Genomic DNA, 144,179 nt, shown 5'->3' on the forward strand with positions numbered 1-144,179 from the left:
TGCCTGTCATTAGACCCCTGCCGGGATTAGACAGTCGGGAATCGGGCGGTCGGCATTTCGACTGTCGGCTTTCTGACTGCATCCCTGTGTGCATGTGTATTTTTGTTTTCAATTCACTTAACACTTAATTCATTAGCTACATAGTGCAATTATTCAGTCCTGATATTTGTGAATATTTATACATATTTATTTATAGCACTTTGATTAAGATTACCACTCTTATACTGTACATAATGCAAATTCATACTTATTCATAGTGGATTGTTTCCCAAACAGATATTCCTATATTGATCATTATATAAATAATTGCTTATTTTTATTTAATGATTCTGCTTAATTTTGCTCTTTATTTGATAATAAGCAAAACCTGTAGAAATATGTAGGGTTTTCTATATGGAGTTTGATAATGAAATGAAAGTGCACATTGTTAATGAAATTCTGTGCTCATTATGTTTTACATTAAGCATAAAAATTTAAATGGCTGCAATATGCAGCTTTCTTTGCTGATTTGTGATGCCCATGCATGGAAAGATAAGCATATATTTCATTGAAATGCTTCTATTCTCTGTCGATGTGCAATCAGTGTTTAAAGGATCTTTAAAAATGTATGTCAGTTTTGAAGGCAATGTACTTTGCTAAGTGCTAAAATTGCTTCTCAACATTACTTAAAAATAATTTATTTCTATCAGCAAACTGTCAATAATCTATTTTTTAGCTACAATTCATTATTTATATGACTTAAGAAATTGTTATTTAGGATCAGTAACTGTACAATGACAATAATTAGCTAAAATGTCTCATGCTAACCACACATAAATGAATGTAAATTGTGGGAATATTGAGATATCCAGGGCTTGTGTTTTTAGGTGTCCTAAGCTACTGCCCCAGCTCTCCCCAGTAAAGATGAGCGGGTTCGGTTCTCAGAGAACCGAGTCCACCCGAATTTAGCATATCCGAGTCGGATCCAAACAGGCTCGGAGGTTCCCGCCTCACTCGGTTCTCGAAACCGAGGCAAAATCATAAATACGGAAATCTCGCGGTTCGCGAGCTTTCGTCTCTATGATCAATGTAGTATATAGGGACACACGACAAACGCCATTTCACTCTGGCTGTGGAGACTGAACAGGGAGGGTGGATAGTGTAGGGCTGGGAGAGGTGCTGGTGCTATCTGCTGTGTCCTGGGCTGGTGACTGCTGATCCATTCTGGTCACGGTGCTGTCACTGTCACTGTGCTGTCTGCTGATCCATTCTGTTCTCTGGTCACGGTGCTGTCACTGTCACTGTCCTGTCTGGAGATCCATCTGGGCTGTCTGCTGTGTCCTGTGCTTGTGCTGTGTCCATCTCTGGGCCCAAGTTCTGGACTCCAAAAAAAAAGTAAAAAAAAATAAAAATCAAAGTGTCTTTAAAGTTTTTATATTTTTCTGGTGTGCATGAGCCGTTAACAGGCTTAACCACAGTAGCGCACAAGAGCCAGCCAGCAACGCACATTGCAACCTTGTGCTGCCCGACTACAGTCGTTCTTAAAAAAATAAAAAAAATAAAAGTGTCATATTTTTTTCTTGTTTGTGTGGGTGGTTTTTCACCATAACCGCAGTAGTGCACAAGATCCAGCCAGTAATGCAAGTTGCAACCTTGTGCTGCCTGACTCCAGTCGTTCTAAAAAAAAAAAAAAACAATAAAAGTGTCATATTTTTTTCTTGTTTGTGTGGGTGGGTTTTCGCCTTAACCGAAGTAGTGCACAAGATCCAGCCAGTAACGCACGTTGCAACCTTGTGCTGCCCGACTCCAGTCGTGATCAATCGTTACTCTGGGGCCAAGTTCTTCTGGAGCTGACAAAAAATATAAATCATCATTTGTTGTTTTTTCTGATAGTTTTGTGTGTGCGCACGACTGCACGTGTGTGAATTTTGTAACCGCATCTTGGCTACACTATTGGTGATTGTGACACTGCTTCTAGACTGCAGAAAAAATATGGAGGGCTGTCACATGACAGAAGAGCAAGGCCAAGAACCACATGTTGTAGCTGCCGCCAGAAGTGCAAGGCCGTCAACTTCCTCAACCGCTAGGAAGGCCCATGCCCCAGGGCTTAAGTCACGCCATCGATATGGTACTAGTAGTAAAGCAGGTTTTACTGAAATTAAGAAAAAAAATTTGAAAGGATATTTGACTTTAGATAAACAAAAAATTGGCAATATGCCATTCACTACACAAAGTGGCAAGGAAAGGATAAGGCCTTGGCCTTCTTACTTTATGAAGAAAACTGCTGATAATGATAGCCCTTCTGCTTGTAGTAATAGTGGTGGTGGTCCAATTAAAAATGTGAAAGTTGTTAAGACAGCTCCGGAAAAACAAACTGTGTGCCCGAGAAATCGAAATCACAAATCCCCAAGGAGAGTGCAAGTATGTCCGTGGTTGCCATGTGTGAGCCCGACCTAAATACTAGTGTACTGGAGGATCCTCCAAGTTCCAACATTTGTGTGCCCTCTGTAAATGTGGGGAAGGGCAGTCAACATCTTGCACACGTAGTCATTGAGGATGCTTCTGTGGAATTGCACATGGTGGAGGAGGATATTTTGGTGGATGAAGGCGCTAAGGATTATGATGATGTTGATGATGAAATGTTGGTGTTGGTGATGAGGATGTTGATGCCGAGGATGTCCTTTGTGTAAGTAAGGCAACAGTTGTTGCCCATGGTTTGAAAAAGCCAAAGCCCATTGTTGTCATGCCGAGACAAAAGACAAAAAAATCTACTTCTCACATGTGGAATTATTTCCATCCCGATCCGGCCAACAGTTGTCAAGCCATATATGCCCATTGCCATGCAAGAGTGAGTAGAGGGAGGGACCTAAACCACCTGGGAACCTCCTCCTTGTTACGTCACTTGGAGCGCATTCATCAAATATCAAAGTGTACGTTGCCAAGTTCCAAAACTCAAAACGTAACAAGTCCAGTGTCACCTACTTGCACCCTCTCTGTGGGATCCAAGCGCCTTCGATCTCCAACACCAACACCTGCATCATCATCTACATCCTCATTCGTGATCGGAAGTCAATAAAAAAACAATTGAATATTAAACAGTCCTTTGATAGAGGAAGTAAGTATAACAGCTGTCAACCAGTTTCACAGCGGATCACTGACGCCATGAAGGCTGTGCTAGTATTAGATGGTGAAATAATAAAAAATGAGGCTGATAATGTGGAGGAAGTGCAAAAGGAGGATGAGGGGGAAATTTGTGTCCTATCTAATCCTAATGTGGATGTTGATGATAAGGATGTGGTTTGCGTAAATCAGCCACCAGTGGCAGCTGTTCTTGCTAATGATAAAAAGAAAGCCAGAAAAGCAATGTCTTGGGTGTGGAATTATTTTAATCTAAATTCTGACAATAGTTGTGAAGGCATCTGTTCCATTTGTAAAGCCAAAGTTAGCAGAGGAAGGGGCGTTAACCATCTAGGCACCTCCTCACTGTAACATCATTTGCAGCGAGTTGATGCAATTTGTTTAACAAAATTATAATTTGTATATTAATAACAAGCAGTCCAGTATCAGCTACCAGCAGTTTGGACCATAACATGCAATCTCCACCACCGTCATCGAACCTCCTCTTTAATAATTGAACGTAGTCCTTCCAAAAAATATTATGTGGGGCCCAAACAAACCAAGGAGTTTAGCCACTAAAGTGTCAGTCCTAGTGGCTAAAGTGCTTGGTTTGTTAAACTGTGCATGTCCTTTTTAATAACCCACATAAGAGTGGGTGGGAGGGACAATTCCATCTTGCACCTCTTTCCTTTACATTTGGCACAATTTGGGGCATTGCCGACTGACATTATTATAGTTTATTAAACTGCCATCCTGTCTGCCACTGCTGTGTGGCAATGTTTCACAGATGTCTGATATTTTTTTAAACTGCCGTGCGTTTGTGCCGCTGCTCTGTTGCTTACTTTAGCCAGCAAGCTCGCTGCAGCCTTTGGCCTATATTGGTGAAGAATAGTGAAATCAATATTGTGAGCTGTGAGATGGTTAAACATGCCTAGAAATGCCTGAAAATCATTGTTATTAAGGTTAATAATACTGTAGGAACAAAAACAGGCCCGAATTATGTGGTTTTAGCTGTTTTTATGATTTTTTTGCAATAAATCCAGATCCGAAACCAAAACCAAAACACGAAAACAAAACACGGAGGAAAAAAATCCAAAACCAGATTCAGATCCAAAACCAGGGGAGATCCAGATCCAAAATCAAAACACGGGGGTCAAACTCGGTCCTCAGGACCCCACACAGTTCACTTTTTCCAGGTCGCCCAGCAGGTGCACAGGTGTATTTGTTACTCACTGACACGTTTTAAAAGATCAACAGGTGCAGCTAACTATTTCACTTGTAATTATGTGAGGAGACCTGCAAAACATGCACTGTTTGGGGTCCTGAGGACTGAGGGCCTGATTCAGAGCCGGACGCTTTTTTTTGCGCTCGCTCGTTCAGAAAATGGGGCCGGCTATTTAAATTGAGCGCACGCTCTTTGCGGTCTGTTGACGCCTCTATGTCTGAGCGAGCGAACGAAATATGTGCTCGCTATTTTGTAAAGACGCCCCCTGGCCGCTCGCATCCTACATCATCTCCGCTATTTATTTGATTAATCGAGTACATCGAAAGGCATCTGAACTGCTCGCAGTGCTTGTGGTAGGATTTTCATGCGAACAGGATGTGCGAACAGTTCAGACTAAGAAACAACCAAGTGACGTGGTCGATGACGCTGCTTTGTTAATTATGCACACCCTTAAAACACCCGTTTTTACCTTTTGGCACGCCTGCGTTCGGATCACCACTTCCCGTTTTCAAGCACCTTCCCGTTACCACCCACAAACGCCTCATCCTGTCACTCAAATTAGCAGGAACTCGCTATTTTGCGAGCGCTTGATTTCCGACCGCAATGACTGGTTGGTGCATGCGCATTACGACCCATATGCATGCGCAGATGTGCGAACATCGCTCAGAGCGAACGAGCGGTCGCTTACGAGCGGCTCTGAATCAGGCCCTGAGTTTGAGAACCTGTGCTCTAATACAACATCTCTCCTCCATTACTTGACATTCACCGGATCAATTACTTCCCACGACATTCCGCTATTCAGACTTATGGACTAAAACTTCCTTGGGTCAGTATGGTATCATACATCTAATTGTCTGATTCAGATGATTTTTTATTTTTTATTTTCTATGTTCATTGAGCACATGCCTATTAGAGCCATTGTTTCAGCTCAGATTTTAAACAATAAATATATTTTATGTGAAACCTAGCCGCATATTTTTATATTACAATTTTTTATGTATTATTTTTCATCTATTATGTTGATATTTTGCCAATAGACTATCATTAAGTAATTTATCAGATCCACAGCGCTGTTTTCACTTTCTTTCTTTTTTCATATATATATTGAGGAGACTAATACACTCCTCCCAAACGGCTGCTGAATTGACGTGTGCCAGAGAAATCTGTTTCTTTTGAATTTAAGTACATTACTGCACAGCTATCTGGTCTGACTATATGCTGTTGAAAACGACTAAAGTGCTTCTGAGCTTTGGTGCCTATTGGTCCAATACCGTGGTCTGAGTCCCGAATGGACTTTTCTTTTACATTGGTGTTATTATATTGTACAAACTGCTTATGCATTTAGATGATATACTGTGATTGTGGATTTTTTATGGGTTTTTATTTTGTCTATTAAATTCCATACCTTTACCCAGCGCTCTCTAACATTTGTTTTTTCCTTTGTCTACTATCCATGTTAACAATCTGCACACTTTTTGGGCCTAATTCACAGACGGATGGATTTGCAGAGCTGCACACAAGTGACTGTGCAACTCCGTCCATCTCTGATGCAAATGCAGAAGGAGGTGTCAGACACCTCCTTGCTGCATTTGCGATCCCAGCACTGCGACCGACGTCACAGACTGGGGACACCATTGCGACCATCAGTTGCTCCTTTGGTCAGGCTGCAGGAGCTGAAGCTTCCCACAGCCTGGCCGGTGCCTGGTCTCGCAACAGGCCAGGAATCTGTGTGAGCCAACCGGAAACGGCGACCAGGCACGACCCACTACGTCCCCCAAATGCCACAGCATGTCAATCATGCTGCAGATGTAGGGTCTGCGAGCAAGATTACAGGACCCATTCTGCACATGCGCAGAATGGGTCCTGCGCAGGCGCAGACCCCTAACCATCGGGATGTGCGTTCCTCAGATGAACATGCATCTCTGAATCATGCCCTTAGTTCCAATGCGAAACAGGCACAGTTAGGGGGAAATTTACTAAAAATCATGTTGGAATGCGATCCATTCTCACACCTTATCGCTGGAAAGTTTTTTGTCACAAAATGCACATTTACAAAGAATCATGTTTACTTGCATTTTGTCAATCGAGGGTGTAACTAGTCATGTTATGGCGTGTACGACATCACTCAATTCAGCTGTGTATTGCAAATGAATTTGCAACTGAAATCGCAAATGTGTAATACAACGGAACTCGCAGCCCCCCAAATTCACATGTGATATCAAAGCAAATCGAAAAAGTCACAAACATAATCCGATTGGTCAGAATTTGCACATACTACAGTGGCATCACCATGTGTAAATATGCCCACAAACCACAGAGAACACGTGCATTAGTGGCGTTTGTGTTGGTTGTGGTGTACACACAGAACTGAGTACACTGCCTTAGCCATGCTTGTCAGCAGAAAGAGAGTGCTGCAGCTGGCTTTGTTAGCTTTAATAAGCATCCTGTTTGAGTTGGGACTAATTAAAATGGTTTACACATTTTAACACGATTTTTAAAACAAGTGCATTGATTTCATGCATTGAGGTGCGATTTGTGAGTGAGTATCATCAATTTGGTAAACTCAATTCTTTGGAAATTCGTGATTTGCATTGGTAGCAATATTATTTGAATGATATTCGTTTCAATGGTGATTTGATGCGATGTGGTCTGCAAAGTCGTGTTTGACATGTGGTTTGACCAATAGTAAATTCTAGGGATGAGCGAGCCCCCTCGATCCGAGCCAGAAACCGAGTCTGACCTAGGTTTTCCCGCCAGACTCGGTTCCCGAAACGAGGCAAAACGTCATCACCCCGCTGTCGGATTCTCGCGGGTTTTGGATTCTATAGAGGTCCCGTGATCGCCGCCATTTTTCATTCTGGCTGTGGAGTATGCAGAGTTAGGCAGCTGGGAGCTGTTGCTTGTCACTCAGTGTTGTGTGTTACTACTTAAATAATAAAGTACTGCTGGCTGGCTACTGTGAAGAGGGAGGGAGCTGGGAGCTGTTGCTGACACTGACCATAGGGGCTGGCTTGCTGGCTGCTGTTGTCCATGTCCATATAGGGGCTGGCTATTGTCCTGTCCACATGGGCTGGCTGGCTGGCTACTGTTGTCCATATACATAGGGGCTGGCTGGCTACTGTTGTCCTTGTCCACATAGGGGCTGGCTGTTGTCCTATCCTTAGGGGCTGGCTGGTTGGCTTTAGTGCAGTCCTTTATCAATGTAATGGGGGTTGTACGCTGCCCTTCATCAAACTAATTTTTACAGGGGCTGTCCTGTGGGTTGTACGCTGACCTCATCAAAGTAATTTTACAGGGGTTGTATGTGCCCTTCATCAAACTAATATTTACAGGGGCTGTCCTGTGGGTTGTACTCTGCCTTTCATCAAAGTAATTTTTATAGGGGCTGTCCTGTGTGTTGTACGCTGCCCTTCATCAAACTAATTTTTCCAGGGGCTGTCCTGTGGGTTGTATGCTGCAATTCATCATAGTAATTTTTACAGGGGTTGTATGCTGCCTTTCATCAAAGTAATTTTTACAGGAGCTGTCCTGTGGGTTGTACTCTGCCCTTCATCAAAGTAATTTGTACAGGAGTTGTACGCTGCCCTTCATCAAACCAATTTTTATAGGGGCTGTCCTGTGTGCTGTATGCTGCCTTCATCAAAGTAATTTTACAGGGGTTGTACGTGCCCTTCATCAAACTAATTTTTATAGGGGCTGTCCAGTGGGTTGTACTCTGCCCTTCATAAAAGTAATTTTTACAGGAGTTGTACGCTGCCCTTCATCAAACCAATTTTTATAGGGGCTGTCCTGTGTGTTGTATGCTGCCTTCATCAAAGTAATTTTACAGGGGTTGTATGTGCCCTTCATCAAACTAATTTTTACAGGGGCTGTCCTTGGGTTGTAAGCTGCACTTCATCAAAGTAATTTTTACAGGGGCTGGCTGTTGTCCTATCCTTAGGGGCTGGCTGGTTGGCTTTAGTGCAGTCCTTTATCAATGTAATGGGGGTTGTACGCTGCCCTTCATCAAACTAATTTTTACAGGGGCTGTCCTGTGGGTTGTACGCTGACCTCATCAAAGTAATTTTACAGGGGTTGTATGTGCCCTTCATCAAACTAATATTTACAGGGGCTGTCCTGTGGGTTGTACTCTGCCTTTCATCAAAGTAATTTTTATAGGGGCTGTCCTGTGTGTTGTACGCTGCCCTTCATCAAACTAATTTTTCCAGGGGCTGTCCTGTGGGTTGTATGCTGCAATTCATCATAGTAATTTTTACAGGGGTTGTATGCTGCCTTTCATCAAAGTAATTTTTACAGGAGCTGTCCTGTGGGTTGTACTCTGCCCTTCATCAAAGTAATTTGTACAGGAGTTGTACGCTGCCCTTCATCAAACCAATTTTTATAGGGGCTGTCCTGTGTGCTGTATGCTGCCTTCATCAAAGTAATTTTACAGGGGTTGTACGTGACCTTCATCAAACTAATTTTTATAGGGGCTGTCCTGTGGGTTGTACTCTGCCCTTCATAAAAGTAATTTTTACAGGAGTTGTACGCTGCCCTTCATCAAACCAATTTTTATAGGGGCTGTCCTGTGTGTTGTATGCTGCCTTCATCAAAGTAATTTTACAGGGGTTGTATGTGCCCTTCATCAAACTAATTTTTACAGGGGCTGTCCTTGGGTTGTAAGCTGCACTTCATCAAAGTAATTTTTACAGGGATTGTACACTGCCCTTCATCAAACTAATATTTACAGGGGCTGTCCTGTGGGTTGTACTCTGCCCTTCATCAAAGTAATTTTTATAGGGGCTGTCCTCTGTGTTGTACGCTGCCCTTCATCAAAGTAATTTTTACAGCGGTTGTACGCTGCCCTTCATCAAAGTAATTTTTACAGGAGCTGTCCTGTGGGTTGTATGCTGCCCTTCATCATAGTAATTTTTACAGGGGCTGTCCTGTGGGTTGTACTCTGCCCTTCATCAAACTAATTTTTACAGGGGTTGTACGCTGCCCTTCATTAAACTAATTTTTACAGTGGCTGTCCTGTGAGTTGTACTCTGCCCTTCATCAAACTAATTTTTACAGGGGTTGTACGCTGCCCTTCATCAAACTAATTTTTACAGGAGCTGTCCTGTGGGTTGTACGCTGCCCTTCATCAAAGTAATTTTTACAGGGGTTGTATGCTGCCCTTCATCAAACTAATTTTTACAGTGGCTGTCCTGTGAGTTGTACGCTGCCCTTCATCAAGCTAATTTTTACAGGGGTTGTACGCTGCCCTTCATCAAACTAATTTTTACAGGGGCTGTCCTGTGGGTTGTACTCTGTCCTTCATCAAAGTAATTTTTACAGGGGTTGTACGCTGCCCTTCATCAAAGTAATTTTTACAGGGGTTGCACGCTGCTTCTTCATCAAAGTAATTTGTACAGGAGCTGTCCTGTGGGTTGTACGCTGCCCTTCATCAAAGTAATTTTTACAGGGGTTGTACACTGCCCTTCATCAAACTAATATTTACAGGTGCTGTCCTGTAGGTTGTACTTTGCCCTTCTTCAAAGTAATTTTTATAGGGGCTGTCCTGTGTGTTGTATTCTGCCCTTCATCAAAGTAATTTTTACAGTGGTTGTACGCTGCCCTTCATCAAACTAATTTTTACAGGGGCTGTCCTGTGGGTTGTACGCTGCCCTTCATCAAAGTAATTTTTACAGGGGTTGTACGCTGCCCTTCATCAAAGTAATTTTTACAGGGGCTGTCCTGTGGGTTGTACTCTGCCCTTCATCAAAGTGATTTTTACAGGGGTTGTACGCTGCCCTTCATCAAAGTAATTTTTACAGGGGCTGTCTTGTGGATTGTACTCTGCCCTTCATCAAAGTAATTTTTATAGGGGCTGTCCTGTGTGTTGTATGCTGCCCTTCATCAAAGTAATTTTTACAGGGGTTGTATGCTGCCCTTCATCAAATAATTTTTACAGGAGCTGTCCTGTGAGTTGTACGCTGCCATTCATCAAAGTAATTTTTACAGGGGCTGTCCTGTGTGTTGTACTCTGCCCTTCATCAAACTAATTTTTACAGGGGTTGTACGCTGCCCTTCATCAAACTAATATTTACGGGGGCTGTCCTGTGGGTTGTACTCTGCCCTTCATCAAAGTAATTTTTACAGGGGTTGTACACTGCCGTTTATCAAACTAATTTTTATAGGGGCTGTCTTGTGGGTTGTACTCTGCCCTTCATCAAAGTAATTTTTACAGGGGTTGTACACTGCCGTTTATCAAACTAATTTTTACAGGGGCAGTCTTGTGGGTTGTACTCTGCCCTTCATCAAAGTAATTTTTATAGAGGCTATCCTGTGTGTATTGTACGCTGCCTTCATCAAAGTAATTTTTACAGGGGTTGTACACAGCCCTTCATCAAAGTAATTTTTACAGGAGCTGTCCTGTGGGTTGTACGCTGCCCTTCATCAAAGTAATTTTTACAGGGGTTGTACACTGCCCTTCACCAAAGTAATATTTACAGGTGCTGTCCTGTGGGTTGTACTTTGCCCTTCTTCAAAGTAATTTTTATAGGGGCTGTCCTGTGTGATGTACGCTGCCCTTCATCAAAGTAATTTTTACAGCGGTTGTACGCTGCCCTTCATCAAACTAATTTTTACAGGGGCTGTCCTGTGGGTTGTACGCTGCCTTTCATCAAAGTAATTTTTACAGGGGTTGTACGCTGCCCTTCATCAAAGTAATTTTTACAGGGGCTGTCCTGTGGGTTGTACTCTGCCCTTCATCAAAGTGATTTTTACAGGGGTTGTACGCTGCCCTTCATCAAAGTAATTTTTACAGGGGCTGTCTTGTGGATTGTACTCTGCCCTTCATCAAAGTAATTTTTATAGGGGCTGTCCTGTGTGTTGCATGCTGCCCTTCATCAAAGTAATTTTTACAGGGGTTGTACTCTGCCCTTCATCAAATAATTTTTACAGGAGCTGTCCTATGAGTTGTACGCTGCCGTTCATCAAAGTAATTTTTACAGGGGCTGTCCTGTGTGTTGTACTCTGCCCAATAATCAAACTAATTTTTACAGGGGTTGTACGCTGCCCTTCATCAAAGTAATTTTAACAGGGGCAGTCCTGTGGGTTGTACTCTGCCCTTCATCAAAGTAACTTTTACAGGGGTTGTACGCTGCCCTTCATCAAACTAATTTTTACATGGGTTGTACGCTACCCTTCTTCAAAATAATTTTTACTGGGTCAGTCCTGTGGGTTGTACGCTGCCCTGCACCAAAATAATTTTTATAGGGCTGTCCTGGACAAAAGTCCATGAAAGATGACGTTTTGCCTTTCTGAGACCCAAATTTTGGTGGGAAAAATCCGAATTTGGCTGGAAAATCCAAACTAAACAGAGCCTGCACATCCCTAGTTTCTGCTACTGTGGTAACTCTCCTTTTGATAAGGATGAGAGTTATAGCTTCTAGTGGATCGGTGGCTGGAAGAGGAATCATATCTGTTTGGGGGAGAATGATCGGATCCGTGACTGTACCGACTTTGGTGAGGCGGATAATGTGATGGCGAGTAACTGGGTTGGGCCATCATTGCTCTGCTGGATCCATTAGGGGTTTCCGACCTATAGAAGTTATTCATCATTGCTTGTCTTTGAAGATTGTCCAGAGAAGAGTAAGATCTTTGATAGTTTGGAACAAGAGGTGAAAGTTCAGATTATTTCATGAACTCCCCATTGCCATCATGCCTGCGATCATGTGTTGATGGACTGTTTCCAGTAAAACTGCCATTTCCTTGTGGTGAGTAGGCTGCACTATTTGCTTCTGCGGAGCCATAGCTGCTTCCTGATCTGAATTGAATTTTCAGCGGCCTCCCAAAGCATTTGATTCCATTTAACAAACTCATTCCATATGGAACAGACTCCTCATGTTTGAAATTGACAAAAGCAAATTGATTTGACTTTCCATCCTTGTCCTTTGGAATTTTAACATTAATTGCAGGACCAGCCTGCAGAAACAGCTTGAATATGATCTCCTCGGTGGCCCTGGGATCTAAGTTCCCCATGAACAGCATCTTATCAGCCACGGCAGCGCCTATCTCTCTCCTGAGTCCCGTCCTATGTGCCCAGCAGCAGCAGTTGATGGGTGAAGCGATAAGTCACCACGCAGTGCCTTTTGGGGCCTAGTTTTTCAAACTGCCATCCTGTCTGCCACAGCAGTGCCACTCCTAGATGGTCCACATGTTTGTGCCGCCCACTTGTGTCGCTTAGCATTGTTATCCAGCTACCTCGGTGCAACCTTTTGGCCTAAAAACAATATCGTGAGGTGTTCAGAATAGACTGGAAATGAGTGGAAATGAAAGTTATTGAGGTTAATAATAGCGTAGGAACAAAAAAAAGCGAATTCTGTGATTTTAGCTGTTTTTATGCTTTTTTCCAAAAAAATACAGATCCAAAACACAAAACCCGGAAGGGTGGTTTTGGCAAAACCAATCCAGTTCCAAAACACAAAGAAAGATCCAGATCCAAAACACGAAAAGTGGTCGGTGCACACCCCTAGACTAAATTCACACCTTTATCAGTATATCAGTGTAGTGTGATGCATTTCTGTGTTCACAATTAACATTGTATGTCAAAAAAGTGCAAAGTGTGGTATCAAAACAAAAGCCCAAAGAAAAAGCTCTGATCTCACCACCTATCGGTGCACATTTCAGGATGTCTCAGCATCCTTTTGTGAAAGATATGGGAGACTGAAAACAAGGGACATTCTTTCCATTCTCCCATAACCTTGAGAAAAGGCTGCAATAACAACCTCGTGGAATGATTACAAGGGCATCTGATCTGATGACACCTGCTTATAAATGAAAGAGAGAGAGAGAGAGAGAGGGAGAGAGAGACTGACCTTAATATATATTGTTGTCACTTATCTGGTCTCACAAATTCCTAGGAGGATGGATTCATGACAAGAAGGATAATAAGATTTCTTCATCCAAATGTGAAGGATATAGTTAATAAACATTGTGAGTAAAATCTTAATGGTACATATATTTAATGTGGGATCTCAAACAAAACTTGTACAATATAAAAGACACAAAGCGCTTTTCTATAATATCATCCAGGATCAGTAATCATCAATACCTCAGACATCAATGTGTCTGGCTATAAAGATGCAAAGTTTAGAGCAGAGCAGGGATGTGGTGGGTCATCACAAATGCCAACAGTGAATGGCATCCCAGAGGCCACCCAATGCGTTTCATTCTTTGGAACTCCATTAGGGATGTAGCCTCTGTTACTACCAAATGACTTAAAATAACATTCTGGTGATTGCATAGTTGGCAGCATCCGTGTGAGTTTAGATGTCCGGCATCTGACTTCCTCTATTCTATGGAATTACTGTATATGTACAGTAAGCTATACTATATCAATATGTCTTATGCATACATTTCCAAATCTAAGATGGCCTATTTGTGTTCTTAGGGGTAAATCGTGTTACTATCTTTATATAGAAAATAAATTATTATGAAACGAGTAAGAATAAATGTAAAATGCTGAAAGACGATTTGTTGTTAATGCTTATCGCCATTTACCCAGTTATAAATATTACGTATAGACTGTTTATTCATAAGTACAAACATTAAGCACAAAATACACACAATTAGATTAACCACATACAGAATACAATAATATAAAGCTCAAAGCACACAAATATACTGTACATTTACTGTACACAATGCTAGTCAAGTTTTAGAGCACCTCCATCTTTCCAGTTGTTAAATAAATTTAAGCAATTCAACTACACTGAATAACCTGAATTGGGATAAAAGTAGAAGTTGCAAAAAAGAAGTTTAGGTTATCAAAAACTGAAAATAATGTCACTTTGAAAGGTATAAAAAGTCCTTTTTCAGGAAACGAGTTAATCACTTACAGCTGATTTGCAGCAGTGAAATAGAGGCTTACTTGGGCCATGAAGCTCCACCAGTGGGCTTTTGAAGACTGACTTTTTGCATTAATCAGTAATATGGACTGATTAATCAAAATGTTAAATGGTTGGTTCATCATGCAAGGTGTCTAACGGGCATACGCATGGTCCCTTAGTGTATGGGGTTTTATTTTCTAAGCAGCAGCCTGTAAAAGCCACCCCTTCCCAGCATGTTTAAACCCAAAATTTAAAACGGAAATGATTTTTGTAGCAAAACACACAATATTTTGCTGTCAAAAGCATTGCCCTTTTAAATTTTGAGCTTAAACATCCCGGGAAGTGTCGGCTTTTACAGGCCGACACTTAGTAATAATCCCACTGTGACACCAACGTTGAATCAGCACTACTAGTTGGTAACAGGAAAATTTGTATCATACACAATAATAGAACTCCACTGATTGTTTAAAATGTATGATTAAAATGCACTTTGAAACATCTATTGTTAGTTGTGGTAACAAACCAATATTTTGGGATGAATATAGGGTATATAAACAGTGCTGATATTAGGAAACATAAATTCATTGATCCTAACCTGCGGTTAATAACATAATCTGACCCACTTTCAGCCTGTAGAGATGGTAGTTGAAATAATTTGATGCTTTATGGTAACAGCAATATATTGATAGTATAAAAATAACTCCAATCGTATACACCAGGATATAGCATATACGTAACTCATATTACTAGAGATGTATCATATGTACATATGGTTTAAATACAATTTTAATAACATTTACAAATCTATATCATTTTCAAAACAGCATATTTTTTTAAATCCTGGAAATTGGAGCATTAACTACTATGCTACTGAAGCTAAACTTGGCTATGAGACTTCTGCTGAACATTTGTTATTCTGGTGTCATTTCAGCTGGCTAGCTGTTTAATATTATAATCTTTCAAATTGACTCTAATGTATTTAACCTTATCATTGAAGTACATATGTGGTCATTTCAAAGAGTTTAATATTTTCTACAGATGCCCTTGCTGCAATTTGAATAACAACACATTTGCTGCCAGGGGGTAGGCTTATGGTCTAAATTGTGAATTTTAATTACACTTTCAAGTTTTATCATATATATGTTAATATGTGTACTAAATTTATACTGGATCATTGTAGTGTGTGCTCATTAGTTTTGATAATATATTATGGTTATGTAACTGGAGACCAAACCTGATTTAGACAAGTGCCACATACAACTCCGGAGGCTGCAAGGAAAAATCCACCCACTGGGGCTTAGCGTGCAGGGCTCCCACAGCTGATTGAAACAGGTAGTGCGTTCAAATAGCTGCGTGGTAAACCCTGCACCTAATTGAATTCCCCCCAGAGTCCTTAACCAGGCTTGCAGCTTTAGTGGTAACAGCTGAAACACACACAGTCATAACAGCAGTACACAGCGGAGATCCCTGGTAGTAGCCACAATAGCAGTAATGCAGGTTATAGTGGTCTCACTTAAGGAGCTAAGTACTGCACGTATGTACAGTACTGTGACACTCTTAGGCTGGGTACACACTAGACAATGTTTGTACTCTGCGATGGCAGGTGTGATGGCGCGATATATTGGGTGGCCCGTACACACTACATGATCTGGTGCACGACCGCCAGATGTATTGATCCCCCGCTGCATCCAGAAGCATGGTTTCATCTGCCGAATCTTCAGATTGGCCTACACTGCAGGCAGATCTGAAGATGCGAAGAACGAGCACACAATAGTGCATACACACTGGACGATGTGGACGATTTGTTGTTCCAATTGCCCTCAAAATGACAAATCGTCCAATATATATCTAGTGTGTAACAGATGCATGTGCCAGGTTGTGAATGCTCAGTGGTACCTCCTGTGCATTTACTATGCTGATCCAAATACAGGACTTTTCTGTAAACTTTACACTTGGGGTTATGTTAGTAGCCTGGACCCATAAGCTACTAATATAACTTATTGTTGTAGAACCTGGGAGCTTTCAACAGGTACCAGCAGAATGTGAAATGGAGGTTAGTTTACACAGAGAGTTATTGGTAACAACGATAACACTCACGCAGCATGAATCAGACTTGTACGCAAACCGATGGTCTACTTACAAGTCTGATGGTGGCTGCACGGCGCATGCACTAGGAGCACATGTGCTATAATGCCATTGTTACCCCAGTTGCAGTGCCCTGGACACAGTAGCCTGATTGACATTTGAGGGTGGAGCACGGGTGGTGACGAGGACCGTTCCCCAAAATGGAGACATGTCGCCTCTGGTTTATGGAAGTGCTGAGGCCAGGGTCTGTGTCTTTCAATGCAGATTTACTGGCCCCAGCAGAAGAGTTCCGCCGCCCATTCTATGCTTAGACTTAAGCTACCTCCGTCTTCAGACGTGATGTTGACAGAACCCATTTTTTTTTAGACGGCTCCAGCAGCATTAGCATATTAGCATCATTGCTGCATCCCTTTATCCATTTGCTAGTGCCCATACCATACCCATCTACTATTATTCAAATTATAAATCTAATTTGTTACCTGGAGGACTTCAGTAACTGTTCCAATCTAAATGGTGGGTGTTTAATCAAGCTTCTGCACTGGTTCAATTTATGAAAATATACTCCTGTTTTGTTATGGGTTTATTGGTATAAGGAATCAATATCACTTGGTAGACTTTTTATAGTAGATTATTTGCATGTTTACTAGAGATGTGCGGTGTGGTTCTCCAGAAATCTGAATCCACCTGAATTTCATCAATCTGGATAAATCTGAGCCACTGTTCTGATCTCCTAAGGACATCTGGATAAATCCGAGTCGCGGTTCTGATTTTTTTCAGGGTTTTGAATTTAGAGTTTTAATCCGAATTTCGGGTTTTGGATTACATAAATTACATGATTTTAACTGTTTTTAAAAACTTTTTATCAATTTGTTTAAAAGAAAACAGATCCAAAACCAAAACACAGGGGTAAGCACACATCTCTAATATTTCTCGTAGGATACTCATTTTCTCAATACCACATTATAATAATATAGTGCCTTTTTGCGGTCATACCTCATCCACAAGTTTTTCAAGACTTCAATTTGAGTAAGGTGACACTCAAGGGGTATTACCTTTTTATGCATTTAGAGAGACAGTGGGCTGTTAGTGTGGGGGTGTACACACCTGGTCACACCCACACAGTACTGGACACATAATCCGAGCCTGAATATGTGGGAACAATGGAGGGACCCTTATATCACTGAGGAAGTCTCTGTATCAATGGGTTCCACAGTCCTTATATATTCCACTGTGAAACAGTCTGTTGCTGCTTCCGCCTCAAATATTTGTATCACCTGGAGACTTCAGGTCCATTGTATATATGTAATCCAATGCATTTCAGCTCTGCAGTGCTTTCTTCAGGGATGTTGTGATCAATAGCAATAGGAAATGTGTGTGTGTGATACAAACTGAAATACATATCCAGCTTTACCCAAGTGCTAAACTAAACCTCATCATACCATATCTGCTCCTCAGTTTTGTTACCCATATTCCAATGGGAATTGGTATGAAATACAGACGGAGGAGATGCAGGCTGTCACTACACTGACTGCAGCATCCCGAAGGTTGGAATCCCCACAGGGGAACGGTACTCTTATACTAACCCTCCTGGTAAGTGCCTAGACCTAACCCTCCCTACTTAGTGCCTAACCCTAAACTCCCCCGGTGGTGCATAAACCTAACGTCTGGAGCCTAATCCTAACCTCCCCCATCCTGCAGCCTTACCCTAAGTCCCCCCAGGGCACCTAAACCTAACCCTCCCCCCAGTGGCTAATACTTACCTTGTCCCGGTCTCCTTACGAGCGGGATGACGGCTGCCGGGATTCCAACGTCGGCATCCCCAGTCATGTCGGGATTCCGGCGCCGGTGTTCTCTCCGTGTGCAATCTAGCTATTATCTATCTATCTGTCTATCATATATACACTGATTTCAGATATGTCATGACGAAACTGGCATAGTGTTAATTCCATTGAAAAAACATCCCAGCATGCACTTCAAGCATAAGTATAAACAATCTTTAAAACTATTCGTCGTAATCCCTGTATCCCAGTCAGGTGAGTGGTAATAATTAAAGAATAAATAATGTCATTATAAAACGTAATGGGCCAAATTAGCAGATTTATTCACAAAAGCAAAAGTAAAGGTAGGTCACCTTAGTAAGATGTGTTCCTAAGAACAAACACCACATTCTTCTAATTGTAGTTAAATAAAAACTTGCATTAATGTTATATTCTAAATTCTTAATACAACATTGTACATTTTAAATATTGTGAGGAAAAATACACTGTATTAAAATTGGTCAGCTAAGGTTTGCACAATAAATTATTTTTATTAGAATTTGAGGTTTGATTTGATCGCAATCCAAAATCTTCCTCAAGGTTTGAAGAGGATACATCCAGTATCGAAATGCATTGGTGAGGAGGGACAATCAGGACGCTGTTGGACTCATAACCCACCGGTGAATTAGGTAACCTAAGGACGCCTGGTGTACTTTGATATTACTGCGCTATTGTCTACTTATATATATAGTAGACCATTTCATCTTGTAAGAGTCCAATTCAATCCTGTATTGGTTGGTGCTTTATCTCTGTCCACTTTCTCTGTCTTCAAGGCTTAGTACATAGACCCCTTGTTGTGAAGATCATCAAGAGAACCAAACCACTGAAGAATTATTAATTGTGAAAAACTTTGCAAAATTAGCTCCGACTGATGCATTGGTGATATTCTATTTTGATGTATTGACCATGGACTGAAGCTTTTCCATGTGCAGGGGTTGATGCTACAATTATGTTGAAAAAAAATATTCCAGGATTGGGAATGTCTTTATTTATTAATTAACTGAAACCCATAATTCACAGGACATGTAACTAGAGAAGTATATAGAGCTCTGGGGATCAGTCAGAGATTTCATACCCAAAAACTAACAGTAACTAGAAAAAACAAGTGCTGAAACAGTACTAACATGGAAAATTGTAAAACCCATTGCCCCTTTGAGTATCAGTAAGCCCATATGTTATATTTTGGGTCCTATAAGACAGCCATTATCCTCTCCCATTTCTGTCTGCTCTTGACTTTCAGTTGGCTAATAACTATTACAAATGTGTACTGTTTTTCCAAGCAGAAGTGTTAAGAGCACAGGACTAGGGAAGAGACCAGCAGTGCCAGTGCCGGATTTAGACATCATGGAGTCCTAGGCAAGGTACAGGTTTAGGGCCCACCCTCCCTCAAACAATTCATGTACTTTGTTAGGCTCTGCAGAAACCTTGTGGTGCCATATAAATGAAGGCTAATATATATATATATATATATATATATTTCACAATATACCCCATGGTGGGGGAGACAGAAGGTGATGGGGTGAGGGGGATTGTAACAGAGAGGCAGGGGGTGACGGGGAAAGGGTGATAAGCAGAGGGTGATATTGAGAAGCAGTGGGTGACAGGGAGAGGATGACGGCGAGTGAATAAAAGGGACAGGGTGTCAAAGAGAGGCAGAGAGTGAAGGGCAGTGGGTGACGGGGAGAGGGTGACAGGGAGAGGCAGAGGGTGACGGGGAGAGGGTGACAAGCAGGGGTTGATAGGGAGAAGCAGTGGTTGACAGGGAGAGGGTAATGGAGACAAAGAGGGTGACAGAGATTGGGTGAAAGGGAGAGGGTAACAGAGAGGCAGAGGATGACAGGGAGTGGGAGATGGGGATAGAGAAAGTGTGACGGGAAGAGGGTTAGAAGGAGAGAGGGAGAGAGAGTGAAAAAAAAAAAAAAGAAAGAACTGACTGTGAACTGACCTCCTTCTCTGCAACACAGCAGGTGCCCGAAGAGTGACTGAGGAGATTCGAACCTGCCATGCTCCCTGACTTGTTATCTTACTCCTAGCTGTAGCTCTCCTCTCTTCTACGCCGGGGACGGTCACTACATTGTGACGTCGGACCCCTCGTGACAGTCTCAGAGGATGAGGTAAGGGGAGACGAGACTGTAGGGGTGGAGAGGAGGCAGGCCGGACACCTTCTCCTTCTTTGTTGTGGCCGATACAATGCTGTTAGCACTGCCATCAACGCTGCTGTGTGGGCCCCATTGATATGGGAACGGCGGGCAGCGGTGCAATGCACCGGCACCGCCGATATGTCCGTCGCAGAGTCTGCCAGATGATCAGGGCTGGATTTCGGGGGACCCGTCCGCGGGCCCCATGGGACACGCTGGGCCCTAAGTGGTCGCCTAGGTTGCCTGGCGGTAAATCCGGCCCTGAGCAGTGCCACTCTACAGTAACCAGGAAACTATAAGGGGCTGATCCAGAGTTGCATGTAAAGTGGCCGCAATTGTTACAGCTTTTCCATGTTAGGAATTAATTGCAGAATTCCACCTGCATTCAGAGTTGGCTACATCTATGTAACCGTATCGCTCCATCACTGGTGTAAGTAGCCAATATTATCATCAGCATGCATTTGTATTATCCATATGTTTGGTGTAAAAGATTCAAATGGAGTCAGATGGATCTCTGCAGCTTCTAAGTAAAATCCGCCACTGGTTAGTAACATTGCAAGATGCTGCCAATCCTATTTTCTACATGTCATTTCCTTATATGTTGCCTGTGGGTATCTGGTCGATAGATCTACAGTAAAAAGGTAGACAATGTCTTGATAGACACCAGATGTTAGACAGGCAATAGTTCGATAGGGACAAAAGCTCGACACACTAAAGGACAACATGTAACAAGGTCAACAGGTACAAAGGGCCGACAGGCTCAAAAGGTCGACATGAAAAATCGTCGACACTTGATTTGTTTTTTTCTAGGGTTAGGTTTAGGGTTAGGCACTTACCAGAGGGTTAGGGTTAGGCACCTACCCTGATGGTTAGAGTTAGGCACCAGGAGGGAGGGTTAGGCACCAAGGGAAGGGTTAGGGTGAAGATTAGGGTTAGAAAAAATAAACCATGTGTTGACGATTTTTATGTCGACCATATGCACATCAGCCTTTTGACTCTGTTCAATCATTTATACATGTCGACATTCTTACTTGTCGTCCTTTAGTTTGTTAGCATTTTGTCCCTGTTGACCTATTGCCTGTCTAACATATGGTATCTATCAAGACATTGTCTACCTTTTTACTGTAGATCTACCAATCCATAACCTTGCCTGTGACCACATATAAGGAGGTAAAAATATATTCTCTGTGTTAAACATAGTGGTGAAATTAAAATTCAGGGAATTCATAAGATTTGTAACGAACTGATGAGCTCTCAGCTAATCCCCACAGCAAATGATGATCAAATACTATCAATACTAAAGAATGCAAGTTGGACCCAACATCCAAGAAAACCATAAATATTCAAGTTAAATAAAGGTAGCTTAGTATAACATCTTGCCAATCACACTACTAAACTTCTGATGATAGAATTTATGATTAAAACAATATTTTGAATATGAAAAACACTGAATGTAATAAAAACTGCATTTCTGTAAAAAGGTATACTCTGAAATGTAAAAATTCATGGGATAGCAGTATGTAAAGGTAATGGTAGGTGGCTTCGCCTTACTGTCACATCTTGGAAATGCCCAGACTTGCATCAGTTGTATTCTGACATTTCATGAGTCAGTTTGAACACCGGCTAGGCTGCTCATGGCAAAGAGAAGTCAATTATCAGAGTTTGAATGGAGCATGATAGTGGGTGCCCGATGGATGGGACATTCAATTTTCGAAGTTGTGTGGACATTCAACATTCCTCGATTTACGGTGTCACATGTGTACCGGGAATACCTCATGGAAGGCATTACAACCCACTGTGGACAGCACACTGTTGGACAACAGGTGCTCAATGATTGTGACCAGCAGTGTCTGGCAAGGATTGTCCATTGTAACAGACAAGCAACACTGGCTCAAATCACATCCACATTCAATGAAGGAGGTACCAGACGTATATCCAGCAGGTCAGTTCAGTGTTCTTTAGCTTCTATGGAATATGGGAGCAGAAGACCCACCAGAGTTCTGTTAACACTACGACACAAGATGCAGTGATGTCACTAATTGTACTCTGGAGACCTGGCAACTGGGGTGGTCCAATGAGTCACAGTTTTAGTTGTTTCGGGCTGATGATAGGGTTCAGGTGTGGTGCAGACCCCATGGACCCCAATTTTCAACAAGGCACAGTGCAGGCTGGTGGTGGTTCCTTAGTGATGTGGGGTGTGTTCACCTGGCAAACATTGGGTCCACTGGTCCGCCAGAGCACATCATTGACTGTTAACTTCTACATTGCATTGCTTGATGACCATTTGTAACCCTTCATGGGCTTCATGTACCCCCACAATGATGGAATATTCCAGCAGGGTAATGTACCTTGTCATCGGCCCCAAGGTAGACACAAAATTCTGGAGAGTTCACACGAATGGTGTGGCCACTATGTTTGCCAGACATGAACCCAATCAAGCAATTATGGGATGTAGTGCAAAGGTCCATTCACACTGACGAACCAATATCTACAAATATCAGGGAGTTGTGGGAAGCTATCCTAACGGCATGGGTCAACGGCTCTCCAGAATTCTTCCGCCCCCTTGTGGAACACATCAAGTTGCTGCAATTTGCTGCGTTCTGCATGATACTAGGCATCTATCCCATGACTATTACAGTTAAATGGAGATAGATGTATACAATGATATCACACATAATAAAAACAATGCTTTTACATTATTTAACCTTGTTCAATGTTTGCATTATCTGTGTAGTATCTTTAATATAACTCTCCAATAATGCAATTATATTCTAGAAATATTAAAATATGATATATCTATTATCATAAAATCGGACCCTGCTCTAAATCTCGTAATCACGCATGTTTACGAGATGACCTAATTGCAGATACGGTGCACATCAAACCTAACATGGACTCCCATTTCATGCTCTGTGCATGTTAGGTCCGAGGTGCACATCATTCCGAATGGAGAGAAGAGGATCGGGAACTATATATGTAAGCCTAGAGGGTTGATAAAAAATGGTACATTGCAGTCTTAACATTAATAGGTCTGGACCATAAACCAAACATAGAACTTTAGGAACAACTTTTGTTAAATGAAAATACATTTCATATCTATCATATAACTTTCATTAACTTAATTTAAATTACTTGGATTGTGATATTATTGAACTTTAAATTAATGGACAATATAAAATATTGTGCACAGCTTTATTTGTCATGTTTTGGCAATTATATCCACGTTGTTTATATTGATAATTTGTACTATAATATTAAAACATTTTTTTATTGGCCTGCTACTATTAGAATAGAGAGTACCATCATAGCATATGGTAGATGTATCTATACAGCAGATTCAGAACAACATCATATTAGAATGACTGACATTGATAGAGTACATGCTCATGCACAATGGTGCATGAGGTCCAATCATTGTATACATTAGGTTGTTCATGTCACAAGAGTTTAAAAACACAATTTTGGATAGTGTGCAGTGTTGCTTTATGCTAACCATTTTGCCAGTTTTATAAAATACGTTTAACCAGGTCATGGTCTACTTATTTGGATATGCCATATTTTTGTTGTCTAGTAATACTAGAAATGAGTGTGTATATCCTGTACACCAGTTCCAATCTTCCCAGGTACATATACATGTAGTGCATCACACACCAAGGAACCACTTTTGATGTTCTGCAAAATCCAAGGTGGCAAGGATCTACGCAGTTTTGAGAATGAGAAGATCAAAATTGTATCTTGTACATGCATTTTTTTTAACTAACTATGGTGTCTTGTCCTTTTCTCCTAAAACTAGTGGGTTGCACTTTGTACTTTTTTGTTTTGCAGAATATTTAGGGGTATATTTACCAGTTTGTTTGTTTTTTTTGGGGGGGGGGAAACCCTGAAAACAGCCATTTTCCCATATAAGGTAAGAATCCCTTGATGTAAAATGATTTGTTTCTCCATTTCCCACTGCAAAAGCAGCTTAATTGGCAAATATACCAAACTTGGCCATGACAGCTAAGTTAGATGTTGTAGCCTATGGACTGCATTGCTCACATGTTACCAGTAGAGGGAAAGGTTGTAGGAAAGGCACTAAAAACAACCAGAAATATGGAATTATTTTTGCATTTGTTTCAATAAGCTTTAAAAGAAAATTCCAAACAAATTCTGCTTTTGAGTGGAATAGTCTTACATGATCCCCATATACTGCTTACTTTAGGGGTGAGCGGGTTCGGATTTCTGAAATCCGAACCCCCCCCCCGAGCCCCCCCGATCCGAGGCCGATCCGAGTCAGGCTCGACTTTTCCCGCCTGACTCGGATCTGAAATCGAGGCAAAACGTCATCATCCCGCCTTCCAGGTCCTGCGCGTTTTGGATCCTATATAAGGTACCCCCGTCGGCGCCATTTTCTCACTCGGCTGTGGACAGTGAAGAGGGAGGGTGGGAGTTAGGGCTGGCTGGCCTGTGTAGTGTAGTGTTGTAGTGCAGTGTAGTGTTGTGCTGCGCTGTGCTGCTGTTGTCCATAGGGGCTGTGTCCACTACTTCAAAGTCCATAGGGGCTGGCTGGACTGTGTTGTGCAGTCAGTTGTCCACTCCAAAGTCCTGTGCAGTGTCTCAGTCCTAAAGGGGTGCTGTAGTGTTGTCCAGGGGGTGCTCTGTCCATCAGGGGTGCTCCCCCCAAGTGCTACAAAAAAAATTTTTTTTTCTGTGTTTGTGAATTGTGCGCACTGTGGCTGCACGTGCATCAACAAAGGAGCAGTGCCAAGCGTGCGCCTGTGTCCCATAAATAAAGGGCCGGCTGGATTGACCGCTAAAGGGTGCTGTAACCCCCAAAGTACACTCCAAACAAAATAAAAAAATATTTTCTGTGTTTGTGAATTGTGTGCGCAGTAGCCGCACGTGCATCAACAAAGTAGTGCCAAGCGTGCGCCTGTGTCATAAGTAAAGGGCAGGCTGGCTTGTCCGTTAAAGGGTGCTGTAACCCCCAAAGTACACTCCAAACAAAATAAAAAAATATTTTCTGTGTTTGTGAATTGTGTGCGCAGTAGCCGCACGTGCATCAACAAAGTAGTGCCAAGCGTGCGCCTGTGTCCCATAAGTAAAAGGCCGACTGGCTTGTCCGTTAAAGGGTGCTGTAACCCCCAAAGGGCACTCCAAACAAAATAAAAAAATATATTTTTTTGTTTGTGAATTGTGTGCGCAGTAGCCGCACGTGCATCAACAAAGTAGTGCCAAGCGTGCGCCTGTGTCATAAGTAAAGGGCCGGCTGGCTTGTCCGTTAAAGGGTGCTGTAACCCCCAAAGTACACTCCAAACAAAATAAAAAAATATTTTTTGTGTTTGTGAATTGTGTGCGCAGTAGCCGCACGTGCATCAACAAAGTAGTGCCAAGCGTGCGCCTGTGTCCCATAATTAAAGGGCTGGCTGGATTGACCGCTAAAGGGTGCTGTAACCCCCAAAGGGCACTCCAAACAAAATAAAAAAAAATCATTTTTTTTGTTTGTGAATTGTGTGCGCAGTAGCCGCACGTGCTTCAACAAAGTAGTGCCAAGCGTGCGCCTGTGTCATAAGTAAAGGCCCGGCTGGCTTGTCCGTTAAATGGTGCTGTAAACCCCAAAGTACACTCAAAAACAAAATAAAAAAATAATTTCTGTGTTTGTGAATTGTGTGCACTGTGGCTGCACGTGCATCAACAAAGGAGCAGCGCCAAGCGTGCGCCTGTGTCCCATAAGTAAAGGGCCAGCTGGCTCATTTCTTAAAGGGTGGTGTAACCCACAAAGTGCACTAGTCTCCAACAAAAATAAAAAATTATTTTCTGTGTTTGTGTGCGCCTTAGCCGCACGTATATATCAATATAACATAAATGGAGGACCAAACTTTCTCCGATAAAAATAAAATAGGGAAAGATCAAGAACCACTTCCTCCTAGTGCTGAAGCTGCTGCCACTAGTCATGACATAGACGATAACATGCCATCAACGTAGTCTGCCAAGGCCGATGCCCAATGTCATAGTAGAGGGCACATACAATCCCAAATGACAAAGTTCAGGAAAATGACCTTGAAAAAAATATTTAAATCATCTGAAGAGAAACGTAAACTTGCCAATATGCCATTTACGACACGGAGTGGCAAGGAATGGCTAAGGTCTTTCCCTATGTTCACGACTAGTGGTTCAGCTTCACATGACCATGGAAGCCCTCCTCCCACTAAAAAAATCAAACGAGTTAAGCTGGCAAAAGCACAGCGAAGAACTGTGCATTCTAAGAAGATATCACAAATCCCCAAGGAGAGTCCAAGTGTGGTGGCGGTTGCGATGCCTGACCTTCCCAGCACTGGACGGGAAGAGGTGGCTCTTTCCACCATTTGCACGCCCCCTGCAAGTGCTGAAAGGAGCACCCACAGTCCACTTGCTGATATGCAAATTGAAGATGTCACTGTTGAAGCACTGGTGTAGCTGGCGCTGAGGAGGAAGTTGGCGAGGAGGATTCTGATGGTGATGTGGTTTGTTTAAATCAGGCTCTGGGGGAGACAGTTGTTGTCCGTGGGATGAAAAAGCCCATCACGGTCATGCCTGGGCAGAAGACCAAACATTCCACCTCTTTGGTCTGGCAATATTTCTATCCAAATCCGGACAACTGTCTTGCCATATGTACCATATGTAAAGGTGGAATAAGTAGGGGTAGGGACGTTAACCACCTAGGAACATCCTCCCTTATACGGCACCTGCAGCGCTTTCATAAAAAGTTACTGTCAAGTTCAGAAACTTTGGCTAAGACCGTGAGCAGTCCAGGGACACCTAAATCCCGTTGTCCTGTTGTATCCAAGCGCCTGCAAACCACACCGTCAACTCCCTCCTCGTCAATTTCCTCCTTAGTCAGGATCGCAAGTAGTCCTGCAGGCCATGTCACTGGCATGACTGACTCTCCTATCCGGGATTCCTCCGGAAGATCCTGCATTGCTACGCCTACTGCTGCAGCTGCTGCTGTTGCTGCTGCTGGGAGTCGTTCATCATCCCAGAGAGGAAGTAGGAACACCACTACTTTTACTAAACAATTGACCCTCCAACAGTCATTAGCGAGGAGGATGAAGTACGACAGCAGTCATCCTGAAGCAAAACGTATAACTGAGGCCTTGACTGCTATGTTGGTGTTAGACGTGCGTCCGGTATCCGCCATTAGTGCAGTGGGATTTAGACAATTGATGGAGGTAGAGTGTCCCCGGTTCCAAATCCCGTCTAGATTCCACTTCACTAGGCAGGCGATACCGAGACTGTACAGAAACGTCAGAAAAAGTGTCCTCAGTGTCCTGAAAAATGCCGTTGTACCCAATGTCCACTTAACCATGGACATGTGGACAAGTGGAATAGGGCAGACTAAGGACTATATGACTGTGACAGCCCACTGGGTAGATGTATCACCTTACGCAGCAACAGCAGCAGCGTCACCAGTAGCAGCATCTCAGAAACGCCAGCTCGTTCCAAGGCAGGCTACGCTGTGTATCACCAGTTTCAGTAAGAGGCACACCGCCGACAACCTCTTAGAGAAACTGAGGGAAATCATCGCCCAGTGGCTTACCCCACTTAGACTCTCCTGGGGATTTGTGATATCTGACGCCACCAATATTGTGCGGGCATTACATCTGGGCAATTTCCAGCACGTCCAATGTTTTGCTCACACAATAAACTTGGTGGTGCAGAAGTTTCTGAAAATCGACAGGGGCGTGCAGGAGACGCTTTGGGTGGCCCGAAAAATTTCTGGCCACTTTCGCCATTCAGCGACTGCGTGCCGAAGACTGGAGCGCCAGCAAACACTCTTGAACCTGCCCCGCCATCACCTGAAGCAAGAGGTTGTGACGCGGTGAAACTCAACCCTCTATATGCTTCAGAGGATGGAGGAGCAGCAAAAGGCCATTCAAGCCTATACATCCACCTATGACATAGGCAAAGGAGGGGGTATGCACCTGACTCAAGCGCAGTGGAGAATGATTTCCGTGTTGTGCAAGGTTCTCCAGCCCTTCGAACTTGCCACACGTGAAGTCAGTTCAGACACTGCCAGCTTGAGTCAGGTCATTCCCCTCATCAGGCTTTTGCAGAAGCAGCTGGAGAAAGTGAAGGAGGAGCTAAGACGGAGCGATTCCGCTTGGTATGTGGGACTTGTGGATGAAGCCCTTCATTCGGTTTGCCAGGATTGCAGGGTGGTCAATCTGTTGAAATCAGGCCACTACATTTTGGCCACCGTGCTCGATCCTAGGTTTAAAGCCTATGTGGTGTCTCTCTTTCCGGCGACACAAGCCTGCAGAGGTGCAAAGACCTGCTGGTGAACACCTGCAGAGGTGCAAAGACCTGCTGGTGAACACACTGTCAGCTGAAGCGGAACGTGACACGTCAACAGCTCTTTCTTCATTTTCTCCCGCAACTGGGGCTGCCAGGAAAAAACTTAGCTATCCTAAGCAACCCGCTGGTGGTGATGCAGGGCAGGCAGGACCAAGTTTGGACATCTGGTCCGGACTGAAGGACCTGGCAACAATTTCTGACATGTCTACTGTCACTGCATATGATACTGTCACCATTGACAGAATGGTGGATGATTACATCAGTGACAGCATCCAAGTAGGCATGTCAGACAGTCCATACCTGTACTGGCAGGAAAAAAAGGCAATTTGGAGGCCCCTGTACAAACTGGCTCTATTTTACCTGAGTTGCCCCCCCTCCAGTGTGTACTCCGAAAGAGTGTTTAGTGCAGCCGGGAACCTTGTCAGCGAAAGGCGTAGGAGGTTGCTTCCACAAAATGTGAAGATGATGTTCATAAAAATGAATTATCAACTCTTCCAGACCAGCCTCCAGAATGTACAGAGGGACCTTTGGTGGTGGATTCCAGTGGGGACGAGTTAATACTCTGTGAGGATGAGGATGTACACAACACTGAAGAGGGTGAGGAATCGGTGGATGAGGACGACATCTTGCCTCCGTAGAGCCAGTTTGTGCAGGGACAGATTAATTGCCAGCTTGTTTTGTGGGGGCCCAAACGAACCAATCATTTCAGCCACAGTTGTGTGGCAGACCCTGGCGCTGAAATGATTGCTTTGTTAAAGTGTGCATGTCCTGTTTATACAACATAAGGGTGGGTGGGAAGGCCCAAGGACAATTCCATCTTGCACCTCTTTTTTTTCTTTGCATTATGTACAGTTTGGGGCCTAGTTTTTCAAACTGCCATCCTGTCTGCCACTGCAGTATCACTCCTAGATGGGTCACGTGTTTGTGCCGCCCACTCGTGTCGCTTAGCATAGTCATCCAGCTACCTCGGTGCAACCTTTTGGACATAAAAACACTATTGTGAGGTGTGAGGTGTTCAGAATAGACTGGAAATTAAGGTTATTGGGGTTAATAATAGCATAGGAGCAGAAAAACCAACACATTCTGTGATTTTAGCTGTTTTTATGCTTTTTAAAAAAAAAATACAGATCCAAAACACAAAACACAGAACCCAAAACACGGAAGGGTGGTTTTGGCAAAACCAATCCAGATCCAAAACACGAAGAAAGATCCAGATCCAAAACCAAAACACGAAAAGTGGCCGGTGCACACCCCTAGCTTACTTATATGGGATTCTGGGCTCTATTTATTATACACTTTTTTTTACTAAAATAACGTGTAAAATGGTGTTTTCTCATAATTTTCACATTATTTTAGTTTCACTGAAATGTATTAAAGGGCAATTGGAGTAGTTTTAGTGAAAAACTAGTCCAAGCCCCTTAATTTACATTTCTTTAGCAAGCTGATTGCATTAACCATAATTGTATTGGGAACTGCCATCTGCTTGAAATTTTATCATTTACTAAGGTGGAATTGTGATCGCACACGCGTGCGTGCACGGGGGGGGGAATTGGAGCTAGCCAGCATCAGCGCATGCGCGGAGGCACTCTCAATTTATTTTTTTTTGCAAAATATACAGTAAACAGTGCGCAGTGGGGATTCACAGGGACAGAACTTTATCGCAAGCTCTGTCCCTGCTTGAGAATGTTAACACATTCTCATGATATTTCCAAAATTCACAAAGCAAATTTAGGTGAAACTATCACACTACAATCTGCATTTGTAATGCGGATTGTAATAAATAGGGCTATCAACGACTAGGATAATCAGTAGGATTGTAATGCATTATGCACTATTTCCCTCGCTCCAGCTTACTCCCTAAAGCATTTTGCAGTCACTATACAACACTTTACCTGTCTCAAAAAAATCAGTAGAAGGTGAGTGTAACAGATATTTTCTGGTCTATCCTCAATGCTGCTGATCTAATCTTTTTTCAAAAAGGCAACATATAGACCTTGGGGCATTTGCCAGAGGCCTGAATGATGGAATACATGCAAGAAAGATTCAGAGATGAATAATTTTGAATGGAATTATCAATACTTTTAATATCAAGCTATGTTAGGATCACTTAAGTTCTATCAGTCTGTTTGTGTATATTCTGGTGTGTATTCTAATGCTGGGCATATACGGCAAGATAAAATGTCTGTCAGAACGACAGACATTTTATCTGGCCGGCTGCCAGCCGCAGATGTCCGCGGCATACACTGTGAGAGAAATCTCACAGTGTATAGCCCGACATCTGCGCTCCGCCCCCGGGGACGGAGACATTTCCCTGTTCATTCCGTAGGAAGGAACACAGGAAATGTCTGTCTGTCGGCCGCGCTGGGCATACACTGCCCGATGCGGCCGACAGTTACCGGGTAAATATCGCATCGGACGGGCATGCTGGACAATCCAGCATGCCCGACCGAGCAATATTTAACCCTCGGTCGCCCCCCCACGCTACAATTATCGCGGCGATCCGCCGATATTGGGCGGATCGTCCCGATAATTGCAGCGTGTATGGCCAGCATAAGGTATGAATGACTTATTGAAGGTATTAATGAAGTAGCACTTTAACAAGTACTGTGTGAAAGCTTCAAGTATCCAGAGTAATCAACCACAAATTTTTTATCTTTTTTTTCTGCCAGTTTTACTAAGGGCAAAACCACTGGAAATATGAAAGTTACAATTAGCCGCCATCCTGACTTTTTAGTAGTAAAGATCTGAGGCACCAAATTTATCATGTGGCACTTTCCAAAACCGGTGTAAAAATGCCAAACACAAACACAACAAACGAACTGGTTCTGACAGACCAGATTGCTCAAGCAGCTGTCAGTTTTAACAATCTTACCTGCACAACATGTATAAAAAAATAAAATCACCATAAAGTAATCCCTCCCCCCAAGCAAGATTGTCAAAAACTCATTGTATATTGCCTACTAATAAATTTGGAATACAAATTTTGCACCATAATATTTTAAATACATATATACGTATATTGTTCCCTTGATATTATTAATAAATATATTACCCATGATATATATATATATATATATATATATATATATATATATATATATAATAAATATAATGCCACCAGTAAAGTAATATTCTGTTCTGTCAGAGATGAGAGTGTGTTCCTGACTGGCTGATCATCTAGTCTTTGGGGACATTATTCCTTGCCTTGAAACAAATTTTAATTTAATACTGGTGAGGTGGGTTCTTGCACCTTGAAATGGCGCTTTCCTGTAAATCACTGGTGGATTCTATTATTCATGGGCAGCTTGTCCATTTGAGATGCCTTGTGCAATGTCGTTGGGCTTAAAAAAAACCCTCTAAACGGCTGAGTAGCATATCGGTTGGATTGCAGATGAAAATCATCAATGATGAGAGGAAGGTTGAAGCCAAACACTCCATTTGGTAGATTTACCCCATTACCTTTAAAAAAATGGAAATTATCAAATTTGGCAGTACTATTTGTGGTATTAGAATGTTGTTCTCTATACCCCAAGAAGGAATTCAGAATATGTATGATATGAAACAATAAAAGCTAAAAATTGTATATACTTTCCCTATAACTGCTATTTATTAAAATATATCTGTAGTCTATACATAAGCACATTTCTGTATGTCCTACATTTTGTTTTATAGTTTGTCTATAAGTTAATTTAGTAAGTGACACTTTTCTTGTTCAACAGTATTATAATAGACAAGTGAAGTACTCCAGAAAACTGCACATTATTCTTGTAATTGGATAACTTGACCTGGAAATGAAAAGGACCTTTAACATCAGCAAAAAGCCATACTTATAATAATAGAGGCTTGTTGCATTCAGCACAAGTGCACATCTGCAAACACATGGTGACCTATACAAGAAACAAACATACAACTTATGTCAATAGTTTTCATAATCAGGCAAGATAAATATTTGCTTTTGATCCCTGCAATGGTGTATTTATCAGGTATATTAATGTGACAATTTTAGCACACAAAGAAACCGTTAAAAAGTGCATTATAAAATTAGCAGTTCTCCTAAGGTTCATTAATAGCCGTCCACATTATACCACACGCTTAGAATAAGACTTTAAACATTTTTTAAGTGATTTTTATTTTACAATAGTTCCACACTTTAACTTTTTATTATTTTTTCCACTGTTATATTTCGTCAGTTATCCAACACAGATCACAGCGAACACAAATGAGGTCTAAAGTTTGAGTCACATAGGACCACAGCTCCACATAAAGACAAATCTTCAATGTTGTGTTGACCTGCCAGGAAAAGAGACAAAGATAAACAGCACACAAACATGTACCTGCAATGCACTGCTTGCCTATTAAATATTAACGGCTTCATTTACACTTACATAAACTGAGCAGCCGCAGATAGAATTTCTACTGCTGCTTTTTGGCGCTGCTGTCATGGAAAGAAGCCGAGAAATCATGCGTCTAGAATGACAATGAAGCAATCTCAATCTCCGTTCTACGGTGACCTGAAGATGATGGCTCATCAGTCTGGAAACATGATTGTAACATGACATTCTGTGCCACGCACTGTTCTCTTTCCATGTCTTTCAATGTAAACACTTTTGAACATAAATAAATTAAGTCTTCCTGTCAATCACATTCTTAAACTGAAGCTGAAGTAGAAAAGGACGGATGGATGGTGTACAGCACTGAGAAGATGGCATAGTGATCTTTTTTTCTTAAATATATTCATATATTTATTCTTTTTCTTGGTGAGATTTTTTCCTTCCCCCTTCCTAGAAGTCTCTTTCAGCAAGGTGTTATGTGTCAGCCATCAGATACTGGCGGGGTTACCCAGCCATACTTCTCATGGGTCTTCACCAAACTCTTAAATGTTGCTTCAGCCTCCTTGCGGCTAAAGGCCTTTTTAGATTTCCCAGCTTTCCTGCAGATACGACCCTATGGAAACAAAATTAGTTTTTAGTATAATAAAATATAGACATCTAGCATTGGCAAATGTACTTCTGTTACAAACATACTAATCTTTATATTCAAAAAATGATGATAATGCATACAGGCAGATTTATGAACCAAGTTAGCATGGTAAATTATAAATATGATATAGATATTGTTAGAAGTTTATCTAACAATGATATTATATATTGTAGATTTTTTGGTTGTAAAATAGACCTAATATAGAACAGCCACTAAAAATGTTCCCTTAATATGAACCAAATGATATTGTTCTACGACTTGATAATAATCAGAGAGTGTGATGGAAGTTATGATTTTAAATATATAATAAACGAGAAAGTTTGTGTGTGCCTGTCTGATTATCTTTTCTGGATGGCCAGAGCTTTGTACCTAGTTCCCCCAAATTTGGCATGGTGATGTAGTTTGACCAGGACTAGGTTTGAACTTCGTCAGGGCCACAAACTGTCACACAATCCTGTAAAACCGAGACACTTGTAAATTACACAGGTTCTGGAGCTGATGGGCTGGCTTCATACACACACTGTCACACTCTAGCAGGCTCATCAGCAGCTCAGCACTCGATACATTCCACTCAATACATTCAGACTGTGGCAGATATCATAATCAATCCACAATCTTTGATCCTGGCAAATCTTAGCATAAGGAGATTACAAACATCAGGGGAGATTGATCATGCACAGCCACACAGTGCAACTGCGGGAAGGCCCCCTTCTGTCCGGGAATAGGACTCTAACCCCAACATTTTCCCCGATGGCAGCCCTGATTTTAAGGGATTATTCAGCTGCGGACGCAGTGACAGGGATCACGCAGATTCCCGATTATCAGGAATCTGTGCATGCGCCTGACCCGTGCTGAGCAAGTGCAGTTTGGGTCTGAGATCCCACATGCAGTACGGCAGGAGACTGTCAGTGATTGACAGTCTGCTGCAATTTCTGGACTTGGAGCGTGCATCAACAGTCTCTGTTTCCCAAAACAGAGATGTGTCACCTCTGTTGGGGGGAATTGGAGTGGTCAGACAGAGATTTCCTGGCCTCTTTTACTCATCTGCGACAGCCGGCTTGCTGCGTCCTTGGAATCACCTTGGATTAGTAATGCATGCAGGAGGCATAATGCCTCCTGCTGCATTACCATATTACAGCACTAGCATATCTGCCCCTAGCTGAATCACCCCCCTTGTTCTGCAATAATTTCTGAAACACAAGTGATTTGGGAAGCTATACTGATTTCTGTAGTGTAAATCAGTCTGCTCCTGATACACCTCATTCCAAGCTGTATGAAAATACACCTGCCTGCACTGTGATTTACTCCTAATTTGCATAGTTATCCACATAATAGGTGAGGACAATGTTAAAAAATTGAGGCTGCAGGTGTACTTTAGGGTGAAGTCTTCAACCCGGGCAACGCTGGGTATCTCAGCTACAGCAGTGCTTAATAACAATCATATGGCCTTCATATGGTTTGTTATCTTTTATAACTATCTATCTATCTCATATATCTACAGAGTGTATATATATATATATATATATATATATATATAGATATATATAATTTGTTATTTACCAACAAGCATACCAAAATTAATTATGTGAGGATATACCCCCCACCTTTTAATTTTCTTTAACAATTTATTTTTGTCTACTTTTTAAGAAAAAAAGTGTTTTTTTAATTGTATTTATTTTTTATATATTAGTCTTGAACCCTAAAATAAATTTATATGAATTTTCTTATAGTAGCTGTTTTCAAAAACAATTAAACCTCTATCATTTCTTACCCTATTAAAATAAATGAATACATTGGTCAACCCCACAATAAAATGTTTTACAAAAATATTCATTAATTTATATAATAATTTGCTATGGTCTGTTCCATTTCCAAAATGCATGTGCAGTGGGAGTTAGGCCTCAAGCCACCAGTCCAAAGGCTACCACCACAGGACAGACCTAGCGCCACAAAAGAGGAGTACCCAGCCAGCCACGAGGTACAGGGTAAACATAGGAGCAGTGAGATATCTTAAAGATATCTTTATTTCAGTGATATTCATCAATAGTAAATAGTAATTAATATATCTTCCTGAAAATATTTAATTTATATTTTATCAAAAGAAGATGATCCAAGGGGAAACTTTGATAATTTTGTTAAATTAGACATTACCTGCAGATGTGTCCTCATACACTATTGCTGCAGTCGTGCCAAATAGCCTTTCTCAGCGCACCAAGTCCCCTGCGACTCTGCTTGCGCTGAGAATCTTTTTTTTACCCCAAAATGCATCTTAGGCTGGGTACACACCTAAAGATTTTCTGTCCAACCATCCAAATAGTTGATTGGAGGGAATGAAAATCTGGTAACGTATGGGAGTAAATGCTGATCAGCAGTTTGCTCCTAGATGCCAGATGAAAATGGTTGTCAGACAAGTTTGTTAAATTCTTGATCTAAATAATTTGTTCAAACAACAGTTTTTGTCCATTTTCCGGCGTTTGGGAGCAAATTGTTGATTGTCGCTGGCTTTCATACCTTACCAGATTTTCATTCCAAACAATCAACTAGTTGGATGGTTGGACATAAAATCTTTAGGTGTGAACCCAGCCTTAGACTCAGACTTAGATGAACACAGATATACAAGTATCACATATCAAATTAAACACTGCAGTCTCCTGAGGTGGTTTGTCACATTCGATTGTGACCAAGATGCATTTTCGGCCAAACAAAATGATCCGCACAAGCTGAGTTGCACTGGACCTGGCAGCTTACTCGTGACGCATGGTGTATTGAGCCTAGGTGTATGAGGACACATCTGTAGGTTTTGTTTATATCATCAACCAATCTTACAGATGTCTACAGTAAAATAGCATTATTCAATTGTAAGTAACCTATAACAGAGACAATAAAATATATTTTCATGAAAACTTTTACTTTTGCTTTTTCCGTTCTTTTAATATATTTAGATATAGACTGTAATCTCAATAGGTTATATCTATAAATGAATACAAAGCAAGATTATCCATGGGAAAACATATTATAATTTTTCCTCTAAGTATTTTTATTTATATTTATTTATATCATCAACTTATCTTACTACTACTTATCTATGACTACAATGAATTTTTTACACTAAATGCAAAAGGTTTAAATCAACAAGAAAACAGGTATTTTCCTACAGGAAACATTTTACACAAATATGAATATTCCTATGTATGTTCCACCATCCAGCCTTCCTAAATTTTGGGTTGAACAGTGGTATCACACATCATGGTGTTGGGTTATTAATTAAACACAAAAGGCAATTCTATATCAGTAGGATACATCACTGGACACCAAATTACTTTAGTGAAGGTCTATGGCCAACAAATGTTAGAACTGAAGTTCAACACAGCCCTACTCCACGAATCCACTGTCAATATCGGGTTATAAATGTAGGTGTCCTAAATTTAATTATGAAGCCATATCTCAAAATGGTTAATTGTGCAAGGAGATCTAAATAAAGACAACAAGTTATAGGGGTTGATTTAATTAGTTGCGAGGGGGGCTAGTTGCCATTGTAACAACGTGGAAGCTCCACCAATTGCACTGCAACTCACCCCCCTCACTGCTCAATCATGCCTGGACTCGTGGATTTCTGTATGCAGCCCTGTGGAGCTCTGAACAAAAATTCACAAGTTCGGAGGAATCGTAATTGTGGCATATTGCTGCACTTAATCGTGCCTCAAGGGGAGTCACAGGTAATTGAATTAACCCCTCCAAGTTTAAAGCTGATAAACTATTTGTCATTACCAACATATGTCGGGACCATAACCTCCCAAAAAAAAATACACCTCCTTCTCAAAAAGACAACAACTTATTTAAGATTAGATTTAAGGTTATTATCTCAAGATATTCTAGTTTTCATTAAGCAACATTTTTTATGAAATCTATGATAAATGAATATAGTGAAAGTATTCAATGAGACAAATAGAAAAGATAAAGCAGTCCAAGATGTGCAAATTGGTAAAATAATCTGTACATAAAACATTTTAGAATTGACTTATTAATATTCATAACAAATCCCTTAACCTCTTTATCAAAAATTCACAGACACCTAAGATCTTTATCTATGGACTCATGACTTCAACTTCATGAGCTTGAAAATAGTGATTGCCTATAACTGTAACTCCTTTAAATAAAAAACATTTTAAAAATAAATTCAATCTCATTTGGCAGTAAAATGTATTATCTTTGAATTAATATTCCAAGGAAATCCTTATACACTATACCAGATCAATTATACTTAAAGCAAAACTAAAATCTTTTTTCACATTCTGGAATAACTACAATATTTCTTGGGTAGGATGCAAACATGAGGTAAAATTACATTATTGCCAAAAATATGATTTTACTTTTACGTACTGCCTATAGCATCAGAAGAAAAACACCTCAATTCCTTTCAAAATGCAATCCACAATTTTATATGGAAAAACATTCACTCTAGAATCTCAAAATTTAGAATTTCAAGAATGACAGACTACTACTATTGGTCTGCCTGATTAAAACAAATACTAGAATTCTTAACCATAAGAAATAATCAGTCAATCTTGTGCATATTAGAATCAACTTTTTCAAATTGCATTTGCATATCAGAACTTTTTGGGGTAAATAGTAAACATCACGCAAAAAAAAATCTTTCAACTTGTGTAATTACAAAAGACTCTCAAAACTATGGGACCAACTCATAGGTTGATTTTCTTGAAAACATAGTTGCAACCTTTTAACACTAATTTGGTTCAAACTGCTATTCACTTGAAATTTAACAGATTAAAAAAAACTATTATGAAAAAAAAACACTGTGTATAGTGGGCATTTTAGTTCTCATCAACAGATGGATAGACTGGAATTAAATATCTGAATTTTAAAAAAAAAAATACAATAAGGCAAAATTGAAATGTTAAGTTTCTCACTTTATTAAGTTAAAACATCTTCATATCCCATTACTCCATTTGATGATCTTCTGGGGGAAATACATGATTACGATTTGTTGAACAATTTTTTTCAGACCACTAAATCGCTCAATTCAAATATCTGCCTCAATAAGACAATCAAAGTGGTATATTCAGCAACATATATTCCAGACAAATTAAACAAAGCATGCAATCATATTCCAAGTATCTGCTTCAGATGATGCAAATATAGGAAGTATACTAATCATATATGATGGCCTTTTCCCAAAATTCAAATAAATTAATAAAGGTTTCAGCTGTGATTTACACAATTTTGAAGGTATTTGGACAACCTTTTAAATTAGGAAAGAGAAAGTGCTTGCTTAGATGCTGTGATGACAAGATTTACGGCACCATACCTACCTACAATTGCCCTGGGATCTTTCCCACCGGTAACTATAATTATAAGCAATGAAATCAGGGCCTGATTCAGCAGGGGACGACGTTGCTGTTGCAACTGATAACATGTTAGCAGCTACAATAGCACAAATATGGTAATGCAGCAGGAGATGTCATGCCTCCAGCATGCATTACTGATCCGAGCTGCGTCCTAGGATGCAGGATCATCTGCATGTCTATTGGCCGGCTAAGTGACCCATGTGGTCACGCAAGCCGGCCGCCGCAGATGCACAAAAGAGGCCAGGAAATCTCCTGGCCTCTTCACGTCTCTGTTTTGGGAAACGGAGGTTGTCGCCATCCCCACCGAGAAATGGTAGCAGATTGTTCATCACTGACAGTCTTCTGTCGGACTGCGTGGGGTCCTGCACATATTCCCGATAATTAGGAATTTGTGATCAGCAGTGCATGCTGAATCAGTCCCTCAGAAACCACCATTTATACATATCATTTACAGATGTTTTACATGTATTACCATTACTTGATTATTATAAACAGGATGTATTTTCCAATAAACAGAACAGATATAAAACACAAATTACCTTAATTCTCCCATGAGTGCACACATTAACACAAACTTCCGCCCCATTTTTAGAAACTATCTCTGTAAAAACGCACTGTGTATCCTGTTATGGAATAGCTGGTTACATGGAAATGTGCATAGCAGGACAAAATACTGCATCATAGTTATAGCCTACCTACTATGGACCAAACCTTCATTAATTTGAACATTTTGGTGTCAATCTAACTAGCCGCGAAGGGGGGCGACTTGCCATTGCAATGGCATAGAAACACTGGCAACGGCCCTGCAACTCGCCCCACTCATGGCCCGATCTCACCATAGACTCGCAGATTTGAGTATGCAACCATATGGGGCTGCAAACAAAAATCCACAAAGGTACCGCATACAGCCGCACTTACTCACAGCTAATATGATTGAGCTCTTTAATATTCTCCTAAAATGTATTATTTTTGTTTAACATACATCATTTATGTCTTACATAATGATAAATGACGTATGTAAGATTTGTCATTTAAGTCTTATATATGTGATGTCTTAGTCATTTATGTCTTACATAACCCATTAATGAATATGGCTGCTGTAATAGGCATTTGAATGAAAGTATAGACTGGCACCTTGTTATCCTCACTACAGAAGAAAGTGGCTCTGGAGCCATCTGCTATGCTGGGAAGTTTACTACACTGTATAAATAAATGCAGCTATAAAGTGCTGTCCAGCATAAAGCATGGTTCAATGCTTCTGAAATGTCTGGGCTGCTCTCCCAGACTTCTGCTAGTACAGACCAACTTCCTGAATCCCATCTACTTCCCTGGTGAAGTGGACAGTCTAGGACATGATGCGATCATTTGCCGTGAATTTCATCATCTGGCACTGCTCCTTGCTGCACACTGCCTGTACAACAAGGACAGGGACACAATCACACAATTTGTGTAACACACAGCAGCACCTCCCACTACAACTACCTCCTCCAGCATCTCCTGTAGGACCCCAATAAAATATTGGCAACTATGGTATAAAGTGCACATGTAAAGAGCAAAATACCTCCCACCCATCAGAGGATGCAAATTTTGCACCATTATTTTGATACGATAATTCATGTACATTTGAACAAATAGGTGCATTACGCTACAAAATATGATTTGTGCAGCATGTCTGCCACTGTATTTTACAGCTTTATAAATGACCATTCCTGTATATACTGTTATCACATGTATACGTAATATTGTTTATCTTGGGTCCACTAAATGATTGCTGTATAAAGTAAATATCATTTAGCTACAATCTTCTATAAAGGCATATATTCATAGAAAACCATTAGGTAATAACAAAAAGAGCACAACGAGGAGCAGCCTGATCAGATTCTCAACAAGAAAATGTATTTCTATTATAAGCTCTCATGCTGTGATAATTCATGCTAATGTATTTAAAGGGAAAATACAAAAGAGCTAACATTACATGTATTACTAGACACTAAAATACAGATTTTACTGCACCAATCACATATATTGTCAAATTGATCTCAATAGACTAAAGTGTATACTATGACTGGCACTTATTGAGGTTTTGTTCAATAACTTGTGACAGGGGCTAAGTAGGTCCAAAGTCACTGCCATGATTTCTGTGTATACACACATGCAAGTCCTGGCGTGTATATGGAGTAAATATATAAGTTTTTCAGTATAATTGATAAAATTATATTAAGATGGCAAAGGCCAGATTAACTGTTTTGTGGCAGTCACATGATCCAATGGGTCCCTCAAATTCTCCACATGTAAGCATTGCTCCAACATTTTAAGGTGATTAGTTCCCAGGTAGTGATGTCAAGCAGAAAGCAGAGCAGCAGAGGTCCATCACACCACAAACAGGCCTAATTCTGCATTTTACCTTGATTTAGTCAACCTGATTTTATGTGGAGTAACTTTTCTTCAATTGCTTAACTTGGGATGGTCCCAAAGGAGACAAACCTTAAGTGGAATATGTAGACAGCACATTCTCCTTACCAGTTTCTGTACTATAAACAAGACAACATTCACATAGTAAAATTAGACCATGGATGTATTTCCCTTTTGCAGTAGACCTTTACACTACCTATTCCATTGCATTGGATTCTGCTGTCTTTTACTCATTTTAGGGCCCAAATCAGAACAGAAGAGAGAGAGTTGGCCAACAGGAGCAAAGTCATTCTCCTGGGAGAGCCTCTAAAAGGACACATTATATTAACATACATTGTCCATTTTATTAAGATTATGGTATGGGCTTCTCCAGGGTCATTTTGAGTGTTTAACATTGTTTAACTATTATATCAAATCAGATGTCCAGACTGACTGACTGAATGATCAATGCCCAGCCAAAATCCCTGGACCTAAAAACATGAAAATCTGGAAGTATATTCCTTCCATGACGTAGATGCCCACTACCAAAGGATTTTTTGAAATTCAACTCCTAAGGGAGTGAATAAGGCTAAAATGTTACCTCCCCCTGTGCAATGTCCTGCATCATGGCTGTGGCTCAGTTCATATTCAAACACCAACTGTCATTCCAAGTGCTGCCAAACATCACTGACAGTTGGTGTGGCTCCCCTATTTGAATAGTGTGGGAAGGGAATGTGTTACTATGGGGGTGAGCAGGGGTAATGTGATACTACAGAAGTGAGGGAGTGAAATAAGTTATTACAGCGGTGAGCAGGAGTAATGTTTTACTACAGAGGTGAGGGAGGAGAATGTGTTACTCCAGAGGTGAGGTAGGGGAATAATTTACTACAGGTGTGAGTGAGGGTAATGTTTTACTACAGGTGTAAGGGAGGGATTGTATTTCTACAAAAGTGAGGGAAGGGAATGTTGAATGTGTTACAAATCGAGCGAGGGAGGAAATGGTGTTACTATAGGGGTGAGCGGGGGTAATGTGTTACTATAGAGGTGAGGGAGGGGAATAAATTACTAAAGGGGTAAGCGGGGACAATGTTTTACTGTGGAGGTAAGGGAGGGGAATGTGTTACTCCAGAGGTGAGGGATGGGAATAAGTTACTGCAGGTGTGAGTGAGGGTAATGTGTTACTACAGGTGTTAGGTAGGGATTGTATTGCTACAAAGATCAGGGAGGGGAATGTCAAATGTTTTACAACACAGGTGAGAGAGGGAAAGGTGTTACTACAGAGGTGAGGGAGCGGAATGCGTTAGTACACAGGTGAGGAAAGGTAAAGTCTTACAATAGCAGTGATGCATTATTATAGAGGTGATGGTTATAATTCCTTATTTTCTTTAAGTTTTACACTTTTTAATACTGCAACAGAGATAGTCCCTTTGGCACCAGCCTACTTTTTCTTTGCACACAAAAATGTCATGCTGATACCTCTTTGGGATACTGTCTATATTTCAAAAAGGCAGTAATCTGTACCTCTTCCTCTTACCTTTTACCAAATCTTGAGAAAATTAAAACTACTGAAAACTTCTAAATTAGCTATTACATGCAATGATGGGTTAAGCCTATTTTTAATAGATTTCTTGTATTTGCTTATCAACTGAGTAAGCACATTACAAGTAATTGCACAATCTTTACCGAGCCGTGTGTGAGAATAATATGATTATGGAATAAGTGTCACGCTCCAGTCTGAATAACAGGGAACACTAGGGGACCTTAACCCTTTGAATATCTTAATAATGCATGAATATAAGCTGCATAACTCCATTCCAATTTTGTGGTAGTGATACAATAATAATACAAACTGGACAACAAAACATTACATTTAACTACTACTAGTCTAGATTGCTTATAATGAAATGTCACCTTATTCTGCAGCTCAGAAAATTTATTAACTGCAGAATTGAAAACCTTTTTTAGTTACATTATCTCTGTAGTGTGCTGTATTGTTTTTGTTTTTATACCATTTCTTAAAAATAATTCAATTATCTTTTCCAGTTGTAAGCTTTTTCCCTAGTTGGCTCTGGTGGGACCAACATTATGGTGGCCATTTGTGTAAAATAAGGTTCTACAATGCATGTATCTGTTTCTATCTAAGTTTCCTGAGAGGAGAGGTGGGGACATCCTCTTTTGTGTGGTCTCTTCCTTCTAAAAGAGGAGCCAGTGCCAAGCAGCCTAAGGATAGGCAACTGTAATTTATGGAGTCCCATATTGTGGTTCTCCTCAAAAGCATGTTGCCAATTGCTGGCAAGCAGTATGTCTAGTGATAGTGGAAACAATACATCGAAGTGTATCCTCCTTCCACTCTATTACTATCCCTCTTTTAAAATTTATTGTTTCTGTCATTCTATTAAAAACAGACGGGTTTAGCCTCATTTGTAGCTTATATTAATTGTCATTATTAAAATTTCCCCCAGAAAAGCCATTCTTTGACAAAGCGCAGCTAAAAGGTGCAAAGTTCATCCTATTAATGGTATAGAACAAGAGCAGATATCGCCAAGCTCAGAGTCAAGGCAAAATTCAAGTGTTCTATTCTGTATCCTTCCATACTGCTAGGAGCAGCTATACAGATGTGTCCACTCCATCCCTTTATCTCATTTTATTAAGCTCATTCCATAAAATGATATCTTGTTTTTGCAATTTATTGTAAGAATCGGCACACGGGTGCCCCTCCTTCAAACTTTCTAATGTGCAAATTTCTGCTCTGTCTGGCACCAACACAACTCACTGCTCATTATGCCAGCAAAGACTATTTTGCACTACATAATTTATATTCTGCAATTTTAAAATGAGGTTAAACTACAATAAAATGTTTCCCAAATCTATTCATTGGAATGTTGGATTGGAGGCATAGTATAATATTTATTTATCTATGAAGAGTTTCTTATATAGTGCAGCATATTTCGCTGCGATTTACAAATGAATCAAAACTGGGTAGTAACAGACAGACATAAAGGTAAGAGGGCCCTGCTTGCAAGCTTACAATCTATGTCAATAATTGTGGTACACAGTGAGTTTTTTCCATTCTATATTGACATGTTTAGCAGCATATTTTACTTAATTATGGGTCCTATCTATGAAAGATCTCTTACAAAGACAGTTCCTATAAGAGGGTGTCACAGTGAAGATATTGGCAGCAAATTGATAGCTATCACTATCACTTCACTGCCATTCATGACTGTGGCTGCACGGCAGTGTCATTTTGCAAACACCAACGTAGGAGGACAGAGGCTGTGGGCAGGAGATTGCAGGATTCCACTCCTGTGAGAACGAATCCTCCATAGGTACAAAAGGACCAACGCCATCAGAAGATGGTTTTAGCCAACTGGACCAAGAACCGAAAAGGTACACTTTCTTGGAGCTTGGTACATAGGGGCCAGACCGCAGCCCCCACTGATAATCTTGGGGACCATGGTCTGCGACGCTAGTTATCTTTTGGTAGGAGATATCTGTGATATCTCCTGCATTAGGCTATTGTTACACTGCCCCGGTACATAAAATCATGTCATACGTAAAAATTGCTTGATGCATAGACCCTTTGATTTCTTTATATGAAATGTTTAATTTAGGTTCTAGCATTTTATTTTGTGTTAAGTCATTTTAAAGAATCTATTTATTTCTGCTTCAGCATCCTCTTGTAATTTTGATTAATCCAAATTTGCTTTTGTTATTATTTAGCATTCCGGCTAGGCTATTTTAGCGGGGTGCCGCGCCCTGCCCTATTTCTAAAGGGCAAAAAGCACTCTGCCCTCCGGCGTGGCGACCCGATAAAATAGCCTACGGGTGCCGTCCCCACCCGCGGGCTCGCAGTGTCCCGTAAGTGGGGAAAACTGCGCTGTAGCGGTCACCGCCGGTGAATGGATGCCGGAAGCATGCGCCCGGCATCTATTCACGTACACAGCAAGGCTTGAGGGCAGCCCGGCATGTCCGTTAGTGCCGGGCACGCCCCCAAGAGATATGAAAAGGGGATGCATCTTAAAGACGCCCCATTTTACCTTTTTGGGCTTGTGCCCCTTCTTTAGATCCGGCGCCCATCCTAGAGTGAACACTATTATTGGAACTTAAAGTTTATATTATAAATGAGATCAACTTAAATATTTGAATCTTAGTTATTAAAAAAGATTACAAAGATCAAGGGGCCTATTTATCACATTAGCTAGAAAAGCCTGATTGTAGCAAAAGAAAGACTTTCTCAGGGGCAGCTGAGCAATGCTCATCTCCCCTGCCATATTGGGCGGAAGCAGTAAGCAGAAACTTATCAAACATGTGCACTACACTAGAAGCCTGAACTTGGGTATCCAGTGCAGAATCAAATAATAGTAATAAATAATATTTGCCTAATTTTCTAATATTTTCATTCAGAGATGGCACTAGTGATTGGTGGACAGCAGCGATACTTGTACTCTTTAGTAAACAAAATTGAACTGTTAAGCTGCATACACACGTAAAGATTTTCTGTCCAACCATCCAACTTGTTGATTGGTTGGAATGAAAAGCTGGTAAGGTATGGAAGCAAAGGACAATCAGCAATTTGCTCCCAAACGCTGGAAAATGGACAAAAACTGTTGTGTGATCAAATTGTTTAGATCAAACATTTAACAAACTTGTCTGACGACCATTTTCATCTGTTTTCTGGAATTTGGGAGCAAATTGCTGATCATCATTTACTCCCATACGTTACCAGATTTTCATTCCAACTGATCAACTAGTTGGATGGTTGGACAGAAAATCTTTACATGTGTATGCAGCTTTAGTGCTCCCAACGATTTTCAAGGTTAATTACACATTCACATTGCAAATTTTAGCTATTCTATGTGGCACCCATGGCAACTGATGTTACTCTACGAGTCAGACTTCATATAAAATATACTCAGATCATGCACTTGGCATTAAGAGATGCATGGCTACATATTCTAAGGCTCCTTAGCAATCGGCACTACAAATCATACCTATGTAGCATTTTGTTACATTGGTTCAACTGAACCCATATACACTTGTGTTGTGCATGTGACTGCAGCCAGATATGTTGTCTTCTTTTTCTTTATATATATAAATAGTTTTCACTGTTATCACTATCCTGAGGTGGCAGTATTGCAGCAGGATTGGATAGTACTTGTTAAATGGGATTCTCTATGCAAAGGTCTGTTTATGCTTTAGCTGCTAAAAGCTAACAATCCATAAAGCCAATGAGGCAAATGTAAAAAAAAAATTCTATCATCAGTAACTACTTTTCACCCTTTAATAAATATGCCCTGGAAATACCACCACTGATAGCAGTTTGTAGCAATACTACCAAATACCTGATTTATGGGGGTAAATTTACTAAGAATCAAGATTGGTCGAGATGTCAATCTCAGGAGAGTTTAGGCATGTTTTTCAACTCGTAAATTTACTAATAACTCTGATAGAGCCAAAATCACTCCAAGGCTTGCGGCAACGAGACCCTACCACAAGGGTCTCGTCGCAAGCCCGATGGTCTTGACCATCACGACCATCTTTATGGCCGCTCGCATATGCTGTGGGTGGTCGACCACAGCTATGCGAGCGGCCAGGAGGCCGCTCCATTTTAAGGTAGATGGGCACTGATTCAGAACGAGCGCTCTGGTCAGAGTGTCCGGCTCTGAATCAGGCCCACAGCTCGCAAATTTGCCAAGAATGGAGATGACAAACTCGGGTGAGATGGCTGAAAACTCTCTGCCTTTAATTAGTTGAAAACGGGTTAAATTATTTTTAAAAAAATGACGTGGGTTCCCTCCCAAAAGCATAACCAGCCCCGGACTTGTCAGCCTGTCCTGGTACCTAAAATTACAGAGAATAAAACGAGTTGGGCTCCTGACAGTTCCAACATGGGCTGACTCACGTGGGAACTGTCAGGAGCCGGAGCCAATCAGCGGCCGCTCTACAGTTAGAAGCCGCTGATTGGCTGGTGGCTCCTGACTGTTCTACGATTCTCACTGTTCAGTCGGGAGCCGGTTAGTGGGGTATATGGTGACACACACTGCTAACGTAAGTTTTTTTCTTTTTTTTGCAAAGACCCCCCTGGATGCTACGGATACCAGCGCAAGGATGGAGGTGAGTACAGGATCTTTTTTTCAGGTCCTCCAAATGGAATTCTACTTGGACAAGTGGACGTGAACATCTGGCAGCAGGTATGTGTGTAATAAACTTGTACTATGGCACTTGTAGTTGCACAAGTGCCAAAGGGCAGGCAAGCTGGCACCTGTAGTTCCACTGTAAAATACAATAGTTTACTTTGATTTTACACTTTATTACCCCCGTACCCACAGCCCAGGGGTGCGGGGAAGAGCCCCGGGCTTCAAACCAAGCCTGGGGTTTCAGGAGAGGGGGCAACACTTTTTTTTGTGGGTCCCCATCTCCCCTGAGATCCCCGGCTTGGACTGACTGGCTTGGAGTGAGAATGCTTTGGCCCTGGAGACCTGGTAATAGGGTCTCCTGGCTGTGGCATTACACCCCGGTCAATTTGGTCTAGTGCTGGTTTTAAAATATAGGGGGACCCATACACATTTTTTCCCCCTATATTTAAAACCAGGACTGGCCCTGCAGCCTGGTGCTGGTTCCTAAACTATGGTGGTACCCTACTTGTTTTGTTCCCTGAAATTTTTGGAACCAGGACTGGCTGACAAGTCCGGGGCTGTTAAGCCTTTTGGGGGGGACCCCACATATTTTTTTGTATAGAATTTAACCCGGTTTTTACAGGTCTAACAGACAAGCAGCCTGCACATATCTCACTGATATGTGCAGGCTGCTAGCTCGGGAGAGATTTGCAGAGAGAAAACACTGCAATCTCAGGTAAGTAATCTCATCTTCACTTGCAACTCGGGGGAGATATCTCGATCTGCTTCACCATCAGCCATCACACTTTCAGCTAAATACAGTTCTTAGAAAATTTGAGAGATGAAAAACGGGAAAATCACCCAAGATTCGGAGATGCAAATCGAGATAAAAAAACTAAACTCGACCATTCTCGATTCTTAATAAATTTATCCCCATGGAGTCTTAGCACAGCATAAAATTATTATTATTATTATTATTATTGTAAATAATGGCATTCATGTGACACAGTGTCTAGCAATTGTGAATGTAGTTGTACTAGTCTAATATATGCACCTGTAACTATGACACATAGCAAAATATATCTTGGACTCATGGGAAATTGTTGTCTGTAGAAGAATATGTAGGCAGGAGCTAGGGCAAGAGTGTAAAAACATGAATCAGATTTATATCTTACTCTTCTTTCCCAAGCTAAAGAAGCAGATTCCCTACAATTTATTTTAGAACATCTCTGAGCCTGAAAAAAAAATAGGTCAACATGAATTTATGTTGCCAGTAATTAATATGTATATAACAACTTTCACATAATGTGTGATATTAAAAGGCGTCTCAGGTTGGTAAGTAACATCTAGTGTTATATATTTTATCTTTGAAAATAAAATTGTATGTGCTACACAAATTGAATAAAATTGTGCCGGTGAATCATAGTAACATAAATACATTGCACTTAACTAATGTACATTCTGAAGTCTTCTGATGAAGGGGTTATTTCTCTCCTGCTCACCAGGATTCCATTAGCACTGAACAGTGTATTTCAAAGTCACCTTATCAGCAACACTAACAATACCTGAATGTCTCTTACTAGAACAGAAGTAATGGTGAATGCCTCCAAGCTTCACCTAACGAATAAGCAGCCTTGATCTGCTTTACTAAACTGACATAATGAAGTGGAGCTTAGTTTCCTGCTGAAATCAGTGTAAAAAGAATAACAGTACTAGCAAAAGATACAAAGAATTATATCAAATATGAATGTCTCCCCAATTGGTCACCAAGTATATGATTGCTTAAATGTTTATAAACAGGTCAGCAAATATCACCGCTCTCAGAATAATTCATTAACCAATAAATGCTTCAATTTGATCAGCATTTTTACCATTCTTAAACCTATAGTCAAAATGGATTCTTCATTCATCTTTGACATTAGATTACATTTCCATCATAGGTGGGTAACCAATTAGCCCCGATCATTTTTCTAACGAAAAAATGGGCTGTTATCATAATTTTGGTCATGGTTTTTATACATTTAAAAAAATCGTTGCTTTAGCCAGTATATCTATATATTAATTCTATAAGGATTTTTACTGTGAAACCTAGTTTGAGAGAACGGTTGAACATAAAAATATAGTTGCTGTATCAAAATGATCAAAAGGTCTTACTATGTATATGTGCGAGTTGAAGAGACAAATGAGATTGGGGCAACAGTTCGGGCATGGCGGCAAAGTTCCCATGTAAAGTAGTGACTTCCTGACTCAGAAACGCCCAGCCCAAACCCTTGGACCTAGAAGCATGAAAATCGGGGAGTATATGCCTTCCATGACTTATTCACTCACTAAGAAGGGATTTTTCAAAATTCAACTGCAAAGGGAGTGAAAATGGCTAAAATGTTTCTTCCCCCTGTACAATGTCCTGCCTGCCTGTCTCATCGTGGGCTGTAGCACAGTTCATATTCACACACCAACTGGCATTCCAAGTGCTGCCAAACATCACTGGCAGTTGGTGTGGCTCCCCTATTTGAATAGTGAGGGAAGGGTTGGGAGTAAATATACAATATTTGGTGCAGGGTTATGGGGTAAGGGTACAGTACTGGTAGCAGGGTTAGGGGATAAGGGTACAGTATTGGGTTAAGTGTTGAGGGATAAGGACACAGTAGTGAGCACAGGGTTAGGGGGATAAGGATGCATTATTGGGTTCATGTTAGGAGGTAAGTGTTCAGTATGGAGTCCAGTGTTAGGGATACTCTGTGTTACTACAGAGGTGAGAGAGGAAAATGTGTATAACCCTTAGAATTATATGTATATATTGAGGGGTTAAGTTAAAGTGTTAAGGGAAGCAAACAGCTCATGGTAGATATGGGGAAGATATTCTGAGGAAAAAAAACATTGTTAACCCTGCCTGTAGTTACAAATATAGGTATGTACTGTATTTTTTTAGTGATAGTCTGGTTTATATACATGTTCTAAAATGAATGGTATATTATTCAATAATGTACTTAGGGATGGCCATTGACCAATGATGACTCGAAATCATCGATGGTTTATGGCCAATTTTTTTTTCCACTGGACACGGGATGGAGCTTAACCCCACCCCCGATGCCCGCTAAGTCACACCCCTTTTTTATTGGACTGCGGCCCCCGTTCCCCACCGTAAGGCCATCGAAGGGTGTAAACCATCGATGGTTCACCATAGATGGTATATGTGCCATCGATGGTAACCATCGATGGACACCTCTCCAATTGCAATCCCTAGCTGTGCTGATAGTAGATTAATTGTAAACTGCTAAAGCCCATAAGGAGTTTCTAGGGTGCCCAGGTGACCACTTTGTTTGCTGAGGAGACAGCTGCAGAGAGAGGCAGAGTGATACAGCTTACTGCGGTTCGTCCTGTCAGAGAAAGAGGAGGTGGTGATTCTGGTCAGTGAAGACAGCGAGGGGGAGTGGCCAGTCTGGCTGACACCCCATTCAGTTGACAGAAGTAGAGGGGTGAGTCATGACAGGGGACTAGGCACAGGAGATGGAGAGTGCCTAATACCCTTTTCAGACAGAAAATGGCAAAAAAAAAATGGATTTTTCCTGACTTTTGTGTACCAGGTTGTTTTGCCACTCTCTGTCTGTACCCCCCTTCAGACAGAAGAGCAAATTACTGGGTCAAAAAATTCAACCCAGTATTTTGCTGATTTACACGGGTATTTCTTCTGTCTGAAAGGGTCAACCTGGGACTAAATTCCTGTGTCTCCGACCCTGGTAAATTCCAGGGTCGAAGTCCCAAGAATTTAGACCCGAGATGACCCTTTCAGACAGAAAAAGGTCCCGTGTAAATCACCAAATTACCGGGTTGAAATGTTTAACCCGGTAATTTGGAGTTCTGTCTGAAAGGGGTTTTAGTGTATACAGCACTGTAAAGAACTGTCAGCGCTATTGTCAAGTATGCCTCATAGTGAGGAAATCATTGCAGGACATCTAATGACATATGTTATGAGGTAACATCCCCCGTCACTCAAATGCATCTTATAGCTGCCACTATGTCAGTATTGAAAATTTCACTTCTAAATTTAAGGACACAGACAGATAATTACAGGCTAACCCCTCAGCCTGCTACAATGCAAATAAAATAAATGTATTATGTCTCCATCTGGTTACACTACATTCTGACAAGAGGAGATAGGGAGATGTGATTACTGAGCTGCCCACTGATCCTCAGTACTGAACAGCCATATTACATCAGGAGAAAAGGCCTCATAATTAACTGCATTATTGTTAACAGTGTACTTAAGGGCACAATACTATAGCTTTAAAATATTGTGAAAGACAGATATAAATAGCCGCCTCTGCTACCAAACTAAAGCTGGGTACACACCTACAAGATATATCCGCAGATGATGGTTGTTCATACACACTGAACAACCATCATCTGCCATCTAGCTGTGGGTCCCACTGGCCGGGGGTCACGTCGCGCCCCCTTCCACGTGGTCTTAGCTGCAAGTGTATGGGCGGTTGGCTTACCACAAGTACACACTGAGTGCCGAACCATACTACAATATATATATATATATATATATTGGCCAATCAATTGATTGATCAATATATCTGCCTTTGTTTTCCATGGCGTTGCCTGGGTTGAGACATTCACTGATCTCCTCGCTCTCATAATAGCTGTAAAAAGTGACACCTAGCGCCTAAACATGGTAAAAGTGTATAGGGGTGCAGAGAAAGGTGCCCATTGAGTCAGGATAGGTACCCCTATGGGCCCCTGAGGCCAGAGGGTTGTATATGTTATTCATCTGTGTAGCATGCCAGAAGGGTTAGAACAGTGGGTCATTATCTGTGGGGTGTTATAGTGACATTGGGAATACTGTATTGTCTCTGGAAATTAAGGACAGGGATAACAGGTCTCCAGAGTCTGATATATGAACCATATACAACTAAAGTGTGAAGGGTGTACTTGTGTGGTGATATTACAGAAAACCAGATAATTTATAAGTCCTGATCTAATAGCTGTAGTAAATAAGAGGATCCCTGTGGTATTTATTTCAAACAGGAGGAGGGACATTATACAAGGGAATATATTTGCCTCATAGGGTGTCATTTGGACCCAACATATTTGGCTACCAGGATAGGTGATTGGGCTGGACTAATAAATTATTTAAACAGGAATTTGTGCAAGGATAGTTCAGTAGCGGTCTCTCCAGTTATTAGGGGGTTGCCAGCTGATTGAAGCCAATAAGACAGGTTTTGTTGTATGGTTGTGCAGTAGGAACGCAGGTGTTCTTTTGAATAAAATAAAGATTCCTCAGAGGATTCAAGACTAGGAGCCGGGAACCCACAATGGGGGCTCAGGGCAGTAAAGTCATGGCAGAAGAATTACCATGTGCTCCTGTGGATCTAGTCAAATCCAGGGAGGGGAAAAGTGCACTTAAAGATATTGAAAAGATACTATAGAAAGCAGGGATGCCCAGGGTAGGTTCCATATATCCTGTAAGATGGGAAACCTTTGCAAAAGAAAACAAGGCTTGGATAGAGTGTAAGAAAGTAGGCAAGCAAGTACAGGCTTGGTTAAAGGTAGCCAAAGAAATAGATAAAGAACAGGAGGCAACACAAGACACTGAGTTTATGGAAGATTGTGGTCCAAATACTGTGAGGCCAGTCCCAGTGACCCGTTTTGTAAATCACTAACAGCACCTGATTTAAACCCAGAGTACCCAAGTTTGGCTCCATTTACCACACCAGTAAGGGTTGGGAGGAAACGCCCAGTATGTGGTAAATATGTACCCAATGCTAACACTAATTGTCCATTTTGAGGGAACCAAGTACCCCAGCCAGGGGAACCCTGTGATCAACAAGGCTTAACCAGATCACCTCATTATCCATCACCTCCACAATTATCACCAGTTACACCACCAGCTCCTCCACTGCCTTAAGCAGGAGGAATTTTCAGCCCTATTTCCATACAGGGGTGGTCAGGCACCTTAATGCCTTGGATGTTTAATAAAAACAGACACAGGACACGGGTGTGCAAGAAGCAAGCCACAGGCAAAAATGATGAACCTTATAGCTGTGAACACTGTGGGGGTGAACAGATATACTTTCAGAAAGGGACAGGCCCACACCCATACCAAAACACATCTGTAGAGGCTTATCCTGTAACTACACAGGAGGTGTTTGAACCAGAGCCTAACAATGCAGCATTTATGATATGATTAAGAACCCAAAATCAGTATAGACTCTGGACGGCAGCAGAGATGAATGATATTGTAAATAAAGCCCCGACACCAGAGAGAATCCAATGGCCCTCCACAGATATGTGGAGAGATTAGTAGCTATTTGGGGAGCTACTTGGGCAGATTTGGAGGAAATATGTAGGATGACAGTGGGAACAGGCAGCCTGAGAGAAATACTAGCTCTGCCAGTAAATGAAGCAGGAGTAGTGGCAGTCCCAGCTGCAGTTAACAGAAAAACTCCTGAGTCAGGAACACTCTTGTTACTAGGCTAAGGAGGTGGTGTGAGCAGCAACAGCAGCATATGCCTGCTGTGCGTGAAGGCAGGCAGAGAGTGGGACAGTCAGTGAAGGATTATTATGATCAAACACACCAGTCACACAGTGGGGATTCCAAGATAACAATCCTACCCATGAGTGGTTGCCTAGAACTGCTTTCTTGGGAGGCTTACTTGAATATTTGAGAGTGGAACTATATCAAAAGAAACCAGAAGCAGGAACCATGACACTTCTAGCTGTACTGCATGTGTTAAGAGCCATAGAAGATCAAAATGAAGAAAGAAAAAGTAACGAAAGAGAGAAAAGTCAGGTTCCGAGAGTGACAGTTCATTTGATGCAGGATGGTCCCTATAAGGAATCAAAGCCTAGACAGACCAGAGATAGTAGGAAACTATCACCAGAAGAAGCAAAAAGGAGAGGGTTGTTTCTTCTGTCATAAAGCAGGTCACATGAAAAGAGATTGTCAGAAATATAAGGAATGGGCAGAGAAAAGGGAGCAATTTGGAGTAGGGGTTCAAACAGTGTATAGCCCATAGGGAATAGGACATCCAGTGTTCACTATTAATACCTCAGGTCCCAAGGGAACAGTACAATTGACACTACCTGGGGGGGGGACACAAATTGACTGTATAATAGACACTGGAGCCACCCATACAGTTTTAAGGGCAGAAGATGTTCCCCAAAAAAATTTACCAAATCAGACAATCCCTGGAACAGGACTTACAGGATATACCATATCCTTACATGTCACTAAGCCCATAAAAGATGCAGTGGGGTCAGAAGAAATTAAAGTACCTGTAGAATTCCTGACCTCCATATCCTGTCCAGTTAATTTATTAGGAACAGATATTCTTAATGTATTAAGTGCTACCATTGAGTACAGGGATGGTAAAGCAATACTGAAAGGAAGAACAGGGCAGAATCTTCAATGTCAGCTAGCAGCAGCAATACATTTGCTGCAACACCAGACACAAATAGAAGTGATGGTCCCTGACTGGCTTTCAGGAGTCCCTGAAAAATTATGGTCTAAGGGTAAAACAGATGTGGGATTACTGGGTATACAACTGGTTACACTCAACCTAAAACCAGGTGTAGTGCCAGTAAAAATTAAACAATACTAACTGACCAAAGATCAAGAAAAGGCCATACAGCAGCAGATTGCTGCATATCAGAAAACAGGGGTTATAAAAGAATGCAGGTCCCCATGGAGCACCCCTCTATTTCTGGTGAAAAAGAAGGTGGGCGTAGATGGTAAACAGGAATACCGGATGGTGCATGATCTAAGAGAGGTAAACAAATGGTTGGTGATGGACGTACCTATAGTGCCTAATCTACACACCTTGCTAAACCAAATACCAGCAACAGCAACTCATTTCACAGTAATTGACTTAGCTAATGCATTTTTTTTCTGTACCTCTTACACCAGAGTGTCAGCTCTTTTTAGCTTTTACAAGTATAAGCAAACAGTATTGCTGGACTAGATTACCCCAAGGAGGGGCGACCTCTCCATCTGCATTTGTAGAGGCTATGTCCATCATACTGCAAGGGTGGCGACCACAGTTTGAGACCACCCAATTGTTGCAGTACATGGATGATTTGCTTCTATGTGCAGATAAAGAGAGACAGTGTCAAAGTGGAACCAAATCATTACATATTTTCGTGAGAACAAAATTGCAGAGTATCAAAAGAAAAATTGCAAACAGCCCAAGCACAACTCACGTTTTTAGGACATTGTATTTCTCAATGTACAAGACATTTGACACAGGATAGGATATCAGCCATACAGAAAGAGCCATTGCCCACTACTACCAGGCAACTTAGAGCATTTCTAGGACTAATAGGGTATTTCAGGGAATGGATTGCCAATGCATCTCTCATAATGCATCCCCTTATTATATATTGACAGATGCAAAAGACAAATCAGTAACATTAACATCAGAACAAAAAGAAACTTTTATGCAGATAAAAACTGCAGTTACACAAGCACCAGAACTAGGATTACCCAGATATGATAGATGCTATTCTGTCATGAAACACAAGGACATGCTCAAGGGGTATTAATGCAGGAACATGGAGGTAAACAAAGGCAACTGGCATATTATTCAGTGAAGCTTGATAGTATAATCAAAAGAGCACCATCTTGCATAAGAGCAGTAGCAGCTCTGCTTAAAGACAAGCCAGCAGATTTAGTGCTGGACCACTCATTGATAATACAGGTTCCCCACTCAGTAACAGAAATACTGAACAAGGCCAGAACTAAGCATCTTTCAGCAGCCAGGTTAACCAAGCATGAGGCAGACCTACTAAGCCCTTCCAATGTGACCATTAAGAGGTGCACAGTGTTCAATCTTGCTACATTGCTTCGAATGCAGGATTCTAAAGAGGGGAATACATACACCTGTTGACAACATATCCGGTAATGACAATAAGGAACACAACAGTGAGGATGATGTGGGGGATAATGTTATGTAAATACAGTCAGATAAAACCACAGATCAAATTTTTTCTGAACATACAGTCAGGTCCATAAATATTGGGACATTGACAGAATTTTCATATTTTGGCCTCTATTCACCACCACAATGACTTTGAAATGAAACAGACAAGATGTGCTTTAACTGCAGACTTTCAGATTTAATTTGAGGGTAATTACATCCAAATCAGGTGAACGGTGTAGAAATTACAACGGTTTCTATATGTGCCTCCCACTTTTTAAGGGGTCAAAAGTAATGGGACAAACGAAACAATCCTAAATCTAACTTTCACTTTTTAATACTTTGTTGCAAATCCTTTGCAGGCAATTACACCCTGAAGTCTGGAACGCATACACATCACCAGACGCTGGGTTTCATCCCAGGTGATGCTCTGCCAGGCCTCTACTGCAAATGTCTTCCGTTCCTGCTTGTTCTTGGGGCATTTTCCCTTCAGTTTTGTCTTCATCAAGTGAAATGCATGCTCAATCGGATTCAGGTCAGGGGATTGACTTGGCCATTGCATAACATTCCACTTTTTAGCCTTAAAAAACTCCTTGGTTGCTTATGCAGTATGTTTCGGGTCATTGTCCATCTGCACTGTGAAGCGCCGTCCAATGAGTTCTGAAGCATTTGACTGAATATGAGCATATAATATTGCCCGAAACACTTCAGAATTCATTCTGCTGCTTTTGTCAGCAGTCACATCATCAATAAATACAAGGGAACCAGTTCCATTGGCAGCCATACATGCCCACGCCATGACACTACCACCACCATGCTTCACTGATGAGGTGGTATGTTTTGGATCATGAGCAGTTCCTTTCCTTCTCTTCTCTTCCCATCACTCTGGTACAATTTGATCTTTGTCTCATCTGTCCATAGGATGTTGTTCCAGAACTGTAATGGCTTTTTTAGATGTTGTTTGGCAAACTCTAATCTGGTCTTCCTGTTTTTGTGGCTCACCAATGGTTTGCATCTTGTGGTGAACCCTCTATATTCACTCTTGTGAAGTCTTCTCTTGATTGTTGACTTTGACACATATACATCTACCTCTTGGAGAGTGTTCTTGATTTGGCCAACTGTTGTGAAGGGGTTTTTCTTCACCAGGGAAATAATTATTTTGTCATCCACCACAGTTGTTTTCCGTGGTCTTCCGGGTCTTTTGGTGTTGCTGAGCTCTCCGGTGCGTTCTTTCTTTTTAAGAATGTTCCAAACAGTTGATTTGGCCACACCTAATGTTTTTGCTATCTCTCTGATGGGTTTGTTTTGATTTTTCAGCCTAATGATGGCTTGCTTCACTGATAGTGACAACTCTTTGGATCTCATATTGAGAGTTTATAGCAACTGATTCCAAATGCAAATGTCACACCTAGAATCAACTCCAGACCATTTACCTGCTTAATTGATAATGAAATAACGAGGGAATAGCTCACACCTGTCCATGAAATAGCTTTTGAGTTGATAGTCCCATTACTTTTGGTCCTTTAAAAAGTGGGAGGCACATATTGAAACTGTTGTAATTCCTACACCATTCACCCGATTTGGATGTAATTACCCTCAAATTAAATCTGAATGTCTGCAGTTAAAGCACATCTTGTTTGTTTCATTTCAAAACCATTGTGGTGGTGAATAGAGGCCAAAATCTGAAAATTCTGTCAATGTCCCAATATTTATGGACCTGACTGTAATTGTCTTGAACTTATGAAAATGGAAATGAAGGAACAAGAGAATGTGATATATGTTCCCTTATCTAATCCAGACTGGGGATTGTTTGTAGATGGCTCTAGATATTATCATGAAGGGTCCCCAAGAACAGGGTGTGCAGTCACCACCTTAGAGGAGGTATTGATTCAGCAACCACTCCTACCTTCCTGCTCAGCACAGGAAGCAGAGTTGAGGGCACTTGCTGAGGCATGTATAATGGCTGAAAATCAGACAGCAAACATTTATACAGACTCCAGGTATGCCTCGGGTGTGGCCCATGACTTTGGGCCTATTTGGAAGAGTAAGGATTTTATGGGTTCGGCTGGTAAACCAATTGAGCATGCTGAGCTCATTAGATCGTTGTTTGCAGCCTTACAGCTTACAGCTTCCAAGTAAATTAGCCATTTTAAAGGTGCAAGCACTCACCAAGGAGAAAACAGCTGAGGCCAAGGAGAATGCCAAAGCAGATGCTGCGGTTAAGCAAGCTGCTCTGTTACTGATCCCAGCCATCTATGGTATAGAAACAGACACAAAGAAAGACCCCATGGACATACAGACATTACAACAGTGTCAAAAACAGGCCACAGAAGGAGAAAAGGCTGGTAGAAAGAGAGAGCCATCTGTGTTAATATGCATTGGGCTAAGGCCAACAGGTGGTGCCTCCCAAGGGCTCTATATCCCCTGATGACCCAGCTGGCCCACGGTTCAGTGCATAATTCAAAGGAGGCCATGGTTAACATGGTGCTCCAGCACTGGATAGCACCAGGCTTTAATGCAGCAGCTACAGTGTACGTAGCATCATGCCAGGTGTGTGGGAAATACAATCCAGGACAGACAGTAAAAGTACCACAAAGGCATACAGCAAAGCCATTATACTCGTTTCAGAAACTGCAGATAGACTATATTCAGTTGCCTAAGGTGGGGACGTATGAGTATGCCCTCGTTTGTACAGACCTCTTCTCTAATTGGCCAGAGGCTTGGCCAGTTGCCAAAGCCACTACAAAAACAACAAGAAATTAATAAGTGAAGTAATTTGCAGATATGGGATACCAGAAACTATAGAGTCTGATAGAGGGTCACACTTTACAGGAGAAATTATGCAGCACATCATAAAGGATATGGGCATTGATCAAGCATTTCTCACCCCTTATAGGCCTCAGGCCAGTGGGCATGTAGAGAGACTAAACGGCACCCTCAAACAAAAGATACAAAAGATGATGGCACAGACAGACAAGACATGGGTGGACTGTCTGCCCATAGCTTTATATTCAGTAAGAACCACTCCCAGTCAGAAACATAAGTTGTCACCTTATGAGATATTATTCTTAGGACCTCCTAAGACAGGGTGTTATTTCCCCCAACAGTTGCAGCACAATCATGCAGATTTGACAAACTATGTAGCTACTCTTTGTAATTAAGTGAATAACATCCATTCTTTAGTTTTCTCCTCCCTTCCAGACCCACATGCGGTACCTGGTGTACATTCACTAGAACCAGGCGATTGGGTATACACTAAGAGACACGTCAGAAAGTCTCTGGAGCCAAGATTTGATCTTCCGTATCAGGTTCTGTTGACTACACCAACTTCAGTGAAAATTGGAGGAAAGAGCACCTGGATACATGCCTCACATTGCAAGAAGTTGACGGTCAAGATTGAACCACCATCATGAATCCTTTTTGAGTAATAATGTTGGCTATACTTAGTCTAGGGGTATGGCACACACACCAGGGGACAACAGGAGGACAAATAGAGTACTCTAGGGTAGTCTATAGTAACCAGACTTACCAGTTACACAAATTGAATGTAACATGGTCAGGTGGTTCAATATATATAAAATGTTTGGGACAATTTAATGTGAGACATCTCTACTGGGTGCTGAGGGAACATGATAATATTGCTATCATAAGAGGAACAAAAATTAAGTGTTGTACTGATAAATCCTTTATAGCCCATAAACTTATGAAAACGTGGGCACAGGGTATTCAGTGTATCAACAGTACGGACCCTGGTATACCCATAGGAAGATAGGAAGCCCAACAACTATAGAAAGAGCTGTAGTGCTAGTTTGCACTAATGCCACACAATTACCAAATAATTCAGTAATGAGGACAAGGATGTACATCCTAAAAAATAAGCCCACTATAAGGAATGACTCACTAGTTAAAGTTCCCTCCACTTGTGTAAATGTGGGTACCCAAAGACAAACCCCTATATTAAGATTCAATATTTCTTTCCCCCCAGACCCAAAATGCTATAGCAGCAGAAGATAGAATGGTATGATACATTGCAAGGAGCATCAGGTAGGGTTACTTAATAGTATAGATATAGAAACTTTAGCCATCAAAATGAGTAATGCAGGAGAAGATATGAGACGATTAGTTACAATGCAAGCTACATGGATGCCTACAGTATTTACCTCATTACAGGCCAGTATATCTTGGAATAATGAATATTTACAGGTGTTCAATAGCACATTATTTAACACACTTTACCTGTCAACAAATGTTTCTAAACTGTTCAATTGTACTGAATGTTCTCTCAGAACCATGCATCAACATATGCAAAAGAGCAAAGCACAAACACAGTTAATGACAGGTAACGAGCAAGTATATAGAAGGAAGTTTAAAATATCTTCCTTGTTATGGATACAAATTCAGGGTAAGAAGATGTTGTGTACTGACAACTTTTGCACAGGTGAAGTTCATGTGAATAATGTCACACAGAGACAATCTTACCAGTCCCCTTGTGGACAAATACTGGAGGCACTCAGTTGTGGACTCCCCAGATGAGAGGTACACACATAGACACTAGTAGTAGGACATGACTTATCCCTGTGTACTGATACCGATGATGGATGTCCTCAGCAAACACAGCTATATGAGTCTTCTAAGTTAGAACACCCAACCAGTGTATGCCACTGGGAATTGCATGATAAAGAGGTGGATATGTTTTTAGAGCTAGAGCCTCAGGTTGTATGCCTAGTCACATATGATATGAATACAACTTCCCTCTATAATTCACCAAATCCTTTTACCGGATGCTTATTTAACGTTACACACCTCAGGTGAAAGAACACTACTTATGTGTTCTATGCGAAGAGACAAGAAGATGTACAGTTAGAATTTCAGGTATCTGAGATACCTCCCCATAACCTTACAGTTAATCTCCAAAGTATCATTAATGCCATTTATAATACAGAAAAACTTGCTCACCACTCGCAGAAAGTAAACTATTCTGCCCATCATGCACAAATGCAGACAGTTGTAGAAGCAGAGAAATTGGTGGAAGTAGCCACACAATTAAAAGACAATTTCCAGCACCATTGGTGTTCACAGGTAACTCACCTTCAGTCAAAAGGATGTTTAGTGGTGTCTTTCACCCAGTGATAGTTATAATTATTGTATTAATTTTGCTCATTTTGTGGAATTGCTATCTATCCTATAATTTTCGAAAAATGGTAAATAAGGTATCTGCATCGGTAGGGACTCTGGGCCTGAATCAGAGCCGGACGCTATTTGCGCTTGCTTGTTCAGAAAAAAGGGCCGGCTATTTCAATTGAGCGCTCGCTCTTTGCAGTCTGTTGACGCCTCTATGTCTGAGCGAGCGAACGAAACATGCGCTCGCTATTTTGTAAAGACGCCCCCTGGCCGCTCGCATCTTACGTCATCTCCGCTATTTATTAGATTAATCGAGTACATCGAAAGGCGTCTGAACTGCTCGCAGTGCTTGTGGTTGGATTTTCCTACCACAATCATGCGAACAGTTCAGGCTAAGAGACAACCAAGTGACGTGGCTGATGACGCTGCTTTGTTAATTATGCACACCCTTAAAACACCAGTTTTGCCTATTTGGCATGCCTGCGTTCGGATCACCACTCCCCGTTTTCAAGCACCTTCCCTGTTACCACCCACAAACGCCTCATCGTGTCACTCAAATTAGCAGGCACTCGCTATTTTGCGAGCACTCGATTTCCGACCGCACTGACTGGTTGGCGCATGCGCATTACGACCCATACGCATGTGCAGATGTGCGAACATCGCTCGGAGCGAACGAGCAGCCGCTTATGAGCGGCTCTGAATCAGGCCCTCTCTTTGTCACACATAAGAGTGCCTCCGAGTGGGAAAAGTGTTTAGCGTGTTAAAGAATTACATTGATCACACCTGAGAAGAAATGTGTTTTCTGAGGTACTGATGTTGGAAGAAACCCCTCTTTTTAGGGAAAGATGCGCCAGGATTCTTGGGGATTCTAGTAATGAATGATGCTTGCATCTACTTGCATATCATCATTAGGGTGGAAGTAATATAGTTACAATGGGATTGCCATGACTCCAGTAAGTAAGGGATATTATGTTTAATAATTTGGAGAGTGTTTATTAAAAGCATAGTTTCATCATTCCTTTATACAAATTCCATGAGATTGAACCAGCAGCTGATACAGAGGAACAGCTGACAACACCCGAAATAGGACACTGAGGGGTAAATTTACTAAGGTTCGATTCTGCATTTTGAGTGATTTGGCCAAATCAAATGTAAAATAGGATTTCAAATTGAAATTCAATGATGGGGACCGCAGAATAAACTTTAGTTACCCTGTGGCTCTCCATTGAGTTCAATGAAGGGAGACGTTCATTGGCTGAGAGGTGGGGGCTGACCTCTCTCAGCCAATGAACACTCAGACACGGCTCTTCAAAGGAAGAAGCCGCATCTGAGCGCTTCAGTCGGGAAGTAATAACCATCCTTGTTAAGGATAGTTATTACTTAGTTCGTGGTTTGCGGTTTTTCGCTTTTTTATTTTAAGAAGACCTTGGATGCCTACTTTGGACTGAAGAGGACCGAACCACACATAGGAGAAGGTGAGTATGATTTTTTATCCACAGGTACGCTATGGAATTTCTACTGGAGAAGGGGACCGATGCTACAGGGATACATAGGTGAGTATGAGTACGTGTGTGAGCGCATGTGTGAGTGCATGTATGTTTGATAAAATTATACTGTGTTTGGTGTGTGTGTCCTTTTTTAATATTGCTTTTGCAGTGGAACTACACATACCAGTGGGCCCTTAATGCCTCACATGCTGGTACTTGTGGTTCTCCAGCATGCGGGGGGGGGAGCCTTGCTGGGACCTGCAGTTCCACAGCAAAAGACAATATTTTATAATGCACTACACTTACACTATCAACTCGCCACCCACCACCCAGGGGTGGCGGGGATAGACCCTGGCTATCAGCTTAGGATAGGGGTGCCCTGGAGAAGGGGACCCCTTTATTGGAGGGGTCCCCAACTTCCCAGTGATCCCTGGCCTGGGCTGACTAGCGGTCAGGGTTGATGCTGCGGCTGGGGGGGCCGGTGATAGGGCTCTCCTGGCTGTGACATGAGTCCCCCACTAGAAAGGGTCCAGTGCTGGTACTGGGAAATACAGGGAGACCCTATGCAATTTTTTCCCTGTAATTCCAGAACCAGGACTGGTTCCCAGGGCCCAGTGCTGGTTGTACTAAGTACAGGGGAACCCTACGCAATTTTTTCCCTATGCTTAGTCAACCAGGACTGGCTATGAAAAGTCCGGGGGACACCACACGTAATTTTTTTCTAAATGTAACTATCTATAAGCTGTTTACAGTCAGATACATGCAGGCATCTCACTGATGTCTGCATGTATCTGTGTGAGAACGAACTGCTCATGTTGAAAGTGAAAGCATGTAGCAGTACATGTTGAGACGGGGATTTGCAGTTCGGTTTGAAGGGTGATTTGCTGCACGATTTGTACATGAACATGTCAAATCGAACAGCAAATCACTGTTCCGAACCGAACCAAATCGAATTTGATTTGAGAAATGCTTCTCAAAGAGAATATTCGTAAATGAGGGGATTTCAGAGGGATTTGAATTTTCAATTTGAGTCGGTTTGAGGTGAGTTAAATTGAACTTCAAAATGAAAGTCAAATTGACCTTTGATAAATTTACCCATAAGTTTGGACAAAGAAAAAGAGAAAGACAGAATGAAGACCCTCTGACACATCTTATGTGCTGCTGTTAACCAATGAAATGTACACATTTACTGTATAGACATTTTTGGCAAACGCTTGTAACACAGCAGATTTCTTGAATTTATAAAAAGGCAGCTTAAAGAGGAAGTACCTCAGAGCTGAGTTGAATTCCTCACACTGTGTGCTGGGTTTACTTATCTCCACAGCCAACTGGATAATACAAGAGCAGAGTTTCTCATACCTTGGTCTAGGAGTAGAAAGCCTCATCACCCCAACAGGCCCTAACTGTATGGAGTTTGTATATATTCTCCCTGTGCTTGCGTGGGTTTCCTTCGGGTGCTCCGGTTTCCTCCCACAATCCAAAAATATACTGGTAGGTTAATTGGCTCCCAACAAATTAACCATAGTGTGTGTGTGTGTAAGCATGTGGTAGGGAACATAGGCCCTCATTCAGAGCCGCACGTTAACAACAGTACGCTCGTTGCGTTCCGATGTTGACTAACCGCGCATGCGTCGGTGTTACACCGCGCATGCGCGTACGGCAGATTGCGAGCTTTTTTTCTCTCGTTCCTAAAATAGCGTACAGGAAGTGACATGTCAAATGTGATTGACAGAACAGGGCGTTTTTGGGTGTTGACGGGGGTGGAGATGACAAAACGCAGGCGTGGCGAAGCGTTTTTGGGGCGTACATACATTAGCAGATGCGAACGTCAAATGTGTTCGGACCGTCTCATACGTCACTGAAACATCCGCTTTCCCTTCAAAATGCTCGCACAGCTTAGGGTCAGGATTACTCGACCACATTGGCGATGGCCTTCTCCTCCGTCCCGGGACTCCACGATGGTGCTGCGATTAATCGCGGCTGGTCAGTAAAGTAATTAGTGTTGGATTGAAATCCGGCTTGGTATGTGTTTGGAAAGCAGTTTTTTGGGATAGCACAAAAGCGTACGCAGGTGGAAATCAGAGCTGCTAATGTCATGATTACATAATCAATTAGCGTACATTTTTGGGCTTTTATTTTGGCCACAATTTGGTGGTTATGGCCTATTGTAAAAATAATGTCATCATCTTTTAATTAGCTCCCCTTTTTTTTGGTTTACTGTGGAATTTGCATCGCTATGTGTTTTTTTAAACGTTCCTTAAAGAGGCCTTTTTTTTAACAAAAGAGGGTCAGTTTTTGCGTTTAAGGCCAGGATTAAATGTAACCCATTTGTACAATAATGTCACAATACAATGTCTGTTTTTTTTGTAAAATTTATTGTTTACACACAAACAAATTGGCATAATATTGTATTGCCTTTTTTTGTGGCCAAGATATTTGATTTAAAAAAAAAAAAAACATAACTACTAACATAATCGTAAATACAAAATTTAAAAACATTTCACAAGAAAGGAGAGGGAAGTTTTGACCAGAAAGGAATATGAGCCAAGCACAGAAGGAAAGTGGGAAAAGTCGCCATTGCTGTCACCGTTTTCTCGGCCGTTTGGATGGGTGAGGGTGGGCGCCAGACCGGGTCCGGGATGCCATCGGGCTGGCCTGTCCAGAGGCAGATGTTGTGGCCTCTGGACTAGGCACAGGGCTAGGCACATTTGGAGGATTGCCTGATGTTGTGCCAGAGGTGGAGGATCTGGATGTTCCGGCAGGAAGGGAGGTCGGCTCCACCATGTGCTGGCGAACGAGCTGCTCCAGGGCATCGGCGATGCGGATGTTGGCCCTGGTATTTTCCGCCAGGGCCTGAGCAATGGTCACGTTGGCCGCAGCATTTTGCTCCAGGGCCTCAGCCACCCGTAGCAGACTGGCGTCCATCCTCTGCAGAATCTCCGTATGGCAATCCGATTTAAAATTGAGTTCTGTGAGGAGGCCCACTGCCTGCGAGGGGGCACGCCCTGGACTGGCTTCTGCAGGGTCCTCAGCCGGATGTACTGGTTCCTCCCCTGCAGAGTCAGCAGAAATTCTGCGGCCAAGGCTCCCCTCTGGAGCAGACTCATCCGCCTCTGTCTCTGTTAGGAAATTGGAGAAAAGACTCACATTAGAATCTACATATTGGCACAATAGCATTTCTGAGATGGTGACATCACAAGACTTACCTTGGGCAACATGAGGAGCCGCAAAGTCTGGCATGTCCGTATCCATGTTGGACACGCCAAACACCTCCACAGCCTGCACACACCCCTGTGCCATCTCTTCTAAGTCTGTCAACTCCAATGACACAGGGGTGGGACCCCCACCTGTCCCCCTTGCATGCCTAGCCCTGTCGGCAAGTTTTTGCTTTAGACGATATTTGAAGTCTGCCCATCTGTGGAATGAATTTGGAACCATTATCCTTTTTTTAACAATGGGGTTTGTTTATAGGATGGGAAAGTGTTTACTTACCGCCGTTTGACATCCCGGGCTAGACGGACATAATCACCCACCCTATTGACAGCAACGGCGACCTCCTCCCACATTCTCCACTTCTGGCTTTGGCTCATATTCCTGGCTGCCTGGGGCAGGATGTCAACGCACTTCTGGATCAAAACCTCCATCTCCTTGCTTGTGAAATGTGGCTGCCTTTTTTTTTTTGCAGCTTTGGCGGGTTGACTGGGGCCAGCAGTCTCTTCCATGTCATCCTCCTCACCTATTTGGGTAAATATGCAGATTTAGCCACTTCACAACTTGCACAATATTATGTTTTAAAATACTCATTGACACAAAATGCATGAAGGACTTACCGCCGCAATTTTGACCATTGTTTCCCTGGTTTGAAGCCATGTCTCTGCTTCCAGCATGAAATCATCCAGAAATTCTATGTGATTTCGTGACGTATTTATACATGCGTCGTTAGTTTGCGGCCGCATCATTGATTGTGCGTCCCTATGATTCATCCTTAATTTGTGCGGGAAAATAAACACTATTTATGGCTTGGTGTGTGTGGATTCGAGGTGGGGTTGTTGGAGTGTTGTCGGTGAAGTGGTTTGGATTTGGTTGGTTGGTTGCGTTTGGAGGATTTTGGAGAGTTGTTTTTTTGTTTGTTTTTGCTACATTTCTTTGGTTTTTCCGTTCGCATTTTTTTCATTTTTTCAACATCCTTTCCTGATTTTGTAAGTTTTGTGCATTCAAATTTGTGGCCAATTGTTGTATTCTTCTGTTTTGTGGTTAGTTAATTTGTTTAACACTCATTTCATATTTTTTAGTTTTTTTTTGTTTTCGGACCCAAAGAAGTTTTTTGAGGACATCTTATATATTCGAGTTGGGTAAGTCCATTTTTGGTCTTGCATTTGCGAATGAATTACCGCATTTTTGACTGTTGGTGTAGTGACTTGCATTTGCGAATAATTTACCGCATTTTGGACTGTTGGTGTAGTGACTTGCATTTGCGAATAATTTACCGCATTTTGGACGGCTTATTCATCATATAATCCAGTTTTGCTTTTCCCTTTTCCATTTTTTGGGTCCATTTGAACCCTATTTGACGTACGGTGTGCAATGTAGTTTTCATCGATGGCCAAATGTGTTTTTCCGTTATTTTCTGTGTTGGCTTGCAACAATTTTTTACCTAAAAAAAAACCCTTTAAATTTTTGACGTCTCATTGTTGCCTTTTTTACAGTTTATACATATCATGACAATACCCCGGCATGTAAACAGCTATGGATGGTATCAGAAAGCTAAGTTGTTTTTTCTTACTTTTGGGGTGGTTCAAAAGCCTTACATTGTAAACTTTGAATTTCAGATAGATCTGGGGCGAATTGTTCTGGCCCTGCTCCCGGAAGACGACCAACCTCAAACTCGTCCCAGGCGTAGGCATCGTAGGCATACTTCCTGCTACCCTTACCAAACCTGGATCTGGTCCTTTTGGGCATATATTCTGGAACCCATATCGCAACGCCATGTTTGTGGAATCATGTTGGCATGGTCCTTCGTCAACCAGTTCTTGATTTTGTGTTTTTATTTATTTTTTTCTTGGTATGTGTTGTATTTGAATTTATCACTGTGTATTTTTTTTGGGAGTGACCACTTTGTTTTCTCTGTTATGTGGTGAATAAATGTTTGAAGAGTGAAATGGTCTTCCTTTTTTGGGACGTTAACAGCAAGTGTAACCAGGTTAACACAAGTTACATTTGACTAAGGGGTAAACCAGTACTGATGCCAGATGAGCAAAACTGAAATATGTTTTCAGCTTTCCAATCCACACCAAAAGGAAGCCTGGCCCAACCTTGGGATTTGTAAGATTGGCCTAAGCAGCTTGCGCACCAAGTAGGAACCTGGAAAATGTAGAAATCTGAAATTGACACTAAACCCAAAAAGGGAAATTACATTGTTACTGTTATGTGTTTCTGGTGTCTGTTTGACATACAAAGACAAAACACAATCTAACTTTTACAAAAGGGAAATCCTTGCAGGAACTTATGTCAGGCTAAACTATCTTGGTTTTGGTTTTTAAAAATGAGCCACAACGTATATTTGTCTTTAAAATTTTATTGGGAAAATACAACAAAAAAAAAAAAACTAATGCCGAAGGAGGCCAGACAGCCGGTCGAGGGCCACCAGAAGGCCGATTACATGGTGGCGCATCTGCCCCACAACATCCGCCACCTCTTGCCGACGCCTCTGTTCCTCTGTGGGTGAGAAAAGTGTGTGGGTTAATACAACAATAGGGACTCCACAGAAAAACATTAATTAAAAAACAAATCACTCCTAAACCCAAAAACATAAATAAAAAGGGTGGGCTGGCAAAAATACAAGGCCTAGGTACAAATTCCCACAGGTATGATATGTGTATGCTTAAATCACCAGGAAGAGGTAAAGGCAAACCTTCACAATCAACAAAAGTCAAGCCACAAAAACACGAAGAAAGGCACGACACATGATTACATACAAACAGTTTGTGCTTTAAAAAAAAATAATACAAAACATACCGGGAAAAAAATCGGGAGCTCCGGCAAAACCTCCATGATCCTCCTCGGAGGATCCGTCATTCCCCAAAGAATGGGGCGGAGTTATGCTGGACTCCGGGGAGGGGGTAATTGGAAGAGGGGTGGGTGGAGGAGAGGGGGAAGTGGGACGGAGGGGAAGGAGTCCCGACATTTCTGGGAGAGGGTCTGGGAAGGATGGGGAGGAGTGGGGAATAGGGGAAAGATTTGGGGTGGAGTGTTGGCTGGGGGTTGGGGAGAGTGGTCGGGAACGCCGACGTTGACGGCGGAGTCTTGGCTGTCCCCCTAAAATATGTCAAATAAATTGCGTTTAGTTTATGGACAAATCCGGCCAAACAAACAAACAAAAAAAAAAAAAAAAAAAAAAACAAACAAAAAAAAATAGCAGTAGAATTAAAAATTCATAAAAAGAGGGAAAACATGCAGACGCAGATATGAGTACAAATAATAAATAGAACAGACAGGAAAACATGCAGACGCAGATATGAGTACAAATAATAAATAGAACAGACAGGAAAACATGCAGACGCAGATATGAGTACAAATAATAAATAGAACAGACAGGAAAACATGCAGACGCAGATATGAGTACAAATAATAAATAGAACAGACAGGAAAACATGCAGACGCAGATATGAGTACAAATAATAAATAGAACAGACAGGAAAACATGCAGACGCAGATATGAGTACAAATAATAAATAGAACAGACAGGAAAACATGCAGACGCAGATATGAGTACAAATAATAAATAGAACAGACAGGAAAACATGCACACGCAGATATGAGTACAAATAATAAATAGAACAGACAGGAAAACATGCACACGCAGATATGAGTACAAATAATAAATAGAACAGACAGGAAAACATGCACACGCAGATATGAGTACAAATAATAAATAGAACAGACAGGAAAACATGCACACGCAGATATGAGTACAAATAATAAATAGAACAGACAGGAAAACATGCACACGCAGATATGAGTACAAATAATAAATAGAACAGACAGGAAAACATGCAGACGCAGATATGAGTACAAAAAATAAATAGAACAGACAGGAAAACATGCACACGCAGATATGAGTACAAATAAAAAATAGAACAAACAGGAAAACATGCACACGCAGTTTGCCCCACAAACACAAACATTAAAACCACAATACATAACACTTACTTGCCAGGATCTGCATGCGAAAGCATGCCAGCAAGCGGGGCGTTCGCCGTTGCAGGTCGGACCACCTGCGCTCCAGCTGCCCGATGTTGCGGCGTGATCCAAAGGACCGCAGGCGGGACCGTACCTCCGCATACGCGGAGCGCTTCTGCCGGTTGGTCATGGGTTCTGGCTGGCTGGTGATCCGGCGATCCATTACCTCCGTAAGCACCAGCAGCTCACGTCTGGTGAATGCGGAGGCTCTCATGATGGCAATGGTGTTTTTCTTAAAAATCATTTTTGATAAAGTGTGTAAAAATTTTCTGATTGGCTAATGTATTTTGGAAATTAACAGGAGCAATTTTATTGGTTAGTGTATGAGTCATGTGTTCGACAGGGCCAGAAATCTCTGGAGAGTTAGGATAGGCTTGATGCAGTGACATGCGTAAGCAAATTTAAATAAAGAAATGAACCCAGGGAAATATGCGGGGATACACAGCAATAGTACAATTGTTTAATTGTGGTTCACATGTTTTTTAAACAATACAAGCGAATGTTTCATCCGTACGTATTCTGCGGGTAAACACAAACACAGACAAGAGTAAAGTTTCTTGCATTGTGTTGAAAAAAAACAAACAATTAAGCTAATTGATACATTGATTGGCATGATACGATTGATGGAGGTAGGCAGAATAAAGGAGCAGGTAATCGACATCTGACAAGGACACTTCCTGTTTATACGTGTGCGTGCGTTCCTTTCAAGCCATTTCGGGGATGTACGCTCGCTATTTCGTACGCTCGTTAGTTAGAGGAGGGGTCGTCAGAGTTTAGGGAGGAATTTTAGATGCGAACGAAAATACGAGCGAGCCATTGAATTTAAATATTTTTGTACGTACGCCTAACGTACGTGCGCCCGCTTGCGTGCGGCTCTGAATGAGGGCCATAGATTGTAAGCTCCACTGGGGCAGGGACTGATGTGAATGGCCAAATATCCTCTCTGTAAAGCGCTGCGGAATATGTGTGCGCTATATAAATAATTGGTAATAATAATAATAAACATAACCAGCAAATAGGTGCGACGGAGCTCTAAAGAAAGCTTCATAGTAGAGGTGGTCTATTAAAGGTAGAATTTTTAACAAAAAAAAAAAGACTTAGGGGCTGATTCTGAGTTGGATGCTGCAGTGTCTTTCTGTGTCTTTTGCCTATGTAACGTGTGACTTTATGCTGAAACCGCAAAAGGCCCTTTCCTGGTGTACATGTGGCCATAGGCTCTCTCTACCCCTATCATGCTTTGCCTTCTGAAGAAACCGGGAGTTTGTCCTTACTTGGAGAAACGCATCAAGATTTATGCTCCCATGCTGCACAGAGATTTCCTATAGCAGTAAATCCACCTGCCATGGACATTTGCCCTGTTGATTCATCTGCAGGCTTTCTGCGGCACTAGCGGTACAACAACCTATTACCAACATTTCAGGATAAAAACTGCTCCAACCTAGCAGTATATACATCGGGACAGAGGTATCCTGGCCATCCAGCATAGTCTCACTGAACTGCGGGGGCATGCATGCTTCATATCGGCACACTTGTGGATACTAACCACCGGTGCAAAGACCAAGCAGCGTTCGGAAACATTGGACCTCCTGTCGGGTGGTTAAACTAATTTATTTATACAGTATTTCTGCAGAAGAACTATTAGGTTGTTTGTACTTCACTGCTATTATTGCCAATATCCCGTACTGTTCACTACCACTGTGATACGGGGGAGTTCTCTGATTTATATCATTATCCATGGACCATCAAAGTTGGAACTTTGGAAACATAATTTGTGATATTTCCCCACACACCTATTGCTATTATATCTGCGGACTTTCTATATCAAAAAGTATGGTCGATTGCAACATTGTTCTCAATACAATATCACGGGATCTAATGACTGTAACTTTTGTTGAACATTATAACATTTTCTTTTGAACTCACTTACTATATAGGATCAATATCTGTGTTCTAGATTTTATTGAAAATGTCTTATAAAGCTATTCATTGCTAGCAATATTATTATACAAGGCATAATTATATGCTAAAAAGCACTAAGTGTTCATAATTGAATCTAATGTTTTATGACTACCTAGGAATTTATATGGTGAATTATCTTATTGTATAATAAATGTATTGAATTCTTCACGGCGCTCCACTCCTTGCTTTTTTTTTATGAAGGCATAATTCTGATTGTACACAAAGCCAGCAAGTGTGGACAGCCACAGCTGCAGGATTAGCTATCTTTTGCTAATGCATACGGTCACACTGTTTTTCTGTCCACAGCTGCATTAGCCATCATTGCACCCAGTCGCATGCTATTTGAAAAAGATCCACAGAGATTGGCGTCCCTTCCCTGTATGCACACCTCAAACTAGCATGGAAGTGCGGCTACATGACCAAGACTATCCCATCTTTTATGTGAGTTCACAAGGTAACAACCCAGTTGCTGCTCAGGAATGCCAATTTCACGAAATGAGAGTGCTTGTCATGTACCGAACAAACCAGACACTCTTGTATCTTTCGTCAAGGTGCCTATGCATGGTGCGGTGCAGTCTACCATTGCTTCTTGCTGCCTCTGTGCAGTCTGCTGATAATCGTGGTATGAGTCCGTTTTTAGACCTGCTTTTGAGCCAGGTTCAGGCCCAAAATGTATATATTATTACTGAATAATGCAGTTTTTTGATCCACAGTACAAATATTGAACTTCATAAAATTAATTTCACCACCTCAGGGAACAATAATATTTTATATTGTAATTGAGGTATTTTATTTATCTTGACAACATTTTGCTTTTAAAAGCATTCCAAATATACAGAAAATATAAATTAAAAAGTGGTAAAAAATGTTAATGGTGTGGGAATAATTATTTTATACAGAGCTCTGAAAAAAAAAGCAAACTGTAATTCGTGAGATGTAAAAACTGACGAGAAAATAGAAGTAGAAGCTTCATATTTGGAAATGTACGATAGTAGTGGTTCAGGAGAGATGCTGGAACTGTGGGTAATGGTGATCAGTTTTTTTTTTTAATATAGTACCCGAACAAATTATACTTAGGGGAAAATTTACTAAGAATCGTATCATTTCCATTCGTGTTTTTCCTGAATTTTAAACACAGAGAATTACTAAAGGCAAGCACAGGTGTAAAAACAAGATTTTATCTGCAAAACACGGCCAAACACACAAATAGAAGTCAATACACCATCGAACCAACTCACAAGTACTTTACATAGACAGGAATACAACATGGGGTTCTACAAAGAATAGTGTTTGCGAACATGGAGCAAACATCGGCCAAAATAGTAGTTTTAAATAGACTACCTTATCAGCAGTGTGTTCTGCAGAAGCACTGCACAGAACAGTGTGATCTATGCAATGATTCTGGGCTTTAGGTATAATAAAGGGTAAACAATTCAGAAAACAAAACAGAGTGAGGGCCCACCCCAAAAGCATAACCAGCCCTGGACCTGAGTCCGGTCTGGTACAGGAAAATCGAGGGGAACACCGACGTGTGGTTCCCCCTATTTTCCTATAAACCAGCACAAGGCTGAACCAGCCGGGGGCTTACACTATAGCAGGGAGACACTGCAATAATGTGAACCAGCCCCAAACTGGTAAGCTGGGAACCACTGGCAACTCTCAGCAAGTGGGAACCACAAAAATAAAATAGGTCCCCCCTCACGATGATCAACCTGAAAGCCCAGGGCTCTTCCCTGAACCCCTTGAGGTGGTGTGTGCAGGGGTGATTGGTTAAATATAGTAATAATATTGTTCTTGACAGTGAAAATATAGGTCCCTGCAAGCCTGCCCTGAGACACTTGCAGAAAAACAAGTGATGGCAGGCCACTGACACATGCACCCCAGCTGTGAAGAAAATATATAAAAAAATACATGACACACACACTGCATGTTTTAACCCTTTATTACACCAGAGTTCCAGTCAATAGATAGACAGTAAAAAGGTTGACAATATTTAGACAGACAATAGATGATAGACAGGCAATAGGTCGATAGGGACAAATGGACGACACATAAAAGGTTGACATGGATTAAGGTTAATGGATACAAAAGGCAGACATGGTCAAAAGGTTGACACAAAAATGGTCGACAGAAAAATGGTAGACATGCTTTTTTTTGTCTTTTTTAGGGTTAGGCACTTACTGGAGGGTTAGGCACTAGTAAGGATGGTTAGGGTTAGGCACTTAGCCCTAGACGGTTAGGGTTAGGCACCAGGAGGAAGGGTTAGGGTTATAAAACAAAGAAATCATATGCCCACCATTTTTTGTGCGTCAATCTTTTGACCTTGTCGACCTTCATCCTACTGCCTGTCTAACATTTGTTGTCTATCTAGACTTTGTCTATATAATTCCTATCTATGTTTTATACCAAACCCATTACACATTCACTCCTTCACCTGCACTCACACTACATACTTACCTACTCCATGGAGCTGCTTGATCTTCTTGACCATATAATGCAGTCTTCTTAAAATACAGCGAGTGGTCCACCCCCCTCCCCCCCCCCCTGAGCCGTGGTGTTCTTTCTGTTTTCCTGTAACCTAACCAGCACCGGGCTGAACAAGCCGGGGGCTTACATTATAGCAGGGAGACACACTGCATAGGGTCCCTCTGCCATAATGTAAAAGAAGCCCAGTGCTGGCAAACCTCGGAAGTGAATTGGGTTCCCCCCTCCAGAGGATCAAGCAGCCCGCGAGAGACTTGTCCATCTTTCTGGGTGGCAGGAAGCGCCATCCAAATTTCGGGAGCCCCCCTCCATTCCGGGAGGATAGGCAAGTATGACTAAATAAATATATGTTCAGGACATGGGGTATACTGGCTTCCCATAACTAAACACACATTCATGCACTTCTCTCGACAAAAAGTCTACCAATCTACCACAGTTGCTTTTGCCACATCCATCTCATCAATTATACTGTCATTTGGGTGCTTCTTCACCCACATATACATTATTAGCAAAATATCTGTAATACCCTGCTACCCTGTTACACAAGCAGACCACAATTTCTAGCAGCCTCTGCAGCTGCTCGAGAGGTTGTGGAGCAGGTCACAGAAACAGTGTCATGGGGTCAGACATGTGACAGCTGGAAGCGAGCAGCAGTAGGTGGGGGAGACTCTGAGGTAATGGTCAGAGAGGACATGGATGCAGTGCAGCTCTGTCTACCTGAGGAAGCCGGGACAGAGTGAACTGGAGCAGCAGTGACCAGAGAGGCAGTGAAATCTGCACAGCAGCAGAGTGAGGAGGCGGTCCTAAGTGTACGGGCAGGCTGACAGAAGTTGGAGAGCCCTGAGGGAGCCTGTAAAATTCCGGAGACAGACCCATAGCCATAGCCTTACCTACACTTAAGTAATCGTAAAAATGTAATGAAACATAAAGTAATAAAATGGATATTGATGTACAACAATAATATAATGGTGTATCAGTACGGCGCTGTCACTAAGCTGCTGGTTCAAATGGAGGTAGTCAGCCTCCCAGATATATATAGATGAGAGAAAAGAAATGATTGAACCGCGCTAAATTTTACTATTAGAGAGAGTAAACTTATCCAATGGGAAATCAGGCTACATATAAATATAGCATGGATGTAAACATATAAAGTTTAACAGTGTAACATATATACACAATATATTACTCAATATACGGCTTGGTTGAAGTAATCAAAAGCAATTATATCTTGAATAAAAACACATGATTAAAAATCAATTAAAATAGATCAACAATATGTTGGTCCCATATAGGGAAGCTGCATATGTATACTTTCAAATGGTGGTGAAATAATAAATATAGGGTTGGTTCCTTCAATGTCACTTAATAGAACATAAAAGTATTTACATTGTGAATACAAATTTTCAGGCAAATCACATATTACACCGTAAGGGGCAGATGTATCAAGGCTATTTTTGTGTAAATTTAGCGATAACGTCAGTTTATACATGGTTTTCATGCTAATTTATATTTTCCGATATGAATTAAATTGCCCAAACTTACTCCCAGAGAGGAGATGCAGGTGGGCAGTGCTGGGGCCTGGATTATTCACGTCATTAGCCCCTGCCCCCTTGAATAGGGGAAGAGGCCAAATTATGAGATTATCATGGAATTGTGCCATTAAGATTCTTTCCATTTTGCCCACTTCACAAGGAAATGGACTTTTCAACGAAAATACACTAGAATTCACATTGATACAGTCAGATGTGAAGCCCAGGGGTGTCGAGAGGGGGAGGTACTGATTACTTGGTCCCAGACTTTTTGAGGAGCCTAATGGGGTCCCCGGCTAGCTGCTAAGGGCAAAAATGCTCCTGGTTCGCGGTGGTGCTCATGGTGTTTTTCATTGAGTTTTTTGGACGGGGCTTGGATTTGGCCATGCCCTCTTAGTAGCCCACTGTATGACTCGACGGCCCTGAAAACTACTTTATTAGCATCACAATAAAAAGTGATAATTTTGTCTATGAAAAATAAGATTAATAATACATCTGCCCCCAAACCTGGTTTTACCATAAAGCCTGCTCTCTTAAAAATAACTTCTCTTTAATAGTTGAAGGTATTTAAACCAATATTCACATTTGTGCCGCTTATAAGTTGCATACACAATCTATTATTTAGATAATTTTATATTGCTCTTTTCAGCATGTACAGTATATGAATATATATTGGGAATACCTGTATAGTAAAATAATGTTTTTATATATTTTTATTTAATTGTGCAAATTAAGCTAAAATGTACATTTTCCATAACTGAGCTCATGCATACTTACCTACTGGGCAGGTTAAGGAGATTATTGCCTCCATATGGAGGTTAAGGAGATTATTGCCTCCATATGGAGGTTAAGGAGATTATTGCCTCCATATGGAGGTGGCGGGGCTAATTGATGTGAAACTGCATCATTTAGCCCCGTGCACTCCTCACAGTCCCACAATCTGCCGTGTCGGGAGCGGGGCCTAATGACATAGGAGACCCGCCACCCGAAGTGGCCAAATGTGTCTTCTCTCCGGGCTTTTCCAAGAGAGGACATATAAAAAGTCGGCAAGTATGGTTACCCTCACACAATTGGTGACAATCAAAAATATACCTCAATTTTATCACACAATTTCCCTGATTATAGGGATATCAAATATGATTGACAATAAGGCTATATTGTGCAAGAAAAAAACTCTCAGCAGTTGTTACAGAAGGAACTATAATTGCACACAGAAGGCTTGCAAGCAATGAATAGGTTTGCTAAAAGACATATAATATCAATTACAGGCAGTCTAATAGGAACTCTTCACTGTTTCAGAGAAGGTGAAGCTAAGAAGACCCTATTTTTCACTATTGTTATTACCCTTCAAGTAAATGACACCAGCTCATGTATTAAACTGCTGTCAAAATTGAGTATTCAACCACATTAAACAGGCGCCTTCAGCTGTATGTGTGACAAAAGCTGCATCAGGGACACCAGTTTAAATGAAGGAGCAATCTCAGCACGGCGTGTAGATACAGTATAGTGCTGTATTAATGATGATCCACTTTTGATGACTGATTAATTATCATAGGAATCCACCTATGTCCAAATGTGAAAGGTTGTATTAAACATTTAAAGAAAAATATTTATAAAAATTAATTAGCATCCGTTCCCAAAGCAGGTTACATTAATTGTGTGTGTTGTATCCAAACAGCATTACAATAGCAGTGATGAATCAAACTGAAAAATCATTTTAGGTACCTATACTGGCTCTGCATACAAACATTTTCAGACCAACTGAAATCCAGTCAGTAATGATTGGCTGTTCCTAAAGTCTAGCTGGTAAAACTTGAGTGTAGTCAAAAGTCAAGTCCACAATGTTCAGCTAAAAATGAAATGTCATTACGCTAAATCAAATGTAAGATTCTTTTTTTAAATTACCTGACGGGCAATTACCAATCAATAGACTACACCAGCTTGTAGTCCACTTGCCTTGGTAGGGCTTTTCAGCTGTGTTATATTGTTCTATTATTCCCTTTTTAACAAGCCTCCTGGAGATAATAAATGATAATTTATAACACAAAGGGAGTGAGCCATGAAAATCACTGCCACCTAATTTAAATGCCAATTACTGTATAACGCTTTTCAGAGGAATTGCTCATAATACCATTATGGAAATTCCATTAACATCTAATTTTTACTTTTAGTAGCTAAGGCTGGTACACATTATGCAATATGTCGTTCAATCAGCCGACTAATGACATATCGTATAGTGCATCGGCAGGTGTGTACACACGATATGTCTGTGAATTACGTAATTCACAGACATATTGCATCTGTCCTGCAGAACAGCCGATGCTGATATATCTTGCAGATATATTGCCACAATACGGCTGTGTGTACAGACGACCTGCAGACTGACCCATACACTTGCTTCAGGGACTGCTGGTGACTGACATTTCAACTAGGCAGACATATTTAAATGGGTTGGGTATTAAATGCCGACGGCCGGGAAGCCGTCTGACTAAATCCCGACGCTGCAAGCCCGACCGCTGAAGATCCCGACTAGGGCTGGTAAGTACCCTAACCCCCCCTCCCTTAGTGGTGCCTAACCCTAACCTCCCCCCAGTGGAGCCAAGCCCTAACCGCCTCCCAGGGGATGCCTAAACTTAACCCCCACTCCCCGCACCCTAAACCTAACCCTCCCGGGGTGGTGCCTAACCCTAACCTCCCCTCAGTGGTGCCTAAACCTAACCCCCACTTCCCGCACCCTAACCCTCCTGGGGTGGTGCCTAACCTTAAGTCCCCCCAGGGGACCCTAAACCTAACCCTCCCCTTCGCGGCTAAGCGTTAACACTGCCCGGCTTGCCTTCGTTCAGGAAGCTGCCTGTTTAGATTACAATTTCGGGATATGGACGAGCTTCGGGATTTATACACCTGTCTTTAGTCCCGCATTGGTATTTCGACGCCGGGATTTAGTCAGACGGTTTCCCGGCCGTCGGCATTATGATTGTATCTCATTTAAATGCCTGCTTGGTTGTGATGTCAGTGCAGCCACATCGAGTGGCAGATTGGTAAGTGTGTATTGTCTTACCAATCTGGCCCTCTGGCTGTGCTGATCCCTGGGTTTGGTGGTTATGTCGCCCAGATGTGTACCAAGCTTAAGCCTCCTTCAATACCCAACTCAACCCTGACTCAGCACATATGTAGGAGTATATGTAACAATGAACTTAGGATCTGATTCTGAGGTGAGGGCAAAGCAAAAAAAAGCCAGTAATTGTGCACCTGGACAAACCATGTTGCAATGCAAGAGGTTCAACTATATTTATTGGGTACAGGTTCATCAAGTGCTGATCAGACTTCTTCTCCCTTTGATTCACCTCCACTTGTCTGCTGAGAAATAATGAGTCCCCATCCCTTGTCTCTAGTCTGCATCCTACCTAGATTGTCAGTTTATTGCCCTTTATTTTCCAATGATATGTCATGTTAGATGTATCACTGATCTGTCATGTGTTTACTGCATTTAACCTGTATGGCACTGTGGAAGGTTTGTAGCACCTCAAAAAATAAAGGATAATGGGCCTGATTCAGAGTAACATTGTAAGCAGGTTGTTGCAGCTGCTACTGCTAAATTATGCTAATGCCCATTGGCAGTGGGGCACTGAGAGCAAGAACGCAGGTAAGGATCTGAACATGCGCAGTGTGACCTCTGCGTATGCGCAGATCAAAATACATTGTGGTATTGCGAAAATGTCACAATAACGTGATAATCTAAATCAGGTCTAACAACAATAGTTGGGTTACCCAGAAAATTCACCAGATAATAAAGACAGGAAAGATTTTTTTCCCACTGTGAAATTACATTGGCAACTACTTTTCTGGCATTTTGTTTTATCATAACCTGTATCAACAAAGCTAAAACCGATAAGCTGAACTTGATGGCTTATTTTTCTTTAAGTCTGTATTCTACTAAGCAAAATCCGTACCGTTCATGTCTACCTTAAATACCCATAAATGCTGTGCTTTACACATTGGGGGCCTGATTCTGAGTTCTATGCAGGTCCAAAAGCGGTATCCAGTGGCGGGCTGGGCCGGGGGGCAAGGTGCCATGTGCCCCCCGGGCCACTCTATTATCAAGCATCGTGGACCACCGCCTCCTAGCAAAGGGCTGTGGAGGTGGACCAGTGTGCAGCTCACTACTTCCACCGTGGCTGCGTTCCGAGGCAGCCGCGGTCACATGCTGTTCCTGGTTGTCCTACAGGGCTAAGGAAGCCCTGTAGGTGCATATTCAATTAGGCATTAGCATCCCCGGCCATCTCGTCGTGCATAGGCGGCCGTACACAGCAAGCGAGTGGCAGCGGGGGGGGGAAGGGGGGGCTTACTATATGAGTGACACGGCCACCCTGCTGCTATTGGCCCTGTCACGCCGGATTACTACCCCGCCCACACAGATTTATTTGGTGCCCATTAATACCTACCCCACCCAAAAATAAAAATAATAGTTGCAAAAATTGTGAGCCTTATTCTTAACCATGATTGGTTATTTAAAAATAAATAAATAACCGGCCCTTCAGCTTTGGGACTACACATCCCAACATGCCTGCCACAGTTTTTCTACAAAAGCATCCTTAAAAGGCATGCTGGGATGTGTAGTTTACCAGCAGCTAAAGGGCAGCTTATTATAGCCCATCCCCGTTAGGACATGGGACTGCCAAATAGGCAGGGCCATTGAAAGTCCACCCTTGGCTGAACCCTGAGTATGAAAGGAAGTGGATGAAAAAAACATGCAGGGGAAGAGCTGAAGGAAATAAGGAGAAGAACCCAGTTAAAAGAAAAGAAAGCGGAGAGAGAGAAAAGCAGAGAAAAACAGTCAAAGAAGAAATCAAGGTAAGTGTATGTTTAAGTATTGTTTTTATACTCTTATTTTTCTTTTGAAAAAAAAAATATTGTGGGAGTTCCTGTATGTAATATTTCTCTCTCTACACTGACCTTTGGGGGATATGTACAAGGTGCCAAGTGACAAGTGTGATTTAACCAGCTCTATTTTACACGTACACGTATGTATGTTAGCAGCGCTATTTTACACATATACTTATGTATGGTACCCAGGGCTGCCTACCCTCCCGATTCGGGCGGGAGCCTCCCGATAAACGGGTGCAGCTCCCGCCCCCCCGGAAAGGCAGGCAAGCCTCCCGCCTGCCGCCGATCCCCCGAATCCCCCTCCCCATTACCTGATAAACCCCCGCAGCGGGGGGGGGGGGCGCTGACGCGATTTGCGTCATTTTTGCCCCGCCCCCTGCTTCGCAATGCCTTTTTTCTGCATTGTGTAGCGGGGGCGGGGCTAAAATGACGCGATCACGTGGCCCCACCCCCTGTCACACCCGCAAACCGACCTCAGCTCGTTTGGACCTGCCCCCTTTTGCCGGCCACGCCCCCTGTTCTGCCGATCTGGCTGCTCCCTCCCGGAAGAAGCAGCCAGATTGTCGGCAAGTATGATGTTACTAGCTCTATTTTACACGTACACTTATGTATGTTAGCAGCGCTGTTTTACACGTATACTTATGTATGTTAGCAGCGTTATTTTACATTTACACACATGTATGTTATCAGCACTATTTTACAGTAACACATATGTATGTTAGCAGTATTTGTTTACCGGCAGATTGGGCATTGATCCAGCTACACAAATTTTGGGTTGTATATGGATCCCAAATGTACATATGGTACAGTGAACGCTTAATAAAACATTTGAGCAAAAGTTATATTGTGCAGATGTCCTTATTCATCCGTGTTAATTACTAAGGAAGAGAGTGTCATTATTTGCTCTGAAGTGGTAAAATTAATTGTATTTATACGCCACAATAAAAGGGAACCAACCAGTGGCAGAATGCCCTCTTCTCTTAAGCTGGGTACACACTTGCCGACATATCGGCCGTTCAATTGAATGGGCGATTTATCATGTGTGCCTTGACCAGTGTACAGACCAAATGTCTGTGAACGACGATCTCACACATATATCGCGTTGGCTGTGCGGCACAGCCGATGCCCAATATATCTGCAGATATATTGGTGCATCATGCTGTGTGCAGGCGCCCGCCAGTACACTTGTTGCTGAAGCTGCAGGTGACTGACAGCTCAACTGGGAGGGCACATCTAAATTCCCGCCCAGTTGTGAAGTCAGTCACGAAATATCAGAGCAATGATTGTCGTCCTGGTGTGTGCCCAGCCTTAGAATTCAAAATGTGAACAAAACAGCCGTCACAACTGGTAGCAGAGCTGTTTCCATCAAAAAACATCAAGCAAGACAGTAAATAAGATAAAGATTGAATGAAATACATTTTTACGAAAGTCAAGTTTTATTTTTTCCTATACATACCTAAGAGTTAGATTTATATTTAAAAAAAATATAAATTATTTTTTTTTTAAGTTGTCATTCAGGCACTGTTCAGACAAATGTGCTTGGAATACAGGAAAAAATATATTTTTAATATATTTAATATACTTGCCTACCTACCCGGGATGTCCATGATGAATTTCAATGAGTTCTCCCAGGGTTCTGGAAGAGCAGAGCACCCTCACACATTGCATCCCTCCTACCTCATTAGTAAAATGGGCAAATTGGTAAGTGAGACCATAATGATTGGCGTCATTGTGTAGCAGGGGGCAAGACAATAATAAAAACAAACTTCTTGCCATGCCACCCGCACTTATCATTTGGAGGAAAGATCATTAAAGGTGGCAAGTATGTGTTTTAGTAATGTGTTTTTTAGCTGTTTTTCATGCACTACTCATATGTTGCATTTTACCAATACAATCTTGTGAGCTAGATGCATTAATGCAGATAAATAGGTCATGTCTCATTGAACTATTTGATAATCAGCACAAAAAATTTAGAACATATGAAAATGGCCCAGTTGACTCTTATTTAACATAATTTTACGCAAAAAAAGTGCATAAAAAAGATAATTGTGAAGGAGTCCTCAGGCTATGAAGGGTATTCATGCCTCTCTCTAAGAAAGCAAACATATAGCTGCTTTTACCTGTATTGGCAAGCAGAGAGTTGTAATTCACATATGAAATATTTATAAAGCTAATACATTATTACTTTACAATATGATAAAAAAAGATCAAGGATGCATAAAAACATCTATTCCTTGTAAATATAAAAGCCAAATAAAGCATGAATATAAAAATATAATTGCAGTTATTCTTGAAAAGGGTTTCTACCTTCAGACACACAATTTATTGTCCTATAAATGTCTTCATGGCAACTTTTACAAAATACATTGTTTTATTGTCCTGTCCTTAGCAGGGTTGTGGTCATGATATGTACTATAGATGAGATTAGCTTGTATCCACACATAAATTCTGTATTGTATCTAAAGACAATTAAAATGATAAACTCTGTTTCATAGGTATAAAAGGTGACAGATGCAAAAGGCAGCCAAGGAAATGAAGAACAACAAAGTAGGCTGATATGGTAAATATCTTGAGTTTGTAATGTATTATGTCACATTCTTACAAAAATTCGAAAAACAAAAATAGGGTAACAAAAAGCAAAACAGCCCCTACAAATGCAAAAGAAGAGATTGGTCTATATTAGTGTAATCGAGAAAAAAGCTACACCTTAATTTTATTTTTCAGCTGTTTCCTTATGTATTTACTGTACTTGAAGAGATTATTTAACATTTATTTACACCACCTCCTACTTGTTTAGCCCTACACTATAATTAGGAGCAGAGATAAGAAACAGCAAATCCATACCTTAAATCCGTGGTGAATAAGTCTCATTAAAAATTAATCCTCATTTTATGGGGTTTTATATGGTTTGATGTAATATAACTTGTGGGTAGACAGATTTATAGGGATTTATACTTATATATTACAGAATACTTCCATTATGCCTCCTACAGTACTATATTCGCCACCATTTAGTCACTATAGCAGTGGTCCAACTATTGTCTCTGTGAAAAAAATAAAGATACAAATAAACACAAAATGTCTCATAAACAAATTTTTGACTGAACTTTTATGGAAAAATAATGTGCAAGTAAAGCCTCTTAGACAGGATTTGCTGAGGTTAACAAGAAACTATTTGATACCTTAAATTGGAAACGCTAGTTTATCACAACAGTTTTGCTAATGATAATTATGAAAAGTATACCTGCTGCAGATCAGATGTTTAACATGATCTCTGAATGAAAGAGAGATTGCTTTAATATGTGCCAGTGATTGTAACAGAACACCAGGATCTGAGCCAAAATGTAATAGATAATTGCAGTAAATGGAAAGAAACCAGTCATTGCCAACAATCAAATGGGGTTAATTTAAATAAATAAATAAACACCAGACAAGTTTATTTGAATTACATGATATTAACATTGTTCTATCCATACTTAAAATCCTTTGAATTTGACATTGATGTATTCGACAGGCTTTGGACAACAATGAAATTTATTGATGAGGTCACCCGTCTAAGGTTGAATACACTTGCTTGTATGAGTATACTCGACACATGCGCACACACACGTGTGCTGCTGTCTCTAGAATAAAAGACCCCAGCCTTTAGCTGGGTACACACTATAGCGATATATCTGCAGATCGAGTGATCTGCAGATATATCTACAGATTATGGTTGTTCATACACACTGAACGCCATCATTCTGAATGTGGGTCCCGACGGCCGGGGGGGGCGTGTCCCACCCCCCTCCACGCAGCCGCCGCTGTGTGTGTATGGGTGGTCTGCAGACAGCCCGTACACACTTGCCGATGGACAGATATGTTTGCAGACAAACCTGTCCATCGGCTGTGCAGCACAGCCAATGTAATATGTCTGTGAACGACGTCGTTCACAGACATATTGCCACTACACACTGGCCGACGGCCAGCAGATATATTGGCTGATCAATTGATCGGCCAGTGTGTACCCAGCATTAGTGTCTGGATGAACATGTACAATAGTAGTAAATTAGCCTAATCTCAAACATGAAAATTGTGTATTGGCTTGGTAAAACTGATAACATTGTTTAAAGTAACATTTGAGCCCTTATGAGGTCTTGATTAGGGTCAGTACCGTAGTTAAGAAAATCAGTTATTAAAGAAATCATTTACAGACCTCTTACAAACAACAATATTTTTAGCCTTTTAGTTTACTTTTTGAGTTGACATACAAAATCATATTGGGAAGTACACACATTTCACCTCATCACAGAGACTACACAACATATTGGTAAGGACTTTTCTTTATCGGAAGAAGACCTTGGGCGATGGGTCAAAGTCTTTTGCTGGCTATGTTTTGTAAGTTACGCCTCTACTGAACATTGTTTACATTAATCACAGCCTATGTTATGGCATTCCCTGATATGTATGGTGAGGACAGGCAGAAAAGAATACTTAATAAATGTAAGGGAGGCTGTCATACATGCTCTAAGGCAGGGATATAGGGGTCAATACACTAATATTATTATCTATTCACATTGCCGGGGATATTTTTATTTTTAATGAAAATATCTCTGCTGTGTGCAAAGAGGAACTCCCAGGGACAGTGGTTGTGGTAACCGCTGTCCCTGTGAGTTATATCCCTGGCAAATTGTAGAAGTCTTTCACAGAAGTGAAAGGCTTCTCTGGGGGAAGCTGACACTGCACATGCGCACAGTGTTAGCTTCCGGAACTGTCCGGGGGCTGCAGGGGAGTGATTGAAAGATCTCTCTCCTGCACCTGAAGCCTCCGTAGGCTTACAGTAGTTTACACCACCTGATGGTGTAAACTACTGGGGCTAAACTCCGAAAAAGCGTCACTTTTTGGAGTTTAGTATATAGGGGTCAGATTGTAGTCCACAATGATAATAATGGGGACTGCCATCTGAAGTGCTAATTAGCACTTTGCGGGAGATTTTTGTGAAATCTCCTGCATTTTTGTGTGTCTCCTGCAGTAGTTTCTGCATAACTTTATGTAAAAAACAACCTGATACATAGGCCACATGGTCAAGAAAGCAATGCACACTATTTTGGCATCTTGCATCAAATAGTCAATGTTTGGAATCATCTCTGGAGGGTTTGACTGATCTGTGCAGCAAATAGCCTAAGATTTACATAAAAAGCATAAAGTAAGTATCCATGTGTCAATTGTAAAATGTTGACTGAAGCATCACGGTTTACTGAGTCACCATCGGAGCAAGAAGCATTTTATCAGTGCAAGAATAGGAGAGCAAGTGTTGCTTTTGCCAAGGAGCACCTCAACTATTTGGCCACTGATTGGTCCAAGGTGTTATGGAGTGACAAGAGTGTCCCCCAATGGAACAAAGTATGTCCCTCGCCTCTAGAGGGTATCATATTGGTTTGTTTACAGAGAACTCTTAGATACACAAATGCTGCCATTTGTGTAAAAGAACATGCCAATAAAATAGATCTTCCAACAACAAGACAAAGTGGTAGATACTTTAGTGGCACAAATCATGCCGCTATAACTCTTCCTGCTTCGCCTATCTACTGAAGGCGGACCAAGAAGCACTATCGATGAGATGTGTTAAACGGTATGAAAACTCCCCCCTCCAGCAATCCCTGCCTGAGCACACAGTACATCAGCCTAGTGATGATGCGCTGTCTCCCCCTTCCTGGGATAGTGCTGTCTTAGCTGTGGTGATGGGGCAATGACAGCTGTCGATATCGATAGCTGCAGCTGTCGTAACTGTCAGTGCCAGTGGCTATTTTTACATTGCCCAGCACACTGGCGCTGCTATCTAGTAGATAGCAGTGTCGATAATGACAGGGGCGCATAGCCCACAATAATACATGGGGGAAAAGCGTTATCAGCGCACATAACATGCGCTCATAACACTTCTTCCCCATATCGACAATTAATACTCAGACCAGGACACTTTTTTCCAAAGTGAATGCACAAATATTTCTCAATCTTGTTTTATCTGTGCACTGACGGTACCAGGTTGTGGTAACAGCAAATAGTTTTGCAACAGAGTACTAGTGCTGTTGTCTTGAAATATCCTGTTTTAGGATGTTATTTTGTTGCAAGCTACAAATTTTATTAAATGTCTTGTACTGTGGAAACACTTATGAGCCTCAGGATATTGTATTTTACACACGATGAATGTGCAGTGACCAATTTTGTTAAAAATTCTTGTTATTTTATACTAAGTCTATAAAATGATCAGCAGCATTTGTTGACAATGTGGAATAATAAAGAAATTTGGAGAACACCATTTGTCAAAAGACTTTTGAGCACAGGAAATGTGTATAAATATATATTATATATAGTGGGAGCCTGGGCCCCTCTTGTGGCTTCTGCTAGAGCCTGGACAGACCTATCACCACAGAATAGGAGGACCTAAACTGCAGCCAGGGGTAAGTTTGAGATCGGGGGGCAGAACGGTGCAGGAATGGGGTGTAATGGGGCAGAGCATGGTATGTGACAAGCAACAAGCATCAACCCCACCACCTTCTTTCCAAAGCTCCACCAATTGCAGACCCAGCTTATAATATATATATGTGTATATATATATATATATATATATATATATATATATATACACACAGTCAGGTGCATAAATATTGGGACATTGACAGAATTTTAATATTTTGGCCTCTATTCACCACCACAATGGCTTTGAAATGAAACAAACAAGATGTGCTTTAACTGCAGACTTTCAGATTTAATTTGAGGGTAATTACATCCAAATCAGGTGAACGGTGTAGGAATTACAACAGTTTCTATATGTGCCTCCCACTTTTTAAGGGACCAAAAGTAATGGGACAAACGAAACAATCCTAAATCGAACTTTCACTTTTTAATACTTTGTTGCAAATCCTTTGCAGGCAATTACAGCCTGAAGTCTGGAACGCATACACATCACCAGATGCTGGGTTTCATCCCTGGTTATGCTCTGCCAGGCCTCTACTGCAAATGTCTTCAGTTCCTGCTTGTTCTTGGGGCATTTTCCCTTAAGTTTTGTCTTCATCAAGTGAAATGCATGCTCAATCGGATTCAGATCAGAGGATTGACTTGGCCATTGCATAACATTCCACTTTTTAGCCTTAAAAAACTCTTTGGTTGCTTTTGCAGTATGCTTCGGGTCATTGTCCATCTGCACTGTGAAGCGCCATCCAATGAGTTCTGAAGCATTTGACTGAATATGAGCATATAATATTGCCCGAAACACTTCAGAATTAATTCTGCTGCTTTTGTCAGCAGTCACATCATCAATAAATACAAGGGAACCAGTTCCATTGGCAGCCATACATGCCCACGCCATGACACTACCACCACCATGCTTCACTGATGAGGTGGTATGTTTTGGATCATGAGCAGTTCCTTTCCATCTCCATACTCTTCTCTTCCCATCACTCTGGTACAACTTGATCTTTGTCTCATCTGTCCATAGGATGTTGTTCCAGAACTGTAATGGCTTTTTTAGATGTTGTTTGGCAAACTCTAATCTGGTCTTCCTGTTTCTGTGGCTCACAAATGGTTTACATCTTGTGGTGAACCCTCTATATTCACTCTTGTGAAGTCTTCTCTTGATTGTTTACTTTGATACATATACACCTCCCTCCTGGAGAGTGTTCTTGATTTGGCCAACTGTTGTGAAGGGGTTTTTCTTCACCGGGGAAATAATTCTTCTGTCATCCACCACAGTTGTTTTCCGTGGTCTTCCGCGTCTTTTGGTGTTGCTGAGCTCTCCAGTGCGTTCTTTCTTTTTAAGACTGTTCCAAACAGTTGATGTGGCCACACCTGATGTTTTTGCTATCTCTCTGATGGGTTTGTTTTGATTTTTCAGCCTAATGATGGCTTGCTTCATTGATAGTGACAGCTCTTTGGATCTCATATTGAGAGTCGACAGCAACTGATTCCAAATGCAAATGTCACACCTAGAATCAACTCCAGACCTTTTACCTGCTTAATTGATAATAAAATAACGAGGGAATAGCCCACACCTGTCCATGAAATAGCTTTTGAGTTGATAGTCCCATTACTTTTGGCCCCTTAAAAAGTGGGAGGCACATATAGAAACTGTTGTAATTCCTACACAGTTCACCTGATTTGGATGTAATTACCCTCAAATTAAATCTGAAAGTCTGCAGTTAAAGCACATCTTGTTTGTTTCATTTCAAAGCCACTGTGGTGGTGAATAGAGGCCAAAATATGAAAATTCTGTCAATGTCCCAATATTTATGCACCTGACTGTATAACGAGATAAAATATTCCTTTGCGTTTTACAATTGGGAATAGACATTAATCTTCCCTTTTTCTCAGAACATTTCCAAAAAGCAAGCCCACAGGTCTGAGGAATAAGTGGCTTGTTGGTAGATATTCAGTATAATACACAGATGTGGTGGGCTTTCAATAGATGTTTAAATTAATGCCATGTTATGTATTGGATGTTGGGGCCTGATTCAGAGGCTCTCACAAAAAGCGAGCGCTCGCTGTGAATCAGGGCAGGCGCTGTTTTTTTAAGGAGCGGCCTACTGGCTGCTCGCATAACTGTGGGTGGCCACCCACAGCTATAGCAAGCGGCCATGATGATGGTCAAGACCATCGCGACCATCGGGCTTGCGACGAGACCCTTGTGGTAGGGTCTCGTGGCCGCAAGCCCCAGAGAGCTTCTAGCAAAAAATAGAGCCGGAAGCTCTCCCACTTCCCAGTGGGGCCACCCACAAATGGCAGGCGTTCGTATGGGAACACCTCCGTTTGTGAAGTCACCCCCCCCGCCAGGCCTACAAAATGGGGCGAGCTGTCGCAGTGCGCACGCCGCGCGTGAGCAGTGGTCCACCATCGACCCGGTTGCGAGCGCTCAGCTCTTGCGATCGGATCTGAATCAGGCCCTTAGTTTGAAGTTTCCTACATCAGTAGATGTATAATATGATATTTGTATTTTATATGCACGTTTAATCATTAGGGTTGTGATACACTTAAATGCTTTTCTTATACTTTTAACATCAGGGTTTACTTTCTTTTATAAACCAAATACAGTATATATCAACTAGTGCTATGAAAATAATATGACAGTTTTGTATATAATGATCGGGGTATTAATACCATTTTATACATTTTACTCGCATATTGTGTATACCGATATGTACATTTACAAGACAAACATCAAGAGGGGGCCTATAGAGAAGGAGTTAGATAATTTAAGAAATTCAATTGAAAGTCAATAATTATGCGTACACAATAAAATCTGGAAATGTATTTTTATCTGAAATATCTGATGATCCAAATCTCTTCAAAACAATGTATATCCTTTCTTTGAATTGAACCAGATGAATAGCAGACACCTTCAATCATTGACCTTCAATCATTGGATACTATAAATAGACCCTCGTACCAGCAGATGCACCCAAGAAAGACGGCCAATGGCCACTCATTGTGTAGTATTCAATTCAATGTTTTAATATAATAAATGTAATATAATAAAAATCTGTATAAAATATTTTTACTCAACACACTCTTTAACCATACAGTATGACCCCACTAAGACAAGTTCTTGACAGTAGCCCCTAGCAGAAGTCATTCCTGCTAATTCACCCTTCAGCTGGGAGCTACTACGATCGACAGTTTGGGTGATACAGTTTACAAGTTCCACTTTTGTTTCTCCATTCTGTAGAATGTCATTGATAATGAATTAGTACAATTACATTTCTGTTAATTTATAGAGTTGGACCATGACAGTCGGTTTACTCTGGTGTGGTTGTGGTACAGGGAATACCAATCACAGTCGTCGGTATACAGTGGTATGCCATACCGCCACTACTCGCACTGCTGTGATCGTATGGCTAATTGATACCTTTATGTGCTTTGTGCTGTGGGTCAGCCCCCTATCATTGTCTCCCCCCCTTCCTTTCTGTATTGTTCTTCCTACAACAGTGCTTCTGTGGGCATGCACTTGTTATTGTCTGACCAAGGGGCTGCCAGGTGGTGCATCTTTTTTTCCCACTTAGCTCCTATCTAAGCCCTAGCCCTATTTCTTTATGGCACTACTCACTGCCTGCAACTTAGGCAGGCATTTCTGAGGGGGGAAGAATTGTTCCAGTTCCCTATGCCTTGCTTGCTGTTTTGTTGCAGACCACTTATGTGCAGTAGCCCCCGTTACTTATTAACACAGAGCCCACTTCATCACTGTGGTGGGCTGCAGATGCTGGTTCCTTGTTGTGTGTGTGGTCCCCAGTCAGCAGTTGCTACAAATGGCTGCAGCCGTTTTGGTGAACTGCAGTTTTACTATGTAATGGAGCCCAGTAACTCCCAATATAAGAGTCAACAAGGTAAAACGCCATTAGGTCATGAGCATGGTGACGTCAATCTTATTTTCTTATTTATTGGATGATGGTAGTGGTGATTAATGCAACATGGGCCCATGGAGGATTTAATGTCATGTGGAAGACTGGGGATCACACATTATATATATATATATATATATATATATATAGTTTTTATTTATATTCAGGGTACTTTTTTACATGTAGATAGATAGGCAGACAGACAGAAACTAACACACAACATGCTCAAATAGTAGTATAGAATCAATAATGCAGAGATAGAGCAGCAGATGGAAGATATGTGAAATGTGTGCAAAAAGCTGACAATATATTAGTAGAGAACTGTTATTGATTGATTCAATATATTCATGCAAAGGACACCAATGAAGAGTATTTGATTATTTGCAAAATACTATTCAGCAAGTCATGATTATAGTGTAAAATGCATACAACCTACTGCAAAAAGGCTACATTTATATATTATTTTATTGTTACAATGGGAAGAAGTCAAGACGTATCAAATCCTACCTAGACTACCTTAGTGTTGAGGGTTTATATGACAATTTTAGCAAGAATATCATCTTACTTTTTTGATCAACACAATTCCTATTCACCAAGGTAATAAAATGTATATAATTAATTAATCTGGTTTTGAGAACTTGCAATAATTTTTACTATCATTAAATATATTACTGTTGTGAACTTCTATTAACAATAATTTAACAATAACAATAATGTCTTTTTGCTGCCAACACTATTTAAAATTGCACTGATTTATTTATTTAAAATTAGCAAGTGCATTAAATATTTATTTCAATACACATTGATATGGCTTATAATTGCATTAATCATACAAAGCTTCATAGTGGAGAAGTGTGTTTGATTATTCTGTATTCCTTAGGGCTCTATAACCCTAACCCTACAAGCAGATGTTATCTGAAAATAACATAGAACTGCAGATAGACAGTAAATGAAAATCTGAGGTCAGCAAATGGTCATTGGCTAATTAAAATCCTCACAATCTCCTGAAGCTCATAGTGACTATTTGAGAACAATGAAAGAACCACTATCTCATTTGCACAGAAGACTGATTTATTTTCCAAAGTGACAGGATCTACATCTATTTTATGAGGGGGTTTATATTGAATATTTTTGAGTTACCATTAGTACTTTTAAATACCCATCATGTTTTATTATTAGCAAAAGGTTATGTTGGAAATAAAAGGCTATGTATTTTTTTTCCTTTGATGTTATAGTCTGATGATATGCAACAATCATCACTTGTTTTAAATTTTCAGTCATTCTTGCCTGTTTAATGTGCCACATTGCATTATACAATATACATAATTAAATATGACTTCACTGGCAAACATGAAAATATATACATACATGCATAATAAATTAGATGTTCTGGATCAGTGAGCAAAGACACTGTACCTGTACTGTCAATCCCAGAATCTGATAGACGTTAGCCCATGCTTACCTGGCCCTTAACCAGACTGGCTGCGAACTGCCTCATGACTGCCTCCACCGTGTAGGCACTGGACCATCCCCTGGGGGTGAGAAGCTCCATGCAGATAGCTCCCCCATCCAGCACATAACCATTCTCCAACCTGGGGCTCAGCACCCTCATAAAAGGTGGTGAGAAGGGAAAGTTGTCCGGAAAGGTAAGGTTCAGCAAGATGTACTCTGTGTTAGTCTCCTTCATGTCCTGCCAGAGGGTGGAGTCCTTGTCCACCTGGTGCAGCTTGATGTTCCAGTCATAAAGACTGTCATCCACCAGCTCCACGGAGATGAAGTGGTCGCTGAGCTTGCGGATGTCTTGAAGCTCCTTCATCAGACGTCTGCTTCTCACCTGGGTGCAGTGCTGTCTGTTGGGGGGCACAAGGGGCTGCAAAGAGGAAACCCCATTTTGCTTGTTCCCTACTACTCCACTGCCACCTCCAACACCTTGCTGTTTGGACTCCTTCCTAATGGTGGGAGTGCTGGTTTCTTTGGCACTATTTTTCTCCTTGCCTCCGGCCGTACAGTGCTTGTCCTTTTGACACTGCTCAGTCTTTTTGCCCTTACTATCAGCCTGGACAAGTATCCCCTCCGATGTGGTGGTGGAGTTATTGCTGCAGCATCCGCCGCTGCCCCCACCACTACTCCCACCACCACCACCCCCTCCTCCTCCTGCTGAGCCACCTTGCTGTTTGTTGCTGCTGTTCTTCCCCTTGCTGTTCTTCAGTGATCCCTGCTGGTTGCGGTGGTGGTGATGATAGTGCTTGGGGTCTTCTGTATCTCTGTCGTGAAGACGAATCAGTCCTATTTTCCGCAGCAGAGTGGCCATTTTCCCAGGTCTCTCGCCTATAGCGACAATCTGCTCCCCTTGCACTATTGCAGGAGGCTGGTGATATGCGCAGAGCTCACGATGTAGAGCCACTGACTGCCCTCTGTACAGCCACTAATACACCGAAGTCCTCCTACAAGTTAGATCACAGCTTGGGATGCAGCAGTAGCAGCCACATCAGAGTGGGTGCCTAATCCCTTCTCCTTCAATTCGATGAATGACAATCTCAGTCAGTAAACACAAGAAAAGCAGCGTAGTAGTAATAATACTGAGTGGCCGATTCATGAACGCTGGAGAAAGTGGATGAGCCTGAGAAGGCTGCTGGCTTGTATTGCTCTGCTTATGTTAATTCCCATTCAGTTTAGTAACGATGCAGCTTGCTACAAATCTGGAAATGTTTTCCTCCTCATAACCATCAGCAGATCATCCCTCTATGGAGGTGGCCGGTTCTTTCTGTGCAGACCAGCCCATGCATACACGCTGTGCTCAGGCTGCTGCTCTCCTGATGTCCGTATGCAGTAGGTAATCTCTTTCTCCTTTGCCTGCAGTGTCCTAATATCTTTTCCTCCTCTTTTTTACCTCCTTGTGGTGCAGTGAGAGAGTACTGATCGCCTGCCAGCCCTATCCCTTCTGTCTCTTATCTGCAGACCTCACAAAAGAGGGGGGAGGTCTGCTGTGGAGGTGGGAGGAGGAGGGGGAAGGAGCACTGCAGCTCACATGTAAGCAGCAGGCAAGGCAAACACACCACTGGCTACTTTACAATTAAAATCCCTACGATTAATGTACTGGTAACACCCATTATTGTAGGACGTCATCTATCTATGCCCCGTCCTCTCCTCCTGTCGCCCCCTCTCCCTGTATGTTCTATGTAGCTGTGCTGCATCCTAAATCGCTGGGTCTGCAGCTATTCTGCATCATCTCAGGGGGCTGCTGTGAGGAAATAGAAAGACGTGAGATCTTCCAAGTGCTGTCATCAGTCTCCTCTGATTGCCGGCAATGAAAAGGTTACAGCTTCCATTCTCTGTCAAATATTACCAAACACTCAGTTTCTGACCCTGCTGACCCATATTCTGTGTCGGTATTGAAATAAGTTAACCTTGGTACTGGTGATAATAAACAATGGTCTAGCTAGCAGAACAGGACAGCACTAACAATTCAGTGCTGCATCACAGCCTGTACTATGTAGTTTGTATTCCTCCTTTCATTCACTAAGGTCCAAACTTCAATCATAAGGAGGCAGTTGTGTACCAGTAATAATGTGGCTTCTTGATGCTTCATACACAGCTGCTATTAATGAGAGTCCATGAATTTCACTTTTAACATGTACTTATGAATTAGTAATGTGTTCCTTAGTGCTGAGACAAGAACATGCATTTAAGAATGCACAGTGTTGTTAATTAGTCTTATAGTAAAATGCTGTATTATAGCTCAGCTAAAAGAGATGCCTGTAATACAGTGGCACAGTTCATAAATAAGCTGGTCTGTATCTTATCTCATCACCAGTGATTCTTTTGCATCAAGAAAATGCATGTACACAGCAATGAAAACAGGAGAGTGACAGACACAATGAATGCTTTTTAATGAGCCTGCAATTTAATATTGGTACAGTATATGGAATCAATTGGATGTTCTAATGATTTGTGCAATGCTTTGTTATTTCAGTTTTGAATCATGTTGTTCCATTGTATTTGATCAAATGCTCAAGCCCACTAACAACAAGCATAATATGCTAGTACCGGTAAAATAGTTGACTATATAACTTACTGTTGCAGGTATAAGCTACAATTAGTGCTGAATTAAAGTCTTTCTCAAGGTTATACTGAACAGGTCATCAACCTACAACAGGATCTGTTAAGTCACAAGTTATTGCCGTGGCAACTGAGCCATTGCCTTCACGCAGACATGACGTATGGGTTCTTCTCGGTTAAACACAAGGTCGGTTTGGGAGTAATTGTTCAAATGCTGAAATTAGGGATATATATAGTCATGAATGTAAAATTTTTTTTATAAGGTTAAAAAAAAGCTTTTATGAGTAGAAAATAATTGTGGGTGCTTTTAGCGGTTATTTTTACTAGTGTACATTTTCTTAGCATTCAAAAAATATAAGGGTTTATTAATGTATGAGCTTGCTTCTTATTCAATAATAATAATAAACAACATTCAAACTATACATGTAGAATATATTTTAGAGATCTGCACACATCCATCTTTATGGAGTAAATATTTACATTTTAGCAGTGTGCATGATTACAAAACTGAATTTGTGTGTATCATACACTTGCTTCCTATTACATCTGGAGAGACTGAATGGTTTTGGGCAAATGTTAGCTGACTCTAGTAAGGGTGTTTTTCCACGTGTAGTACTTTGCCAGATATGTAATCCAAAAGGGGGAATTAAATTAGCTGTGGTTCTTACTGTAAGGTTTTAGCTCTCGGGTTAAGTGCCCGGAGACCCATCCCCAGATATGTGAGGATGATGATGAAACCATCAGTACATTCTAATGCAGGGTACACACTGAAAGATAAAGTATATCACCCATTCTATTTAACGGGCTATATATCTGTAGTGCATCGGTGGGTGTGTACACACGAAGGGATGTAGTTGGCATCCTGACGGTCAGGATGCCAGCGGTCAGAATTCCGGTGCTGGAATCCCGACAGCAGTCTGAATCCCGGCTCCAGACTCCTGATAAACCGACGGTGAGTATTAGGGTTAGGGGTTAGGCACTAGGGAGAGGGTTAGGGTTAGGGTTAATGTTAGTTAATGAAGCATTTTGATATAAAAAAATATATATGAATAAAAAAAAATCGGAAAAGAAGTTAAAAAGCAAAACAATATAATTGATAATAGTAGTATGCCCAACAAGCAGTAGGTACCATATAACACATATAGAGACAAAAACATTGTATAATAAATGTATATAGCTCTTTTGGGTGCAATTAGCTCCTTAGGTGAAAAAGAGGGAGCCTCGCTGTCAGTTCGTGGAAAAAGCAAGAGTTGCAACTTTCCCTACCTTTCCCTAGAAGCGATGTTGGGACCTGAACAATACATGATGTAAATCAGCAGGGAGTTTCCTATAGACAGCTCTGGCATGCTGTGTAGAAGAGACCAATCAGTCTTAAGATGCCCACTAATGCACGTTATCTCCAGGATGTGTATGCAACCACCTGTAACATCGAGTACCATCGGAAGCGAATGCAGCACTTGTGGTTGAACATACTGTACCCTACCGCAAGCACTACGAGTGCTTCAGTGTGTAAAACAACCATGTGACGTGTACTATGACACTGCGTCTTAATTATGCACGCCTCTGAAACGGTGTTAAGACGCTCAGGCATGCCTGCGTTTGCACCATCACTCCCCCGTTTCCAGCGACCAACCCCTGTCACCACCCACAAATGGCTTCTCCTGTCACTCATTGTAGCGAGGTGGCTATGCGCAATGGGGAAAGAGAGCTTTGCAATCGCATGGACTGGTTCGTACACAGCCACTGCGATGAGTACGCATGCGCAGCATGCAAACATCGGCAGGCTGTGTGCGAACGCATCCTAGCGAGAGGGTCTGAATCGGGCCCTCAGTTCCACTAATAAAAAAAATGAAAGTTTAAAATGAGTTGCAAAATCTAAAAAATAAATAAAATATTTTAAAAACCTTTAAGTAATAATGCATATTTTAATGATTTTATCACCATTCAGCGATGGACATAACAGTGCTACTAGTACTACCGAGATAGCTTTTCCTTGCAAAGAATGTCACTGATGATAACTCTTATCTCTGGCAGTAAAACCTGGTCAGGATCCAACTATACCACCATGCGTTGGTTCATCCCAATCAGTGCAGGGGTGGGAATCGGTATGTAATACCGCTGGATGTATTGCCGGCGGACTAAATACTGACGCTGTAGGCTCGAACCGCCAGGATCCCGACTGGAGCTGGTAAGTACCCTAACCCTCCATCTCTCCCCCCTAACCCTCCCTTAGTGGTGCCTAACCCTAACCTCCCCCCATTGGTGCCTAACCCTAAATGCCCCCCGGTGATGCTTAACCTGTCCCCCCCTTCCCACACCCTACACCTAACCCTCCCTGGGGGGGTGCCTAACCCTAACCTCCCCCCAGTGGCGCCTAACCCTCCCTTCCCCTAGCCTAACCCTAAGCCTACCCAGGGGGTGCCTAACCCTAAATCCCGCCGGTAAACAAACTGCATCCCCAGGGGTGTATCTTCAAGTTGTTATGTTTTATTTTGTGATGTCATCCAGTGGAAGGCACAGAACAGGCTCCCTGGGTCAAAGTTCTGCCTGGCGCAATCTGCCGTGAGGTTCGACCAGGACCCCATCCACTCCATTAGGCCTCCCAGACCAATTGCCTTCCCTCTGTGAAGCTTTCATCAAAATTCACTCAGTGGAAGTCTCAGAACAGGCTTCCCGGGTCAAAGATCTCCCAGCGTACACCAACGGGAGGTTCGACTGGGACCCTAGTCCGCCTAAAATCTGTCCAAAATCCAACTGGACCACCTCATGTTGGCTTCATCCCAATCGGTGCGGCGGTGTCCAAATTCATAACCGGACAGGCAAACAGACCAATGAATTGTATATGTAAGATTTGTCACATTGTCTTGGATTGTATCACATGACCTGCTCTGCCTACCAGCTTCCAGCAACTTCAGTCACACATTCCGTCCAGCCTATCAGCACATATATAGTGCCTTATTTAAACCAAGAACTGCTGACAGCACATTGCCAGAACAACATCTCTCTGAGAGTATCAGTACCCTGGCTCCTGGTTCAGTACTTGCTCCAGTTTTGCTACACAGCATTCAGCTTCAGTGTGTACCAGCACTACTACTACTACTACTACTACACTATTTGCTTCACAGCATTCAGCCTCAGTGTGCAGCACACCTTCTCCAGTATTTGCTTTTCAGCGTTTTGTTTCAGTTTAATCCAGCAAACCTGCCCCAATTTAATTCACATCATTTATTACTGCAGCCTGCTCTATTCAGAGCCAGATTTAGACCTCATGGGGCCCTAGGCAGAATACCAGTTTGGTGCCCCACTCCCTCAAGCTACCCTCACCACAGCCTCTCCTATCCTCTCCATTACAGTCCCTGTCAATCCCCCTCATTACAGTCATCTCCATCACAGCTCCTCATATCCCCTCTTCACAGTGGACCTTCATCCTAGCTCACTCATTTCCCCCCCCATGGAGCCCCTCACAGCCCAGCACCCCTCATCACAGCCCCTCACAGCACCCCTCACCACAGCCCCAGTCATCACAGCCCCCATATCCCCCTCATCACAGCTCCTCCATCACAGCTCTCCATCACATCTCAGTCTCCCTCATCACAGCCCCCTCCATCACAGCCCCCTCCTCATAGCCCCTCGATCAAAGCCCCTCCTCATAGCCCCCTCCATCAAACTCTTCATATCCCCTCTTCACAGCCACTCTATCACAGCCCTCCATCACAGCCCCTCCTCATAGCCACCTCCATCACAGCCCCTCATTATAGCCCCCTCCATCACAGTCCCTCCTCATAGCCTCCTCCATCACAGCCCCCTCCATCACAGCCCCTCCTCATAGCCCCCTCCATCACAGCCTCTCCTCATAGCCCCCTCCATCACAGCTCCTCCTCAAAGCCCCCTCCGTCACAGCCTCTCCTCATAGCCCCCTCCATCACAGCCCCTCCTCCATCACAGCCTCTCTTCTTAGCCCCTCCTCATAGCCCCCTCCATCACAGCCTCTGCTCATAGCCCTCTCCATCACAGCCCCTCCTCGTCACAGCCTCTCCTCATAGCCACCTCCATCACAGCCCCCCACTTAGACTTACCTGGTCCTGGTGGCTCCAACAGCGACAGCAGAAGACTGGCGCTTGGGACAGGTCTTACGGCGACGTCAGCGGGAACCCTCCTGAGCGCTGCAGCACGCATGTGCAGGCAGCTGTATCACAGTGATACAGTCTGCCTGGAGGCTCTCTGGGAGTGGAGGCGGGACCGCGTGACATCATGACGTCACGTGGTACTCGCGCGGTGCTCCTCTGGGAGCGCTGTGATCATGTAATTTCTCCGGGGAAAGGGGCCCATGCACGGGCACCTTGGGTCCCGCTGGGCCCTAGGCGAGCACCTAGAATGCCTAGCAGGAAATCCGGCCCTGGCTTCAGTTGTGCTTCTTGCACCCACTTCCAGTGTATTCTTGCAGCCTGCTTCAGTCATGCTCTAGCCCTCAGTTCCACTGTTTCCCATAGCCAGCTTCAATTCTGCTTCCGACACCCAGTTCCAGAGTTTCCTGCAGACTGCTTTATTTGTGCTTTTGGCACCCAGATCCAGTGTAATTGCAGTCTGCTCTAAGGTAACCTACATACTGCTACAGCCACAGGCTATCCTGCTAGCCTGCATCTGTTCTCTATATCTGTCCTACCCATTTTGCATCATCAATCATTTGCTACTGTTAAGTCTGAGACTTATACAAAGCCGGCAACAGAAATCACGGGGCTTGGTACACACATTTTTTTAGGGGCTCATCCCCAGGTGAAGCAGAAGGTGACAGAGAGGGTAACAGGTAGAGGAAAAGGGTGACAAACAGAGGGTAATGAGCAGAAACAGATGGTAACAGGGTAAGAATGAGAGGCAGTGGGTGAAGGGTAGGGGTAAGTGAGGACCTTGTAGGAGGGGAGGGAGAGAGAGAGATATCTGACTTAACCTTACCTTTCACTCCTATGTACAGCATCTTCCCCTAGCTGATGCAGTGACAGAGGACACCAGGCCCGCATACCATTTTTGCCGGGGCCGGTCACTACATTGTGACGTCAGGCCCCCGGCAACAGCAGCTTCAGAGCGTAGAAGGAGAGGGGAGGAGCCGGTCACTACATTGTGACGTCAGGCCCCCGGCAACATTAGTTTCATGGAGGAGAGGAGGACAAAATAGGGGAGGAGACGTGAGGGGAGGTTACGGCCCATGGCAGTGTACAGTACTGCTGTCAATACCGCTGCGGGTCCCCTTATTACCATGGACCCCAGGTGCAATGCACCGCCGGACATGACGCCACTGAGCCGGTGATGGACCATACATGACTGTAGCAGAGCAGGCAGCTGTAATAGCTGGGTTTGTCCCTGGGCTCCTCCGGGGCCCCTAGCATCTCGGGCCCGGTACGGCTGTGCCCCTAGATAAGAATTTTTTAATAACCTGGACACAGTGAGTGTTGCATGCTTCTTTACTGTAAAACTGCAGGAAACCAAAGACAGAGAATAGAGATTCACACGCCAACTAATACACACAAAAAATAAGATCCGTTGTAACCTTCCACCAGAATACATATACAGCAATGGGAACTATATACACCACACACCTCCCAACTTAGATAAATGCAGACATAGAAAGAGGTTAACACTATGCAATGTATATATGTTACCCTAGAAGGCTACAAATCAAGCCTTTGCGGTGCCTTACCAACTCTGTCTGGGTAACGATGTTTAAATCTCAGAGTAATAGGCTGCTTCACCGAAATCACACTAGAAGGTTCAGGATTAGTTGTTGTCACCAAGGGTACCTCATGCACGGTTGACTCCGTAAAATACTTGAGAACAGTCTCTGTAGCAGACCCGGAAGGGCATACATTCTCTACAGTGTCAGGAACAGTCTCTGTAGCAGACTCAGAGGGGTATACATAAACGCCCACATCACTTGCTCGGCTATGTCCAGATGTCAACGTACAGTCAGTTTGCCTCCTGGCCTCAATTATTTGATCAATATGGCGTCGCCACAATTCTCCCACTTTAATCACGTACGTCAGAGGGCCTGATTTGGAAGAAACTATTCCTCGTTGCTATTTGTCTCCAGTAATCACGGACAAATACCTCTTGGCCAATGTCGAAAGTCCAAGTAAGTTTCTGATAAACAGTTTGAAACGGTTTGTTGTGTACCTTGCATCTCACATCCGGTTTTATCAAGTCCCATTGAGACCACAAGTTCCGTTGCATAAAGAGCCCAGCAGGTGGCTACCCGGTAGTGGAGTGCTTAGTTCTACGATATGCAAACAGGAAGTTGTCAGTCTTATGTTGCAAAACTTGATAGCTTTTTTGAATGTTTGTACAAATCTCTCAGCCAAACCGTTAGTGGCTGGAGGGTGTGAAGCTGATGTAAAATGTTTAATGCCATTGACTCGCATGAAGTTTTTGAATTCCGTGGACACAAATTGTGGCTCATTGTCACTGCATACTTGCTTCGGTAGACCATTTCTGGCAAAGATGGTCGGCAGAACAGCAATTGTTTTCTCAGATGTAGTGGATTTCATCTTTATTACCACTGGCCATTTTGAATGAGCATCCATTGCAATAAGAAACATACAATCCATGAATGCACCAGTAAAGTCAATATTTACCCATTGCCATGGAAATGATGGCCATTCCCAGGGATGTAAAGGGGCTAAGGGCAATGAATTTTGAACTCTTTGGCATCCTTCACATCCTTTTGTCAATGTTTCGATTTGACTATCAATTCCTGGCCACCACACGTAGCTTCTAGCATAATTTTCACTGTGCACAGGTGACCCTCATGTAAATTTTCCAAAAATCTGTTTCGCAGTTTAGGTGGTATTACCACTCTGGACCCACTCAATAGAGTTCCTCGATAGACAGAAAGTTGATCTCTCCTGGCCGAAAATCCATAATATTGAGCATTGCCATGTTTAGGCCAACCTTTAAGAGTTAAGGGCCTGATTCAGACCCGGTCGCAAGTGCTGTGCACTCTCAAGTGGCCCGATAGTCTGCATACGCGAACTACTCATTGCGATCACATACTGCCCGCTCGTCCAGCAAAGACAGTCCAGCAGAGTGAGTGACAGGAGAGGCCGTTTGTGGGTGGTAACATGGGGAGTCCATTAAAACAGGGGGAGTGGAGGTGCGAACGCAGGCGTGCCTGAGCATTTCAACTTGTTTTTTAAGGCGTGCATAATTAACAGGCAGCGGCATAGTCCACTTCACTTGCCTGTTTTTTACACTGAAGTCCTCGCAGTGATTGCAGTAGGGTAAGGCAACTGCAAGTGCTGCGTTAGCTTCCGATGGTGCTCCATGTACCAATGTTTAAAGACACTTCCTGGAGATGACATGTGCTAGTGGGCGTCTCTGCATACTCTCATACACTGAGCGATTGCTCGCACAGCCAAAGTGGGTGTGCTAATGCCTTGGCGAGCGATCGCATCCCATGACGTCAATTTGGAAAATTTGCATACGCAGGATGCGAGCTTCCGCAGCAAGCGAGCAGGTCTGAATCAGGCCCTAAGTCCATTACTTTAGATAGCACTGGGTCTTTCCTTGTTTCCTGATTGATCATGTCATTGGTAAAAGGTAGCTGTTCTATCAAAATATTGTGATACACTTCCAGGGGTCTCTACCATTGTCCTCCTCACTTTGGGGCAAGGGGGAATGCGATAGACCATCAGCATTGCTATGCAGTTTTGTTCCTTTAAACTCAATGTCATATGTGTGTGCACCCAGGAATAATGACCAACGTTGAAGACAATCAGCAGTCATGACTGAGACTCCCTTTTGGGGGTTAAAAATTGATACCAATGGCTGATGATCAGTTATTAATGTAAACCTTTGTCCATATAAATAATGATGACATTTCTTTACTCCGCATACTAGACTTAAGGCCTCTCAATCAATTTGAGCATAATTCTTCTCTACAATGGTCAAGGACTGTGACGCAAACGCTATTGAGTTATTGCTTCCATCTCTTAGTTGATGTGACAACACTGCTCCAATGCCATATGGTGAGGCATCACATGCCAGTCTGATGGGCAATTTTGGATCAACACGAGAAAGGACTTTATCAGATGTAATAATTTTCTTTATTTCTGAGAATGTTTTGTCATAGTCCTTTGTCCACTTCCAATGTGCATTTTTCTGTAGTATGGCATTTAGCGGGTGTAGCACTATGGAGATGTATGGTAAGAACTTGTGATAACAATTCACTAGGCCCAAGTAAGATCTCAGTTGTGGCCGGGGTGCTTGCAGTACTGCCTCAATTTTATCAGTTGACTTGTGCAGGCCCTCTCTATCAATTGCATGCCCACAATAGGAAATGCTTTCTTGGAAAAATGCACATTTGTCTTTATTTACTCTGAGTCCATATTCCTTTAGTCGGGTTAATACTCTTTCCAAATTATTAAAAGGTCCAAATCATCTTTGCCTGTTACAATTATGTAATCCAGGGAACATTGTGTACCTGGTATTCCTTGTAGGCCTTGATCCATTGCTCTCTACCATAGTGCTAGAGCAGAAGATAGTCCAAACACAAGATGGTTATATTGTAATAAGCCTTTGTGTGTATTGATAGTTAGGTATTTCTTGAACGCGTCCTCTATTTCCATCAGTATGCTTGAGCTAGGTCAATTTTGGAGAAGCGGTCACCCGCCTGAGAAAGCTGCAAAAATGTCCTCTATTTTAGGCAAAGGATACTGAACATTACATAGTACTGGATTTATTGTCATTTTGAAATCTCCACAATTGCAGACAATTCCCGCTTTGTCCTTCTTTACTACTGGAACTATAGGTGTAGCCCATTCACTGCATTTTACGGGGGAGAGTATACCTGAGTCTTCCAGTTTCCGTAATTCCTCCTCAACCCCTGGTCGGATAGCATATGGTACTGTACGAGCTTTATGAAACTTTGGAACGGCATGTGGATACAACTCTATACTGGCCTTAATGCCCTTTATAGTGCTTATCCCTTGTTGGAAAATGGGTTGTGCAGCAGCTAACAATTTCGAAAGTCCTTTAGCAGCTGCGTCACTTTTGAATACATTAGATGCGGCAGACTGAATACTGTGAATGGACTGCCAATCAAGTTGAATTTTTCTTATCCATTCGCGGCCCCATAGCGCCGGTCCACCCTGTGGAAGTACGTATAAATACAGTTTATGGGTATTGCCTTTGTATTTCACAACTACTTTTATTTTTTCCAATGGGTGCTACTGATGTTTTCTTTAAAGGATTCTCAGCAAACAGGCATTGGTAATTACTTGCATTTATCACTGACAGCGCAGTGCCTGTGTCTAATTCCATTTTAAGTCAATACCTGCTATTTCCAAGGTGACCCAAATCACTTGGTGCTTTTTTGCCATTATAGAGTGCACCTCTAGGCTGCCTAAACCTTTGTCTGTCCAAGTACTATCCGTAGAGTCTGACTTATTGTTGGCTACCTTATGCAGCTGGGATGTTGTATATTTACTCCTCCTCTAGCTTCACCATAGGGTTGCTTGGAGGATCGGGCCCAACAAATTTACTGGAAAAGGCATCAGTATTGAGGTGCTGTTTCCCTGGACGATGCTGCACCTCAAACTTAAATGGCTGCAAAGACAAAAACCAGCGGGTTACACGAGCATTCACTTTTTTGTTCATTTGCATCCACTGTAAGGGGGCATGATCAGTAACTAACACAAATTCCTGCCCCAACAAATAATATTTTAACGAATCTACTGCGCACTTGATTGCCAAGCACTCTTGCTCCACAGTTGAGTACTTGCGCTCCCTGGGCAGCAATTTCCGGCTAAGGTAGAGGATGGGTTTCTCTCCCCCTTCTACCACTCGGGAAAGGACTGCCCCCCATTCCTGTACCTGAGGCATCTGTCTGCAATGTAAACTGCTTATTAAAGTTAGGAGCCTGTAGAACAGGTTCTGCACACAAGGCGCACCTTAAATCCTGCCATGCAGCTTCTGCTGTTCTAGACCATAGTATCTTGTCTGGGGACTTTTTTAAGACACAGCGCTTGCGAGCAGCTCTGAATTGAGCATAATCTTTACCGGTTGTAGCACCTGATCAGCCCCAGGTGGAACCAGGTTGGCAGAGGTGATGGTTAATTCGCTGCCAGTATCCACTAAGAAGGCTTTATGGTCACTACGCATCGGAGCTGACATTGTTTCTCTCCCCCTGAAACAGAACCTCCATTGAGAGGTGACTGCAGATGGCCGTCTGACTACACTCCATCCAATACCGCGAGACTCACACCCGGAAGTATCGTGGTCACGTAGCTGACCAGCGAGGCTGCCAAGGAACCAAGCCGGGGAGCAGCAGGTCCATGCACTCCGGCATACGGAAACTGAGGAAGAAGCCAGGACGATCTGTGAAGTACCCACCCCCCCGCTTCGATGCCGGGCTCCGGTCGTAGAGAGGTGAGGAAGGTGAAGATACAGCATTTTGGGAGACTACTCTGGGTAAGTAGGGTACCTGGGGTTACGGGACGCCGCACCTCGAGGCCCTACAAACCATTGGGACATATATATTGTACTTTTTGCACACCAGTGATAACTACATCTATCACAAGTGGTTGGATTAAATTTAAAATATCCAGGATCCAACAATTAGCGTCCAATACCCATCAGTACACCTAGTAATATTTTTATATATATTTTTTCATTTTTATTATTTTTTTCACTCATTTTTTTCATCTAATCCTTTTTATTCTACCAATCTGTAATATATAGACGGATATTTGGCCGCTAAGTATTTTTCTTTCTTCTTTTTTCTCCACCAGAGTACTCGTGGTTTTTTATGTTGTCAATATTATTTTTCTTTTCCTAAATATCTTTTTGCTTTGAGTCCTGTCTTTGTTTTTGTTGTGTGTCGTGTCTCTGTCTCATCTGATTAACATAAATTGGTACAATCTGTATCATATGATTTGTTTACATCATTGAGGTTTTATTCAACAAGTAAAATATTTTGGGAGATAAATCTACTGTTTGATGCATTATTTACTGTTGTAGTTCACACATTATTAACTGTAGAATACCACTACCTGTGATTGAGCGGGGGATCTTTCCCTTTAATCTTATTAACCAAAAGAGATAAGGTTCCACTTTAGCGCCTGCTGCCATTTCAAGCTACAGGTGAGTGAGCGCTAACTTATCATTTACCATTCAGTATCCACTAAGGCTCAGACCTCCCAGCCTTCCATTCGCACCATCAAACGAAACAAGGTGGTTTGTGCTGGGAAAGTACTTCCAGAAGCCATGCTGACCACTGGTCGAGTTTTTTTTCCAGCACTACAATCCATCGGCACACCCTGCTTTGGGCAACGCCAGCGCAAATGACCGGGCTAGCCCCAGTCAAAACACACAGCTGGAAGTGGGTTGTTGGCTTTAACAACTGTTACCTGGGTTCTAGGCTTGGGAACTGGCTGGAATCCCTGTTTGGCTTTGTTTAATTTCCCAAGAGTCAGGTACCATTCAATCACTACTGCTAACTCCTCAAACATTTGAGGATCAGCCTGTAGAGCCCACTGTGGCACCACACGATCTAGTACCCGCACAGCATGGTCCAAAGCCACCATCTCTACTATACACTGAGCTGAGTTTTTATCCAGCTGCAACCACGCCTTACTCAGCCTGGCTAATTTGTCCAGCTGGACCCTTGGAGCTTTAGACAGGTTTAGTCGCCATTCCTGAAACTCCTGAGCTCTTCTAGGTCCAGTCACTCCAACTCTGCTTAATATGGCCTTTTTCAAGTGCGGATAGGAGTTTGCCTCAGTCACGTTTAAATCAACATATGCTCTCTGAGGTTCCCCTGTGAGACAGGGAGCAAGTCTGGCAGCCCACTCCTCCTCAGGCCATTTTAAATGTGCAGTAGTACGCTCAAAGGTGCACAGAAAAGCTTCAATGTCATCAGATGGAGTAAGCTTCTGTAACACCTCTCGCTCATGCCCACCTTTCCTTATTTCAGTTAACTCTGCATTTAATAACTGAATTTGAGTTTGTTGTCCTTGCATCTGTGTTTGATGCCCTGCTGTCAGAGCTTGTTGCTCTTGCATCTGTGCTTTATGCGCAACTGCCACAGCTTGTTGCCCTGCAGCTGTTTCAGCAAAATGTTTCAAAAGCTCCTCCATATCTGCTTTATCCCTTTATGAACAAACTTAGAAAGCCAGATTCCCAACAAACTATATCAGCTGGCTTCTCTGAAAACTGCACCACATTCCCTGGCCATTCACCCATACACAGGAATGAAGCAGTTTTTATGTTATGCACAAAATCCATCAGTAGCTTTTATTGCTTACCACAGGCAAGTACACAGGATATGGCAGTTTCACAGGCAAGATGTCATACAAAGTCTTCCAATACAGCAAAAGTGGACTTGCAGGTCCCAGATCCAGGAACCTAACTCTAGTCACCCCCGGGTCTATAAGCTGGGTGACTATTTCACCGTCAGGTTCAGTTTCCCCAGTGTCTCTGCAGTTTTTAAACCAGCTTCTCACAGGTGTCTGTAATCAGCTCAAAAAAGAAAATATTAAAACAGAGCGCTGTGAACACAAACAAAATATGTATATATATGTTAATGTTGAATATTCCTAGCGCTGCAAAACCAAATGGAGCTAACTGTGAAAGTTCCAAAATAAATAACAGGGATAAAACACTCAGGTCTAGCGCTGCTAGGAAAATATCAAAATTTTAATGTAATATATATATTATTAATATCAATAGTATAGGTGGCACAAAAATAAAAAATAAAAAGCTAAAAGTAACAGAGAAAAATATTATGATGCATCATAAAACAATAGTAACAATAAATGTATCTCTTACAGAAACATAATATCATACGAATGACTCAATCATGTATCCCTTATAGGGGAAATCAATGGAGTCTATTAGTGTTACGAGTATTTCTATAAAAAATTGAAAAAGCCAGGTGGATTCAATATACGTGCTGTTGGATCCTGTAGTTAACAACTAGTATGAAGTATTTCTCAATTGAAGTATATACGGAGATCCTGATATAGCCGTAAAAGTCTGGGCTGGAAGCAATATGGGAAAGCCTTCACATCAAATTGCTAATAGTATACACTGTATATCCGATAGATTGGACAATATAGGGGTACCTGGTCCGTCCAAGCGTCCTCGGATAGATGTAGGGACCAGATATCCACTGGTAACAGTGTCCAAATGAACAATAATTAATGGGAACAGCCAAACGTTCAGCCCGGTAACTTGACAGGAACTGATCTCCTATAATAGATGACAAAGCTCCGTTGTAACAATCCGTAAATAGCCGTACAAGTCGCCAGTATTGCAGACTCTGTGAGTGATATCAATAGGATCAGTCCAGCGCTTACAGCCCCTGTGATGACGAAGGTGGCCGACGGAGGCAGCAGGAGCGATCCGGTGCAGTGACGGCAGGAGCAGCCGTGAAGGTAACGGAGATGGTCAGGTGCTATCAGCATATAAGAGGTCGAATCAATGGAAAACCTTAACGTGTTTCGTCACTGACATGTGACTTTCTCAAAAGGTGTGGTTTCAGACCTCACATTCATCTTATATATATCCTCAGATGAGTGCTGACAGGTGTATAATTAACCACACTGGGATAGCTAGATCTGGCTGTTAAGTAATCGGCTAGATGAATATTCCTCATCACTTAGAGGAGAATTTAGATAACAGATACTAACCATTAATATTTAACAACCACATTATTATAACAAATATTAATTATACATAAAATATATAATACCATAACCAAATATATATAATTAACATATGTAAAAAATTCTTGGAGTATATATGTCAAACAGACAGGATACACCTACTATCTGGTTTAATTAAAAGATTATATATAATACATAAAAATAAAAAATATATATATATAGATAAAAAAGATGAAAAAATATATAAAAATAAAAAATATGTAAAAAAGAGGATAATCCAATGAAAAAAGGAAGAGGATAACAAAGGGGAGAAAGAGAAAAATATGAAAACAATTCTACACAGGGTTCAGGGGTCAAATTCTATACATTCATTCAGTCCCTCGGGAACGAGGGTCCTAAGCTTGTGTATCCAAAAGTTCTCCCTGATACATAATTTTTTAAATCTATCGCCTCCGCGAATTGTGGGTTTAATCCATTCTATTCCTACCAGAGATAATCCAATTGGATTTCTCCCATGAATTTCTACAAAATGCCTAGAAAAACCATGTACACATATGCCCCTAATAATATTCCTCCTATGTTCAAGGAATCTTACTTTCAAACAACGTGAGGTTCTGCCTACATACATTAATTTGCACCTGCATATTAGTACATATATAACAAAGATAGAATTACAGTTTATATGTGACTTTATCTCAAACGATTCATCATTTTCAGATGTACTAAAGAAATGTGCGTTATTCATAATGAAAGAACACGTAATACACTTAGTGGACCCGCATTTATAACATCCCTTAATTTTACTTGGTAGCCAGGATGATTGGGAAGTCGAGCTTAATATTGTGGGCTTCCTTTTATCAATGAATAAACTTTGTGTTAGTCGGTCCCTAAGATTTTCTGATTTTCTAAATACTACTCGTGGTTTATTTGTAATACATGTATTCAGCAGACTATCAGTTTGAAGGATGCTGTGGTTCTTCACTAGAATATTTTTGATCTTATTGGACGCAACATTATATTTAGAAATAAATATAGGCTGATCTACATTTAGAGAAGGTATCTTGTTCCGATAAATCAATAGATCTTCTCTATTCAGATTCCTGGTTTCTTCTAACGCTTTTACTAGCAGATGTTCAGGATATCCTTTAGATTTAAAACTATCCACAAGTTCACCTGCTTGTTCTTCAAAGGAATCATTGTCGGTACAATTTCTACGAATACGCCTTAATTGACCACGGGGAATATTAGTAAGCCACGGCTTATAGTGTGAGCTGTCATAATGCAGAAAATTAAAATTATCTACCTCTTTTCTATAGGTTCTAGAGACGATGGTGTCATTCACTGGCTTTTTCAATTTTTTCTAGAAATACTCGTAACACTAATAGACTCCATTGATTTCCCCTATAAGGGATACATGATTGAGTCATTCGTATGATATTATGTTTCTGTAAGAGATACATTTATTGTTACTATTGTTTTATGATGCATCATAATATTTTTCTCTGTTACTTTTAGCTTTTTATTTTTTATTTTTGTGCCACCTATACTATTGATATTAATAATATATATATTACATTAAAATTTTGATATTTTCCTAGCAGCGCTAGACCTGAGTGTTTTATCCCTGTTATTTATTTTGGAACTTTCACAGTTAGCTCCATTTGGTTTTGCAACGCTAGGAATATTCAACATTAACATATATATACATATTTTGTTTGTGTTCACAGCGCTCTGTTTTAATATTTTCTTTTTTGTTCTAATATATATATCTGTGCTAACAGAGCTGCAGTTGACACATCCATAATATTATTGTAGTTGGAATATGGCAGATCTTACATGCTTCTCTGAAAGAGTTAAAAGGAGACAAAAATACTTGATAGAGCTTAACGATGAAACTGATTTCAGTATTGATCCCAATGCTGAGATCAGTAGTGGAAAAGAATGTGATATTTTATTCTTTAAATTAGAGGAGCTTCTTAAAGCTGAGACACGCCATTGGTGGGATATGACAACATTGCAAAAATATGTTAAAGCCAAAAAGATCCCTAGAGGACTTAGGATTTTTAAGGCATTATCGTTCATTAATAATATAGAATTAAAAGAAAAATGGGAAAATCTTCTTGACAATTGCTCCTTTTCACTCATGGAGCTTTTAATCTCCTATAGAAAGGAAAAAATAGACCTTCTGGTTATAGAAATTGAGAACACTAAAAAAGCTTTAGATATCTATTATGAACACCCAAGTTTTAAGAGTAGAGATTTAGAAATTAATCTGAAGCTGGAAGCATATGAAAAAGAAATTATTGAAGGGAAAAATAAAAAATTAAATTGGGATATAGATGATTATCAAAGAAATAAAGTAAGAACTTATAATAAAAAGCACCCTCATTCTGGAAGGTCACGTAGTAGATCTGAGTGGAGAAAGAAAAATTACAACTATTTGCGTTATAAACAAGATTCTCAGACCCAGTATTATGGACAGACACGGCCTGACAGAAGAGAAAGGTCTCCTCTTAAATATAATAATAATAAAAAAGCTTTATATAATAAGGATGAAATGAGATCAAGATTACCAACTGATAAATTATCCCCCAAAAAATCAGAAACAACCTATACAAGGTTTAATGAGGATTCCTATAAAAAAGTGGCAACACAACAGGATACTAGACCTAAAATATTCTCTAGAGGGGAACAGTCTAATCACTTGAATACACAAAGACAGACTTCCCCCTCTTTTTTAGAGGAAAGATCGGTGAGAACAAATCACCAATATCAACCACTAAGGAATCGTTACGAGACTCTGAGGATAGAAACCCCAAAACAAAGAAGAGAGAAAAGTCCAGAGGTTGTAGAGGAGGTATTGGGGTACAGAAAAAGAGAAGATCCAAGGATATAAAGGGGACAAATATACATAATTTATCCTCAAAAAGATTAAGCGCTCACGATATTAGCCTACTTGAGAAAGGCTTAAAATTTGCTCCGACACAACCTCCAGATTTCTTTAATTTATTTGTGGAACTCAATAGGTACATAAGAAGCTTAACTAGGAAAAGGTATTTTGCCACTAAGAAAATAAAAAATAAAGGACTTTTGGGAGATAGTATAATCTTAGACGACACAGATAAGGAAACACTTGAAATTCTGGAATCCCTACAATTAGAGGGTAATTATACAGATAATGATGTCAAGATCTATGATATAGATAGACATGGGGATGAAAGAAGTAAGTTTAAGGCGAAATCCAACTTCTTTCCATCTCAGTTTAGAAGCAACCAGATTAACATCTTTTATAAGAAGACCTTAGATGAGTTCAATTCTCTTTGTAAAAAAGAACAAAAACGCTTTAAATATAGAAATAATTTATCCTACAGTGAAAGACAGGCATTAAAAAAGCTGGCACTTGACCCCTCCCTTGTCATCAAGCCCGCTGACAAGGGAGGGGGGATTGTACTACAAGATACAGAGGATTATGTGGCAGAGGCTATGAGACAGCTAAATGATTCCACTATATACCATCCCTTAAAAACAGATCCAACAAGGGATTATATTTTCGAGTTAAAAAATCTAAGAGAGAAGGCTAGAGACGATGGTGTAATTACTTCTGATGAATTTCACTATTTAGTACCAAAACACCCTATTATCCCCACTTATTATCACCTCCCAAAAATTCACAAATCACTAATTGCACCTCCTGGGCATCCAATTATTTCTGGTGTTGGGTCCCTCACAGCTAATTTATCACATTTTGTAGATTATTTTTTACAACCGTATGCAGCCTCTCAACGTTCCCATATTAAGGATACTACTACTTTTTTAAATCTTATTTCTAAGATTAAATGGAAAAAATCATATTTTTTTGTTACAAGCGATGTGCAAGCACTCTATTCAAATATTCCACACTGTAAAGGTATTGAGGCTGTGAGAAATCGCTTGAGTAACTCAGATAGAATGATGGAGGGGCTGCATAAATTTATTTTGGATGCTATTTCATTTATATTATCACATAATTATTTTATTTTTAATCACGTTTATTATTTACAGACACTTGGGACGGCGATGGGGACGAGGTTCGCGCCGAGCTTCGCCAACATATATATGGGTGAGTTTGAGGACGCATGCATTTGGGGGAGGAGCTTGGGCGCGGACCTCGTCCTCTACGGTCGTTATATAGATGATTTGTTTCTTATTTTTGATGGGGACACACACGATTTTGCATCATTATTTACTAATACACTTAATAATAATGATTTTAATTTAAAATTCACTACTTTTGTACACAAGGAACATATATCATTTCTTGACATTTCACTATCGATAGTGAATGACACCATCGTCTCTAGAACCTATAGAAAAGAGGTAGATCATTTTAATTTTCTGCATTATGACAGCTCACACTATAAGCCGTGGCTTACTAATATTCCCCGTGGTCAATTAAGGCGTATTCGTAGAAATTGTACCGACAATGATTCCTTTGAAGAACAAGCAGGTGAACTTGTGGATAGTTTTAAATCTAAAGGATATCCTGAACATCTGCTAGTAAAAGCGTTAGAAGAAACCAGGAATCTGAATAGAGAAGATCTATTGATTTATCGGAACAAGATACCTTCTCTAAATGTAGATCAGCCTATATTTATTTCTAAATATAATGTTGCATCCAATAAGATCAAAAATATTCTAGTGAAGAACCACAGCATCCTTCAAACTGATAGTCTGCTGAATACGTGTATTACAAATAAACCATGAGTAGTATTTAGAAAATCAGAAAATCTTAGGGACCGACTAACACAAAGTTTATTCATTGATAAAAGGAAGCCCACAATATCAAGCTCGACTTCCCAATCATCCTGGCTACCAAGTAAAATTAAGGGATGTTATAAATGCGGGTCCACTAAGTGTATTACGTGTTCTTTCATTATGAATAACGCACATTTCTTTAGTACATCTGAAAATGATGAATCGTTTGAGATAAAGTCACATATAAACTGTAATTCTATCTTTGTTATATATGTACTAATATGCAAGTGCAAATTAATGTATGTAGGCAGAACCTCACGTTGTTTGAAAGTAAGATTCCTTGAACATAGGAGGAATATTATTAGGGGCATATGTGTACATGGTTTTTCTAGGCATTTTGTAGAAATTCATGGGAGAAATCCAATTGGATTATCTCTGGTAGGAATAGAATGGATTAAACCCACAATTCGTGGAGGCGATAGATTTAAAAAATTATGTATCAGGGAGAACTTTTGGATACACAAGCTTAGGACCCTCGTTCCCGAGGGACTGAATGAATGTATAGAATTTGACCCCTGAACCCTGTGTAGAATTGTTTTCATATTTTTCTGTTTCTCCCCTTTGTTATCCTCTTCCTTTTTTCATTGGATTATCCTCTTTTTTACATATTTTTTATTAATATTATATTTTTTATTTTTATATATTTTTTCATCTTTTTTATCTATATATATATATTTTTTATTTGTTATGTATTATATATAATCTTTTAATTAAACCAGATAGTAGGTGTATCCTGTCTGTTTGACATATATACTCCAAGAATTTTTTACATATGTTAATTATATATATTTGGTTATGGTATTATATATTTTATGTATAATTAATATTTGTTATAATAATGTGGTTGTTAAATATTAATGGTTAGTATCTGTTATCTAAATTCTCCTCTAAGTGATGAGGAATATTCATCTAGCCGATTACTTAACAGCCAGATCTAGCTATCCCAGTGTGGTTATTTATACACCTGTCAGCACTCATCTGAGGATATATATAAGGTGAATGTGAGGTCTGAAACCACACCTTTTGAGAAAGTCACGTGTCAGTGACGAAACGCGTTAAGGTTTTCCATTGATTCGACCTCTTATATGCTGATAGCACCTGACCATCTCCGTTACCTTCACGGCTGCTCCTGCCGTCACTGCACCGGATCGCTCCTGCTGCCTCCGTCGGCCACCTTCGTCATCACAGGGGCTGTAAGCGCTGGACTGATCCTATTGATATCACTCACAGAGTCTGCAATACTGGCGACTTGTACGGCTATTTACGGATTGTTACAACGGAGCTTTGTCATCTATTATAGGAGATCAGTTCCTGTCAAGTTACCGGGATGAACGTTTGGCTGTTCCCATTAATTATCGTTCATTTGGACACTGTTACCAGTGGATATCTGGTCCCTTCATCTATCAGAGGACGCTCGGACGGACCAGGTACCCCTATATTGTCCAATCTATCGGATATACAGTGTATACTATTAGCAATTTGATGTGAAGGCTTTCCCATATTGCTTCCAGCCCAGACTTTTACGGCTATATCAAGATCTCCGTATATACTTCAATTGAGAAATACTTCATACTAGTTGTTAACTACAGGATCCAACAGCACGTATATTGAATCCACCTGGCTTTTTCAATTTTTTCTAGAAATACTCGTAACACTAATAGACTCCATTGATTTCCCCTATAAGGGATACATGATTGAGTCATTCGTATGATATTATGTTTCTGTAAGAGATACATTTATTGTTACTATTGTTTTATGATGCATCATAATATTTTCTCTGTTACTTTTAGCTTTTTTTTTTTTATTTTAGTGCCACCTATACTATTGATATTAATAATATATATATTACATTAAAATTTTGATATTTTCCTAGCAGCGCTAGACCTGAGTGTTTTATTTATGTCTGTAATCAGCTGCCTTTCCACGCACTGATTTAGACAACACCTGAACTGTACATAAACATAATCCTAATGCCTTTGCTCTGCCAAACCTGGGAGATCTGGATATTCCACATTTACTTCATGTGGAATCATGCTGACCCTGTCACAATATATGTTTTTTTTTTATATAACAGCTTCATAATGGGGGTAAGGTGGCAATCAGGGAGATTGCTAGACCTTTCAGGGAGTCAGGGAGATTGCTACTTTTTCAGGGAGTCTCCCTGACAATCAGAGAGAATTGGCAAGTATGACCTGAATCTTTCAGTAATCACTAATGGTTTAGGATTTAAATGCATTTTTAAAATATCCACTATGTCAGTGAATGACTTTCTAGCTTTCTTTTCAGGTGTTGTTAAACTCCTCAGCAAACTGTATGTTTGGCTCCCATTACACTAGAATGGGTTATGCTGCAGACACACGGAACAACTTGAACAACCATAGATATCGTTGATAGATTTCCCTCCAACTTTCTGTAGTGCAGGTCAAACGATTTTTGGTTGTACACACTGATAGATGATAGATATCTATGATAGATATCTCAGTGAGTGAAGCTATCTTTTTACAGGCAAATCTTTACAAAATTGTCCAAGTTGGCCTACATGCATGAAAGATCATAGATATCGTTATCATTCATGTGGCAACGCGCATCGTTGGTCGTTATCAGGTTGGTCAGGTTGGTAACTGCATAAAAGTGAACGATATGAACAATATTGTTCAAATCACTCATAAAAGTCGCACGCACCATTCACATGTAAAGATTTTCTGTCCAACCATCCAACTAGTTGATTGGTTGGAATCAAAATCTGGTAAGGTATGAAAGCAAATGACAATCAGCAATTTGCTCCTATATGCCAGAAAATGGATAAAAACTGTTGTTTAACATATTGTTTAGATCAAACATTTAACAAACTTGTCTGACGACCATTTTAATCAGTTTTCTGGCATTTAGGAGCAAATTGCTGATCATCAGTTACTCCCATACGTTACCAGATTTTCATTCCAACCAATCAACTAGTTGGATGGTTGGACAGAAAATCTTTACGTGTATGCAGCATAAGACTGCTACTTTCCTGTTTCTCGTCACAGAGTTAGCATTACAGTATTATTCCATTCTCTCAATATATGTAGCCCAGTCCTATATAGTACTATCAAAATCAGCTATTGTGCCTATAAATCCTGACATATTGCCTTTATGTCCTTTTTTACTCCCTTCCGTAGAGAAAGAATGATATAACTCACGTGCTCCTTTATTCAGGCTGTAGTGCAGGTCAAACGATTTTGGTTGTGCACACTGATATATGATAGATATCTATGATAGATATTTCAGTGAACCTATCTTTTTAAGGGCAAATCTTTACAAATTTTTCCAAGTTGGCCTGCATGCATGAAAGACTATAGATATCGTTATCATTCATGCAGGAACGCGCATCGTTGTTCGTTGTCAGGATGGTGACTGCAAAAAAGTGAACGATAACGATATGAACGATATGAATGATATCGTTCAAATCGCTCATAAAAGTCGTACCATGTGTACACACCAAAAGACTGGAGTTCAAATTTCGTTTTCAGGAATCTATGATCTGAAAACTATCTTTGTTCTAGCGCACAGGTTTTCAAACTCGGTCCTCAGGACCCCAAACAGTGCATGCTTTCCTTCTCTCCTCACAGAATCGCAAGTGAGATATTAGCTCCACCTGTGGATATTTTAAAATGTGTCAGTGAGTAATGAATACACATGTGCGCAAGCTGGGTGACCTGCAAAATGTGACTTGTCTGGGGTCCTGAGGACCTAGTTTGAGAACCATTGTTCTAGGGAATATAATTGGCACCTAGCAACAGCTGGTGGGCTTGGGCAGTAAGCATCCTGATTCTCTTCTGAATGAGGATGCTTTCATAATTAAAAGGAAGCATCATCATACATATCACCTGGCTGTTTTTTACACTCAAGTGATCGCAGTGCTTGAGGTAGGGTATAGTCAACCTCAAGCACTGCAATCGCTTCCGATGCTACCCGATGTAGCGATGCTTGCATACACTTCCTGGAGATTACGTGTATTAGTGGGCATCTTAAGACAGGCTGGTGTGTGTCTGCATACACAAAGTGATCACACGCCAAGACATAGTGGCCGTGCTTATGCCTTGCCGTGCGATCGCATGCTGTGACGTCACTTAGCCGAATTTGCATATGCTGGGTGCGCAAGAATGCATCTAGCTAGCTGGTCTGAATGAGTTCCTCAATGCATACTCGAGTAATAAAATGTCAACATTAATATAAGCATAAACAAATAAAATCAAAAGTGCAGAAATGCAAAATGGTATTGGCTCCCAAATCACTTATTCTAGAGTTAGGACTCCCTCCTGTGTGTCCAAAGGATATGATTTAGCAGCAAAAAGATATCCAGTCTGTGGATTAGGTTCTCAGGGTTCCTTTTAGCATCCACCATGCAGTAGTAAAGGGTAGTGGGAAATTGACCACCCAGAGTTCTTAAAAGACCGTAAGCCTCCCAGGGGCTCACCCATCCACACCTCTGGCTCCGCACCACCAGCGGCACGACCAAGAGCCAACTTCAGCTGCATACTCCGGTCGCTGACCTCCGCAGACCAATCAGAACAGCCGTGCACCTGCAGCACACCAGCAACACGCTGATCCAGCTCATCAACAAACCTGCAGCTTCCAACCTATCTGCAACGGCCGCAACGTCGACCTACATCACCATAACAAAAAACCTACCGGTAGGTAAGTACTGCCAAGACTCACACAAACACGCGGGACGCCGCACAGTTGTTCCAACCCACTCTGCATATCCCCCCACCCCCCAAGACTTCCTAGACTGTTGACCATAGGTCCAGCAGGGGTGACGTGCAAGGTCACTGAACCACACGGGAAGGAGCCCCCTAAAAGGGTCCACCTACCTCCCCAGTCTCATCACCTCCCATCACTGAACCCCACCCACCTGCCCGGGATCTTAACAGAGCAGCATTGTGACTACTCAATAAAAGATTTTTCCCCAAATTACTGGCCTCATTTTGATCCTATTCCATTCCCCTTTTCACATTACTCCAAACTACACTCCATACCCAATCACACCCTCCTCACTCCCAAAACACCACCACCACCAGAAGAAACATTCTAATTAACACCACTCACAAACACACACAAGTCATCAGGGTCACTATTATGCTTTTCATTAAAGTGATGTGGGACAGTATGAAGAGTGCTCTTATTAATAATATTTCTTCGGAGTTCCATAAACCGGGTTTTGAGTGTTCTGAGTGCGTCCCACATAGAACAACCCACAATCACAAGTAAGTAAGTAGACTACGTATTTAGAGTCACAGTTAATAAATTAATTTAGAGAATATTTTCCTTCCTTTCTAGGTATACCAATTTCTGTGGTTCATCTAGTCATGTGGGAACACATATTATATTTAGGTTTTCCACATTTGAAGAACCCTGTTGGTTTACAAGGTAACCAGCTAGGGTTTTCACATTTTTATTATCTCTATTAGTCTTAAGATGACTGGGGGCAGGGATTGTTTTCAAAGACCTATTCTTTGTGAAAGTGACTATCGGTCTGTGCGGTAGAACTTCTAAGTAAGATAAATAAATGTAAAGAAAAATAAGTGCATTATCCTGTCTCAGAATTCTATAGTTTTGCAATATATCTCTAATTTCACGAAAGCTGTAGTTGTATTTGCACACAAATACCATATCCCTAATATTACTTTGTTCTGTAGTACCCTCAGGAATTGTTTTGGGGCAAAGAAGGTTAGATATATCCATCTGGAGAACCTCAGTATAGGCTTATTCTAATATATTATCTGGGTCTCCCCTCCGTTTAAAAGTCTCCAGCATATCTCTGGCTTGTATACAAAAAAGATAGATTGTGGTACAGTTGCGCCGAAGGCGCATAAGTTGACCCTTTGGTATGTTAAGTTTCCAAGGAGTGAAATGAGCACTCCTATAGTGTAGATAGGCATTGATATTGACCAATTTCATGAAGTTATATGTAATAAATTCTATCACCCTGGGCCTCAAGGCTCAAATCTAGAAAATCAACTCTACTAGAATTTTAAGTAAAAGTAAAATCCACATCCCACATTCTAAGGGTGTGGAGACTATAGCCAGAAGACTCACTAAGGATGATGACCTTGAACAGGAACACAGGGATTTTCTTTTACAATGCTTGACCTTTATAAGGAAACAACACATACATTGTCTACATCCAGAAAATCAACCTTACTAGAATTGTAAGTAAGAGTAAAATGCAGATTATAAGAATTAGTGTTCAAAGAAGTGATAAAAGAAGTGGCAGAAGATAAATCCCCATCCCAAATAATAAAAAGATCATCTATATAATGGCCATTGAAGACCAGGTTCGCAGCCCATTCACCCCCCCACACATGGGTATCCTCAAAGTCCCCCATGTATAGGTTAGCGTAACTGGGCACAAACCTGGTCCCCAAGGCCATTCCCATCATCTGTAAATAATAAGGCCCTGATTCAGACCCGCTCGCTGCCATCGGGGCTTGCGACGAGACCCTTGTGGTAGGGTCTCATCTGCTGCAAGCCCCAGTGAGCTTCCAGCTCTAATAGAGCCGGAAGCTCACCACTGAAATTACTTGTGATGTCAGTAGGGCCGCCCCCAAATGGCAGGCATTCCTGCGGGAACGCCTCCGTTTGGCCAGCCACCCCCCCGACCCACCTACCAAACGGGGCGGCTGTCGATCAACATCAACAGCCGCCCATTTTGGATGTGAGCGCTGGAGCGAGTGATTTATCACTCGCTCCAGGGCTTGCGCACACGCAGTGCGCACACCGCGTGTGTGCACTGCCTAGTTATCGACCTGCTCGCGAGCGCATAGCGCTTGCGAGCGGGTCTGAATCAGGCCCTAAGTGTCAAGAAAAAGAAAATAGTTGTGTTTAAGAATAAAGGTCATTTTTTTTTAAAAGAAAATCCCTGTGTTCCTGCCCAAGGTGAGTCTTCTGGCTAGTAAGGTTGATTTTCTGGATGTGAGCCTTGAGGCCCAGGGTGATAGAATTATCACATCTAACTTCATGATATCTGTCGATGCCTATCTACACTATAGGAGCAATCATTTTGCTCCTTGGAAACTTAACACCGAAGGGTCAACTTATGCACCTTCAGCGCAACTGTACCACAGTCGATCTTTTTTGTAAACACTAATGAAAAATGATAAAAATAATATAAATAAGTATTCATATTAGAGTATTAGACGGTATCATTATCATTATTATCCGTGTTATCTATATTACATAATACTGAATAATATATATGAATGTTAGATTTTATGATTTAAATGTATTCAGGACATGTGGTGTAAATATGGTTGGATTACTAAATTTGATCATGCAGGATTGTAATGACATCATCCAGGGAATTGGAAACTGTATTATGTTTAGGAAGTATCATCATTAAAAAGGTATCACCTTTTCTCCAAATAAGCATATTCCTTGTGATGAGGACAGGGAATTGGGATTCTTTCTATAGTTGTTCGCGATGTTACTATTATTGGTTGTTAATAGGAATCGTTACTGTATCTGTTTAATACAAATTATAATCTATGGAATGATCAGAATCACGTGATTGGAATGTTTTCTACAGCTTGGATTTCACCATGTAGTTGGACTTGTCACATGATCGGACTGAGCATCACACTATGAACACCATTGTTGGGATTAGACCACGTGACTGAGCCACTCACGAGATCGGAACAATAATAACGGGAGATCGCAATTTACAGACTAACCAGTTAATTTTATAAGTAAGTCTCTTTCTCACTATTACCTGTTGGGAACTATATGTTTGGATATCTAATGGGGGGCATCCACTAGACGATTTTATCCCTGTCAAACCTCTTAACGATTTTCCCTTGAAGTTTCCCTTGAAATATGATCTTCCACTCTGAACAATTTGCAAAGGATTTGCAAAAGATCTGCAAACGATTTGCAAAAGATCTAACAATAAACTATGTTGTTTTAATCTGTAATTGAGAGCTTTCAGCTATAGTGGGCAGACAGTGGTTCATCGTTTGATCGTTCAGCATGAACGATGTGTAAACGATGTGTAAACGATTTGTAAGCAATCAAGTGAAATTGACCTGCGTGTTCAGTCGATGGAGGAGACGATCAAACAACCAGCGGGAGCGCGCATCGTACATCGTTAGAAACAATTACTGCACGATTTGCAAACGATGTTCAAACGATGTTTGAACGATTATCGAACGATTTTGTCATTATCGTTCAATCGTTCAACTTTATCGTCTAGTGGATACCCCCCTTAAGAGTAAATAAGATTGCCTAGCAACAGTTTTTGATTGACGTTTTTTCCTAATGTTTTTCTAATGTGTATTCATTAACCGCATGTGTTTGTAATTTCCAATTAAGGAGTGTGTATTTAAGCTCTATCAGTGACCCATATACATCTATACCTACATTCCTGAGGAAGCTGGCGGACCATACCCCAGCAAAACGTGTTGAGGATTTTACTTTTACAACTCCCATCTCACTGGATGCACTTTGGACTGTTTAGCAAAACCCCTTTGGGAAGGATCGCAGCGTTGTAAGAACTCTGGGTGGTCAATTTCTCACTACCCTATACTACTGCATGGTGGATGCTAAAAGGAACCCTGAGAACCTAGTCCACAGCCTCTTTATCTTTTTGCTGCTAAATCATATTCTTTGGACACACAGGAAGGAGTCCTAACTCCAGTATAGGTAATTTGGGAGCCAATAACATTTTGCATTTCTGCACTTTTGATTTTATTTGTTTATGCTTATATTAATGTTGAAATTTAATTACTCAAGTATGAACTGATTGTACTCTTTTTATTGTGCCATTTTTTGATAATGAAATAAATATATATATCTTTAGAGTTTAAAACCATCCATCATATTTATTTCCAGTAATTTCCAGGCAATTTTGACCTCCTCAATTTTCACAATATTGTTTACCAATATTGTCAAAAGCCTGACTGGCTATAATTAGCAACAGAGCACACAGCAGTTTAAAAGACTATAGCACATCTGTGAAACATTGCCACACAACAGTGGCAGACAGAATAGCAGTTTAATACACTATACAACCCCATAGAACCAAGAATGTTTTCATTAATCAGGAACTAGATCAGAGGCCTGAGGGCAGTACAGGGAAATGGAGGTTGAGTTCATTTAATTTAATTGTTTAATTGATTGACTAAGAAAATATATGTGGGAAGCGGGGGTGGTATGGCCTGCAGGTCAGAATCTTAATATTTTGTTGTCTAACCCTTGTCGGGTACCTTTGGTTATTAACATTATATTATTATTATTTTCTTTTTAAAATGTGTAGTAATGTATTAGAGCAATAACCAATTAAAATGTTTGTTTGTGCAAAAAAGACCATCCTTAATTCTTAATTCCTTAATTCCCCTCATTATGAAAAGTGGTGCATGATTGAATTGTCCTTGGGCCTTCCCACCCACCCTTACATTGGATATTAAAAAACACATGCACAGTTTAACAAACCAAGCACTTCAGCCACAGGGACTGCTACTTTTGTGACTGAAGTTCTTGGTTTGTGTGGGTCCCCAAAAAACAATTTTTTTAGAAAGGCTACCACCGATCATTAATGAGGAGGTTGATGATGAGGGTGTTGATGGTGGAGATTGCATGTGCTGGTCCAAAAAGCTGATAGTGGACTGCTTATCTAAACATTATTATAATTTTCAACAAAAAGGTATAGAGGTAGTCCGCGCTAATGGTAAATGTGTCTAATTATGGAAATCAAATGCCAATGTAATTACCACTAATCCTGTGGTCTATGAACCGCTATGCAGTATAGGGATTAAAAAGTGACTGAGAACATTCAAAAGTATTAGGTGGGAGTTGTTGCTGATTGGAATGCACGTAAAGTCTTTGCTGACCAGGATAGTAGTACTGGCTAGTGGAATAGGTGGGTATGGATGGGGGGGGGGGGGGTTGTTCAAAGTCTTGGTTGTTGCAGCAAAACAATGTCTTGTTATAAAATTTGGGTATCAGCGCTGTGTCTGGTGGGGCGGCGTCCCCTATCCCCTAGGTGCACAACTTACCCTTGATGACTTGCTTCACTCTCCTCCTGGAGAGTGGTCCGCTCTGGTCTTCTCCTCCTCACCGTCTGACCTCCGCTCTGCCTCTGGGTTGCAGCGTGTATCTGATGGTACACGTTGAGGATTACAGCTGGCTGCCGACTTGCCGCGAGATTTCCAGGATGCCCGCGATCCAGCAAGGTCATGTGGCCCCTGGGTCTCAGGCTGGTCTGACTGCTTGCTTTGCTGTATAGTTGGCCTTATAGTATTAAACACTGTGGGTGATGTGGATTGCAGGGTTCCAATGCGTATCGGCCTACCAGGCTTTCCTCAGGGAATAGTGTAGTGCTCTGTCTGATGTGGTTGTGTTTTTATAGGTAAATTTAATGTGCCATCTTGGTTGTGGTACATAGCATTAGTGTTTGTGGGCAATACTGTGGTCGCCATTTTGGAAGTGGGATCAAGTAGCTCAGACAATCTCAGTGGTCATCTTGGTTAAGGGATCCATATCTAATGTGCTATATTCCAATAGTCAAATTTTAAACCACTGGAGTGTTAAATGCAAATCAGCTGGTCAATTATAATGGCTATATGGCCAATGTTTATACTCAATGAAAATATTATTAATTGTGCTGCTCCCTTATAACAGAAAGGTTGCAGGATCGGTCAAAGCGTCGCGATGTAGTGTACCTCACTGTTGCATAATCACTGCCTTAATTTCATTGTCCAGATTCAATCCATATGGTTTAAGAGTTTTCATGTTGAAGATCCACTTTAGCTCCTCTCTGTTTAGTGTTTTTTCAAAGTCACCTCCTCTCCAATTTTTTGTTATCATAGCTATCCCTATAAATTTCATACCTGATGGATTTTGGTTCTGCTTCTCTTTAAAATGCAATGATAACTTGTGTTTCCAAGCCCTTCTTTATATTCCTGATATGTTCTGAAATACGTATTTTTAGTTGGCATGTAGTCCTGCCTATGTATTGTAGGCCACATGGGCATCCTATCAGGTAGATCACCCCTGTACTGTGGCAAATGATGTGTTGTTTGATTTTATACGTGATTTTGGTATAATTTGACATAAAATCCCTTGTTCTTTTTGTAGTTGTTTGTCCATTTCTACAATTCTGACAGGTCCCTCATTTATAGAGACCCTCCCTGATTGTAGTTTGGTGTAGGGTAGTCTGTACGGTTCTGTCAGGTTTGATGTGGTTGCGAACCAGTTTTGTTTTAGGTCTTGTGCTTTCCTATAGATAATCTTAGGTTTATTAGGTAGCACTTCTGCTAGAATATCATCTTCTAATAATACATGCCAATGTTTCCCTAAGATTTGTCTGAGTTTTCTAGTGTCTTGATTATATTGTGTGATAAATTCGGTTTTATACATGTTACCCGCTTCATCTTTATCTTTCTCCTTATACGTCAACAATGTGTCCCTATCCATTTCTGCTACCTTTATAAGCGCTTGATCTACCATCTGTTCATCGTACTTTTTCTCTAATAGTTGATTTTTAAGTCCCTGACTTTGGGTATGGTAATTGTCTATTTTAGTACAATTCCTCCTAATTCTGGTAAATTGACTGATCGGTATACTTAGAAGCCAGTTCTTATGGTGACTGCTACTTGACAAAATGTAGCTGTTGGCGTCTGCTGGCTTCATATATGTCTTGGTGTGTAATTCACCATTCTCAATATATAACGTCAGATCTAAGAAATTCACAGTTGTTCTACTATACTCAGTGGTGAATGTCAGGTTGTATTGATTACTATTGATATGTTCCAGAAAGTGTTCGCTTGTCGCCCCTCCAAATGAAGAACACATCATCAATAAATCTCCACCAGAAGACTAGATTTGCACAGTAGCCATGCCCAGACCAGATGTTCTCATCTTCCCAGTGACTCATAAAGAGATTTGCATAGCTCGGCGCAAATCTAGTCCCCATCGCAGTCCCAGTGATCTGTCGGAAGAACTGACCCCCATATCAGAAGTAATTATGTTTCAATATGTAATGTATTGCTTTACTTTATCGAGAGGAGGAGAAGACCAGAGCGGACCACTCTCCAGGAGAAGAGTGAAGCAAGTCATCGAGGGTAAGTTGTGCACCTGGGGGATATGGGACACTGCCCCACCAGACACAGCGCTGATACCCAAACTTTATAACAAGACATTGTTTTGCTGCAACAACCAAGACTTTGAACAACCCCCCCCATCCATACCCACCTATTCCACTAGCCAGTACTACTATCCTGGTCAGCAAAGACTTTACATGCATTCTAATCAGCAACAACTCCCACCTGATACTTTTGAATGATCTCAGTCACTTTTTAATCCCTATACTGTATAGTGGTTCATAGACCACAGGATTAGTGGTAATTACGTTTTTATTTGTATATATAAATAAAAATTTTACATTTCTAAGAATACACGTTGGCATTTGATTTCTATAATTAGATACATTTACCATTAGCGTGGACTACCTCTATACCTTTTTGTTGATTTTATATTCATAGGGATTGGTTACTCCCTACTTGAGGTCCCGCAGCTGTAGCAAACACCCCAGTAGAGTACTGAGCGCTGAACCAACCTAACCCTGTATACTGTTTACATTTGTAACCTTTGGTATTAGCTGCTCCTACTCTATATGGGGATGTTAGATAGAAGACAACGCAGACCTGCAGTAGCAGAGACGCTATTCACAGAACTTGAAAACCCATCACTACTCCATGACAATGAACAGAAATTCTGTGACAACTTTCTACATATAGAAAAACTGATTAACAAGGAAACAAAATTGTGGTGGGATAAACAAACACTAACATGGTACAAAAACAATTCGATTGTACCGAAAGGACAAAAAGGCTCCCACTCATAATACAGACAATACACAATTTATGACACAATGTGACAACATACTCCGAGAATGTTCTATGAATTTGATTCAACTCATAATCACAATGCATGATGCAGAATTAGCAGAGATTGACAAACAAATAACTGCACTAAACACCAGTCTAGATCAATATAGAGAGGACGAATAGTTCAAAGCATTGGAGAATTTAGAACAAAATAGGTTGAATAAAATCAAGATAGTATTATAGCAGTAAAGAAATCCAAAATAATTAGAGATAGACTCCCTAAAGAACACAAAAGCACAAAACATCAACCCTACAAAGGGGGGGGGGGCGGAAAAAAGGAAAAAGAAGGAACATGGGACAACAACTGCCTTTCAAACAACTGACAGATGCCAAATAAGGAACAAGAGAACACCAGTGTATAAAAGGTTGAAACTGACATACCAGGAGTGCATGAAAAAATTACATACACAAGTGGTTAGAACCCCAATCAGAACCCAAGTTAACAACATACCCCAGACAAATCAAGAAAGTTCCACTCCAGAGACGGAAAGGGGCATTTCCATTAACACCTCATTTTCCACCTACAGTATTGAGGAAGAAGATGGCACATATGAAACATTAGCAAGACAATCCTTAGGAAGAGGCTCACAAATTACGGAAACTGACTTGACACAACCCATTAATAAAGATCTAAAATGGGGAAATATTTTTTTAGAACAGAAGGCAGGTCACCAGCCCTGCATGACAAACAGCACACAGAAAAGAAAGCTAGATAGACATGAAGGGGAACAAGAGGAGGAAGGAAAAATACTGGAAAAACCAAAGAAAAAACAACACATAGCAACATAAAAAATGGTATAATAAATATAAGTGACATAACATTGGCCAAAACACAAGAACAATTATTAAATAAAGGATTGAAATTTGCCCCTACGGCAAGAATAGATAAATTCCAAACCTACTTAGATGTACACAAATTTATTTGAAAACTGACACTAGCTAAATATTACCATAATCAACCAAGTACCAAACAAATAGGAGATTCCAAAAACAAACAATCTGATCTGAAACCTAAGTCCAAGTTTTACTCCCAACATTTCAGAGGACAGCTGGTTGACACCTTTGAAAAATTGGTCACAAGAGATGTAGATAGGATTAAGAGTGACAACAGGGGTGGTACTATGAATATCACTAGAGGTGAAAAACAAGCATTAAGGGAACTTAGTAAAATAACAATCAAACCGGCAGATAAAGGGGGGGGATAGTAGTACAGAACACCACTAATTACGATCTAGAGGCAGATAGAATTCTACAGGACAATACTACCTACGAACTACTAACTACAGATCCCACAGAGAAATACCATAAAACCTTAACAAATCTACTAAAAGAAGGACTGACACAAGGGATCTTGATACTAAAAGAACACGATTACCTCAATATACAACACCCGATAATTCTGGTGTTCTACCATCTGCCTAAAGTGCACAAGAATAGCACACAGCCACCACGACGCCTGATTATATCAGGTATAGATTCAGTCTCATCCAATTTATCCAGATAGATTGATACATTCTTACAGCCCTATGTAAAGGAACAAAGATCCTATATAAGAGACACAACGGATATACTAAGAACCATCTCTAGTATTGAATGGGGTGAGGACCTGTGGCTGTGTACTAGTGATGTCACATCTTTGTACACAGTCATAGGTCATGACCAAGGCCTAGAGGCCATACAGCACTATTTAAGTAAGGATGACATTCTGGAAGAAGAACAGGCCCAATTAATTCAAAAAGCCATACATTACATATTGAAACACTGGGAAAACGAGAACATCTGGTCTGGGCATGGCTACGGCGCAAATCTAATCCTCTGGCGGTGATTTATTGATGATGTGTTCTTCATTTGGAGGGGCGACGAGCGAACACTTTGTGAATTTTTGGAACATATCAATAGTAATCAATACAACCTGACATTCACCACTGAGTATAGTAGAACAACTGTGAATTTCTTAGATCTGACGTTATATATTGAGAATGGTGTATTACACACCAAGACATATATGAAGCAAGTAGATGTCAACAGCTACATTTTGTCAAGTAGCGGTCACCATAAGAACTGGCTTCTAAGTATACCGATCAGTCAATTTACCAGAATTAGGAGGAATTGTACTAAAATAGACAATTACCATACCCAAAGTCAGGGACTTAAAAATCAACTATTAGAGAAAAAGTACGATGAACAGATGGTAATTCAAGCACCTGTAAAGGTAGCAGAGATCGATAGAGATGTATAAGGAGAAAGATAGACATTGTTGACGTATAATGAGAAAGATAGGGATGAATCGGTTAACATGTATAAAACCGCATTTATCACACAATATAATCAAGACACTAGGAAACTCAGACAAATCTTAGGGAAACATTGGCATGTGATATTAGAAGATTATATTCTAGCAGAAGTACTACCTAATAAACCTAAGATTATCTATAGGAAAGCGCAAGACCTAAAACAAAACTGGTTTGCAACCACATCAACCCTGACAGAATCGTACAGACTACCCTACACCAAACTACAATCAGGGAGGGTTTCTATAAATGCGGGACCTGTCAGAATTGTAGAAATGGACAAACAACTACAAAAAGAACAGGGGACTTTCTGTCGAATTATACCAAAATCACGTATAAAATCAAACAACACATCAGTTGCCACAGTACAGGGGTGATCTATCTGATAGAATGCCTTTGTGGCCTACAATACATAGGCAGGACTACATGCCAACTAAAAATACGTATTTCAGAACATATCAGGAATATAAAGAAGGGCTTAGAATCACACAACTTATCATTGCATTTTAATAAGAAGCACAACCAAAATCCATCAGGTATGAAATTTATAGGAATATCTATCATAACAAAAAATTGGAGAGGAGGTGACTTTGAAACAACACTAAACAGAGAGGAGCTAAAGTGGATCTTCAACAATAAAACTCTTAAACCATATGGATTGAATCTGGACAATGAAATTAAGGCAGTGATTATGCAATAGTGAGGTACATCGTGACCCATTGACCGATCCTGCAACCTTTCTGTAATAAGGGTGCAGCACAATTAATAATTAATAATATTTTCATTGTGTATAAACATTGGCCATATAGCTATTATAATTGACCAGCTGATTTGCATTTAACACTCCAGTGGTTTAAAATTTGACTAATGGAATATAGCACATTAGATATGGATCCCTTAGCCAAGGTGGCCACTGAGATCGTATGAGCCACTTGATCCCACTTCCAAAATGGCGACCACAGTATTGCCCACTAACACTAATGCTATGTACCACAACCAAGATGGCACATTAAATTTACCTATAAAAACACAACCACATCAGACAGAGCGCTACACTATTCCCTGAGCAAGGCCTGGTAGGCAGATATGCGTTGGAACCCTGCAATCCACATCACCCACAGCGTTTAATACTATAAGGCCAACTATACAGCTAAGCAAGCAGTCAGACCAGCCTGAGACCCGGGACCGCGTGACCTCGCGGGATTGCGGGCATCCCGGAAGTCTCGCGGCAAGTCAGCAGCCAGCTCTAATCCTCAGCGTGTACCGTCAGATACACGCTGCAACCCAGAGGCAGAGCAAGTCATCAAGGGTAAGTTGTGCACCTGGGGGATATGGGACGCCGCCCCACCAGACACAGCGCTGATACCCAAACTTTATAACAAGACATTGTTTTGCTGCAACAACCAAGACTTTGAACAAGAGGAGGAAGGAAAAATACTGGAAAAACCAAAGAAAAAACAACACATAGCAACATAAAAAATGGTATAATAAATATAAGTGACATAACATTGGCCAAAACACAAGAACAATTATTAAATAAAGGATTGAAATTTGCCCCTACGGCAAGAATAGATAAATTCCAAACCTACTTAGATGTACACACCTATTCCACTAGCCAGTACTACTATCCTGGTCAGCAAAGACTTTACGTGCATTCCAATCAGCAACAACTCCCACCTGATACTTTTGAATGTCTCAGTCACTTTTTAATCCCTATACTGCATAGCGTTTCATAGACCACAGGATTAGTGGTAATTACATTTTTATTTGTCTATATAAGTAAACATATTACATTTCTAAGAATACATGTTGGCATTTGATTTCCATAATTAGATACATTTACCATTAGTGCGGACTACCTCTATACCTTTTTGTTGATTTTATATTCATCGGGATTGGTTACTCCCTACTTGAGGTCCCGCAGCTGTAGCAAACACCCCAGTGGAGTACTGAGCGCTGAACCAACCTAACCCAGTATACATTATTATAATTTTGTTAATAAGTTGCATGAACTCACTGCAAATTACATAACAGGGTGGAGGTGCGTACATGTTTAACGTCCCTACCTCTACTAACTTTGGCCTCACAAATGGTACAGATGCCTTCACAAATGTCAGGATTTTATTAAAAATAATGACACACCTCAATTTCTATTATGTCACCATCATTACTTGTACTTCTCATCCCCACATTTGTAGAGGGTGCAGAAATGGTGGAAGGAGGCTTCTCTACAAGTTCAATGTCAGAAATATCAGACTCACACATAGCTATTGTGAACACCCCTAGACTATCCCAGGGATTTGTGAGCACACAGTTTGTACTTCAGCCTCAGTGTTCTTTTTTTGGATACTGATTTGTCTGTTTTAAAGGTGGCACCTCTACTAGAGCGAGAAGGTGTTGCGGCATTATCATGAGGTTACAGAAGATGCCTGACTGTGTTTGGCCCCAGCTTATGCAATAAGCATTCTTCTAGTGCATAAAACAGCAGTAGCACTAGCAGGACCACCACTCGCAAACAGAGACTGTGACCTGAGCCTTTCTTACCACTGCATGTGGTGTATGGTATGTTGGCAATTTTATGTTATTCGGCAGTAATTGTTCCCTTTTTTATTAGATGTGTTTTTTTTTTTAACCTTGTGAAATATTTAGATTTCATGGGCCCTTTCTTAAACTTTGTGTCCCCTGGACAATCTTTAGTAGATGTTGAAGTACTATCATGATTGACTGCAGCATAGCACTGGCAGTGGGTTATTGCTCCTGCTCTTCTATCAACTATATCATGATCCATATTGACTCACAGTGCTTTGAGTAATAGACAGTGGCATGGCACCTTCTGAAAATTATTTTTTAACATAGTGTATCTCACAGAATTTCTATTAATGGTAGCACACTGACACCTAATGAACATATTATTTTACAACACAATGCCTTGAATCTGAACAACACACACTTTGTTTTATTTTCTTTACAAACTGCTGCAACTCAGTTTTATTTTCATTTTTTAACACAGTGCCTGCAATGAACAATACAGTGCCTCACTGTGCTGCATCCCACAGCCCTTCACAGTCTAACACAGTCACAGCAGTAGTGCCAAAGTAGTGCTTGCACCCCACAGCCGTTCACTGACACAGGGTGGGATGCATCAAGGGGAAAAATACAGTAAAACCATGAAAAATGCGGGTTTGACTTAATTTCTCATATGCACCAAGCCTTGGAGCTTGGATGCGGTGGGTAACACCATCTTCCTGATGGCGTTACCCATAGAAGCCAATTGGCTTCTCTCTGCTGAGTGCTGATAGAGAGATCCAATCAGATCCCTCCCAGCACCTCCAGCGGCACGTGCGTCCTTCTACGCATGCACAAAAGGATGCCGGAGGGCCGTCTGGGTCACAGATCCGGATGTCCCTCCATCTCAAAGGGCTGCTCTTAACAACAGAGTGGTCCTTTGCAGGGATCATTATGCATACCAGAGTTACCAAAGCTGGCATGCATGCTATGACCAGCGGAATTAATTGCATCGCGAGTCTGATGTGACATGCAACCTGTCCACAGTCTTAATCAGTTCTATTTTTCTAGAGGGTTCAGGAACTCTCGGGGGGGAAGGCTGACAAAATATGGCTTGGTTGCACCTCTTGAGCTCTAAACCACAATAGTGCTGCGGACTCAGGTGGGCGGTGGTTATCTTGCAGCATCTGCAGGCTGCTCAGGGTCCTGCAGACTCTGCCTCCTGTCAGGACCCTGAGCAGCCAGCCAGAAGCTGCAAGATGGCCACCACCCAAGTCAGTCACACTACAGTCAGGGACATGCAGGCGGCGGCCAAATACTATCAGTTTCCCCAGTGCAAGCTGCGCTTTACTATATTGCATACAGAAAAAATAAAACTGTTCAGGATGATGTCATTTTTCACATGAACTTCTGGAGTTCAGGAGAGTTTAATATATCCTTGATCACTCTACATAGCCTTTGCTCTACCAAAGTTTGCAAAATGTAAATATTTCCAGGGCAGTCTGTATGTACAGCTAAGCTAATTATGGTCTCTGTTTTTTAGGTGGACCCTTTAATTGCATGTTACAGAAAGTGAGTAAGGGACATTTTTAGGCATTAAGACATAGCAATGCCATGTATTACAGAGCTACATAATATGCATGAAATAGCTAGCATGAAATATGTCCCTAATGCTCTCTATGGCTTCCCTGCATCTGGCTGCCATGTTACAGAGGTAATGGTTATCACATGAAGCAGGCAGCATCTGAGTGACAACCTTGTAGACTTGCTTCATGTATAGTGGACTGCTTGATTCATGCACAAAATGCCTACAATATCAGCTCCCCCCCATTTACGATGTCCCATTGGGACACCATACCAGAGACATGCATAATATGTGTGTGGTATATAAGTAACGTCATCCACAGTATTGGGAAGGTAATAGCCCCAGCAGAGTGGCAGTGGAGTACAATATGCAGCCATGGCCAAAAATTTTGAGAATGACACAAGTATTGGTTTTCACAAAGTTTGCTGCTTCAATGTTTTTAGACCTTTTTGTCAGATGTTACTATGGTATACTGAAGTAAAATTACAAGTATTTCATAAGTGTCAAAGACTTTTATTGACAATTACATTAAGTTTATGCAAAGAGTCATTATTTGCAGTGTTGTCCCTTCTTTTTCAAGACCTCTGCAATTCACCCTGGAATGCTGTCAATCATCTTCTGGGCCACATACTGACTGATGGCCGTCCATTCTTGCCTAATCAATGCTTGGAGTTTGTCAGAATGTGTGGGTTTTTGTTTATTCACCAGCCTCTTGAGGATTGACCACAAGTTCTCAATGGGATTAAGGTGTGGGGATTTTCCTGGCCATGGACCCAAAATTTTTATGTTTTGTTCCCCCGAGCCACTCAGTTATCAATTTTGCCTTATGGCAAGGTGCTCCATCATGCTGGAAAAGGCATTGTTCATCACCAAACTGTTCTTGGATATTTGGGAGAAGTTGCTCTTGGAGGATGTTTTGGTACCATTCTTTATTCATGGCTGTGTTCTTAGGCAAAATTGTGAGTGAGTTCACTCCCTTGGCTGAGAAGCAGCCCCACAAATGAATGGTCTCAGGATGCTTTACTGTTGGCATGACACAGGACTGATGGTAGCGCTCACCTTCCCTTCTCTGGACTAGCATCTATCCAGATGCCCCAAACAATTTGAAAGGGGATTCATCATAGAAAATAACTTTACACCAGACTTCAGTAGTCCAATCCCTGTACCTTTTGCAGAATATCCATCTGTTCCTGATGTTATTCCTAGAGGGAAGTGGCTTTTTGCTGCCCTTTTTGACACCAGGCCATTCTCCAAAAGTCTTCACCTCACTGTGTGTGGAGATGCAATCACACCTGCCTGCTGCCATTCCTGAGCAAGTTCTGCACTGGTGGTGTCCCAATCCTGCAGCTGAATCAACTTTAAGAGACGGTTCTGGGGCTTGTTGGACTATCTTGGGTGCCCTGAAGCCTTCTTTACAACTATTGAACCTCTCTCCTTGAAGTTCTTGATGATCCGATAAATGTTTGATTTAGGTGCAATCTTACTAGCAATCCTTGCCTGTGAAGTCCTTTAGTGCAAAGCAATTATGACTGCAAATGTTTCTTTGCAGGTAATTAAACATAGATAGTAGTACACTCCGTGACCCCCTTGGTATTGTGTGTGGTGGATGGGAATCGAAATAGAACGGACAAATTGAATGGAGTTATAAATGAAAAGAAATTTTACTTGTGACTTATTCACAGAAAAATGTAAACATTAAAATGTACACATGAATAATCGAATGCTCTCAATTGTCTAAAACACAGTAGTAATTTGCAGTATTAATGTAGCAAAACAGATATGTGACACAATAGTAGTATTGATAATGAGGGCGATCTCCCCACATCAATATGTTAAATGAACAGGATGCACCTATAGAATGTCCTCCTGTATCTAGGTGTAACTAACTTATACAGTGTGTGTATGAAAGTAAACGCTGTAGGACGATATATGTTAATTGCTTGTAGAAGGATTGTGCTACTTTAATTAATGTTCCAGGTATTAAGGAGCGTGATGCAGTGTGGACTGCGAATAGTTACACTGACTGCCGCGTCCCACTAGTCAGTGTCTCACTGCTGCAGGATGAATATTGTGGATATGGTTGCCCGGGAGTAGATCTTCCCGGGGCAAGGAGTACGGGAACCGGAGGATTTGGGGACAATACGTCTCATAGCTGTGCTGTCCAATACACCTGGTGTGCGTGGCGGCGTTAGTCTGAGTAAACAGACGTGCACCGCCAGCACATGTGAGGGTGGACGGCACTTGCCTGGGGAGGAGAAGTGACGGTTGTGGCTCGAAGGAACCAGAGACCTTACTCCCCCTCCGAATCGAGACTTACCTCCTTGTGACTCGATGGAGTCCCACTCTTGCCCCTTGCTGGCTGTTGTTGTTTGAAGTCCTTCTGGGTCCCATGTTACATCTGTGGCTGTGAGATAGCTGAGTTGTGGGTGGATGGTATTTGGTCCTGGTAAGATGTTTGTAGTTGTTAAGAGGTAGGATGATGTGGTAATGTGCTGCAATGCGTTTCGACCCTCTTGGGGTCTTCTTCTAGGTAGTGTAGCATTAGGATTGTTCTGTATGTGGAGGCTGTAAATAGCGCCTCTTTAATGTAGGTTCTTCCATGTGTAAGTCCAATTGATGGAGTTTGAATTGGACTAGACTGATTATCTCATTTAATTAAATTAATCTGTATTGTTGCTAGTCACAGACAATCGATCTTATTTTGTTGTCTTGATTGAGACCCCAAGGGTGGAGGGTCCCCATACTAATCATAATGCTTAATTCTTCTCTGTTAATTTGTTTTATGTAATCGTCCCCCTCCAGTTTGATTTTACTGATTTGAGGGCGGTGAAATCAAGGACCATGGGGTCTAATCTATGGTGGGATTTGAAATGTATAGAAATAGGGTGTTCCTCACATTCTTTCCTGATGTTTCGTAGGTGTTCGTTAATCCTTTATTTGAGTGGGCGGATGGTTCTCCCTATGTACTGTTTTTGACAGGGGCATTGTAACAGATATAACACACCTTTACTGTTGCATGTTAAATTGTCTCGTATCTTGAACATAGTTTGTTCACTGTGAATTGTGCTGATTTTGTCGGGATGGTGCTTCTTTTCTTCATGATGGTGCAGGCTTGACAGTTTCCACAATAGAAGAATCCTCCCTCACTCTCTTTTTGTTTTGTGTTTCCAGATGTTAGTGAGTGTATTTTGTATCAATTCTGTGGGTGCTAGATGGTTTTTGACCACTTTGGTTCTTAGGTCTGGTGCTTTATGAAGCACTACCTGAGGTTTGGGGGGCAGGGATGCACCCAAAATCTCATCCCCTAGGAGTAATGGCTAATATTTGTTCCCTATTCTTTTAATTTGTTGTGCTTGACTGTTGTGTCATGAAAATATGTTTTTGTCAGTATCTATATTGGAGGCTCTGTTTTTGTATTCTAGAAGAGGGCCTCTGTCTATTTCCTTTATGGCTTGGAATACTGGTCGTACTTCTTTGATATTGTATTTCTTGTCTATCAGTTGTGATTTGAGTATGTCACCTTGTATTTCATAGTTGCTTAATTTGGAGCAATTGCACCTCATTCTCTTAAACTGTCCTGTGGGTATCCCGTTCATCCAACTAGGGTGGTGACTGCTGGTTGATAAAATAAAACTGTTGACGTCCACTTGTTTACGGTATGTGTTGGTATGGATGTGGTTATTGTCGATAAAGATGTTTAAATCAAGGAACTCTACATTGGTCTTGTACTTTGTTGTGAAGGATAAGTTGTAATCATTGTCGTTAATGTATTGTATGAAACTTTTAAGGGATTCTTCATCACCTCTCCAGATAAAGATGATGTCATCTATGTAACATGCCCAGAGGACGAGGTTTGCACCAAAGTTATGGTTGGACCAGATGAAATGGTCTTCCCAGAAGCTCATGAAGAGGTTCGCATGACTTGTCCTCATCGCTGTGCCAGTGGTTTGCAAATAGAACTGGTCTTCGAACCATAGGTAATTGTGTGACAGAATAAAACCAATGCTTTTGAGAATGAAATGAGAGAAATTGCAGGTAACCATGATTAACAGAGGAAGAAAAATGATTTCAAGCTCCACCCTCCTTTTAAAGCTTCCAGTCTGTTATTCTAACTCAATCAGCATGACAGAGTGATCTCCAGCCTTTTCCTCATCAACATTCTCACCTGTGTTAACGAGAGAATCACTGACATGATGTCAGCTGTCCTTTTGTGGCAGGGCTGAAATGCAGTGGAAATATTGTTTTTGGGATTAAGGGTCTGGTGTGTGCGCATGCACTCGGCCGATGTTAGCACTCTGTGCATGCATATAAGACTCAAGAACCAAGCACTGCAAAAGGGAATGTGAGTGCAGACAGCATGCAGAGTTTCCACCCAGTGATTGACAGGGAGTACTGTTTGTGGGTGGCGATGGTTTGTGGTCATGAGAAAACGCAAGCATGTCAGTGCGTTTCAACGCCATTGAAGAGGCATGCATAAATTAGCCATTGTGAGACCCTACGCAGCCTGTGTTCTCACTGCATGCAGGAGATGTAGCAAAGTCTGCGGGAGGGTCAGATCAACCATAATAGTGCATATGGTTTCGATAGTTCGCGATGTTACTGATGTTTCCGCTATCTTGCTATGAATTCCCATTAATCTTTATACCCTAATAACGCTATTTAGCGTTGCGTACACACAAGAAATAATTGCTTTCCAGACTTTGTGGTTCCAAAGCACCAAAAGATATTATTCACATAAAAGCATATAATTACACGCCTTGATCTATAACACAATTAGCGTAAAGGTTATGCAAAACACAAGGTACAGTCGATACATATGCATGCGCTCTGGATCCAGATTTCCCAGCATCAGCTTTGAAACCTCCACCAACAGAAAGAAAGATGACTAACTGCCAGATCTAGAGTGCTTGCATATGTACCTTTGCAGAGATAGGCAATACAATAGAACGCGTTGGCATAATCCCATTGGTTGTTCCTCCTGGTTCTTCTGTTACAATACAGTTCATAGGTCAGTTTGTATTGTAATAGTTCAGCCCTCCAACAGCTCTTTGTGTGCATTTTCCTGCCGAAAAACAAGTCTAAACTGACTAATAAATATTACATTACAGAGTGCATTTCAATGCCTATCTCTCTATGATCCATAACTTGCAAACGTATTTTGCGATTTCCTTGCCGATGGAACCGGAAGTCTACAAATAAACAGTGGTTTAGAATGGCACCAAACATGGTCTGCTTATCATGTACTAAACCTTAGATACCAAATATATGTATTTCACAATAGACTTGATAAGGTATAAAACCTCTAATATTAACCTTAATGCTTAGGGAACCTTTTTATAAGTTTTGGTATGTGTGATGCATTTTATGTGCAGAGTGTTTTAATAAACAGCGCAACTGTGCGCTGTGTGTCTTGTATATTATATGTATGATTTAATGTGCGTATGGGGTATGGTAGGAATTTTAATAATATGTGGTAGCAATGCAGCTGCACGATGCTAATAATAGCATATTAGCATCGCACACAATGGTTTCATGCTGACGACACAAGATGGCATTGTCAGGGGCAACATAAAATGGCGTCGCCCGATATTAACTTGAGATCTGGTCTCAGCCAATCATCCAGCTTCGACAGTCCACCCTTTGATAGCAAACAATACGCTATCGCACTCTGGTCTCAAATTTAAAAAAAAAAAAATTCTTACACTATGACATATTATTTAATGTTATATTATGGGATGGCACAATGTGCTCATTAAACCATCAATAATGTGTCTCTGGGAGGGACATAAAACTACCCTTATACGCACACCGCGGATCTTGGAAGATCATGGGAAAGATGTGGGGATGCACCTAACCTATAAAGGAAGTCTTGAAGGGGATAGGGACTTACATTATTTAGGATGTTTAAAATAACATTTAATAATACATTATATGCATGACTAAATCTATACATCATCTGATGGTACACTCTAATTCGGGGTTGTAATACAGTTCTTTCTTGACCTTGGTATCCATAATAACATTGCTCATCACCATCATCTCGGTTTCTTGGTTTGCCCTTGTGCACTTTCCACACTTCAATACATTAGGAACACACCTGACACATAAGCCAATTACTAAGATGACAATCAGTATAAGGATCAGGAGCTTACCCACACCAGTTCCTGGACCCATTCTCCTAGACCGGAGAACCATTTCACAGGATTCAACCAAGTGAACCACTCTTCTACCTTTTCCTCTACTTCAATCAGTGAAGCATTATGGTTCTTCCGAAATTCCCATTTTAACTGCAGAATTTCATCCATCTTCCAGTCTATCACCTCCCTGGGGTCACTAGTGCTATTTGTAATATACGTGCAGCACTTGACACTAAATTGGGTGGCCAAAGTTACACAGTACCCTCCAGTTACAGTTGTTAGATAATTTAACACTAGCCTATGTTGCACAAGTTCTTTCTTATAAGCTTGTAACTCCCTACCTGTATACCTAAACGTGTCATCATACATCTCGGTGATATTATCTATTAATTTAGCAAGGTCTTGAATATACCTGAAATCTAGAGTACCCCGAGCGATCCTGGTGGGATCCAATGCTACTAAAACTTGAAAGCCAGTTGTTTCACTAATCAATTGTGTGGCTTTATGTACATCACCAGGTATCATATTTCTCTTGTCATGGTGTTCATACTATGTATGAAGATATGGGGATGGTGTGTTTTTATGGATACCAAGCATTTCACCATGTGTAAGGGTCATAACTTCTGGAGCTACTCTTCCTAGGTAGCATAAACCTTCTGAACTCGGAGAGAGAGCCACTTATACGCTTTCCTTCCACATATAAAATACACATCATCAGGGAGTACATAAGGGATAGTAAACATCATTATTGTCAAACACATATCCCTAGCTAGTGATCCTATTTCAGGTTCTCCCATTTGACTCATACTAGTTTCTGGTTGTATTACCTTGGCACTATACTGTTCTGGTACCATACCAACCATTTCCTTGGTGGAACTTAGTGTATATTTATAGCGGAAGTGTATTCCACCTGTTCTAATTGTGCGTAAAAGTTCAAAATTTATAGGTTCATTATCAGCTCTTAGTGAGAAGGTCATCGTCTGGTTATTCCCAGTCACCTCCCAAATTCCTGATTTGTTGGGGTTGGTGATGTTCAAACATAAAAGTGATCTATCTATTTGGTACTGGTGGAGTTTAAAATGAGGTGATTTGGACATAAGAAATTTTCCATCAAGTACATCCCCTCTTCACAATTCTAAAACCTCAGAGACATTCAATGGTATTGGCACTAACCCTGCATTATGCTGTCCTTGAGGCACGTGAGAGCATACCCAACATTCAGTTTGGTTTAAAACTTTGCCCACCATGGTAAGATAATCCTCTTAAGGATACCCACCCCAATACAGGTTATCCTTAGGCTGACACCGCTGGATGCATTTCTCATCGACTAAGGGCCCACAAAACACACATAAATAATCCTCAGATGATAGACCTTCACCCTGTCTCCGAGTTTCCAAAATAACAGATCTCTTAACAATTACTGTACTGGGTTTGGTTAGTTACTCCCCCGATTGGTTTAACACTCCTTCTCCTAGTTCCACTCCATCAATATCACCATCGACCTCTCCCTCCATCATCTGCCCAACGTTACAGAAACAGGACATCCCGAACCACACAAAGATCATGAGAACTCTGGAAGAAAATAAGAACACAAACCCAGCCCGCCACTCCATTGTTGGAACAGAGGGCTGCAAATTTCCCTAGCTCAGGTTATCTCATGGCAGTCTTTAACTCACCCGGAACAAGCTCGTAATTGACAGGTGTTATCTGCCTCGACTCCGCCTTGTATCTCCACCAGTTGTTTGACTCTTTCTGCAGTGAGTGGAATGGACCCAGGTATCTCTCTCTGCCACTTTCAAGGATGCTGTACTCATCAGCAACACTTAATGTGGACCTTCCTACCGATCTGTCAGACAACCTGAACGTAAGAAATTTCTACTCATAACAAATTCTCCAAGTTGGGCATCATGACAGTTTGTTTCAGGCATATCAGGTGACAACAATTTCAGTTTCTGCTGCTGCTGTTTCAACTGTTTACTCATTGTTATAAGATACTTTACAGTAACCTCATTGTTACTCTTCAAATCTTCCTGCAGACTTACAATCAAATAAGGTTGTCTACCAAACAGTATCTCAAAGGGGGACAGATAGAGAGGGAGTCTAGGAGTTGTCCTGATGCTATGAAGGACTAGCGGTAGTGCTTCTGGCCACCCCAGTCCAGTTTCTGCCATGATCTTGCTCAATTTATTTTTAATAGTACCATTCATCCTCTCCTCCTTGGCGCTGGCTTGCGATCGGTAAGGGGTGTGAAGTCTACTATTAATACCCAGCAACTTACACATGTTCTGGAAGACATCACCTGTGAAATGAGTACCCCTATCACTTTCAATAATTCTAGGGATACCGTATCTGCATACAAACTCCTGAACAATCTTTTTAGCAGTAAACACAGCAGTATTAGTGGCAGCTGGATATGCCTCAACCCAATTAGAAAACACATCTGTACAACTAATACATACTTCAGATTCCTGCAGGGTGGTAATTGGATGAAATCAATTTGTATTACAGGTTGAGTCTCCCATATCCGAAATGCTCGGGTCCAGGAGCATTTCGGATTTTGGATTATTACGGTTTTCAGAATACCTGAGGGGGAGCACAGCGGGAGGCCTGGTGTGTGCTGCGGGTGGGTCCGGAAGGTGTCGCACGGGTGCTGTGGATGTTGCGGTGGTCCGGCGGGTGGTGCAGGTGTCGTGAGGGGTCCGGCAAGTGAGGCAGAAGGGCCCGGCGGGTAAGGTGAAAGGGTGCAGCGGGTGCGGCAGGTGTCACGAGGGGACCGGCGGGTGACGCAGAAGGGTCCGGCGGCTGCCACTGGGGGTCTGGCAGGTGCTGCGGGGGGTGGCCTGGCATGTGGACCACACCCACGCCGCTATTCATTGGCCACTATACTAGTGATGTCATGACGTCAGGTCACGTCATGACGTCACAGATGCCCTGAAATTTTCCGGTTTTTGGAATATTTCGGTTTTTGGATTTTCAGATATGGGAGACTCAACCTGTACCTGAAAAGGTCCGTCTTTCGGAGGAACGTGGGATGGCTCGGTTGGTATTGTTTTTAAAACATTCTTCCTCAAGCATGTCAAACAGGACATTGCCCACTTTTCAGCTTGGGAAGAGAAACCTGATGCACACCAATACGCCCTCACCAACTTGCACATACCTTGCTTTCCCAGATGAGTCAGACCATACGCTGCCTCACCCAAGCTTGGGTAGTACGCCTTAGGTGCCACCGGCTTACCTTGTCCATCTCTCAAGAGTCCAGAGGACTCTTGTCCACATCCTTTGGATCTCCAGACTGCCTTTTCCTGAATGGAACACAAATTTTGCATCTCAATTAATTTTTGCATATCAATCGTTTGGAAAACCATCATCATTTGATTAATTGGCATATTTACTCTTAAACCTGCTGCCCATTTGGCAGCTTCATCTGCCCTGTTATTGCCCAGTGAAACCAGATCTTCTTCACATGTATGGGCTTTACACTTAATGAAGGCCACTGCCTTAGGCATTTGGATAGCTGTCAATAGTCCTTTTATATGTTTTGAGTGTGCGACTGGTGTGCCTGCTGCTGTCATAAAATTTCTTAGATGCCATAGAGCACCAGAATCATGTACTACCCCGAAGGCGTACCTAGAGTCAGTGTAGATATTAGCAGATTTGCCTTTTGCTAATTCACATGCTCTCCTTAGTGCCACCAGCTCCGCCACTTGGGCCGAGTGAGGTGGACCAAGGGGTTCGGCTTCTATGATGTCTTCGTCATTTACAACAGCATAACCTGTACATAACTCTCCAGTGTCAGTTTGTCTATGACAACTCCGATCCGTGTAAAATGTCACATCTACATTTTCTAAAGGTGTTTCACGTATACCAGCTGCTGCTACACTTCTTAAACATGTTGGGAGTGGTCTTGCCACAGTGTCCAATTGTGCACTGTAGTATGCTATGGGCCTACTGGCATCACCATGTTTTTGTGTGAGGACTCCTGCTGCGCAACCGTCAGCTTCCGTACAGTAGAAATCAAAAGGTTTTTCATAATCTGGTATTCCCAATGCAGGTGCTCTTGTCAGACTATCCTTAATATTAAGGAAAGCCTGCTCTGTTTCCTCTGTGTGTACGACACAAACTGGCTTTGAGGCAGAGACTATGGACCTCATTCAGAGTTGGTCGTTGCAGCCGCACGGTCGTACACCACCGATGTTCGCTAAACTGCGCATGCGTAAAGTTCGCAATGCGCGTGCGCAAACTAGCTGCTACGATCAGAAATTTCTCTCTCCTTGAACACAGCCAGGTTGGTAGTTTGAGTGACAGAATGAGGCGTTTGTGGGTGGTAACAGGGGAAGGTGCTTGAAAACGGGGGAGTGGAGATCCGAACGCAGGCGTGCCTAATTATGCGAACGGCGTTTTATGGGAGTGCATAATTAACAAAGAAGTGTCATGGCACACGTGACATGGGTGGTTTGTACACTGACCTGATCGTAGTGCTTAAGAGAGGGTATGGTCAACCTTAAACTCTACGATCAGTTCCGATGGTCTCGATTAATCCTTATATGGCCGGAGATGACGTGTAATGCGTACGAGAAGGGGGCGTATTTTTTGTCTTACGGCCGCATCCTCCCCTTGGTCGGCCAGCTAACAATCCGATCTTAAGGACGCAACTTGCGAGTGCATCATTTGCATATCCGGCTCCTTTTCCCTTACGACCGTGCAGCCGCAATGACTGACTCTGAATGAGGTCCTAAGTCCTGTAGTGGTAAAGCCAAAATAGAAAAACCTGGGATCCACATTCTGCAATATCCACACATTACCAAGAATGTACAGATTTGCTGTTGGTTGTGTGGCAGTGTCATGGTCTGTA

At 41.5% G+C, this 144,179-nt stretch overlaps 1 protein-coding gene and 1 pseudogene across 1 annotated transcript; both read right to left on the bottom strand.

Moving 5' to 3' along the window:
• Window positions 1–11,680: 11,680 nt before the first annotated feature.
• On the bottom strand, window positions 11,681–14,318 carry LOC148519628 (RNA-binding protein 7 pseudogene; annotated as a pseudogene).
• Window positions 14,319–32,641: 18,323 nt separating this feature from the next.
• UBE2QL1 (ubiquitin conjugating enzyme E2 QL1) lies at window positions 32,642–94,397 on the bottom strand. Its single transcript, XM_088476337.1, has 2 exons — window positions 92,841–94,397; window positions 32,642–33,475 (listed from the first exon to the last, which is right to left on the bottom strand). Exons 1-2 carry the CDS (start codon window positions 93,687–93,689, stop codon window positions 33,344–33,346), a joined length of 981 nt encoding a protein of 326 aa, XP_088332463.1. The 5' UTR covers window positions 93,690–94,397; the 3' UTR covers window positions 32,642–33,343.
• Between the last annotated feature and the right edge of the window lie 49,782 nt (window positions 94,398–144,179).

Source organism: Taudactylus pleione, unplaced genomic scaffold, assembly GCF_031769625.1.
Source record: "Taudactylus pleione unplaced genomic scaffold, aTauple2 ptg000186l, whole genome shotgun sequence".
NCBI classification, from domain to species: domain Eukaryota; kingdom Metazoa; phylum Chordata; class Amphibia; order Anura; family Myobatrachidae; genus Taudactylus; species Taudactylus pleione.

Excerpts from the sequence above, each read along its gene's own strand:
- UBE2QL1 (XM_088476337.1), bottom strand. The coding sequence starts at position 93,689 with ATGGCCACTCTGCTGCGGAAAATAGGACTGATTCGTCTTCACGACAGA. Across the intron at positions 33,476-92,840 it reads CCAGTCTGGTTAAGGGCCAG|GGTCGTATCTGCAGGAAAGC; the intron begins GTAAGCATGGGC and ends TTGTTTCCATAG.